At 39.0% G+C, this 144,179-nt stretch overlaps 3 protein-coding genes and 3 pseudogenes across 4 annotated transcripts in view; 2 read left to right on the plus strand and 4 right to left on the minus strand.

Annotated features, from left to right (window-relative positions):
* Nucleotides 1-11,646: 11,646 nt before the first annotated feature.
* LOC140506543 (cystatin-A-like) lies at nt 11,647-17,973 on the minus strand. The gene is made up of 3 exons (XM_072613822.1): nt 17,849-17,973; nt 14,706-14,807; nt 11,647-12,029 (listed from the first exon to the last, which is right to left on the minus strand). Exons 1-3 carry the CDS (start codon nt 17,924-17,926, stop codon nt 11,907-11,909), a joined length of 303 nt encoding a protein of 100 aa, XP_072469923.1. The 5' UTR covers nt 17,927-17,973; the 3' UTR covers nt 11,647-11,906.
* Nucleotides 17,974-32,601: 14,628 nt separating this feature from the next.
* Nucleotides 32,602-37,583, minus strand: LOC140506542 (cystatin-A5-like). Its single transcript, XM_072613821.1, has 3 exons — nt 37,481-37,583; nt 35,869-35,970; nt 32,602-32,986 (listed from the first exon to the last, which is right to left on the minus strand). The coding sequence occupies exons 1-3, from the start codon at nt 37,556-37,558 to the stop codon at nt 32,858-32,860; spliced, it is 309 nt and encodes a 102-aa protein (XP_072469922.1). The 5' UTR covers nt 37,559-37,583; the 3' UTR covers nt 32,602-32,857.
* A 5,229-nt stretch (nt 37,584-42,812) lies between these two features.
* On the minus strand, nt 42,813-44,496 carry LOC140507939 (E3 ubiquitin-protein ligase RNF149 pseudogene; annotated as a pseudogene).
* Nucleotides 44,497-55,601: 11,105 nt separating this feature from the next.
* On the plus strand, nt 55,602-59,751 carry LOC140507940 (large ribosomal subunit protein eL31-like; annotated as a pseudogene).
* Nucleotides 59,752-105,364: 45,613 nt separating this feature from the next.
* The window catches only part of CASR (calcium sensing receptor), a 152,882-nt gene continuing 114,067 nt past the window's right edge, over nt 105,365-144,179 (minus strand). Inside the window, exons 5-7 of one of the 2 annotated variants that reach the window (XM_072613823.1) lie at nt 139,422-139,652; nt 115,540-115,663; nt 105,365-107,927 (exon numbers count right to left, since the gene is read on the minus strand). In XM_072613823.1, coding sequence (XP_072469924.1) covers nt 106,429-107,927; nt 115,540-115,663; nt 139,422-139,652 — 1,854 coding nt within the window. In that variant the 3' untranslated portion in view covers nt 105,365-106,428. The remainder of the gene's footprint in view (nt 107,928-115,539; nt 115,664-139,421; nt 139,653-144,179) is intronic. The other variant, XM_072613824.1, reaches the window with a different exon arrangement.
* On the plus strand, nt 136,367-137,223 carry LOC140506544 (cyclin-G1 pseudogene; annotated as a pseudogene).

Below are 144,179 nucleotides of genomic sequence, written 5' to 3' on the forward strand. Positions count from 1 at the left end.
TTTTCATGATCCCATTCGAGCTGTTTCTTGTTTTTGTTTTTTGGCAAAAATGCTGGAGTAGTGTGTGGTTTCCTTCTCCAGATAATTTTACAGTTAAGGAAACTGAGGTAAACAGGGTTAGGTGACTTGCCCAGGGTTACAGGGTTAGGTGACTTGCCCAGGGTTACAGTTAGTAACTGTCAGAGGTCAGATTTGAAATCAAGAAGAATCTTCCTGACTCCAACCGCTATCCACTGTGCCACCTTGCTGCTCTAAATTTGTGAAACATTTTATTAACATTAACTCACTTGTCCTTAACCTACAATTCAGTACATCAAGAAGAGTCTTGTTTGGAAAAGAAGGAAATTTAAAAGGTAGTTGGGCAGCTAGGTGGCACAGTGGATACAGCCTTGGGCTTGGAATCAAATCCTGCCTCAGACATTTACTTATTTTGTTAGGAAAATTTGTCTTTAAAAGGTTAAGAGGAGCCTGAGCTCAGGGCCAGGCCTATATAATATGCATTGCTTTTTTAGCTACATTTTTCCTGAGCCTACCTTATTTTTTTAGGGTGAAACTCTAATGAAGATTTTTCTTTCAATGCTATGCATGTTGGTTAGAAGGGTTTGGTTTTGTTTTTCCAATAGAGGTGATTAGGGGAAGGAGAAAATTTTTTTTATTTTAAAAAAACCTAAGTGAAAAAGATTTCTTAGCTAGCAACCGTCAGGGAAGCAACAAGAACATTTCCCCCCAGCTTCCCCCATATCATACAATGTATTATCTATCAGTCTTAACATCTTTGACTCTGAGTCCCTTGCTTTCCAGAATTGCCTCACTCACCCTAACTCTTCAGGCAGTGGTCAAATTGTCAACTTTTAACTTCCCACCTAATCTGTGGTCTCTTATACAAGCACGTACTCTTGGATTTTCCAGTAGTTTTTACTGTCAGTAACTTCCTGCAGAAAGACAGGTGCTTATAAGAACCAAGAGAAAAGTATAAGGCTATGCTTCCAGCACCCAGATTATAAATACTCCTTAAATGTTCTTCACAAGCCTTCATGAGTTTTCATGAAGACCATCTGGTCTTTATTGACTCTGGCCAACATACATATATCACCTGGTTCAACATTTTTTCTGATAATGGACCTCTTACATCAATAATTTAGGCTGATCTTTGATCAATAAGCATATAATTTGTCACCAGATCTTTCTGGCTAGGAACGACGTGCTTATGCTTCATTGGCATAGTTTTGGAGAGCACAGGATGACCTCAACCCTATGATAAAGCATTGAAATAGGACTTCCATGGTTTATACCAACTGTTATGAGAAGTCTTGAAAGTGTATTGAAGAAACAGGTAAGAAAAAGTCTTCTTGGAAGTAGGAATGGAAAGAACTTCCACAAGTGCAAATGCCTTGTCCTTACATGCAAATGAGTATTCTCTGCCTCATTTCTTCTTTAGCTTTAATCACTGATTGTGTCTTGCCTCAGTCAGTCTGAGACATGTCCTTTCCTCAGGAATAGACAGAAACTTCGTCCATGACTATTCCTCTAAAATACTGATATCCTGTGAATTTATGGAGGAAACTCTTTTGATCTACAAACTTTTTGATGCATTTTATTGCCTAGTATTTAAAATTGCTTACCAAGCAGAGCTGGTCTTTCCAAATATGTGAAATATGTGGAAATCCCTCTAAGGCAGGGACTGTGGCTCAGACATTTGGATCTGTGTTCTAGCATCCGACGTTGTGCCTAGCACAGAGCAGTAGTTTGAGAGACTTTGAATCTATTATCCAATAATTCGAATCAATCAACATACATTTATTAAGTGCGTACTATGTGCTAAAATTTTTTTCTAGAGACTGAGGAGGCATAGAAAAAGATGAATTAATTCATTCTTTCAAAAATGTACATTCTCATAGGGGAGATAAGTGCATATGTTAGCACATTTAAAATAAACAGAGAGGTTAAATTCAAACTAATTTCAAAATAGCCAAACACTAGATAAATTGGTTAGAGGACATCAGAAGTAGGGGGGATCTAGAAAGACTTCATACAGAAGGTGGTCTTGAAGTAATTGAAGAATTCTCTGAAGAGTATTTGAAGGAATAGGGAACAAGAAGAAGGCACAACTAATGTATAGGCAGGCACAAAGATGAGGAATGGGATGGCATATAAAGAGAACAGTGATAGGCCAGATTAATTGGAATGTCAAGTTGTTGAAAGATTATATGCAATAAACCTGGAAAGGTAGGTTGGGGACAGATGGTAAAGAGCTCTACAAATTAAAGAAGTTTATATCTGATCATAAAAGCAAGAGAGAGACCTTGGGAAAATACCTTTTTTGCAGTTTCATGGTGTGTTGTAGAGGCACCATCTTAACGAATTCAGTGTCAGACCACCTCTAATCCAAAGGCAGCATTTCATGAGGACTGGCACCCCTCAGAAGTGGACTAGGTTCCAAGAGGAAGCAGCAGCTTAAGAGAAAGCAAGATGGATTTTTATAGGGTAAAGAAGCAATTATATATGTAACAGGAATTTTGAATATTAGAAAAGTAAGAGGGACTTGTCAAGGAATTAAGTAATAGAGGAGGGGTCAAACATCCTTATTGTGCTGCCCTCTGACAGGCTAGTTATTGTGGTCTTGTCTGGTCAAGATGGATAGTTAGGTATTGTGATACTGTCTTGGGTTAAATAGATGCTGTGATTGTGGTTGAGTACAAGAACAAACCTGTTCAAATATGTGAATTGGATCTGGGGGCAGTGGCTAGCAGGGACAGTGACTGTATTGAGTCTGGGGGCTTGTGGTGTGGTTAAAACCAGCTTGTGTGGCTAAATCAAGACATGCCTGCTGTGCAATGGGTGCATAAGGAAGTCAGAATATTGGAGCTGGGGGTGGCTTCGTTAGGATTCCATCACTTTTGTCTGGCAAATAATTCTTCCATTTTTAAAAGCTTGAATTTCTTAAATGAATAGGCCTGCCCATTTATTTTTAAATAATTTATTAGTTTTATTTTTCAAAGAACAAGAAATTTTTAAAAAATTAGTCTGACCCTTCTGCTACTCTGTTCCCCATTCAGCAAATTTTAAAAAGAAAAGTAAATCTCTCAAAAAATAACTACATTGTATTCCAAAGCAAATTCCCATATTGGTTTTGTGTATACATGTAAGTCTCTTTCTGCATCATAAATTCATCTTTTCTCTATCAGAAGATGAGTGGTATGTTTCCTCTTGATTCTTTTGGACTCGTAGTTCATCATTATATTGTGCTGGTGACAATTCTGAAGTCTTTCCCAGTTCTTTTCCTCTGTACTCTTGTTATCATTGTATATACGTTCTCTTGGTTATTCTCACTTCTCTGCATAGTTCATAAGTCTTCCCAGTTTCCTCTAAAATCATTAGTTCCATCATTTCTCGCAGTAGAGTAATATTCCACTTCATTCATTATGCCACAATGCATTTATCCATTCTCCAGTAGGCTACCCCTTAACTTCCAGTTTTTGGTTGCCATGAGGAAGCACTGCCATCCATATTTTTGCACATATACCCCCTTTTCCTCTTTCATTGGAGTATAGGCTCCCATAGTGGCAGGTACTTGCAGGTTTAAATGGATCTTCTGATAGTTTAGTCTTGGTAAGTCTGTAGAAGATAACGCAATCACTGAAGAAATTGTGGGGCAGTGGGAAAATGTTGAGGGTGGAAGCTCAATTCCATGTGGACAGTCTCGGTCGGGTAAAGGTGGGAACTTGTAAATCTTAGAGTTCTCATGAGGCCCCCCAGAAAACAGCAGGGAATCGAGGAGTGAGACCGAGCAATCTCGTGTATTTCCACCTCTTCCTGTGAGAAACGTGATGGGAGGAGCATCCCCCTCGAGACTGTCCCGGATCTGGGCACACCTATTGTTATCTAACAGGCACGGTATTCAGGTGCAAACTATGTGGCCGGAGAGCTTAATTAGGATCAGGAAAGCCTGAAGGCTCTCTTAGCTCGGGAGGGGCCCTGACAGACAGAAGGCCTCTCCTCCCTTTCCCTCTCTTCGCTCTCCCCTCCCCCTCTCTCCCCACTTACACTTCTGCTTCCAATCTCTTATTGTAAGATCTTTGCCTCCTTGGGAGATTCCTCGCTCCCTCCTAAGGAAGAATTCCCCCTGCACTTGTAACCAGGACCCTGAATAAAAGCTTAACCCTTGTTCGACTCCGGAAAGTCTCTTCTCTCATACGTTTATCTGGTTTGGCCAACCGAAGACCTGCGATAGAGGTAAGGTAAGACTCGGGTAGCCCTCAGGCCTCTAGGCCTGGCAGGAAAAGCTCTGGACTTGGAGGAAAGGGTCCTGAAATCACTTTGTGCCTCTAGTACCATGTGACTTTGGGCACCTCATCTACTCTGTGTGAAGCTTGGTGTTGTCATCTGTCAAATGGGCATGATAAAACTGTGCTATCTATCTATTGTCTCATAGGGGCAGCATGGTTTAATACATACAATCCTGGCTTCAGAGTCAAAGTCACCTGGATTCAAGTCCAACTTCTGACTCTTTTTGATTTTGTGACTTTGGAAAAAGCACAGTGTCTCCGTGTCCCAGGTCATCTGCATATGCACTGTTCTCCTTACCCTGTGCCAGGTACTGGGGATTCAGGGACAAAGATAAAATATTCCTCATTCTTAGGGTCTTCCATTCTCTCAGGGTAGACAGCATGGATACGTATTAGTAGATATAAGGCAGTTTGGGGAGGGAAGGCACTAACAGTTAGTGAGTGGTTAGTGAGTGGTTCTCAAACTTTTTGTTTTCAAAACCCCTTTACAATCTAAAAAGTTACTGAAGGCCTCCCACCACCTCCCCGTCAAAACTTTTATTTGTGTGGATTATATTTATCTAATTTATAGTATTAGATACTAAATCTTCTCTTTTCCACAATCCTTTATTTTTAAATTAATTTTTAATTTTTAGTTTACAACAAGTTTACAGCAGCTATTTGCACAAGCTGTTGAGTTCCCGAATTTTCTCTTCTTTCTTTCCCTCCCTACTACCCTTTTTCCAAGAAGGTAGGCAATCTGTTATAGGCTTTCTATCTCTCTCTCTCTCTCTCTCTCTCTCTCTCTCTCTCTCTCTCTATATATATATATATATATATATATATATATATATATATATATATATATATATATATATATGTATATATATATATACATATTACATATACATATATGTATGTATATATTATATATACATTCACATTAGCCTTATTTTCACGTTAGTCATATTGCAAAGAAGCATTAAAAGTAATTCAATGGATCACAGGACAGATGAAACAAAACAAAAAAGAGAGAGCAATAGTATGCTTCAATCAGCATTCAGATTCCGTAATTCTTTCTCTGGACCTGGATATCATGGATAGATTCATGATGGAAATCGAGTCTTTTGCAGTTGCTTTAGAGTCTTGCTTGAATTACTGAGAGGAGCCAAGTCTATCAAAATTAGTCATCACACAATGTGGCTGTAATGGTGTACAACATTCTCCTGGTTCTGCTCCCCTCACTCAGCATCATTTCACAGAAGTCTTTCCAGGTTTTACTGAAGTCTGCCTGCTCATCATTTCTTATGACAAATAATATTCCATTACATTCATATACCACAGCTTGTTCAGCCGTTCCTCAATTGATGGGCATCCCCTCAATTTCCAGTTCTTGGCCACCACAAAAAGAGCTGCTATAAATATTTTTGTACATGTGAGTCCTTGACCCAATTGTATGATCTCTTTGGATACAACCCTAGAAGTGGTATTGCTGGGTTAACAGGATATGCACAAAAAAATTAAAGCATCTTAGAATTATTATGAAAATAATTTTTACCTTGTGGACCACCTGAAAGGGTGTCAGGGACCATACTCTGAAAACTGCTCAGCTGGGGGCAGCAGGAAAATCTTTATGTGGGAAATGTTCTTTGAACTATGCTGCAGAAAAGTTACCCATCTGCTCTGGGAGAGGGAACTACCTATCTGGGGAATTTCTTTTTTATTCATTCATTCATTCATTTATTTTTTTTCAAATTTACTAATTTGTTTGTTTTTAATTTTCAACATTCACTTCCCTAAGTTTTAAATTTCCTCCACCTCCTTTACCCCTTTCTCCCCAAGATTGCATGCAGTCTCATATGTGCTCAACATATACATTCCCATTAGACACATTTTCACATTGGTCATGTTGCATAAAAGAATTAAAACAAATGGGAAAAACGAAACAAAACATAAAAGAGAAAATAGTCTGTTTCATTCTACATTCAGACTCCACAGTTCTTGTATTGGATGTGGACAGCATTTTGCATCATGTGTCCTTTGGAAATGTTTTTGTTTCCTGCATTACTAAGAAGGGATAAGTCCATCAAAATCAGTCCTCATACCCTGTGGCTGTTACTGTGTATAATGTTCTCCTGGTTCTATTCATTTCACTCAGAATCAGTTCATATAAATTTTTCCAGGTTTTTCTGAAGTCTGTCTGTTTGTCATTTCTTATAGCACAATAGTATTCCATTACATTCATATACCATAACTTCTTCAGCCATTCCCATATTGAGGGGCATCCCCTTGATTTCCAGCTTTAGGCCACCACAAAGAGTGCTACTATAAAGATTTTTGTACATTTTCTCATTTTTATGATCTCTTGGGGATACAGTCCTAAAAGTGGTATTGTTGGGTCAAAGGGTATGCACATTTTTATAGCCCTTTGGGAATAGTTCCAAATTGCTCTCCAGAATGGTTGGATCAGCTCACAGTTTCACCAACAATGAATTAGTGTTCCAACTCTCCCACATCTTCCCCAACATTTATCATCCTCCTGTTTTGTTACATTAGCCAATCTGATAGGTGTAATGTGGTATCTCAGAGCTGTTTTGATTTGCATCTCTCTAATCAATAGTCATTTAGAGCATTTTTTCAATTTAGTGTAATCAAAATTGTCCATTTTGTACTTCATAATGCTGGTACTTCTTCTCTCTCTGGTAACTATGTATGTATGATCAGACATTGATGTGTCTGTTGATCTGTGATGCATGTATTACTTATGTCAGACAGTTGGAAGCCCTATCTGTTTACCTTTATTTCTCTGTTTGTATTTTCTCTGAAGTTCAGGATACTGATTTTTTTCCCTGAACTAAGTGAATGATGTATGTACTTGATTAAAGTGACTGTTGACCCCTCAAATGTTGCTTTCCTTTTAGAAAAGCAGATCAAAGAACTTGATAGCAGGCTGTCCTGTGTAAGTTGAGGTGCTTGCTTTTACAAGTGGTTTTGGTGATTGCTACTTTATAATACAATTTAAGATCTAATATCACTAGGTCACCTTCTCTAGCATTTCTTTTCATTAATTCCCTTGATATTCTGAAACTATTATTCTTCTAGATGAATTTTGTTATTATTTTTTCCAGTTTTATAAAATAATTTTTTGGTAGTTTGGTATAGCACTGAATAAGTAAATTAATGTATGTGGAATTGTCATTTTTATTATATATGCCCACAAGCAACTGATGTTTTTCCAGTTATTTAGATCACACTTTATTTGTGTGAAAAGTGTTTTGTAATTGTGTTCATAAAGTCCCTGGGTTTGTTTTGGGAAGTAGACTGCCAAATATTTTATAGTGTCTATGGTAACTTTAAATGAGATTTCTCTTTCTATCTTTTGCTTTTAGACTTGGTTAGTAATATATTGAAATGTAGATGATTTATGTGGGTTTATTCTATATCCTGCAACTTTGCTGAAGTTATTTATTATTTCAAGTAGTTTTTTCCTTGATTCTCTGGGATTCTCTAAGTATATCATCATATTATCTGCAAAGAGTGATAACTTAGTTTTTTCTTTGTCTATTCTAATTCCTTCAATTATATTTTCTTCTCTTATTGCTAAAGCTAACATTTCTAGTACCATATTGAATAACAGTGGTCTTAATGGACATCCTTGTTTCAAACCTGATGATTGGAAATGTATCTAGCTTGTCCCCATTACATATAATGCTTGCTGATGGTTTTAGGTATTTGTGACTTATCATTTTAAGGAAGGCTCCATTTATTCCTGTGCTCTCCTGTGTTTCCAATCATTATCTTGTTTATAAGAAGCTTGCTACAGATCTTCCTTCATTTTTGAAGAAGACCAACAGCAATAGGGTGATGTCTTAACTAATGTGTGAATTGCATTTAATTGAGGCAGAGTTGCTCAACTCTCTCTTTCAGAATCATCTAACTCCAATGGCAAGACAAAATCAAGGCTACTGGTGATGTCCCAAGATTCAGTAGATGACATTTGTGTCCTCAATGTCTGACCAAACTCTAAGCATTCCACAGCACCTGTTTCAGTCATTTTTATGGCTGTTGGAAAAAATTGTTCTCACTCACTTTTTCTGCCAGGGAAAGTCTTCATATGCTTGGTGTAGACATCCCCCTAATCCACTGAGGGTTTAAGGCCTAAAGTCATTTAACCCATCTGCCCAGATAGTTTTGTTGGGGTGTGGCCATTGCCCATGCCACAGTTTCTTGGAGCATTAAGTGAGCGATGGCTTAAAGGTGGACACCCAATGTGGATAAGTAGCCCTGAAAGGGCATAGGGAAGCCCTCACACCAGAGTTGCTAGTCCTTCCTTACTAAGAAATTTACAGTGTAATGGACTCATAAACTCAATAAACCTGTGCAGGTCAATCAATCAGTATTTAATGAGCAACAACCTCTTGTGTCCTAGGTTGTAAGGGAAAAATTAAGACTTATATTTGTATAGGTCACTTAATAGATTACAAAGCACCTTATACTTACCTAAATTACCCTCACAACAAAACTATTAATTAGGCAGGTAAATTAGTACAATTTTTCTTGGATTGTAAGGTTTTTTCTAACATGGAAATGAACTGATCCAGTTCTTCTATCCTTTCTACTTCCAATATTTGGTGATTAAATCCCTCATTTGCAGATGAACAATTCTGAAGTAAATCAGTATTAACTTGATCTAGGGAGGGAACATTTACTAAAATCCTCCCCCAAATCACATATTGAAATGAGTTTATTGCAGAATATTCTCTGTACCAACGCAAGCCTCAGGTGAAAAAAAAGGGGTAGGAGTGCTGTTAATCTTCAAGATGATATCCTGCTCTGTTCCTTGAAGACAGGCTAGAGAGGGAGGCTTCTTACCAAGTTGACTTCCTCTCTTTCCCCTTTTGTTCAGGAAAATTTCTTTCTCTCATTCATGCTTTTTGGTCTGTTTTTCCACCTTTCTCAGTGTGTGATCAGTTATTTTCATTTTCAAACACCCAGGGATCTTTGAGCATTTAATCACAATAATAGTGAGCACTGACATAGCACCTACAATGTGCTCTATAGAAATACAATCTCATTTGTTCCTTACAACAATTCTTTGACATAGTTACTTTTATCATCCTTGTTTTTACAGTGGAGAAAATTGAGGTAAACATAGGTTAAGTGCCCTTCTCAAGATCACACAGCTAGTAAGTGTTTGAGGCTGGATTTGAACCTTGGTTTTACTGACTTCAGAGCTAGCACTCTGTCCACAGTGCTGTTTACATTGTACCATTTACACTGTACTGTCTACACTGTACTGTCTGCATTGTAATTGGTTGACAGGGCAAAAGTAGGAGAAAGGAAAGGTGGGAGACAATCTGACTCATCCCCATGGCTGACTTTGGGACTATTTTCAGAGAGTGGAAGCTGTTCATTCTGACCTTGGACTTTGGCAATACTCTCAGAGTTCAGGAATCCACTCCTGTTAGGTAGAGTTTACAAAGAGTAAGGATGCCACATGGAGTGTCATGGTTTCACATACAAGCCAATGTTTGCTGTTTTTCGTTCTGTATGAAATGTTCACATTTGCTAATGTTTGTGATGTTTATAATGAATTGAAAAACAATAAAGACAGTTATTTGCTAATGGCCTGAGCTTCTGAATTGACTATCGGCTCTCCTGAGCTGGCCTCTCACTTCTAAAGCATATTCTATTCTAGAGAGCAAGTTTGAACTATTCCTAAAGGTGGTTGCTGTTATTTGTCCTTCATTCTCAAAGAGGACCATGATATAAGGGACGTGATGCCATGGTACACAAATGAATTGGATTTAAGTGAGGCACGGCTGTGCAAAGGGCCTACCCTCACTTTCTCCTTAGAAGTCATCTGGGTCAAGTGGCAACATATAGAGAAGAATCACTGGAGATGGCTCTGGGTTCAGTGGGAGAACTTGGTTTTTTAAGCTAAGGTCTTTAACCTGTCTCAGTTTGGCTGAGGCAACACCCATTCAGTAATTAAGGCTAGTCAGGAATGAGGCAGAGAATAACTTGGTTAATTTGGTTAAAAAAAATTCAATCTGAGAGGGAAGACCCTCAGAGATTGTGGGGAAAACAGAAACAATTTGAATTTACATTTACTCTAAGCCAATCAAAGCCCAAACAATGACCAAGTGAGGCTTGGGCTGCAACCTATTGTTGGCCAGTCAATGAGAGCTGGAGTGATTTAGGTTTAAGCATATTCCTTAAGGAAAAAATTTCATGGATAAACACCAAGATATATTGAGAGGTTTCAAATATGTTACCCTATGTGGCCAGAGAGGAGAGAGAGAGAGAGAGAGAGAGAGAGAGAGAGAGAGAGAGAGAGAGAGAGAGAGAGAGAGAGAGAGAGAAGGAAGGAAGGAAGGAAGGAAGGAAGGAAGGAAGGAAGGAAGGAAGGAAGGAAGGAAGGAAGGAAGAAAGAAAGAAAGAAAGAAAGAAAGAAAGAAAGAAAGAAAGAAAGAAAGAAAGAAAGAAAGAAAGAAAGAAAGAAAGAAAGAAAGAAAGAAAGAAAGAAAGGAAGGAAGGAAGGAAGGAAGGAAGGAAGAAAGAAAGGAAGAAAGGAAGGAAGGAAGAAAGAAAGAAAGAAAGAAAGAAAGAAAGAAAGAAAGAAAGAAAGAAAGAGAGAAAGAAAGAAAGAAAGAAAGAAAGAAAGAAAGAAAGAAAGAAAGAAAGAAAGGAAGGAAGGAAGAGCTGTGTTGCCTATCTGGCCATTTCCAATTGGGTCTCCTAACCCAACCATTAACCTGAAGGTTAGCCAAACTGCACATACCTTTTGATGCAGCAATACCACTACTAGTTCTGTGTCCCAAAGATAAATAAAAAATGGAAAAGGACCTTCATTTATAAATATATTCATAACAGCTCTTTTAAAAAAATCTTATTTAATAGTTTATTTTTTCCAAATTAAATATGTTTATTTAGGTCCATTTATCCTGCACATGTACCTCACTACCACTGTACTCTAAGTTTGACTCCACTTTCCCCATGGATACTGTGTATTTGTAGGAGAGTATTCCCCAGGTTTATGGGGGAGAAGTTTGATAAGAACTAGTCTTTTTATGCCATCTGAGTAAATGTGTTTGTTAATTGTGTCTGCTGGCTGATGGTTAATGGGGGCTCCTGAGATATAATATTAGGGATGCAGACCCACAAGATTATACCTACAACTTGGGATAGCAATCCTTATTTGGGAACCCAATCCATAACTGTATACACAAGTTGGGGAGGAGTACAGAGAGGGTGATACCCAAGTTTGCTTCTCAGTTTTATAGAGTAACCTAATCCTTCTTAATTACTAGACAGGTACTATCTGCTGTGGAATGAGCTGAAATATAAAATGATTTAAAGTAAATAATTTCAGAATTGATTAAAATTTTTAACTGAGATCTTTTATTATTATATCACTTTATTTCTGAATGTATCCTTTCCCCTTCCTCTATCCAGTTATACATCCCTTATAACAAAGAATGAAAAAGAGGGGGAAAAATGGAACATTGACTAAAACTAACCAATACATCATTAAAGTCAAAATCTACTTTACAAAGATCCATGCTTCATTTCAATAGTGCTTATTGATACAGGATGCTCATGAAAGTAACCACATGCATTCTGACTGTGCTTCTAAAACTAGTTCACTTCATCATCCTTGCTTTTGCCAATCTGGTAGTCTGACAGCTCCACTGGCTCATTCGTGTGAGGGAGAGGTTCGTATATTTTCAAATGTGCATATCTATCATTCCCAAGATGTACCTGTAAATAAAGTGGAAAATCAGTGACATATATTCCACCCTAGTAAACTCCCCTCTCAGGATCATGATATTAGGTACATTCCTATTATAGGTAAGGGTTTGGACTAGATGACCTCTGATGTGAATTTTACATTTTTATTCTAACATATGAATGAGCCCATTCACGCTTTGAAAACAAAATTTTAGCAGGGAGTGACCTGAGAGTCTTATTTTTAAAACTAAGGGCATGGAGTCCTACCAAGGTCCGATGAACAAGAATATTCAGACAGGCAGCAATATCATGGTACTATTCGTTCTTAAGGTCACAGATTTAAAGCTGAAAGGGACTTTAGTCTGCTGATTTGAAGTTGAGGAAACTAAGGCAAAGTAAGGTTAGTCACTTGTCCAGTACCTGTAAGTTACTTTTTAGGCAGCTTGGGGATGCAGTGGATAGAATGATGGGCCTGGAATTAGGAAGACTTTTAGTTATTCCTGTCTAACTGTTTCCTGAACTGATTTCCTTGGTTGCCCCAAATGGGGATGACAGTGGTACCTAAGTCATAAAGTTATTGTAAGGATCAAATAAGAGAACATTTATAAAGAGCTTAGTACATTGCCTGGTAGATAGTAGCTGCTTAATGTACTTCTTCTTAATTTACCCCTCCCCCCACCATTCCCTTCCCTTCTCTTGTCCAAAGTCACATGGTAATTAATTAGCAGATCTGATCCCAAATCCAGGCTGTTTGCATTATATCACAGCTTACTCCAGTTGTTAAGCACCTGGATTTTTTAATGTCTCAACAACACATTTTTAAGAAAGGGTCAATTACCATTTTGAATTTGAATTATGCCTCTGTCTCAGAGTTCCATTTATTTTTTAGGGTTTTATTTTCTAAAATGTGTAGGAAAAAAAAGAACATGTCTTACAAAAATACGGGGTCCTGCTTTCTGACTTTTATCCAAGCCTCTTTGAAAACACTGTGGCCTTTGTATCTGTTGGGCCTTCTTTTCTATAACTGTGTTCCTTGAGGGACAGCCTCATCTCCTCATTGTTCCCATCTGTGGGGTTTTATCACCCATTCCCCTCTCAAATAGGAGCACATACCTACTTTACACTTTATACTACTTTGCACTATCTTTATTAAAGTCATATCTGTAGCAAAACAGAGCAAATGAAACCAACAAGACAGCTAGGTAGTCCTTTGGATAGGTAAATCAGTGGGTAAGTCACACAACCACTGTAGGCCCCAAGTAACTCCCCAGGACTGATCAGCAAAATCAATAGTTGGGTTCAGATCTGTGTTAGTTGAAAGGCTTCTCAGATCCAGTATTTTCCAACTGGGCCTGGAGTCAAGAAGACCTGAGTATGAATCTTACAGACACTTACTACCTGTGGGATTCTAGGTAAGTCATTTCATGTCGTTTTCCTTACCTGGAAAATGTCTCTATCTCATTTGTAAGTTCCCAACAAGATAAAATTTATGAAGGGCTTAGCACACAGTTGGCACTTAATAAATGCTTGTTTCCTTCCTTTCTAGGCTGCAGCAGGTGTTCTATCTGGCTGATATCTCATAGTACCTCAATATAGCCTCCTTACCTCAGCTAAGGTAGTTTCACTCTGCTGTACCTCAAGACAGAAGAACTTGGATCCATCTAATTCTATCTTTCCCAGGTGTCTCTACCTATAATCCCCAAAGCAGTTCCCAGACATGTGTCCACTCCTGGTGACACTGAAAGTCTCTAGGTTCATAGACTCCCTTTACAATTATGCTGTAGTGCATAGAGTACTGGGCTTGTATCTGGAGATGGTTCAAATCCTCTGACACTTATTTGTTGCATGACCCTAGGTAAGTCACCTAACCACCGTAGGCCCTAAGCAACTACCTGGACTAAGATTTGTAGAAGGAAAAGTGTACTTCATTGATTTCTGATGAAGTTTTGTTTGAAATCCTGGGCACCAGTGGTGACCTGCTGCTCACATTTTGTAGATTTCTCATATAAGGCAGGATCTTTAAGTTGGATTCAGGCCATAAACATATGAGCCTATGATGACATGAAAGGCCCACTACTTTGCGAATCTCTTACAGTCCCCATCTGGGAAAGCCTGGGACAGTGTATCCTGAGCCTCTCCAGTTGTAAGCATTCAATTTACAATCATGTGGGCTAACATGTTAGAGGAATCGTGAAAGAAAATGGAACTCCCCAAATGAATAGTCATAGAAATGTAAAGTCTGTATGTAAATTCTGAGTCACAGTCTTCAACATGAGAGCTTCCTCTTACAGAAACATTTCTATAAACCCTGTCTTGGCTTTACTTCTCTCCAGTTGCCTGGCTATTTAATGTGAGGGATTTGGGAGAGCCTTTATCATTCTCTCTTTCTCTCGCTATCTCTTCTTCTCTCTCCCCCTCTCACTTAATTATCCATTCTTTGGTTATCATTTTTCAGGTTCACTATGAGAGCAAAACCCACCAGGTTAGTCTTCCTCTGCTCCCCAACATTCCTAAAGTTCCTTCTTCTTTTCTGTCTACTTCATTTTCTCTCCATTACCACACCATCACTTTATACTTCCCCTAGAGCAGAAACTTTATTTTCTCCAATAATTCAAAATGGAAGGGGACAAACTATCCCCACACTTTCTATGTACATCCAAATAGAAAGAAAACTGAGTAGAATTCAATGACTTGTTGAACACTGACCTTTACATAATACATGGCCCCAGCAACTGTTTGGCTCCTAAATGTTACAGCATGAAAGCAGTCATATTTTTCCTTGGTCTTTTCTTCAAACTGTGGCTTTACCTTAAGAAAAGAGAGGAGGGTAAAGAATTTAGTGGTTAAATTTAAATAATATCAGGTTTGGTCTACTCAGTGGCCAATGCAACACTGACAACAACCAATCCTTTAGTTAAACGCCTCTTTCCTCCCAGTTCTTAAACAATTACTAAATGATTTTTACCAAAATCTGTGATTTTGTCTACTCCACCTAAGGCACTGTGCCAGGAGCTGAGGGTTACAAAACAACAACACAACCAGCTTACATTCTCCTGGGAGGATGCAATATTTACCCAAATTAGTCAATACCAGATATATGAAAACAATTTCAAAAGGAAGTAAACAAAAGGCAATTATTTCCTCCAAACTAGGAATGAATGATTGATTGATAAAATGATTAACCGCTTAAGCAATAATGTGTGGCTAATGTTCTGTTAAAGACTGCAATGCACATCTTCTGGTAAGGATTCTCTAAATCTCTGAGCAGCTAAGGATCCTGACACAGGGTGGCTAATCCATGCACAATTCCTGTTAACAATAGAAAAACCACCCCCAGTATATGACATATCTAATGAGTTGCAGGGCAGTATGGTACAGGAGACAGAGTGGGAGACTTGTTTCCAAAGGACCTGGCTTGAAATCCTGACTGTGTCATTACCTGTGTGACCTTGAACAAGTTACTTCATTTCTGTGGGCCTCAGTTTTCTTACCCCAAAACAAGGAGGCTTGACTAGACCACTAAGTTCTCTTACAGCTTTAAAATCTATGATCTCAGTGTCATCTAGTGTTTGTTTGAAGTCTCCCAGTGAAGAGAGACAGTAAAGAATACTTTGGAGTCAGAGGACCTGGATTCCAGTTCTGCCTCTGAGCCTTACTACATGTGACCTTGGGCAAGTCTCTGTGGCCTCAGTTTCCTCATCCGTAAAAAAGGAGTTTGGACTAAGTGGGCACTGAGGTCCCTTCCAACTCTAGATTTATGATCCCATGACTTTCTCATTTCACTTTTAGATAACTCTAGTTATTAGAAAGGTTTTCTTTATTTCAAGCTTAAATGTGCTTCTTTTCAACTTCCAACCATTACTGATTCTGTCTTTTGGGGTCAAACAGATCAAACCTCATCCCTCTCTATCCCTTCAAGTGACTGAAGACATCTGTCCTGGTTCCAGTGAGTCTTCTCTTCTCCAGGCTATTCAACCAATCAATAAGCATTTATTAAACACCTACTGTGTTGAGGCACTGTGCTAGGTCTTGGGATACAAAGACAAATCATCCCTGTGTCTAACCTGGAGAAGCAAAAGACAGGTAATGTGACAAATAGCGGAGTGCTCAGTGGCAACCCTAAATTCTTTGTGAACCACCTGAAATCCTTTGGCTGGTTGCAAGTGGTCTTGGCCTGTATCTTGTGCAAGCCCATCCTACACTTTAGCTACAGATTGATTCTATCCGAAACAATTTGCAAAGTATCTTCAGAATCTTAGTTGGTAGTCATAGACTGTTAGCCCTGGAAGGCCCTTAGGGATCCTTTTTAACCTCTCCATTTTTTAGATTAAGCAGAAGAACTGGGCCTAGACTCTGTCTCTAAAATGTTAAATAGTACATGATTAAAAAGAAGATCTGAATAGAAGCAATGACTTGTTCCATTCTGTGGTATTTGTGTCTTCCTCCTTCACAAAAACATTTTTTCCTTTTTTGTTCTTTTATTGTATATTTTTAGTCTGATAAATTAATGATTTCTTAGTGGCATCATAAGTACACCCAGATCTTATGATTCATTTAAATTAATTGACAACACAAAAGGATTGATGAGTTAGAAAAGCACAAGTTTTCCTTTTGACGGTCACCTTCTTGTCCATGAACTAAAGCAAATTATCTGTTTCTGTTGATTCCATAAGGTACAGGAAACTATGTAAATTCATTCACTAATGATAAGTGAACTTTCCTATATTTTCTATGATTTCTGCTTGCCAAATACAGCCATTCCACATGTTACCTTCAGTACTGAGAGATGCGTATATTTTTATTTTTAAAATTGATGCCTTTTGTTTTTCATCACCTTTCTCTCCACATCTGTCCTGCTTTTCTCTCCTCCCTACTGAAACATGCTGTGTAATAAAAATTTTAAAAGGAAAGAGGAAAAAGAGCAGTTCAACAAAATCAACCAACAATGTGTGACAGACTAGGAAATACTCTAAACACATAGTCCCTAACTTCTACAAAGAAGACCTCCTATATCTTTTCTCTGGAGCCAGGCTTGGTCATTATAATTCATTATATTACATTATAAAATAATTTATATCTTAAATATTTATATATAATTTATTATATTTAGGGTTTTTTTTTTGTTCTTTCTCTTTTCCTTCATACAATCATAAAAAATTAAAGACATCAGGGACTACCTGCTCCCACACCTTCATTTTACATTTGCGGAAACTGGGGCCCAAGGGGATTAAGTTAACAAAGGTTATACTGATAGTAAGAGTCAGAGGGTAGGATTTGAACCCACTTGCTCTGACTTTTGATTCACTGTTCTTGTCACAATTCACAGATTCACAATGTTGTAGCCATTGTGCTTATTCTTCTTGCAGTTTCTGCTTATTTTGCTTCATCTCATATAAGCTTTCTCATGCTTTCTAAATTCTTCGTACTCATAATTTCTTATGGTATATAAATGTTCTATTTCATTCATGTACCACTTTTTTTATCCGTTCCCCAAATCAATAACCCATCTAACTTTGTTTCCAGTTCTTTGCTACCACAGAAAATGCTGCAGTGGATAAACTTGAAAATGAGAACATCATAGAGATGATAGACAAACCTAAAAACTAATTCCTTGAATAGACTAACACATTTGATAAACTGTGAGAGAAAAAGAGAAACAGAGGGGGGGAAGGTAGAGAGAGAGAAGGAGAGAGAGAGAGAGAGAGAGAGAGAGAGAGAGAGAGAGAGAGAGAGAGAGAGAGAGAGAGAGAGAGAGAGAGAGAATGGGTATCAAGTTACCAAACCAATTCTTTTTAATTAGATCCTTCTTTTCAATTAGATCCTTCAATTCACAGAATGCAACACCTTACCTCATCAACTATCTTCTGAATTTCTGGAGTTGCAGGTTTAGTTTCACTTAAGCCTCCAGTAATCACTTTGGTGGCCATTGATTTGCAGAAGGAGAAGCTAGAACTGAAATGATGAAATGATAAGGTCAGTCATCCTGACTCCAGTTTTAAAGGGAAGCAGACTCTCCTCACATCCAATGAGTGCAAAGGTATGTCATAATAAAGCACTTCCTTCTTGGCTGTAAGAATGACTCATTGCTCACCTGTTATCATGTTAATTCATGAACATAAATGTAGACTGATGTCACAGGATAAGGTAATTAGATGAAATCCCCCTTTTAAAGAGGGCAAGGTGAAGCCACCATCCATTCTCCAAGTAAATGGTTCAGTCCAGGGAGGACTTCTCAAAAGCACTAATTAAACAAAAGGAGAATGTCTACTTTATGTGAAAGGTAATAGCCCCAGATTTCCAAATACTTATCGTTAGTTATACTTGTTCATTTTTAATAATGACTAATTCTTACTCCCTCAGGAATAGGAGGAGACTTTGGCCATGAGCGTTCCTCTAAAATGATGATAATCTCTGACTTTATGGAGGAAACTCTCTTATTACATAACTTTTTTGAGGGGTATTATTGCCTAGTGTTTAAATTTGCTCCCCAAGCAGAATTGGTCTTCCAACATATGTGAACTATGTGGAAATCTCTCCAGGGCAGGGATTGTAGCTCAGACTTTGGATCTGTCCTGTAGCAAGCATCGTAGTGCCTAGCATACAACAGTAGTTTGATGGACTTTGAATCTATCTTTCAATAATTTGAATCAATCAACATACATTTATTAATCATCTGCTGTGTGCCAGACTTATTTCTAGGGGATACAAAGAAAAAGATGAATTCTTTTCTTCTTTCATAAATTTACATTCTAATAGAGTGTAAGTGCATATATTAGCATGTTATAGATAAACCAAAAGAGAATAAATTCAAATTAAGTCAAAGTAGTTAAACGCAAGGTAGGTTGGTTGGAGGGCATCAGAAATTGGGGGGAAGTGGGTTCTGTAAAGACCCCTTCTTCATGTAGAAGGTGGCCTTCAAGAAATTGAAGAATTCTCTGAAGGGGATGTGAAGGAGCAGGGAATAGGAAGAGGGGACAGTCAATGTATAGGCAGGCACAAAAATGAGGAACGAGATGGCATATAAAGAGAACAATGATAGGTCAGAGTGATTGGAATGTGAAATGTGATACCATGACAGGCAAATGAATTAGAGTTAAGTGAGGCAGGGCTATGCAAAGGCCTCAGTCTCACTTTCTCCTTTAAAGCTATCTGTGTCAAGTGGCTAGATAGAGATCAGAATTACTGGAGATAGCCCTAGCTGCAATGGGAAACCTTGGCTTTTTCAAGCTAAGGTCTTCCACTTGTCTCAATTTGACTGAGGCAACACTCATTCAGGGAGTGATTAAAGCTAGTTAGGAATGTGGCAGAGAATAGCGTGGTTAACCTGGTAGAAAAAGAATCAGTCTGAGAGAAGACCCTCAGAGTTTGTGGGCAAAACAGAAGAAATTTGTATTTACATTCACTCTGAAGGAATTAAGGGTCAAACAATGACCAAGAGGGACTTGGACTGGGACCTATTGTTGGCTGATCACTGAGAGTCAGAGTTACTTAAGTTTAAGCATGGTCCTTAAGGAAAAAATCTAGCCCTTAAAATCTAAGATATCTTGGCAGGTTTCAGGTATGATACCCCATGAGGACAGAGGGAGAGAAGGAAGGAAGAGAGAAGGGGGAAGGAGAGAGAGAGAGAGAGAGAGAGAGAGAGAGAGAGAGAGAGAGAGAGAGAGAGAGAGAGAGAGAGAGAGAGATGTGTGTGGGGGAGAGAGAGATGTGTGTGTGAGAGAGAGGTGTGAGAGAGATGTGTGAGAGAAAGGTGTGTGCGAGATGTGAGAGAGAAAGAGAAGGAGAGAGGGAGGAAAAGAGAGAAGAAGGAAGGAAGGAAGGAAGGAAGGAAGGAAGGAAGGAAGGAAGGAAGGAAGGAAGGAAGGAAGGAAGGAAGGAAGGAAGGAAAGAGGAGCTGTGTTGCCCATCTACCCATTTCCAGTTAGGTCCCCTAAACTAACCTAACCCCTAACCTGAAGGTAAACCAAACTGTGAATGCCCTTTGGTGCAGCAATATCACTATTAGTTCTGTATTTCAAAGATAAATAAATAAAAAAGGAAAAAAGGACCTACATGTATAAAAATATTTATAGCAGCTCTTTTAAAAATCCTTATTTATTTTTTTCCAGATTGAATGCAAACCCAATTTTAACATTCATTTTTTTCTACATTTTAAGTTGCAAACTCACTCCATCCCTTTACTCCCTTCCCCTTCCCTTGACAAGGCAGGTAATTTGCCATAGGTTAAACGTGTAGTCATGCAAAAGACAATTCCATGTAAGTCATTCTGTGAAAGAAAACACAAAAGGGAAGCAACAAGAGAACTTTTTCCCAGCTTCTCCCATATCATACAATGTGTATCAGACTTAACATCTTTGGCTCTGAGCCCTGTGCTTCCCTGAATTGTCTCACTCACCCTAACCCTTCAGGCAGCTGTCAAGTTGTCAACTTCTAATTTCTCTCCTAATCTGTGGTCTCTTATACAAGCACACACTCTTGGGTTTTCCAGTAGTTGTTACTGACAGTAACATACTGCAGAAAAACAGGGGACTTATAAGAACCAAGAGAACTGTATAAGGTTATGCTTCCAGCACACATAATTTTGTCAATATGGGTTTATCTCCTGCCTACCCAGATTCTAAATACTCCATAGATGGTCTTCATGAGTGGTTTTGGCCAATATACATACATCAAGTGGTTCTGCATTTTTCTGATGATGGACCTCTTTCATCAGTAATCTAGGCTGGTCCTTGGTCAACAGGCATACAATTTGTCCCCAGGCCTTTCTGTCTAGGTAGGGCATGCTAGAGCTTATTGCCATAGTTTGAGAAAGGGCAGAATCATCTCCACAATATGATAAAGCATTGGAATAGGAGTTCCACGGTTTACACTTACTGGTATGAGAAGTCTTAAAAGTGTATTGAAGTAAAGGCATCCCTGGTCTTCCTGGAAATAGGAGTGGAATTAACTTTCCCAAGAGTAATTCTTTGTCCTCATCTGTAAATGAGTGTTCTATGCCTCTTTTCTTGTTTAGCCTTTATCACTAAATGACAGTTGCCTCAATCACAATGAGGCTTCTTAAAGATCTCAGCTTACACAGGCCAAGGTCCCCCACAACATCCTGGGCCATCTCCAGTCATCCTGTTATATATCTTGCTAGTGGGCCCAGATGGCTATGGAGGAGAATGTGAGGCTAGTAACTTTGCACAGCCCTGCCTCACTTAAATCCAATTCCCTTTCATGTCATAGCATCACCTCCCTGATGTCTTGGTCCTCTTTGAGAACAAAGGACAAGAAACAACAAATGAGTATGACAATACCTGCACACACAGGTAGAGGAGTATGGTGGAATGAGTTCTGCCTCTACTGTTGGGGAGTCTGTTTCAAATTCTATCTTAGACATTCACTTTCTGTAAATCACCAGTTGAGTCTTCTCTCGACCTCAGTTGCATCCTCATCTATTAAATAAGGGGATTGAAGTAGATGACTTCTGATGGACCTTCTAGTTCTTGGAGTTCTAAGCCCAGGGAACCCAGATAGACCATCAAGGAATCCATGAATAGATTTCAGGGGTCAAAGAACTTAGATATGAAAAAAAATTATATCTGTATTTTCACTGAACTTTTGAAAGTAGAATCACTTTTTTGTTATGCATTTAAAAGCATTGTTCAGAGAAGGGATGCATCAGATTCACCAACCTGCCAATGAGACAGAAAAAGGCAGGGAATCCCTGGCCTAGCTCTATGATTCTGTAATCCTATGATGGTCTGACAAAGTTGTAGAGAATCAAAGAAGCAGCAATTTTAGGAATGAATGGGACCTCAGCAGCCATAATACTCAGTGTAACATGCCTGACATGTAATTCTCCCACCTCTACTTGGAGAGCATGGTCAACTCCATCACTCCACATGTCAGTCCATTCTGCTTCTGAACACCTCCAATGGTCAAATGACTCTATTTGCAACTTAAATACATTGTTCCTGCCTTTGCCCTTTGGGTCTAAGCAGAAGAAGCTTAATAGTCCTTACAGATGATAGATTTTCAAATAATGTTGTGGAGTTGTTATGGTCTCTTTTGCAACATATCTTTTTGGCTTAACAAACCAGGTTGTTGCGGTGGTTTCTAAATTATATTCATCCAATTGTTAATGATCCTAGGCCAGAACTGCACAACATGACAGTAGGCAGGGGTCAAAATTAAAACAGACTAAACTTCTTTGTGCTCCACATTGGTTAGACTACAGACAGACTGGCAATGGTTGGTTGCTGTGGGTAATGTGAGAAACAGCAGACTGCTCAGTGGCAACCCTAACTTTTTTGTGGACCACCCAAAATCCTTTCCCTGGTTACAGTGGGTCTTGGCCTATATCCTGTCAATATTCACTGACAGAGATAAGTTTCTCTTTGAGTTTGACACTACTATAGAGTACTCCCAAATGAGATCACTCCCTGTAGTACCTAGGCATTTGGCACCTTCATCTTCTGATCTTAAATCTAAGAACACTGAGATATTGTGTGATTTGCTGAGAGTCCCCCAGCCAGTGTGGGTCCAAGGAGCTTATGTCTTTCTGATTTGGTGGACAGCTCTCCACGTACTATGTCAAACTGTCTCTTATTAATGAAGATAGAAGTCTAATACCCTTTTGTGTCCCAGCATCACCCTCACCCAATTCATCTACTTCTCAGAGGTTTTTTTTAAAACTGTTATTCATTTTGACCTTAAAATACAAAAAAAGAGAACATTTTCATGTACACAGCATAATATTAAAAAAGGACTCTGTGTTAAATCATGAACTTCGATTACACACTGCTTGTTTTGTTTTTTAAACTGTGTAATAAATGCTATGCATTATTTTCAAAGCTACCCTGCTTTTTGGTACTTCCCTCTAAGTTTTCTTTTCTTCTCAGCTGTGTACTTTTTACTTTTTATCTCCCTCCTTCCCGTCCTAGAGAAGGTTACCATTAATCACAAGTATGTGTGCATTATACATACTTCTATTTATCATTTCTTGCTCTGGATGTTTTTAGCCTCTTCCTGATAGGCCCTTTGTAGTTAATTTGAGTGCTTATAATACCCAAAATGACTTAGTCATTCAAAGTTCTTCTCAAAGCAATATGCTGTTACTATGCAGAGGGTTCATTTGGGTTCTGCTCATTTCATTTTTCCCACTCAGGGTTTCTTGTGAGGAATATTTCAATATTCTGAGGTGAACATTCTGTCCAAGGATATAGCTCTCAACCCACCCATTTTTCTTATCCTATGTTCATGACCATTTCCTCCCAGACATCCTTACCTGACATCTATCCAAGATGCTGAGCCTTCTAATTGTCTTGGTATTGTGTGGATATGTATAGCGTAGGAGTGTTGTCTTAACCTTAATCTATCTGGGGAAGGCACTTTGTAAACTTTAAAATGCTAGCTTTAAAAAATGGAGTTACTTTTTCACAAATAAACTGTTTCTAATAATTGAACAGAAGGCCCTAATGATTCTGTGACTCTTCTCCAACGTCCAAGCTCAAGGAAACTAGAGAAAATAAGACTAGACAATGAGGCACATAAAAAGATGAGAGTTGGGTAAGGCCTACTTTAGGAAACCTATCCCAGGGCCATTTATTCTGCTTGTGCATCTTCTCTTTTCTCTCTGACTTCAGAGCCAGCAGTAGCTCATATTCACATCTCACTTCATCATATGCAAAGTGCTATTCTCACAGAGCCAGGGGGAGGAAGAGAGAACAATGGCACTGAATACTTGCCCCCCCAAGCAGCTCAGGCAGGCTCATCAAAAGTCACCAAGTACAATGATCCTACTCAGTGTCAGGGAAGGTTTTTGATCACTTCTGTTATGGCTAAATAAAATGACAAGAGAAAGTAAAGTCAAAGGTCAATTAGACTGGGTATGGAGTTAGCTGTCCCTGGGTTCTCATCCTGCCTCCATCACTTCCTGCCTGTGTTACCTCAGACAAGGCACAACCTCTCTGGGCTTCATCTGTATAGGAGTAGGTTGGACTCAAAGAATTCCAAGACCTCTTCCTACACTTTACCTATGATCTTCTGATTCATTATCATAGTGAGTAATGATTTCAAAGGAATTGCAAAGATGACAATAATGGGGAGCACATGAGGGAGAGAAAGATTTGGATAGGCAGCTAGGTGTTGGAGTGGATGGCACACCAAGAATGGAGTTATGAAGACCCAACTTCAAATTCAGCCTCAGACACTTCCTAGTGTGTGATTCTGGGCAGGTCACTTACCCTCTGTTTATTTCAGTTTCCTCATCTATAAAATGAGAATGATAGTACCCACCCCCCAGGCTTATTATGAGTATCAAAACAGGTAATAATTATAAAGAGATTAGCACAGTGCCTTCTTGATACAGAATATATACTATACCACATATACATATGTATATATATATATATATATATATGTATATATATATATATATATATAAAAACATATAAATATTAGCTGTTGTTTTTCAGTCCTTTTTTTAGTTATGCCTGACTGTTTATGAACCCATTTGGCATTTTCTTGGGAAAGATACTAGATTGGTTTGCCCATTCCTTCTCCAGCAAATTTTACACAGAAGGAAAACAACAGTGTTACAAATACATACCTATGCATATTATATATAAATATATACATACATTTTCATATAGGTAGATAGATAGATAGACAGACAGACAGACAGACAGACAGACAGATGGATAGATAGATAGATAGATAGATAGATAGATAGATAGACAGACAGACAGACAGACAGACAGACAGACAGACAGACAGACAGACAGACAGACAGACAGATAGATAGATAGATAGATAGATAGATAGATAGATAGATAGATAGATAGATAGATAGATAGATAGATAGATACACCCTAATTCTTTCAACGAGAATTTTGAAAGCACTTGTCATGTACAGGACTTGAGAAACAGCAAGGGTAGAGAGCTGCTGAGTCAGGAGGACCATGGTCCAAGTCCAGTCTCTGGCACACAGTGACTATGTGACTCTGGGCAAGTCACCCAAGGAGCTGATGCCCCATCAACAAAAATAAGAAGAGGGAAAGAAATAGGTTTTTGAGGAAAGAGGAGTACAATTTTGGAAATGCTGAGATTCAACTTACAGAGGAAATGTCCACAAGGTAATGTCAACTATTGAAAATGCTAGACTAGAGTTTAGGATTGGAGGTTAAGAGACACAGATTTATAAGTCATCAGGTTGTTTTTTTTTTCAATTAAAAATTACTTAAATCACCCCAAATCTCCCTTCTCAGTTTTCTCCCCCTGTCCAATTGAGAACACAGGAAAAAAAATCATTATAAACACAAATAGGCAGTCACAAGAAATTTCCACATTGGCCATGTCCAAGAAAATATGTTTCATTCTGCACTCAGAGTGCCTCACCTCTTTGTCAGGAGGTGGGTAGCATGTTTCATCCAGGGATCACTGTGAGTAATCTATATACAGATAAAATTTGAAACTGTTGTATTTGTAACATTGGCAAGGGAGACAATTTAGTGAGAAAAGAAGAGAGTCCAACATAGAATCTGTGCAAATAACTGCATTTAATGGCTCAGAGAAAAGAGGATCACAGGAGACCCTTTTCCTTCTTATCCTTATAAAAATGACACTCAATAAAATCCATTGGATCTTGTTGAAGTTAAAACTCGATTTTGGTTTCAACCACATAAAGCAAAAGTCTCAAAGACTTTGTGGGAATGTCCTGCTTTCAATGAGCCTACACAAGGGGCATTCAGAAAATGTCAGTTTGATGAGTGTAGAAAAATCTTTTCAGGCTGTTTTGATCATTCCACTAGTACTAATCAACAATTTGCTATGTGCCTAAGCCTGTGTTAAGCTATTTGGGTGAGTGGGGTGGGTGGGGGATTAACATCTAAGGCATAGTCCATAGTCTTAAGAAGCTTGTTGTGGTTCATCCATCATTTTTTAAAAAGACCAGTGGAATAGGGTGATGTCTTATGTGTGAATTACATTGAAGTGAGGCAGAGTTGCTCAAAGTCGTCAGTCTTACTCTCTCTTCCAGAGTCATCCAAGTCCAGTGGCAAGAGAAAAGCCAGGACAACTGTTAATGGATGCAGTAGATGATCTTGGTGTCTGCAGTGTCTGACCAAACTCTGAGCACTCCACAGGACCTCCTTCAGTCCTTTTTATGGCTGCTGGAACAAATTGTCCTCATCTACCCATTCTGCCAGGGACAGACATGCCCCTAACCCATTGGGTGGTTTGAGGTCTACCCTCATTTAACTCAGCTGCCCAGAAGGTTTTGTGGGGTGTGGCCACTGCCCATGTCACAACATCTTGGAGCCATAGGAGAGAATTGGCTTAAAGCTGGACACCAAACATGGATGAGCAGCCCTGAAAAGAGCTGTATCCTTCTTTAATAAGAAATTTGCAGTCTAGTGGACATCCTCATCTCAATAAACCTGTGCAGGTCAACCGATGAGCATTTAAAGAAGTATAACCTCTTGTGTCCTTGGTTGTAAGGGGAAAATAAAGACATATTTGTATAGGTCACTTAATAGATTACAAAGCACCTTATACCCCTCTGCATTACCCTCATAACAAAACTATTAATTAGGCAGGTAAATTAGTGTAATTTTTTCTTGGATTGTAAGATTTTTCCCTACACTGAAAAGAATTGATCCAGTTCACCTATCCTTTCTACTTTCAGCATTTGGTGACTAAATGCCTTCTTTGCAGATGAGTAATTCTAAAGTAAATCAGTATTAATTGACCTAGGGAGGGAAAATTTATCAAAAATTTCCCCACCCAAAATTTACATATTCAAATGAGATCTATTGCAGGATATTTTTTGTACCAACCCAAGCCTCAGGAGAAAAAAAGAGGTTAGGAGTGCTGTTAATCTTCAAGACCCAAAAGATATGTATCCTGACCCAAAGGATATGAACAGGTAATTTTTGGGAAGAAGAAATAAAAGATATCTATAATGATATGAAAAAATGCTCTAAATCACTTTTAATTAGAGAGATGCAAATCAAAACAAGTCTGAGGTACCATATCACACCTATAAGATAGGCAAAAAAGACAGAACAGGAAAATGATAAATGTTGGAGAGGATGTAGGAGAGTCGGAACACTAATTCATTGTTGGTGGAGCTGGGAGCTCATCCAGCTGTTCTGGAAAGTGGTTTGGAACTATGCTCAAAGGGCTACAAAAATGTGCATACTCTTTGACCCAGCAATATCGCCACTAGGACTACATCCCCAAGAGATCATAAAAATGGGAAAGGGTCGCACATGTACAAAAATATTTATAGCAGCACTCTTTGTAGTTGCCAAAAACTGGAAATCAAGGGGATACCCATCAGTGGGGGAATGGCTGAATAAATTCTGGTATGTGAATGTAATGGAGTACTATTGTGCCATAAGAAATGATGAACAAGAAGACTTCAGGGAGGCCTGGAAGGACTTATATGATATGATGCTGAGGGAAAGGAACAGAATCAGGAGAACTTTGTACATAGCAACAACCACAGTGTGCAAGAGTTTTTTCTGGTAGACTTGGAACTTCGTAGTAAAGCAAGAACTTAAAAAAAAAAAAATTCCCAGTGGTTTTCTAAGGCAAAATGCCTTCCACACTCGGAGAAGAACTATGGAATTCATTCACAGAATGTAGCAAATCATGTCTGTGTGTGTGTGTATGTGTGTGTGTGTGTGTGTGTGTATGTATTATGTTTTGATTTGTTATATGATTTCTTCCATTTATTTTAGTTCATCTACATAGCATGACTATGGTGAAAACGTATTCAATAGGAAAGTATATGTAGATCCTATGTAGAATTGTATGCAGTCTTGAGAAGGGAGGGGGGTGGTGAGGGGTGGTGTGGGGGGTAAAAATCTAAGTTTTATGGTAGTGATTGTAGAAGATTAACAAATAAATAAATAAAATTGAAAAAAAAAGACTGTATCCTGACCAGTTCTTTGAATACCTATTGGGGAGGGGGGCTTCTTCCTAAGATGACTTCCACACATTCTGCTTTTGTCCAGGAAACTTCCCATCTCTGATGCATGCTGGTCAGTCTGTTTTTTGTCCTTTCTCAGGGTTTCTTGTATGGTGATTGCATGAGGAAGCAAAGTGTGATCAGTTACTTTCATTCTCAACCACCCAGGGTTCTTTGAGCACTGTTATCATAAAAATAGTTAACAACCATATAACACCTGCTTTGTGCGCTTTATAAATGTAATCTCATGTGATTATTGAAAAAACTCTGTGACATAGGTGCTTTTGTCATCCTTGCTTTTAGAGTTCAGGAAACTGAGGCAAACATAGGTTTAAGTGATTTACTCAAGGTCACCTAGCCAGTAAGTGTTTGAGGCTGGATTTGAACTCAGGCTTCCTGACTTCAGACATAGTACTACTCTGGCCAAAGTTTGTCTCCTCTGTATTGTCTGCACTGTACCATCTGCATTGTAATTGGTTGACAGAGCAAAGGTGGGAGAAAGCAAAGGTGGAACAGAATCTGACATTCCCATGGTTGATTCTGGGCAAGTTCTCATGGAGTGGAAAAAGAGGAAGAGGGAGAGGGAAGAAGGGAGGAAGGAAGGAAGCCAGGAAGGAAGGAAAAAGGAAGGAAGGGAAGAAGGAGGGAAGGAAGGAAGGAAGGAAGGATGAAAGAGCTGTGTTGCCCATCTGGCCGTTTCCAGATAGGTTCCCTAACCTAATCTAACCTCCAACCTAAAAGTAAACCAACTTTTGGTTCATCAATACTACTGCTAGGTCTGTATTGCAAGGAAATAGTAAATTTAAGAAAGAAAAATGACCTACATATACAAAAACATTTATACCAGCTCTTTTAAAAGTTTTGTTTAATATTTTATTTTTTCCCAATTAAATGCAAAATCAGTTTTAATATTCTTTTTTTTTTCAAATTTTAAGTTGCAAATTCCCTTCTTACTTTCAGTCCCTTCCCCATCTAAACAGCAAACAATTTGACACAGGTTAAATGTGTGTAGTCATGCAAATTATATTTCCATGTAAGTCATTCTGTCAAAGAAAACACAGACAAAAAACCCAACAAAAATAAAGAAAAAAAACTAACTTTGATCTGCATTTAAATTCCATCAGGTCTTTTCCTGGAGACAAAAAGCCTCTTTCATCATAAGCCTTACAGAGTTGTCTGGGATCTTTGTATTGCTGAGAATAGCTAAGTTATTCATAGCAGATCATCATAAAATGTTGCTGTTTCTGTGTACAATGATTTTCTGGTTCTGCTCGTTTCACTTTCCATCGGGTCATGTATATCTTTCCACATCTTTTTCTGAGAAGATCCTACCCATCATTTCTTAAAGCACAATAATATTCCATTACAATTGTACACAATTTGTTCAGCCATCCCCCAACTGATGGGCGTCCCTCAATTTACAATTCTTTGCCAAAACTTAAAGAGCTGCTATAAATATTTTTGTGCAGACAGGTCCTTTAACTTTCTGTTTTTTACGCCTATGGAATACAGACTTTGTAATAGTATTGCTTTGTCAAAGGGTTTGCCTGCTTTTATAGCTGTTTGGTCACAGTTCCAAATTGTTCTCCAGAAGGGTTTGGTTCAGTCAGTGTACAATACCAATAGTACATTAAAGCTTTAATTTCCCCATGTTCCCTCCAACATCTGTCCTTTTCCTTTTCTGTCATATCACCCAATCTGACAGGTGTGGGGAAGTAGCTCAGAGTTACTTTAATTTACATTGCTCTCATCAATAGTGATTTAGAGCACTTTTTCATATGACTATAGAGAACTTTGATTCCTTTGAAAACTGCCTGTTCATATCCTTTGACCACTTACCATTTGAGGAATTCTCCTATTTCTGCAAATTTGACCCAGTTTTCTATGTCTGAGAAAAGCAGTCTTTATCAGAAAAACTCAATGTAAGAATTTTTTGCCCAGTTGTAATTACCAGCTATGTATTTCCCTCCATCCTGTTTTCCCCTGCTCATCCTACTCTGGCTCTCCTTTTATCATGTCCTTCTCAAAATTGTTTTATTTCTGACTTTATCTCCCCCAAAATGCCCTCCCTTCTATCAGCTTCCCCTGCCCCAACCTTATCCCCTTCCCTTCCTACTTTCCTGCGTGATCAAATAGATTTCTATACCCAATTAAGTGTGCATGTTATTCTCTCTTTGAGCAAATTCTGAGGAGAGTAAGTTATGAAAGCAGAGTAACACACTTCATTCCAGGTCCTCTGGAGACATGATAATGGCATTGATCAAGAGTTCTTAAATTTTTGAAATTTTTTGGGGTTTTTTCTTATTCACAGTGATCCTGTCTTTGTATAAATTGTCCTCCTGATCCTACTCAGTTTACTCTGTGGTAGAGAATACTATCCAATATTCCCTGAAATATTTTGTACAAAATTTGTTTAACTATTCTCCAGTTCTATAAGAGGAAATCAAAGACACTCCCTTAGATTCTAGTTCTCCTTCTTCCTCCCCCCTTTTCAGGATCAGGAATTTGGATTTGCTTGAAGCAATATAATTTCCAGTATTATCCTTTCTCTTAACACTACTCTCCATTTGGGAGCAGGATCTGAGAGGAAATAAAATGTGCACAGCAGAAATATTGTGTCAATTATGAAGACCTCCAAAGAAGAGAAAAAACGTCAGGCCCCAAGGCAATGAGTATGAGTCTCCTTGACTTTGTATGGTCTCTGATTGTGTGCTTACTCTTTCCAATGATGTGTGCTCGACCTTCATTGCTGAAGAAGACCACGCCATCAGAGAAATGATGACATGACTTGCACTTGACTTTGTTTTGAGTGAGGGAGGGCTGTGCAGGTCACCAGCCTCACTTCTCCTCCAGAGCCATCTGAATCCAGTGACCAGATATTCATCAGGATGACTGGAGATGACCCAGGATGAGGTAATTGGGGTTAAGTGACTTGTCCAAGGTCACAAAGCTAGTGAGGGTCAAGTGTGTGAGGTGAGATTTGAACTCAGGTCCTCCTGACTCCTGCACTGATGCTCTATCCTGCAGCACCTAGCTGCTCCCTTTCCAATGATATGACGTTTTATAGGATAGTATGCTTTTGGTTTAGAGGGGAATATTTTATAGCTATGTTACTTACAGTACTATTTTCATTAAATGCCTTTGTTTGAGTTAATTGCATCAAGTTACCTATTGTTAAAGGCACAAGTGGTGGCTGGGACACATGAACTGTTGTTTTAAGAATGTGGACCAACACTGTATCTGAAGTCAGTCCCTCTACCATGCATGACTCCAGGCATTCCTAAAAAAGTTGATTTCCTTAATGTCCCAAACTTTGCTTGGTTCTTACTAATGCATCCATGTAGGAGGCAAATTCATATAGAGTATAGGAGGGAACTATTTCAATAGTAGGAGAAAGCTTCATAATCTTAGTAGGTAGACCTGCCCTAGCAAGGAGAATAAAAAAAAATCAAAGCCCAACCCTGGAGAAAGTTCCTAGGGAAGAGCAGAGAGGAGAGGAACCATGAAAGGAACCTCGAGAACTCAGAGGAAATCCACGAGACTGAAATGTCATTAGGAGATGTGTGGATCCAAGGAGGACAAAGTGTGGAGGGGGTGGTGTTGTAAAGGATATTAAATAATATGTGAAACTTCTCTTAGGGAAAGGTAGACAGGAGAAAACTAAAACATGGCCATCTTTTCCATTTCTCTTCAGTCCCTAGACCTGGATGTAGAAGGCATAAAGAAGCTTTGAGCTCTCAGATCAGGTGAGCACCAGCCTCAGGGAGGAAGTTGACTCCATCAAGAATCTTTACTTAAACATCAATCACTGGCAGACAGAACTGTGGCCAGTGCTGGGGGAAAGACATTACTGTTAGATGTTAGCTCTGGAGCAGCTTCAGAAGAAGGGCAGGGAATCCAGCCTGATGATGAGGAAATGCCTTGAAATCTTCCAAGTGGTGCTGTCACTAACAGGTAAATACTGCTCATTAGTACAGGCAGCAGAGAAGAGCTGTCATTTCAACCCCAGCAATTTTGGTCTGCCTTCAGATAGACATGGAGATAAGGAGACAGCCACTGTGGGATGGAAGCAGTTTCAAGGAACATGAAGAAACAGAGGAGAGTCAGACTACAGAGAGGAGACCCTGGACATGCAGCTGAACAACCCATCCAGAGAGAAACAATTTGTAGCTCATATAGCACCAGGAGTTATGGGTTAGCCTTATCACACAAGTATCTTGCACATGTACCTCACCACCACTGTACTCTAAGTCCACTTTCTGCACAGATACTGTATATTTGTGAGAGAGTATACCCCACATTTATGGTGGTGGGGGGAATTTTTGGTAAGTACCAGTCTTTGTATGATGTCAGAGTACACATGTGTTTGCTACATGTGTCTGTTGGCCGATGGTTAATGGGGGCTCTTGAGACAGAGTATTGGGCATTTGGATCCAGAAGATTGCACCTACTACCCAAGATAGCAATGTTTATTTGAGAATTCAACCTACCACTGCTTCTATAAGTTGGAGGAGGAGTTGACAGAGGGTGCTACACAAATTTGCTTGGCAGTTCTATAGAGTAACGTAATCTTTCTTAATTATTGGAAAGCAGTATCTACTATGGGATGAGATGAGATGTAAAATGATTTAAAGCAAATAATTTCAGAATTGATCAAAATTTTAATACATCAATAATTTTATTCTTGTATCACTATTTCTGTATATATTCTTTCTCTTTCCTCTATCCAGTGAGCCATCCCTTGTAACAAAGAATACAAAAAAGACGGAAAAATGGATGTTGACCAATACATCATCCAAGTCAAAAGCTACTTTACAAAGATCCATGCTTCATTTCTATTGTGTTTATTGATACAGGATGCTCATGAAAGTAATCAAATGGATTCTGGACTGTGCCTTCAAAAGACGATCAGTTCATCATCCTTGGTTTTGCCAATTTGGTAGTCTGTCACTTTCAATGGCTCCTTTGTGACAGGAAGCGGTACAAATATCATCAAATGTGCATAGCAATCATTCCCCAGATGTACCTGCAAATAAAAAGAAGTGAAAATCAGTGGCATGTAATTCCAACCTAGTACTTCTCACCTCTCAGGACCACTGTGTGAACATTCCTGTTATGGATAGGGGTTTTGACTAGATGACCTCTGATGTGAATTTTATATATTTATTCTAACTTATGAATAAGCATATTCATGGTATGAAAACAAAACTATAGCAGGAAGTGACCTGAGAGATCATTGAGTTTTATTTTTAAAACTAAGGGAATTGAGTCCCTCAACGGTCCAATGAACAAGAATATTCAGATAGACAACAATATCATGGTACCATTGGTTCTTAAGGTCCCAGATTTAAAGCTGGAAGGGACTTTAGTCCAATCTGCTCATTTTGTAGTTGAGGAAACTAAGTGCCAGTGAGGTGAGTCACTTGTCCAGTACTTGTAAGTTACTTGTAAGGCAGCTAGGGAATGCAGTGGATAGAATGATGGGCCTGGAGTCAGGAAGTCCTTCAGTCATTTGGTGTATGCTTCAGTTTCCTCAACTGATTTCCTCTATCTGCAAAATGGGGATGAAAATAGCACCTGCTTCATAGGGTTGTTGTGAGAATCAAATAAGATAACATTCATAAAGGACTGAGCACAGTGTCGGACACATAGTAGCTGTTTAACAAATACTTATTCTTAAGCCAACCCTCACCCTACCATTCCCTTCCCTTCCCTTGTCCAAAGTCACAAGGGAAATAGCAGGTGAACCAGAATCTGATCCCAAATGCAGGCTGTTTTCATTATACCACAGCTGACTCTAGTTGTTAAGCAACTGGATTTTTGAATATCCAAGCAACTCATTTGAAATAAACGGTCAACTAATATTCTGAATTTGAGTTATGCGTTTGTTCCTGAGTTTCATTTATTTTTCAGGGTTTTATTTTCTAAAATGTGTAGAAAAAAGATCAGGTATCATACAAAAATATGGGTTCCCCCTTTTTGATTTTACTCAAGTCTCTGAAAACATTGTGGCCTTTGTACCTCTTGTATGCTACACTCTTCTCATCTTATCCCCCATTTCCCTCCCAAATAGTATCATTCAGCATACTCTCTTTTATCAAAGTCATATCTCTAGAAAAAGAGAGAAAATAAAACCAACAAGAGAGCTAGATATTGCTTTGAATAGCTAAGTCACTGGTAAGACACACAACCACTGTCTATGCCCCAAGGAACTCCCTAGAACTCATCAGCAAAGTCAAAAGTTGGGATCAGATCTGTGTTAGTAAAGAGGGTTCTCAGATCCACCATTCGCACAATGAGACTGTTGGGTCTGGCGTCAAGAAGACCTGGCATCAAGGAGACCTGGCCTCAAGAAGACCTGAAGTCAAGAAGACCAAGACTCATACTAGTGGAGTGATTGTAGGTAAATTACTCCATCTCATTTTCCTCACCTGGAAAATGGCTCTATCTCATTTGTAAGGATCTAAGGACATAATACTGATGAAAAGTTTAGCCTACAGTTGGTGCTTAAAAAATTCTTGTTTCCTGCCTTTCAGGCTGCAGCACATGTTCCTGCCTGGCTGACATCTCATAGCACCTCAATATAGCCTCCTTATCTCAAGTGAGGTACTTCTGCTCTACTGTTCCTTAAAGACAGAAACACTTGGCTCCATCTTATCTGCATTTCCTAGGTATGTCTACCCATAATTCCCCAAGGGGTAGCCAAGGAATTCCCAAATATGTGTCCATTACTGGTGACATTGAGGGTTGCTGGGATCACACATTTCTTTTAAAATTATGTGGTCGTGCATAGAGTGCAGGATATGCCCCTGGAGAAGGTTCAAATCCTCTGACATTTATTAGTTCTATGACTCCAGTAAAGTCACTTAGCCACCCTAACCCCAAGCAACTAGCTCAGGCTAATCAATAAAGTCAGTTTATGGGTTTAGATCTGTGTTACTAGTTAAGGTTTACAGACCATAATTTACTACAATGATAAAAATCCATTGTGAATTTGAATAAAATTCCCATATGTCTAGGATTTGGAAAAGGAAAATGTACTTCAGTAATTCCTGATAAAGTTGTGTTTGAAATCCTGGGCACCAGTGATGACCTGCTACTTGCGTTTTGTGAAGCTCTACTATAAGACAGGATGCTGATTCTCAAGGAACACATAATGTAGTTGTTGGATTTAGGTCATAATCATATAAGTCTTGTTTCAGTGGCCATGATGACATAAAAGACCCAGTACTTTGGGAATTTTCTCCTTCTTTTATCTTACTGTTCCCATCCAGGAAAGCCTGGGACAATGTATCCTGAGACTTATTCTCCACTTGCAAGCATGCAATTCACAATCATGTGGCCTAATATGTTATTAGAGGAATCATGATAGTAAATAGAATAATCATAGGAATGTAAAGTCTATATGAAAATTCTCAGAGTCACAGTCTTCAACATGAGAGTTTTCATTGATAGAAACATTTCTCTGAAACCTGTGTTGGCCTTACTTTTCTCCAATTGCCTGGCAACTGAAAGTGAGGCATAGTGAGAGCCTTTCTCATTCTCCCTATCTCTCTCTGTCTCTATCTCTCTGTCTCTCTGTCTCTCTCCCCTTCCCCCATCCCTCTCATTTCATCATCTGTTCTTTGCTTGCCATCTCTAGGGTTCCATAACAGAGTAAAACCTACCAGGTTAGCCCTCCTCTGTTCCACTGGTTGACATGAATCCCTTTCCCAGAGTCCCTTCCTCCTTTCTGTCTTCCTCACTGTCTCTCAGTTACCACACCATTCCTTTATATTTCTCCCAGGGCAGAAACTTAATTTTCTCCAGGTATTCAAAAGAGAAGAGGACAAACTATGCTGACACTTTCTATGTACATCCAAACAGAAAGAACACTGGGTAGAATTCAAAGACTTGTTGAATACTGACCTTTACCAAATAATTCATCCCTTGAACCACTTGTCCTCTGTAGTTTTCAGCCCGGAAGCAGTCATACTTTTCATTGGTCATTTGTTCAAACTGTGACTTTACCTTCAGAAAAAGAGAGGAGGGTAAAGAATTTAGTGGTTACCAGGAAATAATAGTCTTAGCTGATAATCCTAGAGTCAAAGAATGTTAGCATTGGAAGGCCCTTAAGAATCCTTTTTCTAATGACTCCATTTTTCAGATTCTGCAAGAAAGCTGGGACTAGATGCTGGCTCTAAAATGTCAAACATTACATGATTAAAAAGATCTCAGTTGAAGCGATAATTTGTTCCATTCTCCTGTATTCATATCTTCCCTCTTCACAAAAGCACTATTGACTTTTTAAATTTCTTTGATAATACATATTTTATTCTGATAAATCAATGATTTTTAGTGGCATCATAAATATAGCTAGATCTTGTAACTGATTTGAATTAATTGGAAGCAAAAATGATTGATAATGAGTTAGAAAAAAGCAACTTTTCATGTTGTAAGTCAGTTTCTTGTGCATGAACTAAGGCACATTATCTCCTCTCTAGATTTCCTACGGTATAGGAAACTATGTGAATTCTTTCACTAATGATAGCTGGAATTTCTCATATTTTCTATAATTTCTGCGTCCCAAATACAGCCATTCTGCATGTTACCTTTAGGACCCAGGGAAGCACATATTTTTGTTTTTATAATTTATACCTTTTCTTTTTACATCACCTTTACTACCAGATCTGTCCTTCCTTTCTCTCCTTCCTAATGAGCCATCTGTGTAATAAAGATATTTTTTTTAAAAAGAGTCAGAAAAACAGCAGTTCAACAAAAACCAACCAACCATGTGTGACAGTCTAGGAAACATTCCAAACACATAGTCCCTCAGCTCTGCAAAGAAGACCTCCCATAGTGCTCCTCTGGAGCCAGGCTTGGTCACTAGAATTTATTATGTTATAAAACAATTGATATGTGAAATATTTATATACAATTTATAATATTTAGGAGTTTTTGTCCTTTCTTTTGCTTCATAGAGTCATAAATGTAGCCCTGGAAATAACATCAGTGACAAACAGGTCATACTGATAGTAAGAATCAGAGGGTAGGATCTGAACCCGCTTGCTGTGACATTTAATTCCGTGCTATTGTCAGTGCACCAGATTCACATTGTTGTGGTCATTGTGTATATTTTTCTTTCAGTTTCTGCTTTCTTTCCTTTGTTTCATATATGTCTTCCCATTCTCTAAATTCTTTATATTCACAATTTTTTATGGCAAATGAATGTTCTGATTTCATTCATGCACCATATTTTTTTTTCTCCATTCCCCAAATCAATGACAATCTTACTTTGTTTCTAAATCTTCGCTTTTTCAGAAAATGCTGCAACGGACCAACTAGTGAATGAGAACATTATAGAGATGATAAACCTAAAAATCAGTACTTCAAATTGACTAACACAATTGAAAAGGTGAGAGAGAGAGAGAGAGAGAGAGAGAGAGAGAGAGAGAGAAAGACATAGAGAGAGAGGTTATCAAGTTACCAGAACCCATTATTTTCAATTTGATCCTTCCTTTCATAGAATGCACTACCTCACCTCATCAACTATCTTCTGGATTTCTGGAGTTGCAAGCTTAGTTTCGCCGAAGCCTCCAAGAGTCATTGTGGTAGCCATTGATTTGCAGAAAGAGAAGCTGGAAGTGAAATGATGAAATGATAAAGTCAGTCATCCTGACTCCACTTTTAAAGGCAAACAGGTTTCCCCCAAATCCAATGAGTGAGAGTAAAAGTGAGATGGCCCGCCTTCTTGGCTGTAGCAGCATTACTCACCTGTTACTAAGTGTTAATTCATGCACATAAATGTAAAATGTTATCATATGATAAGGTCATTAGATACCTCCAAGTCCCTTTTTGAAGTGGGAAAGATAAAGCCACCCTCTATTCTCAGAGTCAATGACTCAGTTCAGGAAAGACTTCTCAAGAGCACTAATTAAACAAAAATGGGAATATCTACTCTATGGTGAAAGGTAATAGCCCCAATTTTCCAAATACTTTTTTTAGTTATACTTGTCCATTTTTAGGAATGAGTACTTCTCACTCTTCTCCTTAGAAATAGGTGGAAATTTTGGCCATGAGTGTTCCCCTTAAATGCTGATAGTCTACGTTTTATTCTACAGCCTTTTGGATGGTTGATTGCCTAGCATTTTAATTTGCTTACCAACCAGAGTTGGTCTTTTAACATATGTGAAGCATGTGGAAATCTCTCCAGGGCAGTGACTGTGGTTCAGACTTTGTATCTGTCCTCCAGCACCCAGAATAGTGCCTAGCATAGAGCAGTAGCTTGAGAGACTTTGAACTTGTCATTCAATAATTTGAATCAGCCAATATACATTTATTAAGTACCTACTACGTGCCAGACATTGTGCTAGGATCTGGGCATACACAGAAAAAGATGGATTAGTTCCTTCTTTCAAAAGTTTACATTCTAATAGAGGAGAAAAGTACATATATTAGCATGTTTAGAATGAATACAAAGAGAGAGATTCAAATGAAACCAACGCTGTTAAACATAAGGGAGATTGGTTAGAGGGCATCAGCAGCTGGGGATGATGTGTAACGATTTCATGCAGAAAGTGGTCTTGAAGAAATAGAGGGATTTTCTGAGGGGCATTTGGAGGAGCAGGGAATAGGAAGAGGGGATAGCCAATGTATGGGCACAAAGGTGAGGAATGGGATGGCATATAAAGAGAACAGTGATAGGTCATATTGATTGGAATGTCAAGTATATGAAAGATGATATGCAATAAACCTGGAAAGGTAGGCTGGGGACAGATGGTAAAGAGCTTTACAAATTAGAGAAGTTTGCAACTGATCCTAAAAGCAAGAGGGAACCTTTGGGGGAATACCTTTGCTGCAATTTTATGGTGTGCTGTGGAGGCACCATCTTAAAGAATTCAGTCAGCCCACCTCCAATCCAAGGGCAGCCATTTTTTTGAGGATTGGCACCCCTCAGAAGTGGGCTAAGTTCCAAGAGGAAACAGCAGATTCAGAGAAAGCAAGATGGACTTTATAGGGTAAAGATGAAATTACATAATAGGAATTATGAATATTAAAAAGACAGTAAGGATTTGTCAAGGGTTTAGGTAATAGCAGAGGGGTCCCTTCTATGGCTGAATGGTCAAACATCAGTCCTCTGATAGGCTAGCTATTGTGGTCCTCTCTGTTGAAGATGAATAGTGAGATATTATGGTCCTGTCTTTGGCTAAATGGATGATGTGATTCTGGCTGAGTAGAAGAACACAAACTGTTGAAGTATGTAAATTGGATCTGGAGCCAGTGGCTGTACTGAGTCTAGGGGCTCGTGGTGTGGTTAAAACCAGCTTGTGTGGCTAAATCAGGCCAGACTTGCTTTTCAGTGAGGTCCGTGAGGAAGTCAGAATATTGGGACTGAGAGTGACTTTATTAGAATTCCATCCCCTTTCTCTGGCAGATAATTCTTTCATTTTTAAAAGCTTAGATTTCTTAAGGGAATATGCCAGCCCATTTATTTTTAAAATAATTTGTTAGTTTTATTTTTTAAGTAAGAAGAATTTTTAAAAAAGCAAATCAATCCCTCCTGCTACTCCCTTCCCCATTCAGGATATTTAAAAAACAAAAAGGAAATCTCTCAAAACACAACTACATTGTATTGCAAATGAAATCCCCACCTTGGTTCTGTTCATAAATGTATGTCTCTTTCTGCATCTTGAGTTCCTCTTCTCTCTGTCAGAAGGTGAGTGATATGGTTCCTCTTGATACTTTAGCACTTATCATTCATTTTATATCACTTTGATGAAATTTCTGAAGCCTTTCCCAGTTCTTGTTCTCTGTAATCTTGTTATCATTGTATAAATGTTCTCTTTGTTATGATCATTTCTCTGCATCAGTTCATAAAAGTCTTCCCAGTTTCTTCTGACATAATCAGTTCCATCATTTCTTTCAGCAGATTAATATTCCATTTCATTCATATGCCATAACACCTTAAGTCATTTTATAATTGGTTGCCCCTTAGTTTCCAACTTTTGGTGACCATGAAAAACCACTACCATGAGTATTTTTGCACATATAGATCCTTCTCTTTCTTTGGGGTATAGAATCCTAAAGCAGTGGAAGGTACTTGGAAGTTTAGACGGATCTTTTGGTACCTAGTCATGGTAAGTCTGTAGAAGATCATGCAATCAGAGAAGAAAATGTGCGGTAGTGGGAAAAGCCCTGGACTTGGAGGCAGGAGTCTCAAAATCACTTTGTGCCTTTGGCACCATATGACTTTTGACACCTCATCTAATTCCTGTGAGTTTCAATATGTTCATCTGTAAAATGGGCATGATAAAACTCCCACTAGCTATTTCTCAAAGGGGCAGCATGATTGTCATACATAGAATTCTGGCTTCAGAGTCAAAGCCACCTTGGTTCAAGTCCATCTTCTTGGCTTTGTGACTTTGGACAAAGCACAGCCTCTCTGTGCCCCAGGTCATATGCATTTATTAAAATTCTGCTTACTCTGTGCCAGGTACTAGGGATGCAGACACAAAAATAAAATATCCCTTATTCTCAGGGGCTTTCATTCTCTTAGGCAGACAGAACGGATACATATAATTAGATAAAAGGCAATTTGGGGAGGGGAGAAATTAACAGAGTAGTAGTTCTCAAACTTTGTGGTTTCAGGACATTGCAAGGGAGAATAGTTAGTGAGAAGAGAGAAGGGTCACAAATAGAATCTTAGGGAGTAGCTGCAATTAATAGGTAAGTGGGTAAGACGATCACAGGAAGTCCTTTTTGCTCTTATATCTCTGAAAGTGATACTCAATAAAATCCATTGGACCTTGTTGAACTTTGTTGACCTGAAAACTTGGTTAAAGAAAAGGCAACAGGCTAAATGCATACATTTTATGATTTAATTAATTAATTGATCAATTCCCTATTAAAGACAATGGTAACATAATGCATTATGGAGCCAGAAATATTCTGGCTACCCAGTGCAGAAATCTTCTGGCTTATATACATTTTGCTGTGAGAAAGGAACTCTCCTAGTTGAACAAATCATAAATTTAGTAAGACAAGACAATTAACAAAGTAATGTTGGTCAGGCCTTGGGATTCCAGGCTGGGTAAACATATGTCTCGGTGATAAGGAAATTCCACCACTAGTAAGTGTCAGGCTTCCTGCCCTAAACAGATAACTGACATAGGAAAGGGTAAATAATGTTCAATAGAAATTACAACCTAAGATGTCTATATTTTCTTTACCATTAATATGCCATAACATAGTATATGTCTATAGATAATAAGATATAAAGGAAAGTCCCATTATTCAAGACAGTGTCTTAGGTTAAAGGTCTCCTAAGGAATGTAGAGTCAGCCTTGGCTGGCTTTTGCTGACATAGGAAGAGGCATTCTCTGAGTTTGCTTCAGAGAGAACAAAGAGATTATTCCAAAATTTTATATTAAACATTATCAACTTACAAATTGATTTTAGTCGGAACCAAATGAAGCAGAAGACTCAAACACTTTTGGGGGAATGTCGTCTTCTCAATGAGCTTACGCAAGGCCTATTCAGAGAATGCCATTTTGAGGGGTCTAGAAAAAATGTTTTCATGCTGTTTTGATCAATCAACAGATACTAATTAAAAATTTACTATGTACCTATGTCTCCATTAAATGATTTGGGTGGGCAGAAAAATAAAAATATGAGACATAGTCCATGCTCTGAAGAAGCTTCTTGTTGCTTGTTCTTCATTTTTTTGATGTAGAAGAGAATCCAAAGTGTTTATTTTTATTTATAGAAAATTTTGTCAATAACCTTCTTTTTCCCACTGCAAAGTGTCATGAGGAACAGGAAAAAATATCTATCATAGTTAGCATTTTTTATAACCTAAAATAGTAAAATTAAAAAACCTATTTCTAGTTAAGTTATGAAGTATTTACACAGAGAAGAGAAACATAGATGATAGTGTTATGAACTTCTTGTGTTTGCACAAGATTCCCTAAATCTCTAAAATGTTTCCTCCAGAGTGCAATTCGAGGTCGACACTCATGGGGAGGGATAGGATCAAAAGAGAATAGAAGTAATGGGGGACAGGATAGGATGGAGGGAAATATAGTTAGTCCTATACAACACAACTATTATGGAAGTCATTTGCAAAACTACACAGATATGGCCTATATTGAATTGCCTGCCTTCCAAAGGGAAGGGGTGGGGAGGGAGGGAGGAAGAGAAGTTGGAACTCAAAGTGTTAGGATCAACTGTCGAGTAATGTTCTTGCCACTAGGAAATAAGAAAAACAGGTAAAGGGGTATAGAAAGCTATCTGGCCCTACAGGACAAAAGAGAAGATGGAGACAAGGGCAGAGAGGGATGATAGAAGAGAGAGCAGATTGGTCATAGGGGCAATTAGAATGCTTGGTGTTTGGGGGGGGAGGGGATAAAAGGGGAGAAAATTTGCAACCCAAAATTTTGTGAAAATGAATGTTAAAAGTTAAATAAATAAATTTAATAATAAAAAAAAATAAAAAAAAATAAAAAAAAATAAATAAAATAAAAAATAAAATGTTTCCTCCAGGGAAAACATTTAATTATACAAGGTCACCATCAAGATATATATCAAAATAAATTGTGCTTATTCTTAAATGAACTTTCAGAAAAACAACACTTCTTATACTGTAACAATTGTGGTATTTTTTAGAACTGATGACACTGATATTTTACATTACAGTTGCTCTCTTAATTTACAGTTTCTGTAACAGTCTGATATGACAAAATTCTTCCAAACAGAAAGTGCTTTATCTGCAGTTCAACATGAAGACTAATTAAAAACCATTGCTTTTTGAGCAAAATAACTTAGCCTGTTAGTACTAGGAAAGTCTGAAAGATTAAAGAACATACATAATCTTCTCAATGTCCAAAGTGTATGCTAATAAAATAAAAAATAAAATGCTCTCTAATGCAGTCCATAAAGTTGCTGTGAACATACTGAATGGAAACCCCCATTAGGAGCCAGGTTCTTTCTGCAGAGAGAGCATTATTGTGCTCTCTCTTTAGTAATGCCATATTTTCCCATGTATCATCTTTAAAGTTGTTACACTGTGGCCTAGATCTATCTGTAGAACATGATAGCAAATGGATTATTTCATTTATATCTTCATCTTGTAAAGTGACACTCAAATTCACAATCGTAACACTACCAGATATGGATTCTGGAGCTGTCCTATCTTGTACATCCTCAACATTTCCCCAGTATCCCAGGGCTTTGATGACATCAGGTCTACACACTGGACAAGTTCAGTAGTCCAAAAGCCAGGAGTCAATTCATGTTCCATGAAAAATATGCTTGCATAGCAGAATTCTAACAACATCCTTTGGTTTATAATTTTCAATGCACAATTTTTGTCATCAGCATCAGTTCCCTGGTCTTCATGCTTTACAGTAGTAATATCAAGCTCCAAGTTGCCCAATAGCTTTCTTTGTTTCTTTTCCATGGTTCTGATTTTTAGCTGTGAACCAGCATAGAGGAAACGCTGTATGGAGTAAAATATGAGCCAGGCTAATGACATGACCAACATGGTGATGAAAGCCATGACTACAAACACAGCAGACTGCCCACTGCTGAACCCTTGCCCGCTGATCATTTTCACTGGCGTTGTTCTTTGCGCTGGCCCCAGCATTTCCATTCCTTTCGGATAAGCTAACCTTCAATACCACTGTATTTCCGTCCCCAGGTGGGACGTGGAGTTGGTGCAGTTTCCGTAGTGCTCCTCGTTGTAGAAGACCCCTATGGAGGCATTTTTGCATGGGCACTGAGCCCCTTGTCCCTGAAGGTGCAGTCCCCATGGGCCACCGGAGCAATGCAGGGCTCGCGCCTCCTGGCCACCAGCCTTCCCAGCTGGGGCACGTAGCACTTACTGAGTGTCGCCGCGCAGCCCTTCGTGTGGAGGCCTGGGGTGCGGGGTATGCCCACCAAGGCCCGCAGGCTCTCCTTGGCGAGTTGTCGCCACAGTGACCGCTCTGGATGGCGCCCTGCCCCGTCACGTTGGTCGGCGGGTCCACGGACACCTTGCTCATCAAAGCCAGGTAGCACTCCAGCGCCCGGCCTGGCCCTGGCTCAAGGACAGGGCCGAGAGGACCACGGCACCTTGCGCCGCCGTCGCTCCGTCGCTGCTGCCGCAAGATGGCCAAGGTGTGCCAAGGTGTGGAAGTGCAAGGTGTACCAAGCTGTGGAGGAGGAAGCTGAGGAGGCAGAGGCGGCAGGGCAGCGGGCACGACTGGGAGGGACTGTCTCCCCCGACCCCAAGACCGTCCTTCATTTTTAAAGAAACTCACTGACAACAGGGGTGATGTCTTCACTCTTGTTTGAATTGGGTTTCAGTGAGGCCGGGTTGCTCAAAATCATCAGGCTCACTGTCTCTTCCAAAGTCGTCCGTTCCCAGGGGCAAGAGAAAAGTCAGGATCGCTGGTGATGGCCAGGGTTCCCTAGACGAACTTGGAGTCTTCAGCGTCTGACCAAACTCTAAGCACTCCACATAGCACCTGCTTCAGCCATTTTTATGGCTGTTGGAACATATTGTCCTCGTCCACTCATTCTGCCAGGGAAAGTCTTCACATGCTTGGGGCAGACACCCCCCTAACCCACTGAGCCACTGCCCATGCCACAGTTTCTTGGAGCCATAGGTGAGAAATGGCTTAAAGGTGGACACCCAAGGTGGATGAGCAGCGCTGAAAAGGGTTGGGCAAGCCCTCACTCCAGAGCTGCTATCAAGCCCTTAAATAGGAAGCTTGCAGTCTAATGGACAATCACCATCTCACTAAACCTGTGCAGGTCAATCAGTCAATATTTAATGAACAGCCTCTTGGGTCCTGGGTGGGAAGGGGAAAATTTATATTTGTATAGGTCACTTAACAGATTACAAAGCACCTTATATCTACTTGTATCATCCTCACAACAAAAATATTAATTAGGCAGGTAAATTAGTGCATTTTTTCTTGGTTTGTAGCATTTCTCCTTACACTGAAAACAACTGACCCACTTCACCTATCCTTTCTACTTTCAACATTTGGTGACTAAGTGCCTCATTTGCAGATGAGCAGTTCCAAAGAACATCATATCAACTTGATCTAGATAGGGAAAATTTACCCAAAATTTTCCCACCCCAAATTTTCATATTCAAATGAGATTTATCATAGGATATTTTCTGTACCAACCCAAACCTCAGGGGAAGAAAGGGTGTAGGAGTGCTATTAATCTTCAAGATTGTATCCTGCCCAATTCATTGAAGACAAATTGGGGAGGAGGGTTTCTTACTCAGATGACTTCCTCTCATTCCCCTTTTATCCAGGAAGATTTCCCTCTCTGATGCATATTGATCAGTTTATTTTTCTTCCTTTCTCAGGGTTTCTTGGAGGAAGAAAAATAGGATCACTTACGTTTATTCTCAAAGACCCAGGGATCTTTGAGTATTGTATTCATCATAATAATATTAAATGACATAATAATAGCTAGCATTGACATAACACTTACTATGTGCACTTTATAAATACAATCTAACTGGTTCCTTAAAAAACTCAGTGACATGGGTCTTTATCATCTTAGCTTTTCAGTTGAGGAAACTGAGGCAAATATAGGTTAAGGGATTTACCCAAGGTCATACAGCTAGTAAGTGTTTGAGGCTGGATTTGAAATCAGGTCTTCCTGACTTCAGACACAGTACTCTGTCCACAGGATGTCTACATTGTGCCATCTACACTGTACTGTCTACACTGTACCATCTGCATTGTAATTAGTTGACAGAGAAAAGTGGAAGAAAGGAAAGGTGGGAGACAATCAGATATTCCCATGGTTGACTTTGGGATTGTTTTCACAGAGAGCTTGGAAGCTGTTCCTTCTGACTGTGGTCTTTGACAATATTCCCAGTGTTGAGGAGACCTCTCCTATTAAATAGAGCTCACAAGGAATAAAGAGTCCAAATTGAGTGTCATGGTTTTACAAATAATCCAGTGTTTGCTGTTTATTTTCCTATATGAAATGTTCATGTTTGCTAATGTTTGCGATGTTTCTAATGATCACAATTAATGAAAAAGAAAGGAGACAGATGTTTGTTTATGACTTGAGCTTCTGATTTGACATCAACTCTCCTGAGCTGGTCTCCAGGCTTTAATACATATTCTGTTCTGGAGAGCAGTGGGCAACTATGCCTAAAGGTGGTTGTTGTTGTTGTCACTATTGTTGTTGGTCCTGCATTCTGGAAGAGGACCGTGACATCAGGGACGTGATGTCATGACATGCAAGTGAATTGGATTTAAGGACTATACGAAGTTACCAGCCTTATTTTCTCCTCACGAGTCATCTGGGTCCAGTAAGAAGATATAGATCAGAATCATAGGAGATGGCCCTGGATGAAGTGGGAGACCTTGGCCTTTTTAGGCTAAGGCCTTTAACAGGTCTCATTTTGACTGAGGCAACACCCTTTCACATTAGGGCAAGGTAGGACAGGAGACAGATAATGACTTCTTTAACTTACTTAGATAAAAATCAGTCTGAGAAGGCAAGATTCTCATGGTTTGTGGAATAAATAGAAACAATTTGTATTTACATTCACTCTGAGCCAATCAAGGCCAAAACAATGACAAAGTAGCAGTTGGCTTGGTCAATTTTGTTGGTCAATCAGTGAGAGCCAGAGGGATTTGGGCATGGTCTTTAAGAAAAATACTAGGGGGTAAACCACAGGAACACCTTTCAGGTTTCAGGTATTATACCCATTGTGGAATGAGGGAATGGAGAGAGAGAGAGAGGGAGGGAGAGAGAAGAAGAGGGAGAGAGAGAGGGAGGAAGGGAGGGAAGAAGGAAGGAAGGAAGGAAGGAAGGAAGGAAGGAAGGAAGGAAGGAAGGAAGGAAGGAAGGAAGGAAGGAAGGAAGGAAGAATGAAAGAGCTGTGTTGCCCATCTGCCCATTTCCAGTTAGATCCCCTAACCTAACCTAACCTCTAACCTAATGGTCAATAACCTAAAGGTCATACCCTTTGATCCAGCAATGATACTATTAAGTCTGTATTGCAAAGAAATCATAAATTAAAAAAGGAAAAAGGACTTTCGTGTACAAAAATATTTACACCGCTATTCTTAAAAATTTTGTTTAGTATTTTATTTTTCCCAATTAAATGCAGTACCAGTTTTAACATTCTTTTTTTTTCTTCAGATTTTTAAGTTCCAAATTCCCTCCCTCCTTTCACTCCCTTCCTTAACAAGGCAAGCAATTTGACAGAGGTTAAACATGTGTTGTCATGCAAAACACATTTCCACGTAAGTCATTCTGTGAAAGAAAACAGACAAAAACCCAACAAAAATAAATGAATAAAAACCAACTTTGATCTGCATTTAGACTCTCTCAGTTCTCTCTCTGGAAACAAATAGCACCTTTCATCATAAGTCCTACTGAATTGTCTGGGATCTTTATATCGCTAAGAATAGCTAAGTTATTCATAGTAGATCATCATAAAATATTGCTGTTACTATGTACATCCAATGATTTCCTGGTTCTGCTCATTTCACTTTGCATCAGTTCATGAATATCTTTCCATATCTTTTCTGAGAGGATCCTGCTAATCATTTCTTAAAGCACAATAGTATTCCATAACAATTGTTTACAACTTGTTCAGCCATTCCCCATTTGATGGGCATCCCTCAATTTCCAATTCTTTGCCAGAACTAAAAGAGCTTCTATAAATATTTTTGTACATATAGTCCTTTAACTTTTTGTTTTTTATGTCTTTGGAATACAGACTTTGTAGTGGTATTTCTTTGTCAAAGAGTTTGCCTGTTTTTATAGCCCTTTGGCCATAGTTCCTAACTGCTCTCCAGAAGGGTTCAGTTCAGTCAGTATACAATACCAGTAGTACATTAGAGTTTTAATTTTCCCATATTCCCTCCAACATCTGTCTTTTTCCATTTCTGTCATATCAACCAATCTGACAGGTGTGACGTAGTAGCTCAGAGTTACTTTAATTTACATTGCTCTCATCAATAGTGATTTAGAGCATTTTTTCATATGACTATAGAGAACTTTGATTCCTTTGAAAGCTGCCTATTCCTATCCTTTGACCATTTACCATTTGAGGAATCCTCTTATTTCTACAAATTTGACTCAGTTTTCAATGTTTGAGAAAAGCAGTCTTTATCAGAAAGAGACACTATAAAAATTTTTTTCAGTTATAATTGCCAACTATGTATTTCCCTCCATCCTGTTTTCTCCCTGTTCATCCTACTCTGTCTCTCCTTTTATCATGTCCATTCTCAAAAGTGTTTTACTTCTGGAATTTTGCCTCGCCCAAAGTGCCCTCCCTTCCATCAGCCTATCCTCTCCCCCACCTTATCCCCTTCTTTTCCTATTTTCCTGTGTGGTAAGATAGATTTCTACATCCAACTCAGTGTGCATATTATTCTCTCCTTGAGCAAATTCTGAGGAGAGTAAGGTATGAGACCTGAGTAATATGCTGCATCTTTGGTCCTGTGGAGACATGGTAATTGCATTGATCAAGAGTTCTTAAGTTTTTGACACTTTTTTGGGTTTTGGTTATTTACAATGTTGCTGTCTTTGTATAAATTGTTCTCCTGATCCTACTCACTTTACTCTGTGGCAGATAATATTATCCAATATTCTCTGAAATATTTTCTACAAAATTGGTTTAGCTATTACCCAGTTGTATAAGAGGAAATCAACGACACCCCCTTAGATTCTAGTTCTCCTTTTTCCTCCCCCCTTTTCAGGATTAGGAATTTGGTTTTGCTTGAAGCAACATAATTTCCAGCATTATTCTTTCTCTTAAAACTACTTCTCCACCCCTGCCACAGCCTTGGAACTGGACCTGGAGAAACTTCCTTTCTCACATAGATACTATTAGACTATAAAAACTGATGAATTGAAGAACTGATTTCAGAAAAACCTGGGAAGACTTGTATGAACTGATACAAAGTGAAGCAAACAGAATGAATAGAACAATTTATACAAAAACAACAATATTGTAAAGACAAAGAACTTGGAAAGACTCAAGAACTCTGATCAATGCAATGACCAACTACAGTTCCAAAGGACTCATGATGGAACGTGTTTATCTCTAAACAGAGAGATGAGGGACTCTGAAGCATACTTCCTTCTCTTTATTGCTTTTTAAAACTAAATTCAGAGAATGGCTAATACAGTTATTTCTACTTTGCTGCATGGTCCTCAAGATTATGTCCTCTAACTATTGCCTCAGGTTGAAGTTATTCCCTCTCTAGCCAAACTTCTAACTGAACAACAGATTTTGAATGACATTAGGCTCCTCCTGTTTGGCTAAGTGCTAAGGGCTGCTTCCATTACAGCAGAGATTTATAAAGCAGGGATTTTATTGCTCATACAAAAACTGACTGAAATTTTCCAGGTTACATGGCAAGAGGAGGCTATTCCTCAGGAGTTCAAGGATGCCTCCATTGTTTTTCTCTATAAAGGAAAAGGAAATGGCTAGAGCTCTCCTTAATAGAGTGATTCTTCACCTGGAAGATGGCCATTTACTAGAGATCCAGTATGGCTTCAAAAAAGGCCAAGGAACAGTCAATATGGTGTTTGCTGCTCAATAGCTCCAAGAGAAATGCCAGGAGCAGAAGAGATCTGTACACAACGTTTGACCTTTGATACTGTCAGCCGTGAAGGCTTGTGGAAGATTATGGCAAAATTTGATTGCCGGAGAAGCTTATCAATATTGTATGTCAGTTTCATGATGACATGTTTGTGTGGGTTCTGGATAATGAACAATGCTCAGTGGATTTTCCCAGTCACCAACAAAGTGAAGCAAGGCTATGCACTTGTTTCCAAGCTTTTTAGATGTTTTCATCAATATTGTCAGACAGCTTCAACAATGATGAAAATGGTGTCAAGGTCGACTACTGCACTGATGGCAAATTATTTGAAGCCTGTTGAAAAAGCTATAACCCAAGACTAATGTGGAAGGAGAGTTGGTATGAGACGTTTTGTTTACAGATGATTGTGCCCTCAGTGTAGCCTCTGAAGCCGAGATGCAACAAAGTACTGATCAATTCTCTGCTTCTTTTCTCTGCTAATTTTGGCCTGACAATTAACACCAAGAAAACAAAGATTCTCCAACAGCCAGCATTGTACTATCCATTTGTAAAAACATTGGTTACAGCAAATGGAGAAATTTTGAATGTTGTGGATAAATTCATTTACCTTGGCAGTATACTTTTCAGGGATATACACATAGATGATGAGGTTTACATGCATTGCCAGAACTAGTTCAGTATTAGTGAAATTCCAAAAGAAAGTGTGGGAGAGAAGAGGAATTAGGTTGCTTAGATGGTCTACAGAGCCATTGTGATGACCTCATTGTTGTATGCTTATGAAACCTAGCCATTTTGCCACACAAGAGGAGCTTAATGTCATTCAATATCTATTATTCAATTGGAAGTTTGGTTAGAGAGGTAATAACTCCAACCTGAGGCAATAGTTAGAGGGCATAGTGAACTACCAGGCATTCAGACTATTACAGAGAATGCCAACTCCAATGGGTTGACCACATTGTTTGAATGCCAAATGTACATTTGCCTTAAAGACTATTTTATGGAGAACTCACACAAGGCAAGCACTTGCATGGAGGTCAGAAGAAGTGATACAAGGACACTCTCAAAGTTTCTCTGAACAATTTTGATATCAATTGTAAGACATGAGAGACACTGATCTAGAACTGTCCAGCATGGCATGCCCACATCTAAAAAGGCACTATGCTCTATGAGCAAAGCAGAATTGCAGTAATTCAAAAGAAATGTGAGTTGTGCAAATGTAGGGACTTCTCCATCCCAAATATTCACACTATTTGTGCCCAGCCTGTGGTAGAGCTGTCTGAACTTGTATTTGTCTGATCAACCACAGTTGGGCACATATGTTGACCTTGATATAGTGATGTCATTTTGGTTTTGTTCAAGTACAAAGGACAAAAACCACCACCTTCAGGGTTCAGATCCAGGCCTTTCATTCTTCTTTCTCTCTTCTATTTCACTTGGTGATCTCACCAGCTCCCCTGGATTTAATTACCATCTCTTTGTTGATCATTTGAAAATCTACTTATCCTGTTCCAAACTCTCTGTTGACCTCTTCTCACATCTCCAACTATCTTTCAAACATCTTAAACTGGATGTCCAGTAGACATTTTAAGCTCTGTATGTGCAAAACGGGACTCAATATCTTTTCCCCTAAAGCCTCCCCCTTCCTACTTTCCCTATTACTATAGAGGATAGTACCTTCTTCCTAGTCCCTCAACTTTGCAATCTAGAAGTCATCCTGGATTTCTCACTCTCTCTCACCTCCCATACCAATAGGCCAAGACCTATTGATTTTATCTTTGAAATATTTCTTGAATATGCCCCTTTCTCTCCTCTAACATTACCACTAGTCTAGTGCAGGCCCAAACTAGTGTTGTATTATTCCCAGATCTTAGGAACAGCTCAGGCTGGGAACGAATAAGCTTTCAGAGGTCTGAAACAGGGTACAATCTAAGGCAAAGTCTGATCACCATTCCCCCAATTCTGTCCCCTACACTGCAAATTACTCAGTTGGGTTTTGGACTAAGCAACATGTCTATGGGCTTGCCCCCTTTGGATTTTCAGTGAACTACAGCTGAATTTGTCACTATTAGCTATCTGGAAAGTTCTGAATCAGTGATAGAACTGCCGATTTCACTGTGATCTAGATTTCTGCCTTTGATAGTCCTCTATAGGCTTCAGACTGGGCTAGAACCTGAAACTGATATTCTATTCTACTCCTGGGGTCTGTTCTACACAGCTGTTGCTTCCTTTTGAACTTTCTCCTTGCTGGGTACAATACCAAGTAATCAATACTGCTCCTCTTCCTGGAGGGAGCCCCCCACCTCCAGAACAGAACCTCTCATCAGTCTGCTCTGGGACTGTGATACAGAACTGGGTAGTAATTAACAGAGCTGCTAGTTGACAGTTGTTTCTGCACTTTACCCAAGCTTACACTCCACCATGCTAGATCTGAGACCCTTTCTTGAATTTATACAGATCTCTTCCTTTGCTAGAATACTCTGTGTTGTTCTTTCCTGGCCAGACCCTGTCCCTAGTGTCTGTAGACTTCTCTGTCTCACTAGGCCAATCTAGGCTGGAAAAAATGACCATGATTTTTTCTTGGACATCACAAATCGGGATTCAATCTGGCACATTTTCTAGATCTATTTGGAGGCATTGTAGGGGGAGCTTGCTCTACTTCTTCCAGCTATTCCACCCTTGGATCCTTTTTCTTTAGCTGCTACATTGCTTATTTTCAACATCTTATGGCTAATTCCCTTCTTTCTAATTTCTTCCTTGCTCAAGTCTATCTTGCAAGCAGACCTCCTCCTTCTATGCAGTTTTCATCATTTTATCTTTTTATTCCACAATCTACAGTGACTCCCTGTTGTCTTTAGGTCCAATCTAAACTCTTTAGCACAATAACTGACTCCTTGCCCATCCCTCTACATTTCCCCTACTCTGTACTCCTCACTAGAGCCCCATTATTTCCATCAGCCCATTCTCCTGGCGGACTCTGTTTAGCCAACTCTGTATGCTCCAGACATGGATTTTCAGGAATGTTTCTTTCTGTACTTTAAAAGATCCATGATTTCATCATTTTAGGCACTCTCTCCACCTACATAATAGTATTATCATGTAAGTGCTTTGGGTAGTTAGAAAGCAATGTGATACTTAAGGGGTTAAGAGAATGGTCATTATTGCCTAGAGGAGATGCCATTTTAGTTGGGTTGTAATATGGATAGCAACTTAACTGATAAAGAGAAGGAAATTGGGGCATACTATGAGATTCCACTGAGAACACAGTATAAATTCAGGGGGAGAAAACTACCATATTTGACTGTAATGCAGAGTGCATAGAGGGTAACAATACCAGATTACCAGATTTGAGAAGACTTTGAGTGCCAGGTAAAATAGTTTGAATTTTACCTAGGCAAGAGGAAATTATTGAAAATTTCTGAGCTTACAAGACCAAGGCTAAGCAAGAGAAAGATTATTGTGGTAGTGGTGAAGAGGATGGATTAGATATGGGAAAGAGAGGAGACAGGAAGAAAAATCTACCAGGAAGCAAATTTTAAAATTTTATTTAATTTTAATTTTTTAAATTCTGAACTTAAGAAATAAAACAAGTGGTATAGAAAAAAATGGATTGAACCTGAAACTGCAGATCCATTATGTATAACCTGCTATTCCTTTCAAATATATAACAAAGTTTTCATTCTCCCCCTCCCTGCCTGTACCTCCTGTCCCCATGGCTACCATTAGACATAAATATGTATGTATGCATCTTTCCCTGGATGCTATTTGCAAATAGCATCTTTCTTCATATGACCTTTAGAGTTAATTTGGGCATTGTCAACCATTTACCAAAAGTTTGGTCCAAAGAAACCAATAGAATCATTTTCCCCTTTAACCAAAGGTTTGTTCAAAAGCAAAATGGGGTTCCCCCTCACCAAAGATTTATTCAAGAACAAACAGAATGGGGTTCACCTTACCAAAGGTTTGATCAGGGAATAAACAGATTCAGGCTGTGTATGTGTTAGAATGAGTTTACTTATTCTCATTAATCCAGAAAATCATGTATTGTAAGGGAGTCAGAAAATAACTCTGAACTCAAGCATAAACAAACTAAAGGAGACCCCTTTATACTCTTAGAGTAATCCCAGCTCAGGATGCCTATGTCCACCAAAATTATAGTCTCCATATGTGTTAACCATAGTATGAAAAAGGAATTCTTTAATAGGATAGATTGCAAATTCAATAAGATAAGAGAAGTGTCAAAGTGTCAATTGAAATTATAGATCCAGGATGCAGTGTAGAACAGACCCCAGGAGTAGAACAGAATATCAGTTTCAAGTTCTAGCCCAGTCTGAAGCCTATAGAGGAATATCAAAGGCAGAAATCTAGATCACAGTGAAATCAGCAGTTCTGTCACTGATTCAGAACTTTCCAGATAGGTAATAGTGACAAATTCAGCCATAGTTCACTGAAAATCCAAAGGGGGCAAGCCCATAGACATGTTGCTGAGCCCAAAACCCAACTGAATAATTTGCAGTGTGGGGGAGAGAACTCGGGGAATGATGATCAGACTTTGCCATAGATATGTCCATAAAATCCCAAGATAAGGAAAATCCTATTATTCAAGATAGTGTCTGATTCAAGGCATCTTTGCCTGAACAGTCATAAACAGAAGAACATTCCTGATCAGTTTCAACTGGCCTTGTAGTGGCTGATCCAGAAAGGGGTATTTTGACTTCACTCAGAGAGCAAAGTGGTGCATGTCTGTTTTGCCAGAGCACACAAGGTATTATGGTAGGTTAAGCTCAGAGTAAGCCAAAAGATGTCTTTCTCCTGATTGGCCAATCCACATTTTAGGCCTTTCTCAGGTGATATGACACTTTACAATTTGTAAAGTACTGTACAAATATTATCTCATTTTATCCTCACAACAACCCTGGAAAGTAAGTACAATTACTATCTCCATTTTACAAGTGACAAACTGGCAAACTGGTTAAGTGACTTATTCAAGGCCACACAGCTAGTAAGACAGCAATCCTTCATGCTATCTTTTTCACCATCTAGCTGCCTCAAGTAATGCAAGAGAAAATGTGCAAGTGTAACTAATGGTACTTGGCAACTGACTGAATATGAGAACTGAGGGAAAGAAGAGTTAAAAAGTGTGAGCATGGGAGACAGGGAAACCAGGATTCCACACAAATAAACAACGAAGAAAGAAAAAGGAATAGATTTAGGGGAAAAGATGATGAGCTTAATTTGGGGTGTGTTGAGTTTAGAATAATGGTGTGATATCCAGCTATCCTGTAGGCATTTGGAAGTATAGGTGTGGAGCTCAAAAAAGAGGTCAGGTCTGGGTTTGCACAATTGGAAGACATTCATTGTTCATGTTTCTCTTTCCTCAAGCCAAAAGTACTATGCATTTATTGTATGCTCATTTTGTTATCACTCATCTTAGGTACATGTTGCTTCCCATCAGTGGAATGAGAACCCCTTGAGGGAAGGGACTTTTGGTTTTGTCCTTGTATTCCTATGCCAGGCACTATGTGAAGTTCTGGGGTAGAAGATGGGGTAGGGAACAAGGATTTATTAAGCACCTATTATATGCCAGATATTGAGCTAAGTGCTTTACAAATATTATCTCATTTGAGCATTGTGGCAGTCAGCCTGCATCCCCACATGGCTCGGTGATAGTGGTGAAGAAGAAAGACACATGAGCAGGCAAAAGAAGGTAGGGCAACTCCATTTATTGATCCGAGGGTCAGGGTATTTACATACAGAAACTGCAAGTCTACATGACATTCTGCTCATCTCCTGTCCTAGTGATTTGGCAGTCTTATTGTCTTAAAGACTGTTAGCCTAGAGGGCATATATTTTACATATTCCTTGTATTCTGGAGTTCTGTTGTTTGTCTCATGGAGGCAGCAACATCTGGGGGGGCATGGAGAGACATTCTGGATGATAATGAGCACAGTCTCAAAGAACAGTTTCCCCGAAGGTCTATCCTGAACTTGTCAACTGCACTCCATCTTGGCCCTCAACAGAGCATCACAATGACTCTGTGAGATAGGTCCTATTATTACCTCCACTTTGTGGGGGATACAAATGCCGGCAGGTAAGACAATCTCTGCTCTCAAGAAGCTTATATTCTAGCAGGAGAAGATAACACACAAGGGGAAGTTGGGAAAAGTGGCTGGGGAGGTGTATTAACAAGTACCCTAGCACCTTCAAGATGGCTTGCTAGCATAGGTTCTTTGACCTGCTTTATAAAGAAAAGATAGATTCAAAGGGGTTAACAATCCCTCTTTAATTAAACATGTCATTCCCTAGTTCAGGGAAAAGGTTAACTCCCTGAACATGGAGAAAATACAAGCAGAGAAATTAGCACAAAGATTCAACACACAGGGCTCCAACTGTCTGAGTAAAGCAATATTGCTATACACTTCACATACATCACTGGATTGAGAAAGCACAGACATCTGAGCAGCTGGGGGTTCTGAGCCTATAGCTACTCAGAGACTCAACAAAGAAATCAAAAGATCCTTCTCATGAGTGAATCCCCAAAGCAAAACACCAACTTCCCAATATTTATAGTTTTCAACTAGTAAGCTCAGAGACAGAAGGCATCACAACCCACACTCACCACAGCTTTGAACTACCAGGGTTCAAAGGATATTGAGCCTTCAGATGTTCGCAATTTAGCCCAAGCCTGGGAAACTGAACTCCAAAAAGAAAAAACAACAAAAATATCCCACTTTGCTTGTGCTTACAGAAGGCAGCATTAGTTTGGAGATAGCTGGGAAGTGAGGTAGAGGTCTAATTCCAGGTAAGATAGAGTGAAAGCTCACATAGCAGACACTTAATAAATGCTTTGTGAATTGAATTAGCATAGTAGATACAATAGAAAAGAATAAGTTTGTCAAGGACACAGTGTAAATGATAGATTCTCTTGGAATCTTCATGTTTAGGGATTGAAAAGAGGATAAAGAAGAACAGGGCCAAGATGGTGAAGTACATGGATGAATGGCATGTACTTTCTAGAGCACAGCCCCCAAACCCAGCCAAATACTTGTAAAATATTACTCCAAACAAATTCTGGAGCTGCAGAACCCACAGAATGACAAAGTGAAGAAAATCTCCAGCCCAAGACAGTCTGGAAGGTCTACAGGAAGTGTCTCTCACACCATACTGTGAGCAGAGCACAGTCCAGTGTGGGCCATGCTGGCACAGAGAGGATCTGAGCAGGTCTTGAGGGTCCTGAATCTTGGGCCACTATGGTGGTTTCCAGACATCACAACCCCAAAACACTGAGGACAAATTGGAAGGTCAGTGGGAAAAGTTTGTAGGACCAGTGCAGGAGTGATCCAGACCCAGCCCCAGGGTGGCAGGGGGAGAGGGGTAGAGACAGAGGAGCCTGCAGCAGCCACAGCAGCGCAGGGGCAGAGACAGCAACTGTTTCTGGAGCTCTAAGTCCACAGATGGTGGGGGGAGGGGGGATCAATTGGCTGACAGTGCACCCCCCACCCCCACTGGAATCAGAGAACTACCTTGACAAAGAGCTCAAAAGTCAAGTAAATGGCTGAGGAAATGAGCAAGAAAGGGAAAAAGAATCAGACTACAGAATCTTACTCTGGTAACAAGGAAGACCAAAGCATACAAACAGAAGAAAAAAAAGTCAAAGCTCCTTCATCAAAAGCCTCCAAGAAAAATATGAGTTGGTCTCAGGCCATGGAAGAACTCAAAAAGGATTTTGTAAATCAACTAAGAGAAGTAGAGCAAAAATTTGGCAGACAAATGAGAGTGATGCAATAAACTCATGAAAAACAAGTCAACTGCTTGCTAGAGGTGACCCCAAAAAATGCTGAAGAAATTAATACTTTAAAAAATAGACTAACCCAAATGGCAAAAGAGATCCAAAAAGCCAATGAAGAGAATGCCCTAAAAAGCAGAATTGGCCAGATGGAAAAGGAGGTCCAAAAGTTCACTGAAAAAAATAATTCCTTAAAGATTAGAATGAAGCAGAGGGAAGCTAATGACTTCATGAAAAATCAAGAAATTATAAAACAAAACCAAAGGAATGAAAAAATAGCAGACAATGTGAAATATCTCATTGAAACAAACAACTGGCCTGGAAAATAGATCCAGGAGAGACAATTTTAAAATTATGGGGCTACCTGAAAGTCATGATCAAAAAAAGAGCCTAGACATGATTTTTTCATGAAATTATCAAGGAAAACTGTCCTGATATTCTAGAACCAGAGGGTAAAATAAATATTGAAAGAATCCACTGATCCCCTTCTAAAAGAGATCCCAAAAGGAAAACTCCTGGGAATATTGTAGCCAAATTCCTGAGTTCCCAGGTCAAGGAGAAAAGATTTCAAGCATCCAGAAAGAAACAATTCAAGTATTATGGAAATACAATCAGAATAATACAGGATCTAGCAGCTTTTACATTAAGGGATCACTGGGCTTGGAATACGATATTTCAGAAATCAAAGGATTAAAACCAAGTATCACCTACCCAGCAAAACTGAGTATAATACTTCAGGGGAAAAAATGGTCACTCAATGAAATAGAGGACTTTCAAGCATTCTTGATGAAAAGACCAGAGCTGAATAGAAAATTTGACTTTCAAACACAAAAATCAAGAGAAGCATGAAAAAATAAACAGGAAAGAAATCATAAAGGACTTACTAAAGTTGAACTGTCTACATTCCTATGTGGAAAGATAATATTTGTAACTCTTGAGACTTTTCTCAGTATGTGAGTAGCTGGAGGGATTATATACATTAGTGAGGATGGGTGGGGAGGGAGGAAGGGAGAGAAATTGAAACTCAAAATTTTAAAAATGAATGTTAAAAATTGTTTTTACATGCAACTGGGAAATAAGAAATACAGGTAATGGGGTATAGAATCTATCTTGCCCTACAAGAAAATAGAGAAGATAGGTAATCAGACTGCATGGTGTCTTGAGGCGGGGAGGGGAGAGATGGAGAGAAAATTTGGAACTCAAAATCTTGTGCAAATGAATGTTGAAAACTAAAAATAAATTAGTTAATTAAAAAAAGAAAAGAGGGTAAAGAGCTAGCGAAGGAGACAAAGAAAGAAAAACCATTACAGAGGAAAGAAGAGAAGTGAGATTATCAGGTGCCTGAAGCTAAGGGAAAAATGTACCCTCTCCTCCTACAGTAGTAGAAGGAGGGGGTGCTACTGTAAGGGGTGAGTAAAAGTGTCAAAAGAATCAGAAGTGTAAGAGGTCAAGGAGTATGAGGAATGAAAAAAAATCATTGGAATTGATCATTATAAGGTTGTTGGTAATATTTAAGAGAGTAGTTTCTACAGACTGGGTGAGGGGAGAGGAACAGAAATCTAACTTAAAGGGGTTGAGAGAGTAGATAGTAGGAAATGGTGGCTTTAGGTATAGGCACTTTTTTAATTTTTTGGTCATGTGTGTCCTTGGGGAAGCCACAATGCTTCTCTGGGCTCTAGCTCCCATTCACTAAAATAAGGGTTTAGTCATGGAAAGGACTTCAAAGGTCACCTAACTCACATCCTTCATTCTATGGATGAATAATCTGAGAAATCAAGGTCACATGGGTGCCAAGTAGAAGAGCTGTGTTAGGTGATCTCCAGTCTCTTCCAGTTCCAGGATCCTGTCAAGATTTAAAACTGTTCATGTTTCCAAAATGTTCCACAGGCAAGGATATAAAGGTAGTATATTTACTCAGGCAAACAGGAACCACTAAAAATTTCTGAGCAGTGACAAGACAAGGGATAGGGAAAAGAAAGATTGCATACCCTTGATAGGAGGGAGGGGAAGGAATATTAAGAGGATGATTATGTAGATTGAAAAAAATAAATCTAGACTCCTTTCTGATCTGGTCCCAGGAAGGGTGACTCCTGCAAAGAAAGGTGGAAAGAAAAAGAAGGGACATTCTTCCAACAATGAGGTGGTGATCAAAGAGTATACTATCAACATTAACAAGAGGGTTCATGGAGTAGGCTTCAAAAAGCAAGCTCCTCAGTCTCTAAAGGAAATCTGCAAATTTGCTATGAAACAAATGGGAATTCCAGATGTACGCATTGACACCAGACTCAACAAAGCTGTTTGGGTCAAAGGAATAAGGAATGTCCCACATTTTATCCAAGCGTATTTAAACAGGAAATGCAATGAGGATAAAGATTCACCAAACAAGCTGCATACATTGATTACATATCACTTTCAAAACTTATAGTCAATGTGGATGAAAACTAAATTGAACTTCATTTAAATAAAGTTATAAAATGTCAAAAAAAAACCCCACATCTAGAAATACCACTGACCTTGTGTAGTAACACTCTGTGCTCACTCTCCCAGAGTGAGGCTAGCTACATCTCACCTGCAGAGCTAGAGTATCCTTATGAGGCAGTGGAGTTGTCTTTCTCCAATGCTATTGACTTAAGCCCCCATTTCAGTGTTTTGTCTCATAGGCAACTGCCTGGTGCAGTGGATAGAGCACTGAGCCTGGAGTCAGGAAAACCTGAATTTGAATCCAGCCTCAACAATACCTGTGTGACCCTGGTCAAGTCACTTAACCTATCTCACTCTCAGTTTCCTTATCTATAAAATGGGGATAATAATAGTGTTACTTTTGAGGGTTGTTGTGAGGATGAAATGAGATAATATTTGTAAAGTACTTAGCACAGGGCCTAGCGCATAGTAGGAGCTAAAGGCTAGTTGTTGTTGTTAATATTAACCTCCAATGATTAGTGTCTAAGTTTCACTTAGTCAGTTAACTTAGTTTTTACAAAGGTATATTTGCAAAACAAAAGAAAATGTAGCAAGCTCAATATTATAAACATTTTCCCCTCAAACCTAGGAACGCACACTCATTTGTTAAGAACATTTGTTCCACTAAGTTCACTATTAAATTTGCCATAACCATTGGGCGAGTCATTATCTTAAACTGTGTTGGTACTTAAGCTGGTAGTGAACTCTAGTCTAGGTCTTGCCTTTGGAATCATGGTGGATCATTCTCCTGACCTTCTGAAATCCACAGGGTCATAGAATTGTCCTATAATACTTCCTGGACGAGCAGGAAAGGACAAAGGCAAAGAAGCAAAGTGCAGAGGCCCACATTGACAGGCCACAACTGAGTCCAAGGTGTGGAGGACCCAAAGAAAGACTCTCCCCATTCAGAGACTTCTTTTTATTTTCTATTTAAAAATTGTTTTGAAATAATATTTTATTTTTTCCCAATTACATGTCAAAACATTTCTTAACATTTTATGAAAAGTTTTGAGTTCCAAATTCTATTCCTCCCTCACTCTGCCCTCTCCCCACCCTTGAGATAGTAGACAATTTAATATAGGTTATACATGTACAATAGTGTAAAACACTTCCATATTAGTCATGTTGTACAAGATTTGAAAGAAAGAATGAAAGGAAGAAAGGAAGGAAGTGAAAAATGATATGCTTCACTTTGTATTCAGATAATATCAGTTCTTTCTCTGGAGGCAGACAGCATTTTTCATCATGAGTCCTTTGGGATTGTCTTGAATCATTGTATTTCCGAGAATAGCTAAGTCATTCACAGTTCTCTGTTGCACAATATTGCTGTTAATGTGCACAGTGTTTTGGTCTGCTCACCTCACTTTGCATCAGTTCATGTAAGTCTTTCCCTGTTTTTCATTCAGAGGCTTCTAAAATCTTAACTTGATAGAAGGCAGAAAGAAAACAAGATAATAATTGTTCCCTAATGAAGTCTTTTGTCCCTCAGTTCTTAATTGATGGCCAGTCAGAAGTTTGTTTCTTTACCTTGTGGTCAGAGGAACAGAAGACAGTCATAGAGTACCTGTACTTGTTCTGAAGTCCATTTGGGGATTGCATTAGCTGAAGATGCTATACATGCATCCAACAACTGGACTTGGTCAATCTCCCTTACATTATAAGAAATTTAGCTGTGATAACAAATAAGGCAATAGCTGAAAGAACCAGAAGAATTAAGGGAAAGTGTGTGGGATAGATAGAAGACTCCCCACTTTTAAGAGTGAGGAGAAGACTCCTTCTACCTTGGTCTTACATCTGGTTCTTCCTTTCCATTCCCACCTCAATTCAGGTGCTCAAAACTATGATAGGATTTTTCTTCAGTCTCTTCCCTAAGTCCATCCTCCAAACCACTATCTGAATAATAAATTTTCTGGTGCATCTCTAAGACCCTGTCCCCTCTCTACTAAAAAAAAAAAACTTCCAAATTTACAATAAATTATTAAATTTAAGATATGAAATTAAAATATATTTTTAAATGATGGAAATAAAAGCCATTAAAAATTTTTAAAAAGTAGATTTTGAGGGTGTGCTGAGTAATTTTTTAAAAAGGTGGCAGTAGTCCAAATAAGTTTGGGAATCTCTGGTTTAGGCAAACTGTACTACTTTCTGTCCCCTAGTTTTCATTTTGATCATCTTGTCTCTGTGTGTTGTTTATGGGGTCCCCCAAATAGGGAAATCAGAATGGATTCCCCCTCTCTGCCTGTTCAAAATCTTCCCTTAGAGGCCCCATTCAAATACCCTCTCCTTCATGAAGCCTTCTCTGACCCTCATTAGGTAGCAAGTGACTGCTCTCCCAAAATTTTGGTAGCTCTTGCCCAAGTGTCATTTCTAATAGCCTCTGAGCTGAACTCATTTTTATGTGTTTCATAGTCATTTGTGTATTTGACCTTCCCTTCATTAGACTGAGAAGATGCAAGGGTGCTCTATACGAAGTTAGGAAGATCTGGATTAAAAACCTCATGATACTTAACTATCTGACTTTAGTCACTTTAGGTCTCTTAGCCCCTCAATTTCCTCATATGCAAAATGGGGAAAATTATGCCTATAATTTCTATTTCATAGGGTTGTTATGAGGCACAGATGAGATAATGCATGTTAAGGGCCTTATAAAACTTAAAGACATGTAATTGTCAACTTTTATTTAGCTATTTGAGACCAGGGCCTATGTGCTATCTAGCTTTGCAAATTCAGCACCTGGCACAAGGCCTGGCATGTAGTAGGTACTTAACGTTTGTTAAATTTAATTAAATTTGGAGTCACCAATTAGACTTTGTGTTTCACTAGCATTGCTTTTAATGATCCAGGTTCTCTTTCATGACATGGACCTTGGAAGACAAACCATTGTTAATTATGGTGCCAGTGACTGATTTGTAGATAAGAAAGTGAATTTATTAATTATACACATAGTATGAGCTATAACTGATTCAATGCTCAAATTTGCCCTGTTGGTTTAAACTTTTGAGAGGTTCTTAACCTGGGGTCTGTCAATTTGTATATGTGTGTGTGTGTATATATGTGTATGTGTGTATATGTATATACACAAACATACATGTATGTAAACAAGTTGATGTGGATATTTTGTGTATATATGTATGTGTGTATGTATACATGCATGCACACACATATATACATACATATGAACATACAAGTTGACAGATCCTTGGTTAAGGGGATATATATGTATGTGTATATATATGTGTGTGTATGTGTATGTATATATATATAATCATATATAAAACTGTATTTCAATAGAATTAGTTTCCTTTGTAATCCTATGTATTTTATTTTATGCATTTAAAAATATTCTGAGATTACCAAAGGGTGCATGATATAATGAAGGGTAAGCTCCCCTGATTTAAAGTTTTCTGAGTTCAATCAGAAAGGAATTAGCATCTGGGGAGTTCACAGCACACCACAAAAGCATTACCTGCTCCAGCACACTGTTTCTGGACTTATTTAAGGGATACAGTTTGGGAATGACTCTGGTCAGAGCTGCACTTTCCTCATTTAGAACACAGGGAGAGGCAGCTTGTGACTTGGGGATGGATGGTGGAGTCAGGGTCATAGGAGTAGAGATGTTGAGCTGCAAAAGATTATAGGAGCAACATCCTAATCCAAGATGATTTGTTCTGCAAATTTTGGATTCCATCCAAAGGATTTAGAAGGTCACATGTGAATTTAAGCATGCAGGTTTCCCTCCCCTGTCCTAATCCCTTTCTCCATGCAAGTTAGACTAGTTTTTCCTTAAGCGGTATTGAGACATTCCTGGAGATTTATTGACTCAGGGGACTAAAGGTTCAAACTATTGCTCACGTCCTCATTTCCTGAGTACAAAGCAGTCATGAGAATGTTAGGGGTGCTCTGATGTTTGACTGGTGGATCAGGATTGGTAACTCAGGGGAGTGAATTTTGCTCAGGTGAATTAATTTGCAGCATTCTCAAGGCTAACCTTCTTCTGCTGTAGCTAAGTAAATCTTTTTTTAGTTAATTGGTGAATCACCTATAGATATCTCATTTTGTTCCAATGTCCAAAATCAACTACCAAGGGACCAGTCTCAGTCAAGCCCTGACCAGAACAGGACCTAAGACGCCATGTAGTCCAATGCTTTTATTTTAGAGATGAGACAAGTAAGATTCAAGGGATACTGGTTGACTTGTCTAAGGCCATATAAGTAGTGAGCATCAGAGATGGTATTTAAGCCCGGTCCTCTGCCTCCAGCACCAGCACTCTTTCCACTCAAAGGAAATAAAGCAGAAGCTGAGAGTCTGAAGAATCAAGGGAAAGTCTCTTAAGAACGAGAAGACTCTCTCTTCCTTGATCATGTCTTTTGAATCTAATCCTTTGTCTCCACTTTCACATCAGTTCAGGCTCTCATCTCCTTTCACCCTGATGATTGTAATAACCTTGCCTGTAACTGTGACAGGCTCTTTTTATTTTCCTTTCTAGTCTATCTTCCAAGTCATTATAATCTTTCATCCACATCCTTACGACCTGTATCAGTGATCTTTTGTCACTATGTCCTAACTCGGCATTGATTGTTTAAACCACATCAGTAACTTAGGTTAGCACTTGGTAGACCTCCAGGAGAGGATGCTTGCCTGTGTGGACAGAGGGAGGTGGTATTACCATCTTGCTGTACTTAAGTAGAGGAGGCAAGGATAAGGACAAATAAGTCCTTAAAATGTCCATGCTCATTAAACAGGTCTATGGAGCCCTGTTTTACTTATGTCAACTTGTCATGAACACAGGTCAACTCTGTCAGGGTACAGAAACTAAGACTGTGGATTTAACCCATAGATTATGTTTCCTACACCGAGAAAAAGCTTTGTTCTCTACTCATAGGCCATATCCTCAATTGCAGTTAGTCATCTTACAGGAAGGCTCTACCAGTCATAAGTATGACTGGGAAAGAAACTGTGAATAATTTAGTCCCTCTTACTAGGAGAAAAAAAAAACCTCATTCAAAAATCCCACTGTCGGTAGCTTTTATTTTCTCCTTAGAGGCACGTTCTGTAATACAAGTTGTCAGACTAGATTCTTACGTAACACCAGCTAAGTGATTTTGCCTGGGCTCGCCCCTAGAACTGAAGACCTGACTTATCTGGACTGAATCCCAGAAAGCCTCATAGATGTTGATTACATCATCCCCTGGGCTGACAGTCAAATGCAAAGAGAAAATAGGGATCACGTACCAAGGGTCTCTTTGGATCATGGGATCACATAGATTTTTAGCTGCAAAGGACCTTATTCTGATCCAAATTCCTCCAGGCAACTTGGGACAAGAGAATTCTAAACTTTTCCTCATACATTAGTCATTCAAGATTCTTGCCAAAACCTTTAAATAAGATTCATTACCCTGCACTCAAGCTAAAGTTCTTGGCTTTCCAGAGGATCATCACTGACAACTTCAAAGTGAAAAGGACTATATGTGTATGGAATAAAGTTTATGTGTAGAAAGACAACAGTCCATTGAGATACTCTGATCAGTGCAAACTTAGATGCTTTTCGTCCTAGATGAATGCCAGTACTAGCCAACTATGAATTCCTCATCTACTGTTGGCCAGGGGAGAAAAATTGACATATAGGTGTCCCGTCCAGAAGATAATGTGACAATGAAAGCTGTTTGAAACACCCAAGGAGGTGATTTTAAAAAGTACAGGACAGTGCAACTGAAAGTTTGAGACTTCTACCTGACAGCATGCCAATAGAATGTGCGAACCTCTTTCTACTGATCTTTGTCTCTATTGTCAATGGATGACTGACAAAGAAAGCAGATGGCTAATGGAAGACTGTGAAGGAATATAAGTTGAGAGGTGGTCATGCCAAAGGACCTAAGGGTCATTCTCTTGAATGCACCTGACTTTTAAGACAATAGCAGTATAACCCAATAACACAATGCTTGATAAAATGGGAAACATAAGTCACGTGGAGAAAAACTCCCTATTTGATAGAAACTGCTGGGAAAACTGCAAAGCAGTTTGGCAGAAAATAGGTTGAGGCCAACACTTTACATCATACTCTAAGATGCATTCTCAATGCACATGTGACCTTAATATTATGTCATAGTACAAAAAATTAAAAGGGAAACAGATAATATATCTCTTACAGTTATGAGTAGGAGACATATTCTTAACCACACAAAAGACAGAGGCAATTACCAAAGATAAAATATATAGCTTTGATTACTTGAGGCACTACTGCACCTAGGATAAGAAGGGGGGATGGTAGGGTGGGAAAAAGTCTTTGCATGAAATTTCTCTGTTAACAGTTGGGCATCCAAGAAATATAAAAATATATGTGCATATGTGCACAAATATATGTGTATCTATACATATATACATATACACATATATGTGTATATGTTTGTATGTGCATAAAGTTATTCCCTAATAGGTGAATGGTCAAAAAACATGAACAAACAGTTCTCAAAAGAACTGGAAAGTTTTCACAAACACATGAGAAATTATCCAAATCACAAATAATAAGAAAGTTAAATACAAACCAAAACATCTCTAAGGTTTCTCCTCACACCCTGAAAACCAGCAAAAATGACAAAAAAAAAAGTCATTGTCAATGTGGAAAGATTTTTGGGAGCATCAGCACACTAATTCAATCTGTTGGTGGAGCTATGAAATGGCACAACCACTTTGGAAAGCAATCTAGGATTATGCAAATAAAATGACTAAAATACCCATGTCCTTTGAACCAGAGACATTATTCTTGGGCTTGTACCCCAAGGAAGCCATTGATAACAAAAATGTTATAGTTACTCCAGTACTTTCAGTTGAATACAAAATAAATTGTTATTTAATCCATCAATTGGGGAATAACTAAACATCCCTTTAAGCTCTTAAAAATTATTAAGGACCCAAAAGAACTTTAGGTTACGTGGATTATCAATAATTGTTAGAAATTAAAATGTAAAAATATTGATTGTTTCTTTAAATAATGTTATTACATGACAACGTAAATAATATGATTATGAAAAATAACTATATTTTCCAAAACAAAAATTTTAGTGAGAAGAGCACATTGTTTTATCTATTTTGGCAAATCTCTTTAATATCTGGATTAACAGAAGTCAGCTGAATTCTTATATCTGCTTCTACATTCAATCTGTTGCCATATGGCGCTTTGATTGAAGGTTATGAAGACAAGCTGGCCTCACGCAGATATGTATTTGCAAAAAGGAGGAGTATTTTAATAGGCAAGTCATGTCTTAGTATTGTTGTGAAAATAGTTTTGACCTCATAGATGTCCTGAAAGGGTCTTGGGGACCCCTAGGGGTCCATGGACCATACTTTGAGAGCCACTGCCCTATATCAATGAAATTATAGGTCTTCACCCCTCTCCCCCATAAGAGGAAGATATGTAGTTTTGTTTTCCTATTATGTACTTTACTTATAATTGTGCTTGTTACCAACAAGAGTGAATAAATGACTTGATTGCATGATTTGAACAATCTATAAAGCCTTTTGTTTTACCGGGATTCAGAAGAGGCTCCCAATTACAGACTACATTATAACCTTCTATTCCAAGTTGTTGTTGTTTTATTCATTTCAAATGTGTCTGACTCTTTCTGACCCTATTTGTCATTTTCTTAGCAAAGATCCTGGAGTAGTTTGCCATTTTCTTCTCCAGCTCATTTTATTAAGGTAAATAGGGCTAAGTGACTTGCCCAGGATCACGCAGTAAATATCTGAGGCTGGATTTGAACTCATGAAGATGAGTCTTCTTGGTTCCAAACCCAGAGCTCTATCCACTCACTGTACCACCTAGCTGTCCTACTACTATTTGTTAAAATGAAAAAAATGGGGAGCTACAGCTCTGATTTAGCTGTAAAAATATAGTGCCTTCTGGGACTAATATTCTTGACCTTATTACCCACTCTAATGGATCAGCTGGTAGAGGTAGTTAGTGATAGTTACCAAATTGGACTTTTGGAGGCCATACAATCTGGCCTGGATATAAAGGGGAAATAAATAGAAGATGGCCTTCCATGGACTTTGTAAATATTAGGTTATGTTGTTTGAGGCTGTGCAACACCTTCACAAATTTTCAGAGGTTCACGAGTCTTATGTATCAAAGTCTGCTGGGCCAGGGAGTGGTTGATGACATGCTTATCTACTCCTAGGATCTTGCCCAGGACACTCAGTTGATCTGGCCATCTGCCAGTGCCTTACCAGCATTAGCTATTCACTAAAGTGGAAAAATGCTGATTTGAGAAGATGAGACACACACAGGTCAGTGGGGAGTTTATATGAAACCAAACCAGGTGGAGGCCATACTTCAATGGAGGACTCCTGCCATCTTGAAAAGCCTAAGTGAAGCACTTGGAAAGAGCACTGGAGCCAGAATCAGGAAGACTTGAATTACAATGCAGCCTCAGACACTTACTAACTCGTGTGACTCTGGGCAAGTCACTAAATTGTTGTCTGTCTCAGTTTCCTCAACTATAAAATGGGGATAATAATAGCACTTACCTCTCAGGGATGCTGTGAGAATCAAAGGAGAGAATATTTGTAAAGTACTTACACAGTGCCTGGCACCCAGTGTTGATGTTCTAAAGTCATTTTTCAATTGTGTCTGACTCTTCATAACAACATTTGGAATTTTCTTGGCAAAGATACTGGAGTGATTTGTTATTTTCTCCTCCTGCCCAATTTTATAGGTGAGGAAACTGAGGCAAACAGGGTGAAGTGACTTACCCAGGGTCACACAGCTGTTATGTGTCTGAGGCCAGATTTGAAGTCAGGAAAATGAGTCTTTCTGACTCTGGGCCCAGTAGAGGACATTGTGCCACCTAGCTTCCACATAATAGACAGCTTAATGCCTTAAATGATCTGTCCCTTTCCTTCTCTTCCCTTCCCTTGTACCATTGTTTTACGCTAAGATCTCACCTTTAACTGCACCTCCCAAGAATTTGTAAAAGCACCATAAGACTTTATAGTGAACATCAGAGGTCTTGAATGAATTTAATGAATTCTTTCTCTTTAGCTATTATCTTGATTTTATCTTTCCTCAAAGAAAGAGTACAATATGGAAACTGACTCTTGCACTGTTACCATGTGCTCTTCTCTATGACATGGCTTGATATATACTTCTTCATTTTGAATGATGTATAAAGGAACTTTGGAATCTGGGAAAAGGTGCAATGGTTGCTCATAACAAAATCTACATGTGAGACATGAAGGCACCAACTTGAGTGATACAGTTGCCTTCATTTTCCAGACCTGGAACACCTACAGACCAACTCTATCAATGCCAGATCTCTTGAACATTATTCCCAGTTTGTTCAACTTCCTATTATCAAGATGTGCTAATTCAGATTCTGAATTTGTACATCTAGGACATTGTATAGACCATAAACTTTGCAGTTACTGAACTTCACCAGGTATTTTAAAATTAATTTTCTAGCAGAATTATTGTTAGACCCTGGCATTTCTAGTAAGGGTTTTTATATGTTCAGCCTTGGAAGTATTATTGGAAGTATTTAGAAGTGATCTTGAAGGTGGTGACTGAGTAGGTGAGCTAGCACAGACTACTCTCTGGATATGCCATTAGCAAGTGTGTTCAGGTTTTGGGGAGGGCAGAATGATTCAGGTGAGTTTGGCTGGAATGGAGAATAGCAGCATGAATAAAAAAGAGATTTAGAGCAACGACTCACAGTCAGGGCCAGGACTGTCAGGAAATCTTGGGAGCTTGGCGCTCTAGCCTTGGAAAAGGTTGGGTGAGGAGGAAGTGCATAATGAGAGCTTGGGAGATGTGACAAAAATTTAGAGTAGAGGGAGGGGTTCTTAATTTGAACATTCCTAGAAAGAGCAGGTACAAGGGCACACGTGAAGTTTGGTACGTCTGGTCTATGTATGGATCTGAGTCAGTGTATTAGCACACAGCATTAGCAACTTGAGAGCAATAAGGAGCATGCCTGCATCATAGATAGCATCACAGAATCACATATCTAGAGCTGGAAGTGACTTTAGTGGTTACGTAATCCAACTCTTTTATATTCTAGACAAGGAAACTGAGCCTCAATGAGGCCAAATTGCCTGACTAATGTCCCACTGGTAAGAAGGAAGTGGCAGAACTGGTATGTTATCTATCTAAATGGCAAATTGCTGAGCTCCCTATACTGTTCCTGTGGGAAAAAAGTCCACATCCTCAGATAAGGTCTAAGGAACAGAATGATTCAGGGGAGTTTGCTTAGAAGACAGAAGAGTAGCATGAACAAGAAAGAGCCATGGAAATGACTCACCAGCAGAGCCAAGAACGTCAGAAAATCTTGGAGCTCTGGCCATGAGAAAGATTGGGTGAGAAGGAATTATATCCATGGAGTTTGGGAGACATGACAGCATGTGTTTCATCTAGAGTAGAGAGAGTGGTCCTGAGGGAGAATCAATATGGGATGGACTCTTGCACCTCTGCTCTTGCCTATACATCTCTCCTGGCTAAGCTGAAATGGTAATGCTCTGCCTTTGTCAGTTAGGTGGTACAGTGGTTAGAGTGCTGGGTCTGGAGTCAGGAAAACCTGAGTTCAAATCTGTCATCAGACACTTATTAGCTGTGCAACTGTGGGCAAGACCCTTAAACCTCTGCTTGTCTCAGTTTCCTCAACTATAAAATGGGGATAATGATAGCACTTACATCATAGTGTTATTGTGAGGCTCAAATGAGATAATATTTATAAAGCACCTATATGGTGCAGGGGATAAAGTACTGGGCTTAGAGTCAAGAAGACCTAAGTTCAAATCCAGCTTCAGAAACTTCTGAGCTGTTTGACTTTGGGCAAGTCATTAAACCTCTGTTAGCTACTGGAGGAAGAAACAGCAAACTGTTCCAGTATCTTTGCCAAGAAAACCCTGCGGACAGAGATCCACAGGATCACAAAGAGTCAGACATAACTGAAATATTGAACAGTAACAAAAAGGTAGTATTACATGAATGATATTATTATTAGCCATGACAATATAGTAGCAGGTAAGAGAAAGCCATGCAATACCTTGCATAGGATTTCTTATGACTTTTGGTGGCCAAAGTTGGGACACTACTTGTATAATAATGATAATGATGGCAACAACAGTAATAATAAAAACTAACATTTATCTGTGATATATGTCCTCAGAGCAAGTTGGCCAGTTGGAGCTTACTATAACTCCTGCTGGCTTCCCTCCATTCCTGGGAATTGTTGGTAAAGTAGATTTTATCACAGATCCACCCCTATCCCAGAGTGATACTGGATATGGTGACCCAGATAGTTTACTCTTTTTCCTCTCAAACGCTGTCTTTCCAGCTCCTTCCTCATTATACATCTTTCACTGTGGTTGAGATTGTTCAGTACCAGAAGGAAATTTCTGATTGGGATTACCAGTTTATCTTTTACCTTTTTACAAGAGTTCCATTTTCTAGGCATGTGCTATTTTCTTTCTTTTTTTTTGTAATGAATCAATTTACTTTTAGTTTTCAACACTCAGTTCCACAAACTTTTGAGTTTTAAATTTTTTCTGCCTTCCTCTCCTCCTTCTTCCCCAAGATATCATGCAGTCTGATATAGGTGATACATATACATTCATATTAAACATATTTTCACATTATTCATGTTGTAAAAAAGAATTAGAACCAATAGGATGAACTAAGAGAAAGAAGAAACAAAACAAAAGAGAAAAAGCAAATAGAATTCTCCAATCTTCATTCTCACTCTGTACTTCTTTCTCTAAATGTGGATAATATTTTCCATCATGAGCCTTTTAGAATTGTCTTAGAACCTTGCATTGCTAAGAAGAGAAAAATCTGTCAAAGTTAGTTATCACACAATGGTTCTGTTGTACCTCACTCAGCATCAGTTCATATGTCTTTCCAGATTTTTCTGTAGTCCAACTGCTCATCATTTCTAATAGCACAACATTATTCCATTACATTCATATACCACAATTTGTTTAGCCATTCCTCAGTTGGTAGACATCCTCTCAATTTCCAACACTTTGCTACCACAAAAAGAGCTGCTATAAATATTTTTGTACATGTGGGTCCTTTCCTCATTTTTGTCATCTCTTTGGGATACAAATAGTATCTAGAAATGATATTGCTTGGTCAAAGGGTACACACATTTTTATAGCCCTTTGGTATAGTTCCAAATTGTTCTCCAAAATGGTTGGATCAATTCACAACTCCACCAACAATGCATTAGTGTTCTAATTTTCCCATATCTTCCCCAGCACTTATAATTTTCCTTTTTTGTCATGTGAATCAATCTGATAGGTGTGATGTAGTACCTCAGAGTTGTTTTGATTTGCATCCCTCTAATGCATAGTGATTTAGAACATGTTTTCATATGACTATAGATAGCTTTAATTTCTTCCTCTGAAAATTGCCTTTGACCATTTATCAGTTGGGGAATGGTTTATATTCTTATAACTTTGACTTGGTTTTCTATATATTTTAGAAATGAGGCTTCTACAGGGGGCAGAGCCATGATGGTTGAGGAGAAAGACACATACACTAGCTCTTCCCCCACAGTTTGAAAAATACCTGTAAAGAAAGACTCTCAACAAATTCTAGAGCAGCAGAAGCTACAGAACAACTGAGTGGAGGAGATTTCCAGCTCAAGATGACCTGAAAGACTAACAGGAAACATCTGTCTCACCAGACATGGAGCGGAGCCCAGCCCAGCCTTGGCTAAGCAGCACAGGGTGAGGAGGAGGACGAGAGCAGTCCTCAGGGGTGGAATCCCCAGCTGAAGTAGCAGTGGTTCCCAGATCCTTCAACCCACAGATGCAAAAGGTCAGTAAGAGGGTTTTTTCAGCTGGCCAAGGAGGGAGAAGTGCCTTCCCATAACTCCGGCCTCAGGCAGTGGCAGAGGCTGCATGGGGCAGGTGGCAGCAGCTTCCATAGCAGCTCCTACAGCAGCCTGCATCTATTGTTGGATCTTAAAAACCCTGGGGGCCCTGAGCAGCTGATTCTTACCTCAGCCCTATGTAGCAGCCCTGCCCCCACCTAATGTTTCTGGGGGATTTGAGCAGTTAATCTTTATCTCACACTGAATAGTGGCCCTTCCCCTGAAGTTTTCTGAATCTCAGTCCCCAGTGCTGGCTTGGTGGAACTAGAGGCCAGATGGCTGTGAAGAGGAAACTCTACTACTCAGATTCTGGGCACAAAAATTTCTGGTTGCTCCCAGACCATTGTACACTCTTGATTGTGCCACCATGGAGGAACTGAGATCTTATAGATCCCCAGAGTATACCCTACTCTTGACAAAGGACTCAAAAGACAAGTAACTGGTTGAGAAAATGCCCAAAAAAGGGGGAAAAAATAAGACAATAGAAGGTTACTTTCTTGGTGAACAGATATCTTCTCCCATCCTTTTGGATGAGGAAGAACAATGCTTACCATCAGAGAAAGACATAAAAGTTAAGGCTTCTGTATCCCAGAAATTGAAAATAAATATTCAATGGTCTCAGACCATGGAAGAGCTCAAAAAGGATTTTGAAAATCAAGTAAGAGAGGTGGAGGAAAAACTGGGAAGAGAAATGAGAGAGATGCAAGAAAATCATGAAAAGCAAGTCAACAACTTGCTAAAGGAGACCCAAAAAAAATGCTGAAGAAAATAACACCCTTAGAAATAGGGTAACTCAATTGGCAAAAAAGGTTCAAAGAGCCAATGAGGAGAAGAAGGCTTTAAAAAGCAGAATTAGCCAAAAGGAAAAGGAGGTCCAAAAGCTCACTGAAGAAAATAGTTCTTAAAAATTAGAATGGAACAGATGGAGGCTAATGACTTTATGAGAAACCAAGAAATCACAAAACAAAACCAAAAGAATGAAAAGATGGAAGATAATGTGAAATATCTCATTGGAAAAACAACTAATCTGGAAAATAGATCCAGGAGAGACAAGTTAAAAATTATGGGACTACCTGAAAGCCATGATGAAGAAATGAGCCTAGATATCATCTTTTATGAAATTATCAAGGAAAACTGCCCTGATATTCTAGAATCAGAGGGCAAAATAAATATTCAAAGAATCCACCCATCACCTCCTGAAAGAGATCCCAAAAGAGAAATTCCTAGGAACACTGTAGCCAAATTCCAGAGTTACCAATATTTTCAAGGAGAAAATATTGCAAGCAGTTAGAAAGAAACAATTTGAATATTATGGAAATACAATCAGAATAACACAAAATCTAGCAGCCTCTACATTAAGGGATTGAAGGGTGTAGAATATGATATTCCAGAAGTCAAAGGAGCTAGGACTAAAACCAGAAATCACCTACCCAGCAAAACTGAGTATAACACTCCGGGGGAAAATGGTCTTTCAATGAAATAGAGGATTTTCAAGCATTGTTGATGAAAAGACCAGAGCTGAAAAGAAAATTGAACTTTCAAACACAAGAATCAAGAGAAGCATGGAAAAGTAAACAGGAAAGAGAAATTGTAAGGGACTTACTAAAGGTGAACTCTTTGCATTCCTGCATGGAAAGACAGTATTTGTAACTCTTGAAATTTTTTTCAGTATCTGGGTAGTTGGTGGAATTACACACACACACACACACACACACACACACACACACACACACAGCACAGGGTGAGTTGAATAGGATGGGATCATATCTAAAAAATGAAATTAAAGAGTGAGAGAGGAATATATTGGGAGGAGAAATGGAAAAATGGAATAGGGCAAATTATCTCACCATGAAAGAGGTGAGAAATAGACTTTTCAATGGAGGGGAAAAGGGAGGAGGTGAGAGAGAAAACATGAAGGTTACTCTAATCACATTTGAGTCAAGGAAGGAATAAAATTCACACTCAATTTGGTATGAAAACCTTTCTTACACTACAGGAAAGTGGGGGAGAAAGGGATAAGCAAGGTGGGGGGGATGATGGAAGGGAGAGCAATGGGAGGAGGAGCAATTAGAAGTCAACACTCTTGGGGGGAGTTTTTTTAGGAGCAACTGTTGAGTATTGTTCTTGCATACAACTAGAAAATAAGAAATACAGGTAATGGGGTATAGAAATTTATCTTGCCCAGTAGGACAAAAGAGAAGATGGGAATAAGGGAAGGGAGGAATATTAGAAGGGGGGGCAGATTGGTGGTAGGGGTAATTAGAATGCTCAGTGTTTTGGAGTGGGGAAAGGGGAGAGATGGGGTGAAAATTTGAAACTAAAATTTTGTGGAAATGAATGTTGAAAACTTAAATAAATTATAGAAAAAAGAAGCACAAGAGTAAATAAACAATTGAAAAGTAAAGTCCAATCTTATTTTTAAAAATTTTAAATTTCAAAAAAAACAAAATAAAAAAAATTTTTTAAAGCAAAAAAAAATGAGGCCTCTAAAAGATGATGGAGTAGAAGCAGGGACTTGCTAGAGCTCTCCCTCTCAAATCCCTCAAAAAACCTGAAAAAAATTACTCTAAACAAATTCTAGAGCAATAGAAGCCACAAAATGACAGACTGAAGCAAATGTCCAGCCCAAGACAATCTGCAAAATTGCCAGGAAGGTTCTATCATACTGGGAGCAGAGCACAGTTCGGCATGGACAGAGCTGGATCAGGCCTTAGAGTTCTGAATCCCTGGTAGCTACTGTGGTTTCAGTCCACAAATGCCAAAGACAGTTTTGAAGATCAGTGAAATGAGTCTCTCACCTGGCTGAAAGGGGAACGTTGTCTAGACACAACCCTAGCCCTGCCCTTGCCCCGGGGCAACAGTCACTGCTGAAGCAGAGACTGCTTCTAAGGCTCTCCACTTAACAAAGAGATCAAAAGTCAAGTAATTGGCTGGGAGAATGAGCAAAGAGGGGAAAAGAAACAGACTATAGATTCTTACTTTTTGGTGAAAGGGTATTTTCTTACATCATTGGTGACAAGAAAGATCAAAATATACAACCAGAAGAAGACAAAAAAGTCAAAACTTCTGCTTCCAAAGACACTAAGAAAAATATGAGTTGGTCACATGCCGTAGAAAAGCTCAAAAAGGATTTTGAACATCAAGTAAGAGAAGTAGAAGAAGAATTTGGAAGAGAAATGAGAGTGATGCAAGAAAATCATGAAAAACTAGTCAATAGCTTGCTGAAAGAAACCCAAAAAAATGCTGAAGAAAATAAGACCTTTAAAATTAGACTAACCCAAATGGCAAAAGAAGTTCAAAAAGCCAATGAGGAGAAGAATGCCTTAAAAAGTAGAAAGAGCCAAATGGAAAAATAGGCCCAAAAGCTCCCTGAAGAAAATAATTCTTTAGAAATTAGAATGGAGCAAATGGAAGCTAATGATTTTATGAGAAATCAAGAAATTATAAAACAAAATCAAAAGAATGAAAAAATAGAAGACAATGTGAAATACCTTATTGGAAAAACTACTAACCTGGAAAACAAATCCAGGAGAGATAATTTTAAAATTATTGGACTGCTTGAAAGCCATGTTCAAAAAAATGAGCCTAGACATTATCTTCCAAGAAATTATCAAGGGAAACTTCCCTGATATTCTAGAACCAGAAAGTAAAATAGGAGTGGAAAAAATCTACCAATCACCTCCCGAAAAAAATCCCAGAAGGTAAACTCCCAGGAATATTATAGCCAAATTGCAGAGTTCCCAGTACAAGGACAAAATATTGCAAGTATCCAGAAAGAAACAATTCAAGTACTGTGGAAACACAATCAGGATAAAACAAGATTTAGCAGCATTTACACTAAGGAACTGAGGGGCTTGGAATATGATATCTCAGAAGTGAAAGGGGATAGGATTAAAACCAAGAATAACTTACCCAGCAAAACTGAGTATAATATTTCAGGGGAGGAAAAATGGAACTTCAATGAAATAGAGGACTTGTTCAAAAGATCAGAGCTGAATAGAAAATTTGACTTTCAAATAAAAGAATCAAAAGAAGCATGAAAAGGTAAACAGGAAAGAGAAAGCATAAGGGACTTAATAACGTTGAAATTTATACATTCTCACATGGAAAGATGATATTTGTAACTCATGAGACCTTTTTCAGTATTAGGATAGTTGGAAGGAATATATATATATGTGTGTGTATGTGTATGTGTGCTTATATGTATATATACATATATGTGTGTGTGTATATATGTATGTATGTATGTATGTACGTATGTATGTATGTATGTATGTATGTATACAGAGAGAGAGGGAGAGAGAGAGCACAGGGTGACCTGAATATAAATGGATTTTGTCTAAAAAATCCAATCAAGTGTTGAGAGGAATGTATAAGAGAAAGAGAAAGGGAGAGTTAGAATGTAGTAAAAGAGGCAAGAAAGAGCTTCTACAGTGAAAGGGAAGAGAGGGAAGGTGAGAGGGAATAAATGAGCCTTACTTTGATCTGATTTGACTTCAGGAGGGAATAACACACACACTCAATGGGGTATGGAAGTTTATCTTACTCTATAGGAAAACAGGAGGAAAGGGATGAGAGAGGGCAGATAATAGAAGGGATGGCAAGTTGGGGAGAGAGATAATTGGAAGCAAACACTTTGGCAGAGGGAAAAGTCAAAGGAGAGAATGAAACAAATGGAGGGCAGGACAGGATAGAAATATAGTTAGTCTTTCACAACATGACTGTTGTGGAAGTGTTCTGCATGACCATACATGTATAGCCTATATCAAATTGCTTGTCTTCTCAATGAGGGTGGGTAGAGAAGGGGAAAGGGAGAGAATGTGGAACTGAAAGTTTTAAAAACTAATGTTAAAAATTGTTTTTACATGCAGCTAGGAAACAAGATATAGAGGCAATGGGGTATAGAAATCTATCTTGCCCTACAGGAAAATAGAAGAAGAGGATGGGAGGAGGATGATAGAAGGCAGATGGGAAGAAAGAGTGATCATAATACACATGATCCTGGAGGGGGGAAGGGGGAAAATAGGGAGAAAATTTGAAATTCAAAATTTTGTGGAAGTGAAAGTTGAAAACTGAAAATGAATAATTTTTTTTCAGAAATCAAGCAGAAGTTTAATATCTTTTTTAAAAAAATTTTATTTCTTAATAATTATTTGATTTGTTTTCAGTATTCTATAATCACTTCAATATATCTTAGATTTTTAACCCTTCCTTCCCTTCCTTCCCTTCCTTCCCCCTTCCCTCCCCCAGACAGCTTGCAATCTTATATAGGTTCTACATACATTCCTATTAAATACAATTTCTCCATAGTCGTGTTGAATAGAAGAATTAAAATGAATGGGAGAAACTGTAAAAAAACAAAACAAAGCATAGCACAAAAGAAAATGGTCTGCTTCATTCTGTGATCCAATTCCACAGTTCTTTCTCTGGATGTGGAAGGCATTTTGCCTCAAAAGTCCATAGGGAATTTTTTAGGTCCTTGTATTTTCATGAAGGACTAAGTCTATCAGAAAAATTCCTCACACACTGTAGTTGTGACTTGTACAAAGTTCTTCTGGTTCTGCTCCTTTCACTCACCATCAGTTCATATAAGTCTTTCCAGGCCTCTCTGTAGTCTTCCTGTTCATAATTTCTCATAGCACAATAATATTCCATTACATTTATGTACCACAACATGCTCAGCCATTCCCCAATTGATGAGCACCCCCTTGATTTCCATTTTTTGGCCACCTCAAAGAGAGTTGCTATAAATAATTTTGTATATGTAGGACCCTTTCCCATTTTTATGATCTCTTTGGGATACAGTCCTAGAAGAGATATTGCTGGGTATGCACATTTTTGTAGCCCTTTGAGCATGCTTCCAAACTGATCTCCAGAATGGTTAGATCAGCTCATAGCTCCACCAACAATGAATTAATAATGTTCCACATCTCCCACATCTTCTCCAACATTTGTCATCTTCCTGTTTTGTCATGTTAGCCAATCTGATATTTGTGATGCGGTACTTCAGATTTGTTTTGATGTGTATCTCTCTCATCAATAGTGATTTAGAACATTTTTTTCATATGACTATAGATAGCTTTGATTTTTTCTTCTCAAAACTACCTGTTCATATCATTTGACCATTTATCAATTGGGGAATGACTTGCATTCTCGTACATTTGACTCAGTTCTCTACATATCTTAGAAATGAGGCCTTTATCACAGACACTAGTTGCAAAAATTCTTTCCCAGTTTTCTACTCCCCTCCTAATCTTGGCTGAATTGGGTTTGTTTGTGCAAAACTTTTTCAATGTAATGTAATCAAAATTATCTATGTTGCACTTCATAATGTTTTCTCTGTCTTGTTTAGTCAAAAATTTCTCCATTTTCCATAAATCTGACAAATATACTACTCCTTGCTTCACTAATTTGTTTATAATACAAATCTTTATGCCTAGATCATGTACCCATTTGAACTTTATTCTAGTGTACAGGCATTGGTCTCTTCCCATTTGCTGCCACACTGTTATCAAGTTTTCCCAATGATTTTTGTCAAACAATGAGTTCTTATCCCAGAAGCTGGGGTCCTTGGGTTTATCAGACAATAGATTGCTATATTCATTGACTACTGTGTCTTGAGTACCTAACATATTCCACTGGTCTACACCTCTGTTTCTTAGCTAGTACCAAGCAGTTTTGATAATTGCCACTTTATAATACAATTTGAGGTCTGGTAGCACTAGGCCACCTTCCCTAGCATTTCTTTTCATTGGTCTCTTTGATATTCTGGACCTTTTGTTCTTCCAGATGAATGTTGATATTATTTTTTATAGCTCTAGAAAATAATTATCTGGTAGTTTGATTGGTATGGCACTGAATGAGTAAATTAATTTAGGTGGAATTGTCATTTTCATTATATTAGGTCAGCCAACCACTGAGCAACTAATGTTTTTCCACTAACTTAGATCTGACTTTATTTGTGCGAAAGGTGTTTTGTAATTGTGTTCATATAGGCCTTGGGTTTGTTTTGGCAGGTCAACTCTCAGATATTTTATAGTGTCCACTGTAGCTTTAAATGGGATTTCTCTTTCTATCTCTTGCTGTTGGGCTTTGTTAGTAATATATAGAACTGCAGATGATTTATGTGGGCCTATTTGATAGCTTGCAACTTTGTCAAAGTTGTTTAATATTTCAAGTAGTGTTTTACCTGGTTCTCCAAGATTCTCTAAGTATATCATCATATCATCTGCAAAGAGTGATAGCTTAATTTTCTTTGCCTATTCTAATTCCTTCGATTTCTTTTTCTTCTCTTATTGCCTCAGCTAACATTTCTAGTACCATATTGAATAATAGTGGTAATAATAGACATCTTTGTTTCACCCCTGATGTTATTGAAAATACATCTAGCTTATCCCCATTGCATATCACACTTGCTCAAGGTTTTAGGTAGATACTGCTTATTATTTTATGGGAAAGTTCCACTTATTCCTATGCTCTCCAGTGTTTCCAATAGGAATGGGTGCTGTATTTTGTCAAAAGCTTTTTCTTCATCTATTGAGATAATCATGTGGCTTCTGTTAGTTTTGTGGTTGATATGATCAATAATGCTAATGGTTCTCCTAATACTGAACCAGTCCTATATTCTTGGTATAAATCCTACCTGATCATAATGTATTATCCTCTTGATAAGTTGGTGTATTCTTTTTGCTAATATCTTATTTAAAATTTTGGCATCTACATTAAATAAATTGGTCTATAATTTTCTTACTCTGTTTTGGCTGTTATTGGTTTAAGTATCAGAACCATATTTGTATCATAAAAAGAATTTGGTATGACTCCTTCTTCCCCAGTTTTCTCAAATAGTTTCTACAGTATTGAGATTAACTATTCTTTAAATGTTTAAGAGAATTAATTTGCAAATCCATCTGCCCTGGAGATTTTTTCCTAGAGAATTCGTTGACGTGTTGTTCAATTTCTTTTTCTGAGATGGGGTTATTTAAGTATTCAATTTCCTCTTCTGTTAATCTGGGCAATTTATATTTTTTAAAATAATCATCCATCTCATTTAGATTATTGAATTTATGGGCGTACAGTTGGGCAAAATAATTTCTAATTGTTGTTTCAGTTTTCTCCTCATTGGAAGTTAGTTCACCCTTTTCATTTTTGATAGTGGTAATTTGACTTTCTTCTTTCTTTTTTTTAAATCAAATTGACCAAAGGTTTATCAGTTTTATTTTTTTTTTCATAAGACCAACTCTTAGTTTATTTATTAGTTCAATAATTTTCTTAATTACAATTTTATTAATCTCTCCTTTGGTTTTCAGTATTTCTAGTTTGATATTTATTTGGGGATTTTCAATTTGTTCTTTTTCGAGTTTTTTCAACTGCATGCCCAATTCGTTGATCTCCTCTTTCTCTATTTTATCCATGTAGGCATTCAAAGATGTAAAACTTCTCCTAAGAACTGCTTCTGCAGTATCCCATAACATTTGGTAGGTTGTCTCATTATTGTCATTCTCTTGAATGAAGCAGTTGATTGTTTCTATAATTTGTTGTTTAACACCCTCATTCTTTTGGATTAGATTATTTAGTTTCCAATTAATTTTTGGTCTATCTTTTCATGGTCTTTTGTTACATACAATTTTTATTGCATAATGATCTGAGAAAGATGCATTGACTATCTCTGCCTTTCTGCAATGGGTTGTGAGGTTTTTATGGCCTTACTAGGTGAATTTTTGTATATATGACATGTACTTCTGAGAAAAAGGTATATTCCTTTCTATCTCCATTCAGTTTTCTCCAGAGATCTATCACATCTACCTTATCCAGAATTTTATTCACCTCCTTAACATTTTTTTTGTTTATTTTGAGGTTAGATTTATCAAGTTCAGAGAGGGAGAGGTTGAGGTCCCCTTCTAGTATTGTTTTGCTGTCTATTTCTTCCTGTAATTCCCTTAACTTCTACTCTAAGAAGTTGCTATACCACTTGGAACATCTATCTTTAGTAATGATAGGGCTTCATTGTCTATGTTGCCTTTTAGCAGGATATAGTTTCCTTCCTTATCTCTTTTGATTAGATCTATTTCTGCTTTTGCTTTGTCTGAGATTAGGATTCCTACCTCTGCTTTTTTTACATCAGAAGCACAACATATTCTGCTCCAACGTTTTACCTTTACCTTGTGTGTATCCCCCCATTTCAAATGTGTTTCTTGTAAATAACATATTGTTGGATTGTGGTTATTAATCCATTCTGCTACCCATCTCTGTTTTGTGGGAGAGTTCATCCCAATCACATTCACAGTTATGGTTACTATCTGTTTCTTTCACTCCATCCTCTTTCCCCCTATTTGTGCTTTTAGTTCTTCCTTCTCCCTTCCCCTCCAAAATAGTTTTAATTTTCAACTACTGCCTCCCTCAGTCTTCCCTTCTTTCTTTCAGCCCCTCTTCCTTTTACCTCCCCTTTCCCTTACTACTTCTTCCCTCCCTTTTAGCCTCCCCTCCCTTTTCTTTCCCCCTTCCCCTCCTACTGCCTATAGAGCTAGCTGTATTTCTATACTTAACTGATTTTGTTATTCCTTCCTTGAATCCAATCAGATAAGAGTACCTCTCAAACAATGCTCATCTCCCTCCCCTCTTTCGGGCTACTGTAACATATTTTTGTGCCTCTTCTTGTGATGTAATTTACCATTTTGTCCCTCCTCCTTTTTACATCTCCTGTTACAATCTCTTTGCACCCTTAAATCACATTTTTATCATCACATCATTTACTTTATACCCACTCCCTCTATGTATATACTTTTTATATATCAGCTTTTCCTTTATCGGGATGTAAACAGTTTGCCCATATTGAATAACAAATTTTTTCCCCCTGTTTACCTTTTCATGCCTCTCTTGAGACTTGCGTTTAAGGATCAAATTTTCTATTGAGTTCTGGCCTCTTCATCAGGAAGGTCTGGAAATCCCTTACTTCACTGAATATCCATCTCCTTGCCTGAAATACTATGCTCAACTTTGCTAGGTAATTGATCTTTGGTTATAGTCCCAGCTCCTTTGCCTTATGGAATATCATATTCCAATTCCTTTGGTCTTTTAATGTAGAAGCTGCAGGGTCCTGTGTGATCCTGACAGTAGCTTCTCAATATTTGAATAGTTTCTTTCTTCCTGCCTGCAGTATTTTTTCCTTCATTTGATAGTTCTAGAATTTGGAAACGATATTTCTTAGTGTTTTTAGTTTGGGAACCCTATCAGGAGATGAATGGTGGATTCTTTTTTTTTTTTTTTTTTTTTTTTTTATTCTTCTTGATGTTTATTTTTTATATATAGTATGTGACTATTTCTCCTTGCAGATCAAATTATTTTTTTTTTAATGTTTAACAATCACTGCCATACAATTGCGATTTTATCCCTCCCCACCCACCCCCCACTACCTCCCTCCCTCCCCACGACTGCATACAATTCTGTATAGATTCTACATATACTTTCCTATTGAGTATATTTTCACTATAGTCATGCTATGTAGTCAGACTAAGATAAATGAAAGAATCCGTATAACAAATCAGAACATGATACACAAACAGATACACATACACAAACATGATCTGCTACATTATGTGAGTGACTTCCATATTTCTCTCTCTGAGTGTGGAAGGCATTTTGCCTTGAGGTTGAATGGTGGATTCTTTTGATGACTATTTTGCCTTTTGGATCTAGAACTTTTGGGCAGTTTTCCTTGATGATTTTTTTGGAAGATATTATCCAGGCTCTTGTTTTCATCATGACTTTCTGGTAGACCAATAATTCTTAGATTTTCTTTCCTAGATCTATTTTCCAGGTCAGTTGTTTTTCCAATTAGATATTTTTCATTTTCTTTTATCTTTTCATTCTTTAGATTCTGTTTGACTGATTCTTAATGTCTCATAGAGTCATTAGCTTCTACTTCCCCAATTCTAATTTTTAAGAAATTGTTTTCTTCAATTTGTTTTTGCATCTCCTTTTCTATCTGTCCAATTGTTCCTTTTAAGGAGTTATTTTCTCCAGTTAGGTCTTGTACTTCCTTTTCCATTTGTCCAATTTTCCTTTTAAATTCTTCTGTGATTTCTTTTCTCATATTTTTAAAATTATTGGCCAGTTTTTCTCCTATGTCTCTAATTTGGCTTTTAAAATTCTTCTTGAACTCTTCCAAGAATGTTCTTTGGGCTTCAGACTAGTTCATATTCCCTTCTGAAGTTTCAGATGGGAGTACAGTCTCAATGCTGACCTCTTTGGTATTCGTGTTTTGGTCCTTGTCCCCTTAGAAAGATTCTATGGTCTTTTCTGGTTTGCTTCTTACTCATGATGATCACCCTTTTCCTGGCTTTTAAAGTAGATCTCTGCTTCTGGGGTACAAGGGGCTGTGTCCCACAGTTCTTGTGCCTTGAACTTGATGCTTTGTGTGCTGTGGCCTCTGACTCTTTCGCCTAGAAGCTAAAATGCTGCAACTTACCTGGTGCTGAGCTGGCTAGTGTGAGAAAGCAGAGGCCAGGTGAAGTCTTTCTGGGTTTCCCCAATGTTACCCTGGAGCTAGCTGCGTTAAGTGTGAGGGAGGGGTGGCCTGGCCACAGTCCTCTGCTGAGCTAGAGCATAGGAAAGCTCAGTGGTTGCTGAACCCATCTACATTAGTGTCTTCTCAATTCCCCTGGGGTGCTGAGGCACACCTGGGTTCTTGGTGTTGGCGGTTGCAGGCTCCACTCCCCTGGGGCTCTGGATTTCCTCCTATTTTCTGAGGTGGGTTTGTCTGGGACAGCTCCAGTCCTGCACTGGTCCCCTTCAGTCTCAGCAAGACGGATCTCCCTTTGAGATTTTCCTAGCCTCATAGGCTAGGAGACTGCTTGCCCCTTCAGCTGATCCCACTGTTCCAGGATTTTTCCTGGGGATATATTTTATGGGTCTTTCAAGGTCAATAAGGGGAGGGAGAGAGCATTTAGCGATCACTCTGCCATCTTGGCTCCCAGAAGTTTAAGTAGGTGATTTACAGACATTCAATCTGTGGGGTGATATTTTTAGGAGCAGCTGCCGCAAATACCTTGGGTTCTGGGCTCTCACTTGCTCTGTTCTGCTGGACTCCAATCCTGGGTTGTTATGCCTAAGATTCTGCAGTGCAGCCACTGCCTCAGACTGACCAGGGCTTCCTACTCAGCCCTGCCACAGCGGGAACCACGCTGGTACAGCCTGTGCACTGTGCATTGTGTGCTCCTCCAGCCCTGTGAAACGGATCCTTCCTGGAGACCTTCCAATCTGTCCTCAATTAATAAATTTTTCAAAAAAGAAATGAGGACTCTATTAGAGACACTGGTTGTAAAAACTCTCTCCCAGCTTTCTGCTTCCCTTCTAATCTTGGTTCCATTGGCTTTGTGCAAAACCTTTTCAATTTAATGCAATCAAAATTATCCATTTTTCATTTCATAATGCCCTCTATCTCTTGTTTGGTCTTAAATTCCTCCATTCTCATTAAATCTGAGAAGTAAACTATTCCTTGCTCTCCCTGTTTGCTTACAGTATCAGCCTTTATATCTAAATCATGTACCCATTTTGATTTTATTTTCATATATGGTGTGAGATATTGGTCTATGCCCAGTTTCTACTATACTACTTTCCTGTTTTCCCAGCAGTTTTTGTCAAATAGTGAGTTCTTATGTCTGAAGCAGGGGTCTTTGGGTTTATCAAATAGTAGATTACTATAGTCATCAACTACCGTGTCTAGTGTACCTACCCTATTCCACTGACCCACCATTCTATTTCTTAGCCAGTACAAAGTAGTTTTGATAATTGATGATTTATGATACAATTTAAGATCTGGTATGGCTAGACCACCTTCCCTAACATTTCTTTACATTAACTCCCTTGATATTCTGAACCTTTTGCTTTTCCAGATGAATTTTGTTATTATTTTTTCTAGCTTTAAAAATAATTTTTTTCTGGTAATTTGATTGGTATGGCACTAAAAAAGTAAGTTAATTTAGGTAGAATTGTCATTTTTATTGTATTAGCTCAGCCTACCTATGTGCAACTGATGTTTTTCCAATTACTTAGATTTGACTATTTGTACAAAAAGTGTTTTGTAATTGTGTTCATATGGTTCCTGGGTTTGTTTTGGCAGGTTGACTCCTAAATATTTTGTAATGTCTACAGTAACTTTAAATGGGATTTCTCTTTCTATATCGTGTTGTTGGGCTTTTTTAATAATACATAGAAATGCAAATGATTTATGTGGGCTTATTTTATATCCCACAACGTTGCTAAAGTTGTTTATTACTCAGTTTTTTACTTGATTCTCTAGGATTCTCTAAGTATATCACCATATCACCTGCAAAGAGTGAGAGCTTTGGCATATGCCATTTTCAAACTGTGCCACTCATACTCCCATCATCCTCCTCATCTCTGTCTCAACTTTAGGCTCTAGTCCTGGGATTTTAGGCTCTGCTAGATGAACATATCCCTTATTTTGCTGGAAAGCAGGCCTCCTTGTCATTTCCCATCCATGTTCTACCTATCATTTCCAACTCTCCTTTATTTGTGATATTCACTTCTCAGAATGTAACCTCTTTGAATGTAATACAATAAAAATGACAATTCCACCTAAATTAATTTACTTTTTTAATGCCATACCAATCAAATTACCAGAAAGAAATTATTTTTAAAGCTAGAAAAAATAATAACAAAATTCATCTGGAAAAGCAAAAGGTTCAGAATATCAAGGGAGTTAATGTAAAGAAATGTTAGGGAAGGTGGTCTAGCCATACCAGATCTTAAATTGTATCATAAATCATCAATTATCAAAACTACTTTGTACTGGCTAAGGGATTATCTTGCTTGCTTGTATTTGTACTCCCAGTGTCAACCAGTGCTTTATTAAAAGTTATGATGGCTCAGTGACCATTGTTTCTAGACCTGCTTGTAAATCAGTGTTGGGGGAGGCATCACCTAGTCTCTTGAAATTTGTCATGTAGTCAAGTCACCCCTTATTTGTATGTACCTGGTAATTGTCACATACTTGCTACCTTGGGAAGGAACTGAGATGCAAGGGCACAACCTCTTTTGTCAATTTGGAACTATCTGAATTGTCTTTTTGTCATCTTGAAAGTTACCAATAAAAACTAGCCCCACCTTGAAGCCATGTTGATCTCCAGTGATTAACTTTTCAACATGTTGCTATCTTTATGTATTTATAAAAACTCCTTTTAATTGTCTTTATCCTTAGTTTTGCTTAGTTAATCAGGGTAAAAGGTCAAAGAGAATTTTTCTTTCAACACCAGGAGTAAGTACATATTAAAGGCTTACTCATTCATTGTCTTGTTTCTAACAGACAGAAAGAACATAAGTTCTAAAACCTTGGTGAAATTAGGATGATTGATGCATATTATACGCTCTAAAATTTTGTTATAATAATTTGGCTTACTCATAAGCTTTGATGAAAACTTTGGATTTTAGGTGTGTGGTTTTTCCCCCCCTAGAACTCACTACTCATACCATTGACAGTATGGAAAATAATTGTTGAAGAATCAGAGGCTGCTCAGGTTGACCCTATGCATGCAGCCAGAGGGATGACCACCATTGCCTCTCCAAAGATCAGCTGAGCAGGGGTCTGCTTGTTTTGCAACTTCTATATCATCATACCTCTCTAGAAATTGGTGGATATCTCCTTCCTACCTCCCTGTAGTCAAGCCTGTGTCCAACAGCCAGGGCTACTTGTTTGTGACAAGTACACCACATGTTCTGATAGTTGTTGCTGCAACTGGCTCTCGTCAAATTTGAGCTATTTCCTTCTGAATCCTCACTTACCTCCTCAAATCATAAGTAAATAGGAAGAATTTGCTCTTCCTCAAACTCAGATAGAAATAGATTGTTGCAGGCTGCATATTGACTTGGAAAACCACAAACTAACAGTATATATTTTATATTGCCTTTTAAAAAATTCTATTAAACATTTTCCAATTATATTTTAATCTGTTTTGTACCATACAGGGGATTTTGTGGGTTGCTTGTGGCCTGCAGACTCAGAGTTTGACAATTCTGCTCTTCAACACAATGGAGGTGGTAAGATCACCTCCTGGATAGCCTACTGTCTAACAGAGTGACAGGGCTATGGATGCAAGGAGAGGACAAGGAACCAATACCCTATGTGTATGCTCTGAAATGAGTACAGGTCATTTACCCATGTTATTCCCCAGAACATGTCCATGAAGTCTGGAGAGGTGCCATTGGAGAAGGGATAGTGATACCCAGGTCTGTTGATTTTAGTTGACTTTCCCAAAGTCACACAGCTACCAAATGATGGAGCCTGTGTCCAAATTCAGCTATTCAATGGACACCATGTTATTTCCACTAAGCTACTGTGCCTTTCTCACAGTGCTCTTTCCTTCCTCTGAGCTCCCATAGAATGTCTAGAAGGATTTATATTTTAGTTCAGTGTGTCTTATTTTTCTAGAAATATGAGGCCCTAGAGAATAAGGATTGTATCTTATTCAGCTTAACTTATCACTGTGAAATCCCATCAAGGCAGGCACTGTACTATAGCCCAGCATGGTGCCTGAAACATCATAGATAATAAAAACTTGTTGAATGCTCAGTGTTCTTTAAAACTTTTCCCCTTTAAATGTAGAGCTCAGTGAATCTTCACTGAATATGTGATGCAATTGTGTATACAACTGACAAGTAGGGAAAGAAGAAGAAACCATGGTTGTCAGTAGAATAGTTTCACTGGACTTACAAGGGTTATTAGAAAATAGAAAATACTATTCAGGGGAAGTTATGTTTGAGGAGTAAATCTGAAATTGAATCAGTAACACACTTTGAGAATATATGACAAGTGTGAGGCACGGGTTATCTGGAGGCTCATCTACTTAGAAAAAGGGTAGAATGCAAGTATGAACTTTGTGCACACTTGTGCCAATTTGTAGCTTTAGTTGTTGCTGAGTTGTTTCAGCCATGTCTGACTCTTTACGACTCATTTGAGATTTTCTCCATAAAGATATTACAATGGTTTGTCATTTTCTTCTCCAGTCCATTTTACAAATGAGGGAGCTGAGGCAAACAGGGTCAAGTGACTTGCCCAGGGTCACACAGCTAGTAAGTGTTCAAGGCTAGATTTTAACTCAGGAAGATAAGTTTTCCTGATTCCCAGCGTGGTACTCTATCCATTGTGCCACCTTTTACCTGATTTGCCCAGCTGCTATTCTCAAAAATGTCAAGTCACTGATGATAAATATTCTGAATATTTTCCTTCACTAACCTGATGTTCACAGTACTCCAATATCGTAATTTTTATTTTTTTTTAAAATACCTTGTTGTTAAAGTATGTATACATTTTATTGAAAAAAACACCTGTATTTCTACTTTTGTGCCCATATAGGATCATATATACAGAGCTGCAAGGAACAAGCAGGGGTCATTGAGTCTGGACCTCTCATTTAACAAATTTTACAAATTTAAAAATTTTACAGAGTGATTAGTCCGAAGTCACACTGGTAGTAAAAGTCATGGTGAGATCTGAACCCAGGTTCTTTGGGTCCAAAGCCAATATTCTTTCTGGTATAATTGGAAGGATCATATGACACCCACTGAGCACTTGCTACGTTATGAGCATTGTACTGGATACTACTATAGACGTCTAGGGGGCAGGTGAAGGATTAGGTCACTTTGTGGTTTTTGCGTGTAGTCTTGTGCCAATGCTTCACTTCCCCCACCTCCTCTTCCGTACCTGCTATGGATAGGCAAGTCTCAGGTTCCAGTATTCTCTGAACTCTCTTCACCCTGGGCTTTATAAGACTCTAATTCTAAACCACAGATTCCCAGGTAAGTCACCTTTATCCTTGTTGCTAGGCCTCTTGCCTTGATGAACCCCCAAACTATTGCAATGGACTGGCTTTGCAGATCAGTCTCCTTGTACTTAATAAATGCTTTTGAATTGAAATGAATCTGTGGCTTATCTTGATGTATTTAGACCACTATTAGTGCTACGGACAACCTTCTAGTTCTGTGAAACGTAGAACCATTGTAGATTTGCACTGATAGGAAGAGTTTCTTCACTGGGAATCCTCTATTGCAATAGAATCGGAGGCCTGGATATGTAAAAAGAAATTGTATTGTCTCTAGAGACATTGGTTTTATCGTTATTTATTTTGTTGTTAGTTTATTACCTATTATTAACTGCTCATCTCCCAAAAAAGTAGAAACTTCCGGTGAACAGGAGTGGTTTTTCATCCATCTTGTCTTTGAGTCCTTAACACTTTGTGCAACAAGTGTGGGCTGCCCTGTGGAGGCTAGTTCTTGGAGCTTGCCCAGATATTCTCTGCCTGGTTGCTACCTAAGTAACCACATAGAAGCTTAGCTGAGTCTTCTTTGGGCTTTGATGACTCAGGGATTTGTAATATATAGTGATGAGATGATAGCTAATTGGCTGCTGAAGCCATAATAGGTAATAACTCAGGGGCTGCTAAGTCAGATGCTAGTGAGCATATAAAAGGGTGACTCCCCCCTTTGTCACTCTCTTGCACAAGTGCCCTCCTGGGGTTAGGTTAGATTAAGTTAATCTACAATTTAAATTAACCTATCATTGTGGTTTTTTGATTGAATCCAATCTTCACAGAACAAATCCCCTTAATAAAAGGATTTGTTCTGTAAAACTTGAACTGGGTTAAAAGGTCCCTCCCAAGGACCTCAAATACCACATGTGACCTTGCGGCCACAGGTTCCCCACCCTTGAGTTAACCCTTATTTTTATTCAATGCCCCCCAATTACACTCGAGGCTATTTCTCCCCCTCCCATGTTCAGGTCCCCCAGGGGGTGGTATCATCCACTTTGGGAACTTATGTTTTGGCAATGAACTGGCAGGACTACTCTGGATTGCCTTTGAGAGCCTTGTGGAGAGAAGGGTGGCTGCTCTTTCTCCCACCCAGACATGTTGTTTAATCATTTCAGTTGTGTCTGACTCTTTGTGATACCATTTGGGGTTTTCTTGACAAAGATACTGGAGTGGTTTGTCATTTCCTTCTCTAGCTTTTTTTCCAGATGAGGAAACTGAGGCAAACAGGGTTAAACGACCTGCCCAGGGTCACACAAAGCTAGTGACAGATCTGAGTTCAGATTTGGCAGCTGTGAATACATGACTAACTCTGTCTCCTTCTATTTATTTCTTTCTTGACCTTAGATGAATAAGCGTCCTTAGATGAAAGTGTCTAGACAAACCTTTTGGCTTGGGAGATCCAGAGGTTGTATCCAGAGGTTTTAGTCCCACTGGTGGTCAGAGCTGAATAGCAGCAAACAAGTGGCCACTGGAGTATCAATGATTGGGAACTGAGGGAGTGTCTGCATTGGAGGGGAGAGGCACATAGAGGACAAGTTAGCAGGCAGCAGTAGGCACTTAAGGAAAGGCAACTTCAGGAAGTATGATCTTTGTGGCCGAGGAACAGTAGAAAAGCCCAGCAGAGCCACACTTAAGGGGAAGTTCATAAGGCCTCTATGTAGGGAAAAAGGACTTATATACACACTTCATTGCTTTTGTACATTGTAAATTTGATTCCACTCTCCCCATGGACATTTTATCTATTTGTAGGAGAGTACACCTCTGATTAGGAGAAATATGCTTTGTACCTACTGTTCGTGGCCCACAGAGGGCGCTACATTAATCTTACACTTTTGTTGTTGAGTAGTTTCAGTCATGTCTGCTCTATCCATTCAGTTGCCCTAATTTTATACATAGTAAGTACTTAATAAAAGTTTGTTGAATTGGATATCCAGTTTTCTCCCATGGCTCTTGGAAATATTTTCTGATCAATCCCAAAGCCCCGTTTTAATAACATGATGATCTGCATGGGTCAAGAAATTCATTAGTCTTTTTTGGTCTGGGTCCAGGAATTCTTTCCATAATGTCTTTCCAGTTGCATGCAGTGAGATCATTTTAGTACCAAATAGGACCCCCTGGGAAGTGCAAAGCTGCCTTGGGTAAAAGGTAATCAAAGATTTGGATTAATAATCATGAATTATAGCCAAAAGACCAATGTTTATACTACTCTACTCTTTCTATTTCTATCTCTTACCCTTCTCAGAGAAATATTTCTCTTTTCCTTTTTCTGTTTTTTTCTTCCTTCATACTTTTATGTTTTAGTTTCTTTCCATTCTTTTCCTTTTTCCAGTTTTCTTGACATATCTTTTTTTCTCTCTCTCCCCATAGTCTTGATGTCTTTCAACCTTTTTTCTCTGATTATATCTACATAAGTTACTGACAGAATAATTCAGTTAGCCTTGATTTCCCCCAGGGATTTGAAAGAAAATGTCAGAACATGCTTATATGCATCAGATAATGGTCAATTTTTTACTTAATGGCTTATAGATCTAGTATCTGGCTCTTCTTTCTCTCCTTGAGGTAGATATACCCTAGCCAGGAGAAGCTGCCCTTTGTGTGGTCTACAAAGCAAGCCAAGGATATGACTCATCCCTTTTACTGATTTTTCTAGGGGAGTTTTCTCCCTGGAATTTCCAGACCAGAGTACATGGAGGAAAGTGGTGAGGAGAGGGAATTTATCTCTTTTTTCCACCCACCTCCTCTTCTCTGAAGGTACAGAAAGTGGTGACGTGTAGGAAAAGTACAGGACTGCCTGAGAGGGCAGTCCCTCAAGTTCCTGGATGTTTTATTCCTCTATTCTGTTTCATTTTGGTTTGTTGAGCACCAGTCAGAGACTAGTGACCCTGAGAAAGGACATTTTCAGTCTTGAGGTTACCCTGTGGGAAACCCTGAGAGCCACAATTCTTGAGTTAAAGAATTAGGTCTGGGGGAGAATTAACAGTGCCCTTGTCTGAGGAGGAAGGAAAAGACAACCAAGGATATTGCCTTGCAGTCAGATGCACCTTTGGGCAACAGATGGTTGAGATGAATTTTCTTTTAAGTCTCTCCCTTCCCCACTCTCTGGAGATAACAGTAATGATAACAGGTCTAGCTAGCATTTATATGGTGCTTTAAGGTCTGTAAGCCATAAATAGGCAAAATGCGCCGGTATTGAGTGCCTTCCACTGGTCTGCTAACTTCTATTTCACCAAACATCATGATTTCTTGGCAAGACTTTCATCTTGCTGAATTTTCTTGATGACAGACTCAAGCATCATAAACATCACTACTCCTGCACAAGCTTGTCTTAACTGAAATCTTGCCTAATATGTATTTGTCTTTCAATTTATATCTCAGCTTCAGAATATATTGGTTATTATTATTTGTATCCTTTCTGTCTTCCGAGACTTCAAAATCTAAGTCAATATCAAGGTTTGGTTCTTGTTCAAACATCAGCAAATATGGTAGAAAACTTGTGGCATAGCTCTTGGCAAAATCACATCAATGTACTAGAAATGCCACTTGGCACCTCCACTGAGGGTTCAATTCAGGTTTCAGTGTTCCTACAATGTTTGTCTAGTTGGCCATTGAAATGCTCAGACTGTGGATCTTTTCAGAGATGATAAAATATAATTCTGGACGTCACATCTGCCAAAACAAACATTTCCTTGAGGATTTGTTCTTTCTCTATGTCTTTTCTGTCTCTCTTTTTCTTTCTTATGCTCTCCCTCACCTAATAAGATTTCAAAAGTGGTGACAGATACATAGGAAGGGGATGCTGGAAGAACCTAATCAGAAACATGTGATGCACACATTTAGAGACATCTCCCCTCCAAATGTTCCTATGGAATATTTATGCCCAACCTGTGGTAGAGCCTTTTGAGCTTGTATTAATCTGATCAGTCACAGTCAGATACACTGTACCTTGACCCTGATGTAGTGATGTTATTTTGGTCCTCTTGAAGAATGAAGGATGACCACCAAACCCTATAGCTCCTTCCAGGAAGTATACGTGGGAGGGGGAATGAGTAAGGATGGCTGGGTAGCTTATTCTCAAAATCTTTGTCAAAATAGATTTCAGCATAGAATCCATGTAGAGAGAAATGCTTCTTTTCAACACATCAATGGCCATTGAAGGCTTCTGGTTCCTAGTTTGATATGCCTAAGCATATCTGTTCTGCTAGGAGCAATATTGCCAAGTAGGACAGGCTAGTTTTTTTCCCTCTAAAAAGCAATGAAGCTATTCTTGAAACTTGATTATTCCAGAGGAGACAATGGCTTCAGCTATTGATGGGGCTTCTTGGCTGCCTAAGGACATTAAAGAAGCCAGTCCAGGGGACTTCTGTGCCCCTCAGACTTGGTGATTGCCCCATAGCCATGCAAGTCACCATACCCTTCTATTCAGATATAGTACCATATGGAGTTACATGAGTGTCTTTTCCATTCTCTGGCTAAGTAAATCTTTTTTTGTTAAATGGTAGATTGTCTAAGAATAACTTTTCATTCCGATCCCAGACCTAAACTACCAGACTGATCTGAGTTAGGGTTATTCCATAATACTTGGTGAATCTATCAATCATGACTAAGGTATGGCTTAAATTCTTGCTATGGTTTTCTAGAGATTAAAAAAAAAATCAATGCACACAAGTTCCAAAATGTTCTCTTATTTATATACTCTAAAGAGGCAGCTTGAGTTGATAATACTTTTTTTCAGCACATAGAGCTAGTTTCATGCTCTTATGACATTGGCTATTATCTCGGGTCAGTAGGATCTGTTTCATTCTAGCTCAAGAGCTATCTGTTATTGTGTGGAAGAGGAGGAGGGGAATAAGCATTTATGAAGTGTCTACACTAGGCACTGTGAGAACTATTTTTTATAAGTATCTCATTTAATCCTAACAATAACCCTGCTAGGTAGGGGATATTTTTGTCTCCATCTTACAGTTGAAGAAACTGAGGCAAACAGAAGTTAAGGGATTTACCCAGGGTCACATAGCCAGTAAGTGTCTGAGGTTACATTTGAACTCAGGTCTTCCTGACTTCAGGCCCAGGGCTCTACCTGTTGTGCCATCAGTTGCCACCAATTCTTTCATGGCCATAAGGATATGTGCCTTTGTTGCTTTCTGGTGTCATGTGTGCTATCAGTTACAATACTGAATAGCATTCCATTGCACAAATTCAACTTCTACCATTTTGTCTATAATGAAGTACCTTTTAGGAAATGGGAGTTGAGTCTTTTACCTTGCTTCCTGGATTCTTCATTTGTATAACTTCTCATAGTTCCGCATCAACTATTTGCTTTTACTGCTAGTCATTCAAGGGTCAAGGCGTCCCACTGCATCCTGAGACATTTCTAGTCATCCTGATCAATATCAGGCCACTGGACCAAGATGGCTGTGGAGGAGAAAGTGAGCTGGTGACCTTGCACAGCTCTCCCTCACTCAAGTCAAAGTCAACTGCAAGTCATGCCTTCATCTCCCTGATGTCATGGTCCTCTTTGAGAATGAGGGACAAACACAACAACAACCAAATTATCCAAGGACAACTGAGGCATAAAAGGTTAGTTCAATGAAACAAAGTTCATCTATGTTACTGGAAGTCTCAGCTCTCATGTACATATCCATGACTGTGAAGCCATTCTCTAGGTATTACAGATAAGCTTCACTCCGCTTTTCACAGTGCCTGGCCCACAGTTAAGTGTGGTGTTTAATGGGTGTTACATGACTTGTTTTTGACTTACTTCTTCCCATAGTTTAGGTGTTATGTAGCCTTTGGGACAGAGCATTTACATCCACACTAACTTTCCCTGGCCAGTAGTTTATCCAGAAGTCAAAGCTAGCAGGTGCTGCTACCTTTCTCTGGTAATCAGCTTGTAATTTAGTGCTGATCAAAAGAGATGTCAGTGGATTGCTCTTATTCCCTGCTTGAAGTCTGCATTTGCTTGAGAGTTTAAGTCATAGCTGAACATCTATTAAACTTCATCTGAACTCTCAGGCCAATTAGTCAGCCAACTCAGAGGAAATCATAAATCAGAGGAAAAATAAATGAACAGGTTTTTCCAAGGTTTCTACTTGTTTCTGATCATATGAATTGAACTCTGGAAACTATTAACATCTTAGAAGACTTTAATTATCCTGAAGGGTTTATATGGAAGGAAGCTGACTTTAAGAATAGGTTGAAGTTAATTGTTCAAATCTGACCTCAGACACCTTCTGACTGTGTGACCCTGGGAAAGTCACTTAATCCCATTTGCCTCAGTTTCCTCATCTGTAAAATGAAGAAGGAAATGGCAAACTACTCCAGTATCTTTGCTAAGCCAACCCCAAAAGAGATCATGAAAGAGTCAGACATGACTGAAAAACAGCTAAACAGCAAAGTCAGAGCAGAGGGTGTTGCATGGTCTTAAATGGATATTGTCACCAAGCCATGGTCTCATGCACACTTTAGGGCAGCTAGGTGGCACAGTGGATAGAAAGCCAGGAAGACTTATTTGAAGCAAGATCTGAATTTAGGAAAATGAGTAAATCACTTAATTTCATTTAATTGTTTTTCCTTGTCCTTCATTCTGGAAGAGGACCGGTAGGTCTCAAAGATTATAAATGGCAAAGATGGTGCTGACTTGCCTTAGTAGAGGGATTTCCCTCATCTGGGAGTTCCCTAGTCCAGTGAAATCATAGGTCCAGTCCCAAACCTCTACACTTAATATGAAAGACAGCACCTGAAATGTTGCTTGTTCTTCATTCTTGAAGAGGACCAATGACATCTTGAGTGTCATGTTTTGACTTGGGAGTGACTGGATTTAAGTGAGGCAGAGCTGTGCAAAGTCATCAGCCTTATTTTCTCTTCCAGAGTCATCAAAGTCCAATGGCAAAATGATTGTTGATGGCCAGGGATGGGTTTGCATAAGGAAACACATTATGTCAGAATCCAAAGGCATGTTGACTGATGAGGCATGTTACTTAAGTTAAGAACAGTCTGTTTGTTTCAGATAAATATCCTTATGATGTGTGGTTCAAGTCATCAATTCTAACTGTATCACTGACTCCATGACTACTTTAACACTTAATTTTGTCCTCCAATAAAATGTTGTTAATTTAAAAAAAAAACCACTGTACATGAATTAGGCGGATTTTTTGTTACTAACACTAAATCAAGGTACCTAGAATACCCTTTATGAAGACAACAGCTATATTGCATAATTGTTTCTTGCACTTTGAGCAAACCAGCAAATGCACTCTTTTATGTAAGTATGCAATATGGCTCTCCCAACCTTCTTTCCTTTATCCCAGATATACTTGATCACTGTCTTTCCATAGCTGAAGGGCAGTCATGTGGAGTAGGAAGATCAGACTTCTGCTTAGCTCCAGAGGGCTGAATTAGGAACAATAAAAGGGTACTCTAGAAAGACAGGTTTCAACTCAATAAAAAGATAAATTTTCTTACACCAAGAGCTGATTGAGTGTTATACTTCCAGGAGAGCTTCTGGAACCTTGTCCTGGATTACCAAGATATGCATTTACTCTTTGCAAGTTCTGATTGGAACTCACTGGGCACTATGATGCCCAGCTCTGGTAGGTCCCCAATTAGGCAAGCAGAATGGCTAAGTATTTAAGAAAGTGAGTCCAGGACCCTGAGATTCATAAAAAAAATTCCTTGTAAACGATAGACAAGCTTTTGGAACATACAGGGTGTCCCAAAAGTCTTAGTGCCACTTTAAGACATTAATGCTCTTTAAGCTATTAAATGTTAAAACTACACCAAGACTTTTCACATATAACATTAGTGTGAAGGATTGTATTTAATTACTGCATATAGAATTCTTTTCCATAGATCATTCCAATAACAGAATAGATTGACTCATGAAATGGTGAACTCCCTGTGGCTACAAGCTCTTAAGAGGAACCTGGAGGGATGTCATAGAAAGTATTAGTGCATTGATTAGGAATTTGGATTAGATCAGGGGTTTTTACTTTGGGGTTCATGAACTTACTTTTAAAACTTTTTGTTTTATTAGTTTATTTATTTACATTTGAGCACCTATATTTCAATATAATTGTCTTACTTGGTAATCCTGTGTGTTTTGTTTTGTCCATTTGAAAACATTACTCTGAAAGGGGGTCCATAAGCTTCATTGGACTGCCAAAGGGGTCCATGACACAGGAAAGTTTAAGAATACCCAAGATTAGATTAATTCTAAGGTACTTTTCAACCATGGAGGTCTATGATTTTTTTGTGATATTCTCACATTTTTGGTATTCAAGTGGATGTTATTATGGTAAAGACCATTTCCCCAAAGACCAAATCCATCTTCGTTTTGGACTCTCTGTTGTTTTAAAGAGTATGGAATATAGGACAGCTAAGACAGAAGAAGACAGTAAGAGACATTGGTTCCCCAAATCCAGGATCTTCAGGACCAGGGAAGGACAGAAAAAAAGGCACTGACTTCCCTCTGGGAATTGGGGTGAAAGGGAGGGGTCTGATTAACCCTAAGCAGCCTACTGCCTGGGTAATGCATTCTGTTAATGACCTCTCTCCCATTATCCCACTCTCTCAATAGTAGAATCCTGAGTTGTAGAAAACCCTGTTGAGCTCAATCTGGACCTATTATTCCATAGGGTGACAAGTGCAAGCTTTTGTGCCAGGCCTTCAGATGGTCCACTAAGATCAGGATTACAAGCAATAGCTAGTATTTTGGGATGCTTGTGTCTTTAAAGTGCCCTAGCAATGTCCCCAGGAATTACACTAACCATTAATAATCTTGCCAGAGGACATAGAATAATGGGTAACTAACTTTGTCACTGATTCCCACTGTTCCATGGGCATGAGGTGATTTGGGGTGATTGGCCTACTCCTAAAGGTGACCCATTCTACCTTTGGAAAAATTAAGAAGAAGCACTGGATTTGGAGTCAAAGGATCTGCATGAGAATCCTGACTTTGATGCAAAGTAAATGTAATCTTGGACAAATCAATTCTCAGGACTTGAATTTCTTCTTTTATGTGATGAGGGGACTAGGTTGGATAATTTCAAAGTTTCTATGGCTCACAGAATCATAGACTCAGGGTTGAAGGAGACCTTAAATTCCATCTAGTCCAACCAGCTCATTTTACAGATGAAGAGACTGAGGTCCAGAGAGTTTAAGTGACTTTATAGCTAAGTAATATAGAGGAGCCTTAGAGTCAGAATTGGGAAGTCCTGAATTCTAACCCAGACTCAGATTCTTACTAACTGGGCAAGTCATTAACCCTGTTTGCCTCAGTCTCCTCATCTATAAAATGAACTGGAAAAGTAAATGGCAAACCACTCTAATATCTTTGCCAAGAAAATCCCAAATGGGGTCACAAAAAAAAGGCTAAACAATAAGAAATACAGAATTGTTGTGAGGATAAAGTAAGATAATATTTCTAAAGCACTTTACAAACTTTAAATGCCATATAAATGTTAGCTATTCTTCTTATTATTTCCCAAGGCCATACAGCCAGTCAGTAGCAGAACTGGAATTTGAACCCGGGTCTTTAGACTCTAAATCCAAAATCCTTTCTACTTTGTCATACTGCCTCTAGTCACCAGCTCCTACAGATGTACATATTCCTAAGCATCACCAAATTTCATAGCTCTTGCTCTGTACCTGTCTTTTGGCTGTACTGGTTCCCTTCTGTCATCTTTGGGAGTATTGGGAAAGGTTAACATCACCCATCTAACAGAAACTCCTACTAAAGTCTTCCTTCAAAGTCACCTCATATGGTGGTAACTCTGGACTCCTGAAGGCTATGGCAGGGGAGGGCAGGCCCTAGAAGGCTCTACCAAACTGGACGGGCCTGAAACACACATGCATGGTAGCAAAAGTCTCTTGTAAAAGAAACAGCCTTGTTAAGTTTTTTTAACAGGCTCATAACCAGAAGGAGGGTAGTGGATAAGGGATCAACATTTCTATTAATCATTTTATTAATATAAAAATCAACCAATAAATTTTAAATTATTATAATTTGTATCATGTAATTCTTCCTTGTTATAATGCTATTAATTTTAATAATTAATTTTTATTGATTCACTGTAGTTCATAAAGGCTATCTACTAAAGTGTGGTGTTATGTTCTGTATCCATGGAGGGAGTACAAACACTTTAAAAGTCACAGATTCTTGAAGTGGCTGCATGTTTCTGGGCGAGTCACTTGATTTCTCAGGGCCTCAGTTTACTCATTTGCTAAATGAAGGGCTTTGGACTTGATCTCTAAGATCCTTTTTAGCTCTACATTTATTATCCTAAGTGTTCCATTATCTAATGGAAAATAAAATTTTCTTTATGAAAAAAAAAACTGAGTCTTAGTCTCCCTTTTCTGTAAAATGAGAATGAGATGATCTCTAATGTCCTTTCCATTTTAAGACTTTTTCAATTTATGGCTCTCAATTTTTGAGAATTTTCTTCTAATTGTCCTACCATTTACAGACAAATAAATGGACAGAATGGGTGAATCAAATGCTTGAACAATGCAGAGTGTTCCAAAAGTCTTAGTGCCATTTTAAAGTTAACACTTTAAGTTTAAAATGTCAATAAGACTTTTGGGACACCACAAACTTAAACTTTTAAACTTAAAGCTTGAAGATTAAAATGGCACTAAGACATTTGGGACACCCTGAATTGCATTAACATAAATTAAGTTCAAATTAAGTTTAATAGTTTCAGATTGCACTAAGGATTGTAGGACACACTATAGGCACTTGGTTCCTGGAGGTACCTACAAGATGAGTGCTTTCCTCCTTAGTCCTGGCAGAAGTCATTCATCATTGTGTTTTATACACCTCTCCCCATCCTCCCTTTTGGCAAACTACTCCTCCTTCTGATCTATTCTCCAGTCTGTGCTACTGCCTGATGGGGTGACCCACCTTGCCATAGTTATACATATTGATTTGGAAGCTGAAAAATAAAAGTAAGCTAGACCAATTATTAGTACTGAATTGGGGTTCTGTTTTGTGTGTGGAAGATGTGGTTTTGACCTCTCCAGAGTGGACCTCAGTGAAACTTGACCCCTGGTTTGGCATCCCTTACTATTTTTCAGTAGATTTCTCTGGTGACATTCAAGCTCATCTCCCCAAATTCCTTTAAAATTGATGACTTCGCACAGTGCTGCTGCACTTAAATCCAATTTCTAAATAAGTTAAGACATCACCCTTGTGATGTCCTTGGTCCTCTTTGAGAATGAAGGACAAATAGCAACAACAAAAATTGACCGCATTTTCTATATCACACTGTGAGAGCAAGCAAAGTAGGATCTTTTGCTATTCTTGTTTTAGTATAATCAAGAAGTATAATGCCTCTATTTGAATAATGTGATTGAGGAAGATTGTGTTCATCCTTTGTTGCCAAAGAAGACCACGCCATCAGAGAAATGATGACATGACTTGCACTTGACTTTGTTTTGAGTGAGGGAGGGCTATGCAGGCCACCAGCCTCACTTCTCCTCCAGAGCCATCTGGATCCAGTGACCAGATATTCCTCAGGATGACTGGAGATGACCTAGGATGCACTGGGAGACCTTGGGCCCTTTAGGCCGAGGTCTTTGCAGGTTAGGGTTAGGGTAAACCTAACCCTAATCCTAAATCTGATTTAGGGTGAGGCAACGCCTGTCCATTGAATAGGCTTGTTTAAGAAGTAGCCAGGGCATGGCCTCTTTGATGAGGCCAAGAAAAAGAAAGACATCAGGCTGGGAGGGAAATAGCAACAATTACTATTGATAATCACTGTAAAGCTAGGAGGGTCCAGAGTAGCCTTTAGGCAGGGGCTCATTGGCGTCCCAGATTCAGAGTGCAGTAGGTTTAAGGTTTTGGGAGAGGACAGGACAGGACAGGACAGGACAAAAGGAAGGGAAGGGAGGGGAGGGGAGGGAAGGGGAGTAAAGCTTTTGCTGAACAGAGGATTTGATATTTGATCCTGGAGGTGAAAGGAAATCCCTTAAGTTCACTAAATGAGGTGGGGAGGGATGATGTCATTAGACCTATCCTTTAGGAATATCATTTTAACAGCTAAATAAAGGATGGAGTGGAGTGGGCAAGGAGATGAACTAAGAAGCTATTTCAATAATCCAAATGTGAAGGGACAAGGGCCTAGATCATTCCCCTCAATAATGGGTATGGGAAGATTTGTAGGAAGGCCCACATCTTTTGTTAATGAAGCACTAGTTCTCAAGGGTTGTGATGCCCTGTCTCTAAAAAATGTATAAAGACTTTGAGGTACAGTTTTATGTTGGGGCTTAGTTTTTGGAAGAAGGTTTGTGTGCCAGGTGAGACTCTGGGAAGCCGCTAAACAGGCCCCCGGCTTTGAAAACACATGTTGGTGCTTCCTTCTCAAGTAACTATAGTCAGACGGTTGGATCTGTTTGTTGAATTGTGATGTATTGCTTACTGTTAGACAGTTTGGAAGCTCTGTCTGCTGATTTAGATTTGTCTGTCCTTTCTCTGAAGTTCAGGGTGCTGACTTTTCTGAACTAACTGAATGGTACATGTGCTTGATTAAAGTGATTGTTAACCCATCAAAAGTTGCCTTTCCATTTAGAGAAGCAGGCCAAAGAACCTGTGATGGCATCCCCGCCCCGTGTATGTTGGGGTGCTTAGTGATACACATACTTGCCAAACTTAATTAGGTCAATCCTTTCCGAGACAGGGCTACTCCCTTCACTCTTACCCCAACTCCCTCAACACTTCCCCCTCCCTGCCCCATCTGTTTTCTCTTTTCTTTGCACAATCAGATAATATTCTCATATTAAGATATGAAGATCTTCCATCTTTTGACTGTTCCCAGGACAACCTCTCTGTACCTCTGTACCCACATTACTGTATTTGCAAAACAGGCATAATAAAACCTGCTCTATACACTCAAATGAAATGTGAAGATAAAACAAGACAAAAGATTGAAAAGTGTTTTTGAAGAAAAAAACAAGGTGCTACCCCTGCTAACCTGTACTCACCTTGATTCTCCTTCAGATAGGAGTGTGTCTGTGTGTGTGTGTCTGTGTGTGTGTCTGTGTGTGTCTGTGTCTGTGTCTGTGTGTGTCTGTGTCTGTGTGTCTGTGTGTCTGTGTCTGTGTGTGTCTGTGTGTGTGTGTGTTGGGGAGGAGTAGGTATAACAGTAAATCATCAGGACATCTAGAAGCCTTAAAAGGGTTAGGTTTTTGTTTGTTGTTTTTAAATTCCCACAACAGTGTTCAGCTGGTACACATAAGGTCACTTTAGGATCAACACACATTTATTAAGCACTCACCACATGAGTCACTGTGCTAAGCATTAGAGATACAAAGAAAGGTAAAAACAGCCTCTGCTCTCAAGGGACTCACATTCTATAAGGGAGACAACATGCAAACATCTACATAAATACAAGATACAAACAGGTTAAATGGGAGGTAATGTCAGAAAGAGGGGGCAAGGGTGTGATAGCCCAGGAACAGCAGCTAGTCTTGAAGGAAGTGAGGTAATCCAGGGATGAAGAGTGAGAGAAGTGAGCAACATCAAGTGAAAAGGGAAGGAGATGGGAGATAATGAGAGGAATAGTAAGAAAGCCAGTGTTGATGGTTCATGAAGTACCTGGAGGGGAGTAAAGTATAAGAATTCTGGAGAAGGTAGGCAAAGCCAGGTTATAAGGGGCATTAAGAGTCAAATATGATTTTCTATTTGATCCTGGAGGTAAAAGGGAGCCATTGGAAATTACTGAATAGGGAAATGACAGGATTAGAAATGAACTTTGGAATCACAGGATTTAGAGCTGGAAGAGACCCTACGAGTCAGCTAGTTCAACCCTTCAAATTACATAGGAAAAAATGGAATTTTAGAGAGGAGAAATGACTTGTTCAAAATCACACTGTAGATCTGGGAATTCATTATTTCCTGGTCCAAGTATAAACTTGGCTTTGGAAAAGAGGTGAAAGGGGTTTCTTGATAATAATAGATCACATTTATAAAGTACTCTAGAGTTGTTTAGCACTGACTCCTTCCAATAGCTCCTTGACGTAGAAAATGAAATCATTATCTGCCTTTTACAGATGGGGAAACTGAGGAATTAGTCAGTTAGTCAACTAGCATTTATTTATTAGGCACCTACTGTTTGCTAGGCTCTGTGCTAAGTACTGCAGGTACAGAGAAAGGAAAAAAGAATCCCTGCTCTCACAGAGCTTATCATCTTACTGGAAGACTATGTTCAAACAAGATTTAGACAGCATAAAAGAGAGATAATCAGCAGAGGGAGGGCATTAGTCTTCAGGGGGATTGAGAAAAGTTTCTTGAAGAAGGCGGGACTTCAGCTGAGACTTGAAGGAAGCCAGGATGGGGACAGAGGGAGAGTATTCTAGGCATGAAAATACTCTGAGTCAGGAGATGGGGGGCTTTGTTCTAGAGGTCTGTGTTGAGGGATTGAAGAGTCTGTGGGGGACATTAAGGTATAAGAAGGAAATGAGGTATAAGTTAGGAATGGGACAATCAGTCAAGAAGCTGTGGTAAATGTTGGATGATGTAGTTGTTGTGTTTGTCCTTCATTCTCAAAGAGGACTGTGATATCAAGATGATGACATGACTTGCAGTTGACTTTGATTTGAGTGAGGGAGGACTGTGCAAGGTCACCAGCCTCATTTCTCCTCCAGAGCCATCTGGGTCCAGTGGCCTGATATTCATCTGGACAACTGGAGACAGCCCAAGATGCAATGGGAAATCTTGACCATTTTAGGCTAAGGTCTTATCATATTCTCATTTTGAGAGAGATACACCCATTCAATGAATAGGCCTCTTCAAGAAGTTACTCAAGGAATGGCCCCTTTTAAAACAAAAATCAAATTGGGAGGGGAAGACCCTCAGGATTCCTGGGTAAAAGAGACACAGTTATTATTTAGGATTTACATTCACTCTATGCTAGGTGGGTGGGGACATGTTGTCCAATCTATGAGCTCCAAAGTGAATTAGGTTTAAGGCTTGGTCTTTGAGCAAAAAATCTAGCCAATAAACCCAAGGGAAAAAAGGCAGCTTTTGGCCATGGAAGTGTATCTTCCCCTGGGTAGAGCACCCCAGGCAAGGAAGGAGAGCAGAGGAGAGGACATTGGGGAGGAGAGGACATAGGGAAGGAGAGGAGAGGAGATAAGGGAGGAGATGAGAGATGAGGAGAGATGAGGAGATGAGAGTAGAGGAGAGGAGAGAGGAGGAAAGGAGAGGAGATGAGGAGAAGAGGGGAGAGATGAGATGGGGAGGAGATAGGAGAAGAGATAGGGGAAGAGAGGAGAAGAGATAGGAGAGGAGAGGAGAGGACATAGGGGAAGAGAAGAGACGAGAGGAGCTGCTACTCACTCATAGATTGTATTTGTCCTTCATTGTGGAAGAAAAGCCAAAACAAAAACAAAAAAACTCCAAACAGTTTCTTCTCTCAAGGAGCTTACTTTCTAATATGTGAGACAACATGTACATAGCTAGGTATGCAAAGAGAGAGAGAGAGAGAGAGAGAGAGAGAGAAGATGAAAGGAATCACAAAGACATTAGAAGTTGGAGGACTAGGAAAGACCTCCTACAGAAGATGGAATTTGATCAGATTTAATAATTTGCCCAATGTCAAACAGCTCTTAGAGGAAGTGAATTTGAAGTCACTGGGACCAAGACTAAAACCTTGCCTTAGTCATTTACTACCTGTGTGACCTTGGGCAAGCTAAAGCCTCCCTGAGCCTCAGTTTCCCCATCTGTTAAACAAGAGGGTCAAACTAGAGGGCCTCTAGTGCCCTTTCTAATTCTAGATCTTTGATCGTATGGTACATACTTCTATGAATCTAGTGTGTTTCCCACTACACTCTTCTGCCTTCCAGGCCTATCCCTTCCATTCCCAAGAGCATGCACTAGCATTTACTGCTGAAAATGAGAGAGAGACAGGAGCTTAACAATATTATATTATGTAAGCAAGATTGTGAAAATGTTCATTTTATCTTCTCCCACCCCCCACTCCCAGAATATTAAAACAAACAACTCTTGAAAGCAAAAGCTACATGGAGAAAGCTCAAGCACAGATACATACTCATTGAATTTACAGCTGGATCTACCAATCATGGTGTCTGTAACACATCCTGGACATAAGCATAGACAATAGTACAAAGGGCTGCTGGCCAGCATTTAAGACTTTCCAAATTAGCAGCGGTAAGGAAGAGATCCAATGTCTTATGGTTTATAAATAAGAAGAAGCATTTATACGTGCTTTATTTTGAACACTGAAAATACTTTACATGGCCAGGCTACATCCACTGGCATTCTGCCTTTTCCTTGAGTCATGCCACACCTGAAATCCTCTGAATCTGTAGTCAGGTTCTCACTGAAGCATCTTAGGCTGTCAGTTTTCTTCCAGAACAGATATTTAACATATGTCATTTAATACACACACCCACAGGCATACACACCACAGAGGAGGAAATGCCTTGTTGGTTATCCCTTGTTGACACTGTGGTGGCTTAGAATAGAAGAACAGAAACTGGTTTTCAGGAGAAATAGGACTATATCCCAGAATCCCAGAGCTAGAAGAGACTTCAGAGGCCAGCTGGGTCAACCGCTATCTGAGCAGGAATCTCCTGCAAGTTGTCAGTCATCCAGCCTCCACTTGAAGACGTCAAATGATCAGGATCCCACTACCGCCCAAAGCAGCCCCTTCCATTTCTGGCCATCTCTGAATGTTGCGGAACTTCCCCCTATACACCAAGTAGCATTAAAAGGCAGTTTCATTGCTCTAAACCCCCAAAAGAGCATGACTTTGGGATTTTTTTTAGTTCTCAGTCTCGCAACTTAAATGATCCAATCTAAGTTCAAGATTCTACTTGGTTCTCCTTACATCTCCAGAGGGAAAGAGATATCTCTACAGCAGTACACTATACTTTCCTCCAACAATTGGACGATGTGCTTTAATGAGGCTTTTTCTCTGAATCCTCTGTGGATCAGCAGCTGTTTCACTTTAGGAATGGAGTTTCTTTTCTGTGACGGCACTGCCGCCTCCGCTGATGATAAAACCCCGTGAGTTAGACACAACAAGGGCTGGGGACATTTCTTCGGGGATCTGGGTCCCTGGCTGGCTATCAGCTACCACGGACTCACTGGAGCCCAAGACCCCGCTGCCCAGTCCTGATCCAGCTTCGTCGCTCTGAAGGGGCAGTAAAGCTTGGCGCCGTCCCAGGCTGTCACCACTATTCTGGGCCTCAAGGGAGTTCTGCTGCTTGGTGACCTTGTGGGCCATAGCATTTTTCTGGGGTTCATCGAAACTCAGAGAAAAGGTAACCGTCCCACTGCCAAAGATCACTTTCTGCTTACAGCGGTGCTGCTGCTGCTGTGGCCGCTGCTGCTGGGGGGTCAAGGGTTGTTGTTGCTGCTGCTGCAGCTGCTGCTGCTGCTGCCCTTTCTCCCTCTCAGGCTGTGGGAAGGGGTCCTCAGAGTTGCTCTTGCTGCTCATGGAAGAGGACGGGGTAGAGCCGGTGGAGCCCCCGAGGCTGTTGGATCGTTTCCTGGAGACGTTGCTGCGGCGCAGCGTGGCCCGGGCGGCCACCTTGAATGCATGGGCTGCGGTGCTGCAGCGCACCTCCTCGATGGTATTGCGGGAGGGTTTGAAGAGGATGATATAGACCTTGTTGAAAAAGATGCAGGCCAGCAACCCGAAGCTGGCCGCTAGGATAGCAATGACCTCCACGGCAGAGACGAACTTGCCATAGGTGCTGGCGTAGGCAGGGATGAAGGAGATCCAGACGATGAAGAAGATGAGCATGCTGAAGGTGATGAACTTGGCTTCGTTGAAGTTCTCCGGCAGCTTCCTGGACTTGAACGCGAAGAAGAAGCAGATGGCAGCTAGAAGGCAGGTGTAGCCAATTAGGAAGCCGAGGGCCATAAGGGACCCTTCATGGCAGGTGACAAAGATGATTTCATCTTCTAGCTCATAGTTCCGGTAGCTAGAAGGGGGAGCATTGTAGAGCCAAATGACACATATGACAATCTGCATGAATGTGCAAAGGAAAACGAGGAGAAACTGCAGGTTGAGACCCCACCACTTGCGGTGGAGGCTGGTGGGAATCTTAGCCTCAAACACCAAAAGGATCCGATTGGTCTTCACCAAGATGCAAGAGATGCACAATACAAAGCTGATCCCGAACGCCGGCTGGCGCAGGCAACACGTCCAGTCCTGGGGCTCGCCGATGAAGAACAAGGAGCTGGAGAAACAGCAAATCAAGGAAAAGAGAAGCAGGTAGGAGAGTTCCCTGTTGGTTGCCTTGACGATGGGTGTATTTCGGAACTTGATGAAGACTCCAAGTACAAAAGATGTTAGGAAGATACCCAGAACTGCAAAAAGGGTAAGGGCAATTCCGAATGGCTCTGTCCAAGAAAGAAATTCGATCTGCTTAGCAATGCAAGAAGTATGATTCTCATTGGACCAGGAGTCATCAGGACACTTGTCACAAGCACTTGCATCTGCAAAACACCATTGGATAGAATTCATTTGCAACATAGAAGACACAAACTTGATGGGCAGAAGCTGCCCTTGGAACATGAATATTTGGAAGTAGCACCTGTGTTTTATGAGGAACACTTAGCTTTCAATCACTTTGGATAAAATGTTGGGGTCTGTAGAAACTCTGGTTAGTAACCTCTTGGCAAGAGGGTGTGATTGACCTGTGATACATGGGGCATTGGCTTATACAGAATTGGATAAGAGCAGCAGAGCTAGAAAGAGCTTCCAACCTCCTTATTTTACAGATGAGGAAACTGAAATACAGAGGGGTTAATCAATCAATCATAGGATCACAACTTTAGAATTGGAAAGGACCTTAAAAGCCTTGAAGACCAACTCCCTCATTTCATAGATGAGGAAGGAAAGCTAACAGAAGTTAAATGATTTGACTAGGGTCACACAACTAGTTAAGAGTCTGAAGCAGGATACAGACTCAGGTCTCCCTGACTCCAAGGACAGCTCCCTAACCATTGAGTCACGTGGCATAGATTTAGAGATCAAAGGAATCTCAGAAGCCTTCTAGTCCCACCTTCTCATTTTACAGATGAGAAGACTGATTCTAACAAAGGTTAAGTGACTTTCTGATGATCACATGTCTGATATCAGGAGTAATATCTGAATTAAGGTCCTCTGACTCCAGGATTAATGTTCTTTCAACTGTACCAAGGTATCTCCTGAAGGAGTTATTCACTTTCCTCCTACTTCTCTCCTGGACTGCATTTCCTACAAATTTTTGAGGGCAGAGCACCCTAGAGGTTTTTGTTTTCTGATGGAGAATGGAAAAGGCATATATTTGTGTGTGTATGTATGTGTGTGTGTGTGTGTGTGTGTGTGTGTGTGTGTATGGACTTAGAACTTTGGGGGGGAGGATGGGCAGGGACAGGGATATGCATCTGCCTCTGACCAGAGCAGAATCATATATGTGAATTGCAGGTGAGCCTGGAAAATGTGGGAATTTTCATTTCCACTCATTGCCACCGACCATACTATAGAAATGCATGTTAGTATGGGAGAAAAGACAAAACCAAAATGATGAAGAAAGAGATGAGGGAACCATATTTCCCTACCGTTGTACCCCATTGTCCCATCCTCACTCTTTCGGGAAGCACTGCTATTCAAATTAGAGCATATTTTTGTAATGGTTCTTTCAACTCCTCTACCTCATTTTCTTTGTAATGTATTGAAAACATTTATTTGTTTTTTTAATTACATTTTCTTTTTGCAATCAGCAAAAAAAGTGCCTTCTCTCTCTCACATGCCAACACCTCTCCCTCCACCCAAATCAAAAACACAAGAAAAACAAAATCCCTGTTGTGAGCATGTACAGTAAAGCAAAACACATTTTCCATATTGGCTATGTATGTCCAAAAAAATGAGTCACCCTGTACTTTGAATCCTTCACCTCTACATCAGAAAGAGTACTTCATCATGAGTCATCTGAAATTGTGGTTGATCATTATGCTGATCAGAGCTCCAAATTCTTTCAGTTGTTGGTCTTTACTGTATTGTTCTCATTGTATAAATTGTTCTCTTGGTTCACTTCAATCTTCAGCTGTTCATACAGGTCTTCCAAGGTTTTTCTGAAACCATCCCCTTCATCATTTCTTACAACACATTTATATATGATAACTTGTTCAGACATTTCCTAATTTATGGATACTCTTTCGGAGTCCCATTTTTTGCCACCTCAAAAAGAGCTATAAATTCTTTGTACATTTTTAGGCAGAGATTATTTTGATTAGGACTAATCCTTCCCTTAACCTCCCTTCCCTTTCCTTCCTATTTTCCTGTTGACTGAAATATACTTCTTTACCCACTCACATGTATGTCTGTGTATATTTTTCCCTCCTTTGACCAGTTCAAGTGAGGGTGAGATTGAAGTGTCAACTTCTACCCCCTGATTATATGAGATATTTCCCTTTAATTTTCCTTCCTCCCTACCCTCTCCCTCCACTCCCACACATACACTGTGTATTCTCTTTTTTTTCCATTCTTAAAATCATCAGACTATAACAGAAGCACTCCCAGGTCTTCTGTCTAATTAGACACTATGACCCCTGATGAGGATAAGGCTCAGAGAAAACATATAAATTATCTCCCAAAATTGAAATGTAAATAGTTTCTTTGGTCCCTTTTGATTGTTTGCTTATATTTACCTGTTAACGTTTCTCTTACCTCCTATGTTTGAACTTTTTATTCATCTCTAGACTTTTCATCAAGAACACTTGGAAATTCTCTATTTCAAGAAAGATTAATTTTTCCCCTGTAGCTTTATACTCAGTTTTGTAGGATAAATTATTCTTGGCCATAAACCTATATTTTTTGCCTTTTGTAATATTACATTCCAAGTTCTCTGTTCCTTGATGGTGGTGGCTGCTAAAACTTATGTATGACTCTTACTATGACTCCTCAGTACTTGAATTCTTTCAGATTGCTTACAGTAGTTTTTTCTTTGACCTAGAATCTCTGGACTTTGTCTATGATGTCTCTAGAAGTTTTCATTTTATTAGGAGGTGATCAATTATTCTTTCTATTTTCCAATTTGTCCTTTGTTTCTAAGAGATCTGGGCAGTGTTTCTCTAAGATTTCTCGAAATAGGATGTTTAGGCTCTATTTTTGGTCATGGCATTCCAAATAGTTGAATCATCCTTAAATTTTTTCCTCCTCAATATGTTTTCCAGACAGTTGTTTTCTTTTGTTGTGAAATATCTTATATTTTCTTCCATTTTTTTCAGTAATTTGACTTTGTTTTAATATTTCTCATGGAATCATTGGCTTCTATTTGAAATTTCAAGGATTTTGTTGCTTGGGCAAGGTTTTGTATCTCTTCTGCCAAGCTGTTAATTCCTTTTTCAATTCTTTATTTCATAGCTCTCATTTCTTTTCCTTTTTTCTCTAGCTCTCACTTCATTACTTAAATTTTTTTTTAACTCTTTTAAAGAAAATTCTTTCTTTATCTTTTCCAGGAGTTCAAGCTGAATTTGTGCCTGAGTTCTTATTCTTTTTTCTCTGAGGCTTTGCTTGTAGATGTTTAGGAGTCACTCTCTTCTTCTGTGTTGTGTCTTGAATTCTGCCACCATGGGTGGCTTTACGGTGGCTTCTTTTTTGTTGTTTGCTCATTTTTCCAGCCTACTTCATGACTTTAAATATGATGTTACTGCTGGGTGCTGCCACATTTCTGAAGGAAAGTCTGGGCTGGTCCCGTTGCTGCTTTCTTGGGGTACTGAGCATTGTGTTATTCCAGGATCTCAGGTACAAGCTGGGGACCAGTGAGCTTTTAATACTTCTAAAGTGGTTTGATCCAGGGCAAAGTCTGATTGCTGCTCCCTTGTCTGAGTTCTGAAAGTTTCTGATTTGGATTTGGGTCTGAGCAATATTGCTGCCCTATGAACTACCTGTTCACCTGCTGCTTCAGAGTAACATGACTATAGACACTTTTTGATCTGGGATTTCTGCTTTGGGTATACCTTTTGTAGGTATCAAAATGGGCTAGATGCTGGAACTGAGACCCTGCTCTGCTCCTGTGATTGGAGCCATATCAATGCTGCTTGAACTTTCACCTTTCTTTGTATATCCCTCAGAGCCTTCCTACCTGGGAATCTCACCCTGAGGGGAAGGTCTCCTTCTTAGTTCATCCTGAATCTATAAATCACAACTTGGTAGTGGGAGCCAAAGCTGCCACGGGGCATCTGTTCTCCCACCCCTGCAGCACCCTGGATCTGAGAACTCTTCTAGTCCCTGTTCACAGTTTCTTTCTGGGCACTAGAACATTCCTGGGCAGTTTGTGACTGACTAGACCCACCCCCAGAGTCTGTATTTTCTGTCTCCAAATGACAACCTGGTCTGGAAAAAATTATCCCAGTGACTTATTCAGGACTTTTTTTTTTTTATCAGGATTTGGTCTGGTTCATTTTCTAAATCTACGTGGAGTTTCTTTTTGTTTGTTTTAGCTTGCTCACTATTTCCTACCCTTATGCCATCTTGGCTTTGCCTCCCTTATTTCTTTTTTAGAAGATTGATTTCTGTTTTATAAACAGCCAAAATGAATCAGGAGCAGTTTCCACTATAATCGGATCTATTCCTTAGTTTTCTGCCTCAGAACTTTAATACAGCCTTCCTAGGCTCACAGATTTAGAGCTATAAGGGACCTTGAAAGTCATCAAGCCATACCCCATTTAACAGATGAAGAAACAGAGCCCCAGAGAGTTTAAATGACTTGCTCAAGGTTACACAGTTGGTAAATGTTCTGAGGCAAGATTTGAAACCAGGTCTTCAGTTGCAAATAGATTTAGCAAAATTTTTATCAGGCCTATGAAATCTTTGTTAACCCACGTCCAGTGATTCTTACTTCAAAACTTCTAAAGACTGAAAGGACCACCAATGCACAATGTAACCTTATGGACCTTAGTACATGGTTTCCTCGGCCCCACCCCAACAGAAGACCTACCTTGTGGCTAACCTTCTGGTAAAGATTTTCTCTACTCTTAGACTGGTTGGTCTTTAGGTGACAGTCGGTCACCTAACCCATATTCAAAGCCTTCCCATCTTGGTAGAACCTGTCAAAGTTCATAGTAAGTACTTAAAAAAATGTTGAATTGAAATGAAAATTGAACTGAATCCCTCAGGTTGGTGTGAGGTGAAGCCACTCTACTCAGTTACTAGAGGAAGAGATAATATGTTGCTAATGCTCTCTATCTACCTATCTATGGTATTTTCATCCTTGTAATTATTATAACCATATGCCTTTAGGATTGACCCCCTCAGGGTAAGGGCTCAAGAGAGTCTTGTGATTCACCACTTTGAGGTATGAAAGCTAAGGATATGAAAATGGTCTCTAGTCTCTATTTACCCTTGGGTTGGGTTTAGCCTAGCCAAAGGTGGGGAAATAGGGGTGGGCCCACATGGGAGCACTGGTTTAGAAGTAGAAAACTTGATAGTCTTCATGGAAGCAACCACATAGCAAAAAGGGAAGGACTGGAAGAAAAGTGTGCTCAGGTCATGTAGTCACAAGCCATGGGTGGAAGATGTAGTTATCAGCAGAAGATCCAGTTTACAAAATTGTCTCTGGGGCAGTAGGCAGAATGGAGATAACGTGTGAAAGAGCAAGCAATTTCTAAGAGTGCCAGAGCATAGCCTCTAGGAGAAAGGTGAGGTGACCTAAGTCCAAAAGAGTTTTGGGGTCCAGATAGGGAAGAGCATTTGTAAGAGAATGAAGAAAGGTTTTCCAAAGCAGTCAATGAAAAGTGAGGTAACTCAAGACAACCAATTTACTAGGGAGTTCTAGACCTGGAATCAGGAATATCTGATTTCAAATGCTGTATCACATTTACTAGCTGTGTGAATCTGGGTAACCTCTCTTGCTCTGAGTCTTGGATTCAGTGACCTCTAAGGTCCCTTACACCTTTACAGCTATGAACCCATAATACCATGAGGAGAACATTCCTGGTCCCATGCCAGACTCTGCCAACCTGAGCACTGGAGAAGTAGATTCCAAAGGGCTGTACATGGTAATTCTGGCCAGTCAAATCCACATCAATGTAACCAGAATCTGCAAGAAATTAGACTGAGAAGAAAATTAGGCTTAATAAAAAAAAGCAGCCTATGCTTTTCAAGTGCAGGGATTGTCTTACAAGTCTTTATGTCCTTAAATGTCATACCTCTAAGCACATTTCTCCCCACTTTCCTTCCTGCAACTCTTGGAATAGTGAACAAATCCAAGCTACTATTCCTAGAAAGCACATGTCAATCATTTGCCTTATGACCCTAATCACCATCCCTGAGGCTGTCCCCCTGCCCATAACACTCTCCCTGGCCACCATTTCCCTATTTATTTTGTCTTCTATTAGAATGGAAGCTCTTTGAGGACAGGGACACTCTTGCTTTTTGTATTTCTAACCTCAGGGCTTAATGCTATGCCTGGCACATATTGGTTGGTTGTTCTCCTTTGTGCTCAAAGAGGACCAAAATGACATCACTATGTTGGGGTCAAGGTCCAGTGTGTACAACTGTGGCTGATCAGACCAGTAAGAGCTTGGAAGGAAGGTTCTATCACAAGTCAGGCACATGGAGTCCATATGAACATTTAGAGTAGAGATGTCTCTAGATTTGTGCATCTTTTGTTTGTTTTGAACTACTTCAATTCTATTTTGCTCATATAGCATAGCACCGTCTTTGATGTGGACACACCATGTTGGGTAGTCCTGTACTAATGTCTCCCATGTCTCACAATCGATTCCAAAATGCTTCAGAGAGACTTTGAGAGTGTGTTTGTATCACTTCTTCTGACCTTCGCGTGAGCACTTGCCTTGTGTGAGTTCTCCATAAAACAGTCTTTAGGCAGACAGACGTTTGGAATTTGAACACAGCCAGCCCATTGGAGTTGCCCTCTCTGTAGTTGAATGTTTGGCAGTTCAGCTCAAGAAAGGACCTTAGTGTCCTGTACCTTATCTTACCAGGTGATCTTCAGAATCTTCCTAAGATAATTCAAATAGAAGTCATTCAGTTTCCTGGCATGGTGCTGCATACTATCCAGGTTTCACAGTCAATGAGATCAGCTCAAGGGCTCTGGAGATCTTCAGTTTGGCATTCACTCTAATACCTCTTCTCTCCCACACTTTCCTGCAAAGCCTCCCAAACACTGAGCTAGCTCTGGCAATGCATGTATCAATCCCATTATCACTGCATTCAAAATTTCTCCATTTGCTATAAGTGATGGCTCCATATATGGATGGTGTGGTGCTGGCTGATGGAGCACCTGTGTTTTGGGGGGTTTTTTGTGTTAAATGTTAGGCCAAAATTAACACAAGTGGCAGAGAATTGATCCTTCGTTGCATCTCAACCTCAGAGGTTGCATTGAGTGCACAATCATCTGCAAACAAAAAGTTATGTACTAACTGCCTCCACTTTAGTCTTGGCTTGTGGCCTTTCCAAGTTGAAGAATTTACCATCAGTATAGGAGCTGACCTGATGCCATTTTCATCCTCATTAAAGGCTTCTGAAAACATCATACTTATGGGAGCAAGTCACTCCACCAGTGTCTGGGAAAGTGTGAAAACATTATCCATTATCCAGAACCCATGTAAGTATGCCATCATGAAACTTGACACACATATTAAGTATTTAATAAATTCTTTTTTTATTTATTCATATACGTAGTAGTCACTTAATATATATTTGGTGAATTAATGAATCAGAGTACTATTATCTTCCCCCAAAGAGGCAGCAGGGCATAGTAGATGCAGAGCAGGCTGACGGTGGAATCAGGAAGACCTGGGTGCAAATTCTGCTTCTGATAACATGCTAGTTGTGTGACTATGAACAAGTCGCAACTTTTGAGTGACCCCAGACAATTCTCTAAGGTTGTAAATTGTTGATGTGGGTAGATGGAGGATGCTTACACATCCTTAGATGGAGGGTGTTTACACATCTCAAGAGTTATTAGTTGATAAAATAAAAACCAAAACAATTCCACCCTAGTAAGGGGCTTCATTTACTCATGCTAGTCCCCAAGGTAAGCCTCAGAGAGCTTTCATTCAAACCTTTAATCATGTAGGACAAGATTCTTTCTCTTACCTGTTTCATCACTGTATTCGCCATCGGGACATTCCACGCATTCAAAGCAACAAGTGGGCTCCCCCTCAATGATTCCTTTCCTGGTTCCTGCCAAGCAGTCTCTGCTGCAGTTGGAAAATGGCACCTTAAGCATGAAAAGGAAAAAAATGAATTGTATTAGCCTAGGAAGGGGTTTGGTGCTGGTTTAATTCAAAATAAATTTTCTTCTGATGTATATCCTAGGCTTTATCTTAAAATCTTTAATTTTTCAATGATCAATAATCTGTTTCATTCCCTCCCATATCCTTCCATCTCCCCCATTAACTCTTTGGTGCTGATTTTAAGAGCACACAAGATGAAAGAAAATTGATTTGGGAGTGGGGCTTGCATAGTGGCAGCACAAGCCAAAATATGAGCAAAAAACCCACCTCATTTTGTGTCATTCCATATATAGTTTTTCCAGTATTGTGTTGCTCTTGTAATAATTTTTGCTCGGTCTTTTCGGTTGTGTCTGATTCTTTATGACTCCTTTTGGGAAAGTTTTCCTGGCAAAGATACTGGAGTAGCTTTCCATTTCCTTTTCCAGCTCATTTTACAGATGAGGAAACTGACGCAAAGGGGTGAAATGATGTAGTGTCTGAAGCTGGATTTGAACTCAGACCTTCTTAACTCCAGAACTGCTGCTCTATTCATTGCACTACTCAGCTGCCCTTATAATAATCACAGCTACATTTATGCAGCACTTTCAGGTTTGTAAAGAACTTCACATATATATTATCTTATTTGATCCTCATAACACTCTTGTGTGGTTGATGCTACCATCACCCCCACTTTACAGATGAGGAAACAGACTGAGAGAGGTTAAGTGATTTATCCAGAGTAACACAGCTATTAAACATTTGAGATAGAATTTGAACTTGGGTCTTTTTGACCAAAAATCTAACCTTCTTGACACTGTCAATTAGCTGTCTTATTTATACAAGAGGGTGAAAATGTGTGAATGTGTACACAGATATTGACATGGGTATTGTGGCTACATGACAACTGTTTGGTCAGTGCTTGGAAAATGCTTGAGTGATATTTTTTTCTTCATTGAATTGACTGGTTTTTTAATGTATCATATATTTATTTGGGGTATGGGTGTATGCATATGTGTATATGTATGCATGCATGCATATGTGTAGAGAACTGTGGGGAATAGATAAAATTTGAATAAGAGATGACCTCTCCCCTCAGGAAGTTAATAATTTAGTAAATAAAATAAGAATAGCTCATATTTATGTAGTGCGTTCAAAACAACCTTGTGAGGATAGATTTAGTGTTATCTCATTTTTGTCAATGAGGAGTTCCAGGTCTTAGGTTTTGAGATTCTGTGAAGCTTAGAAAGATTAAATAACTTGCCCAAAGTCATGACACCAATGAGTTGTTGGAGCTGATTTGTGAACCCAAGTCTTCTGATTCCAATTCTACTGTTCTAGCATATAGTCACCTTCTCCCCAGTCCCCCAAAGAATTTGATTAATGAGGAAGTTAAGGCAGCAGGGCATAAGGAAAGGAGCATTGGATCAGGGCTCAGAGAATCTGGTTTCTAATCCTACTTCTGCCATGTAGTTTCTATGTGGCCTATGTGTCAGTTTCCTCTATTTTCTTTTTTTTTTCAGCCAAAGTAAAACAAATTCTATTAAAGATTTGCCATATTGGGTTGACTCTTAAGAAGCCTAACTATTTGTGATGCTTATATTGACAAGTGTGCCAGATAGAATCTCAGCTAGACAGAGTCAGAGCTGAATTGAATCTGAGCTATAAGGTCTTTTCTATTTCTGAGATCCTGTGATTCTTGACTTCACAAGTTTCAAGGGGTTCTCACATAGATATGTTATTTACAAACTTGGATATTATAGAAAATCTCTCTATTGTATATACAGGTTCAGAGTAAGAGAGTTGTAGGTTCACCAATGGTCCATAATCCTTGTCCTGGTTACTCAGTTGTAGACTCATACCAGATCTGAAGGCTAAATTCAAGAGCTTGTTCTAGGACCAGGGTGACAGAGTGATAGGTTCACTACCGGTATATAGTCCCTGCCCTTGTCATTCAGCTGAAAGCCCCAGGCTTAGACCACGATGACCTCCAGATGACAGGTCAAGATGGTGAAGCTGACAGCTTGCTCCTTATCATTTCCCCTGCCTCATACACAGCCACAGACCCATGCCCAGTCCCCTTGTTGGGAGATTTTGCACAGACCTCTCAGACTTAATCTCCTTGCTGTAGGCTTTTGGTTGTCTCTTGTTCTAAATGGGGCTTGAAAAATGACACTGTAGTTTCTTCTTGAATTTTCTGTTCAGTACTCAATCTGGGGCAGCTAGGTGGTACAGTGGATAGTGTCAAGTCTGGAGTCAGGAAGACCTGAGCTCAAATCCATCTCAGACACTGACAAGCTACATGATCCTTAGTAAGTCACTCAACGCTGTTTGCCTCAGTTTCCTCAACTTTAAAAAATATCCAGAGAAGGAAATGACAAACCACTTCAGTAGCTTTGCCAAAACACTGTAAACATGGTCATAAACAGCCATACACGACTGAAAATGACTAAACTACAACAACTGAATCTAGTATTCTTCCTCAGTCTTTGTTGGAGCAGTTATGGGAGATCATTGAACTTCCCTGCTTCCTCTTATTCAGTTATCTTTATCAGTCTCCTAAAGTCAGTTTTTCACCCTATTTCCGAGATGCCTTTGGGCATTACCATGGCTTAGTGTATGAACACTAGACTAGGAGTCAGAAGGCAGAGCTGGGGTCCCAGATTTGACTGAGTAGCTGTGTGATCTTAAGCAAGTGATTTAGACCCAGAAGAGATCTTAGAGGTCATTTAATCTACCATTTATTTTACAAATGAACAAGCTGACACAAGTAGAGCCAGGATCCAGAACATCTTTTGTTTACAAATCTAGTGCTATTCATATCTCTAGGCATTAGGTTCCTCACTTATAAAATGAAATGGAGGGACATTGAGAGATACTCTAAATTTGGGGTAGGTGTGCAGCCAATTCTGCTCAAAGATTTCAAAGGTACTTATAGCTAAAAAAAAATGAGTTTACCAGTACAGTGGATCAAAGAAATGCTACATACATGATACGTTTGAATTCAAGAAAGGCTTTTTAAAAAATAACACATGATTGCTTCATGGACAAGATGGAGAAATATGGGTTTCCCCAAATACTGATGATTAATAGATTGGCCTGGAGAGAAACCTGTAAAGGTACACTTCAGAGCTATGCCCTCAGTCCTGTTTTTATCCATTGAACAAGGGCACAGAGGGCGTTCTTATCAAATCTACTGATAATTCAGAATTGGAAGGAATAGCTAAAAGATAGAAGATAAAATCAAGATAAGAAGTTCTGAAAAGTTGGAATGATGGACTCAGTCTGAAAAGATGAGATTGAATGATGACAAATGCAAAGTTCTGTATTGGGTTAATAAAAATCAATTTCAGAAGCATAGGATGGAGAACATGTGGCTTAACAGCAACTCACATCAAAAGGCCTGGACAGTTTCGGCTGCTACAAATGCAGTGAGTCAATGGTTTGATTGAAATAACTGCCAAGAAAACACATAATTTTATGCTACATTAATGAGAAAATGATTTCCAGAATGAGGGAAATTCTATTTCAACTTGGTCTGGCCATTAATAATAATAAAAACTGAGTCTCAGACAAGTTAAATGACTTGCTAATGGTCCCATAGTTAGTAAATATCAAAGACATTAAGAGTACTTCATTCATTGCTGTTCAGTCATTCAATTGTGTCTAACTCTTCATGACTCCTTGGATTTTGTCCATGGGGTTTTCTTGGCAAAGATCCTGGAGTAGTTTCCCATTTCCTTCTCCAGTATGTCCTCATTTTGTTGTTTGTCTTTCATTCTTGAAGAGGACCATGACATCAGGAAAGTGAATCCATGACTAGCAAATGAGTTAAGGTTAAGTGAGGGAGGGCTGTACAAAGTCACCAGCCTTACTTACTCCTCTAGAGCCATATGGATTCAGTAACCAGATGTAGATCAGGACAACTAGAGATGCCGCGCCACCCTCTCTCCCTACCCCCCATTTTACAGATAAAGAATCAAAGCAAATAGGAGGTAAGTGACCAGGGTCACATAACTAGGAAGAATCTGAGTCACATTTGAACTCAGATCTTCTTAACTCCAGGGCAGTAATCTATCTATCCAGTGTATCATCTAACTGTCCCTCATTCAAGTTTAGGCATTACTAATTATCAGAGATAATGACAAGCTGGAGGAGGTAACAAAGAGCACAACTAGACTTGTAAGGGATCCTCAAACCATGCTATTTGAGAAACAGTTGAAAGAACTGCGAATATTTAGCACAGAAAAGAGAAGGCTAGGTAATAATAAATTTCTGGTTTCATATAGTTGAAGGCCTATAATCTGGAGAGAGATTAGACTTATTCTCATGTTTGTCCTTCATTGCCAAAGGAAACCATGCCATCAGAAAAATGATGACATGACTTGCACTTGACTTTGTTTTGAGTGAAGGAGGGCTGTGCTTCTATGTGGTTTGAGAAGGCAGAAGAGTAAAAGTGACAGAGTTAAATTTAAGGTTAGGGAGAACATTCTAACAATTAGAACTTTCTGAAAATGAAATGAGTTTCCTTTTAAGGTAGCTCTCTTTCACTAGCAATGTTCAAGCAGAAAGGGGACCAACCAATCATCAAACATTTATTAGGCATCTACTATATACCAAGCATGGTACCTAGACTGTATCAGTTCACAGAGATCTCCTCAGTTTCCTTGGAAATTAACTATTTCCTCATTTCTCACAACACAATCGTATTCTGTTACATTAATATACCATAATTTGTTCATTCATTCCCTAACTGACAAGCACCCCACCCCCCTAGTTTCCAGGTCTTTGCCACTACAAAAAAGCTGCCCCAAATATTTTTGTACACATAGAATCTTTTCTTCTTTCTCCAATTTCTTTGGGAGCATAGGTCTACTCATGGTGTCTCTAGGTGAGAAAAGACAGGTGCATTTAAGTGACTTTTGGCATAAAGCCCCAAATTGCTTTCCATCACGTATGCAGGTTCTGAAAAGCTAGGTCAGTGTTAGTATAAACCCTGACAGGACATATGAAGCTGTAAAGACTTCCATTACATGCTGGGTGATGAGCTGTGCTTGTCAAGCAAGGCCCAGCCTAAACAATTGAGTTTGGGCTTGTCATCAGGAACCTGGTCACTAGTTGATAGCTTTTGTTATCCATAGCAACTCATAAAAGCTGTGGCTGTATTGATGGAAAGAGATCTCACATTGATGAAATCAAAGATCACTGAAGTATTAGGGAGGCAGTGTGATTCAATGCAAAATATACTGAGTTTGGAGTCAGAGGACCTTGGCTCAAGCACTGCCTCTAATTATCTTGTGACCTTTGACAAGTCACATAACACCTCTGGGCCTCAGTTTCGTCCTCTAGATTGCACTAGATTACTTATAAAAATCTCTTCCAGTGTGGATTCTATGATCCTCTGAAGATCACTTTTAGACATACTGCCTGTGTATATTTTGGACTCACATTTTGTTGTTCAGTCATTTTTTTCAGTCACGTCCACATTTGTGACCCCATCTGGGGTTTTCTTGGCAAATAGAGTGGAGTGGTTTGTCATTTCATTCCCTAGCTCATTTTACAGGTAAGGAACTGAGGCAAATTGGGTGAAGTGACTTGCCTAGGGTCACACAACTAGTATGAGTCTGAGACTGGATTTGAACTAGGAAATCTCCTTGACTCCAGACTCTGCCCTCTATCCATTGTGTCTCCTAGCTACAGTTTAAGCATACTTCTTTTCTGACTATGTTTAGAAGACTGATTCCTATTTGCCAAATATACCTGACATAGGTCAGCTTTTTTCTGAATAAGAATCTTATTTCTTTGGAAATATCACTAGAAACTAAGCCCCAGAAATCACTAATGTGTATGCCTATTGACCTGCTAATACCACAATGAGACCTACACCATATAGAAATTTTGAATAAAAATACTGATACTAGCTCTTTTTCTAATGTCAAAAACCAGGAAATTTTTAAATGAGTGCCCATCAATTGGAGAATGGCTAAAGCAATAATAGTGTATCCATGTAATGGAATACTATAATGCTGTAAGAAATGATAAAGAGACCAATTTCAGAAAACCTAGGAAGACTTGCCTGAACTGATTCAGAGTGAAGTAAGCAGAGCCAGGAAAACAATTTATATTATAACAACCACACTGTAGGAGCAAACAACACTGAACTCTGATCAGCACCATGACTAGCCACGATGCTGGAGGACCAGTGATGGAACCTCCTTCCCACTTTCTGCTAGAGAGGTGATGGACTTAAGATGCAGAATGAAGACATACATTTTTGGACCTGGTCACTGTGGGAATTTATTTTGTTGGACTGTGTATATTTGTTTTGTTTGACTATGCATATTTGTTACAATGATCATTTCTTTTTCAATTTTTTTTTCAGTTGAGTGCTGGGAGGGAGAGGAAATAAATGCATATTAATGAAAAAAGTGATAAAAAATATGGCATCATACAGGCTTATGCAAAGCACAACTTTTCTTCCCACTTAGGCAATCTGCAAATTGTTTCCTAGTCAGTCTCTTGTTCTTTAATATCTTCTAGAAAGTATTTCCACATTCTCATCACTGCTGATGGTCCCAGAGCACCACAAATCTCTTTAAATAAGATCTGTACTCCAGACACGAAGATTTTGTTAAAACAAAGAAAAAATACTGAACATACATACTATTGGAGGGAAAATTTTGTTTATGTTTGTGTGTTACTTTTAAAAAATGTTTTGTATTTTATTTTTCCCCAATTAAATGGAAAAACAATTTTTAACATTCATTTTTAAAACTTTGAGCTCCAAATTCTCTCCCTTTCTTCCTCCTGATCCCCTCATTGAGAAGGCAAGCAAGTTGATATACGTTACACATGAGTAGTCATGCATCTGTATATTACTGTTAAAGACAATTGCTTAGAAAAAAGGACAAATGGGAATCCTTCTCTCTATAGCTAGAGAGTATTATATCTAATACTCATGAGACTCAATAGGTGATAATCCATACTACATCAACATTATAGCATCAGAGAATTTTAGCACTAGGAAGGACCTTAGGGATGATTCTCCATTCTAGCATTACAGGATTTGCAACCTGAAATAGTAAAATGCTTACAGACAAGAATTTCAGGAAATTGAGAGTTATAAATTTTATCCTAGGTTGTTATCATAGAATGAACTCATTCAGCCCTCAAGCACAACATTCTCGCTTTGTGCCCCAAGTGGGTAATAATCCCTGTACATGAGGCACTTTAATGGTAGAACAGCTCTCATGAATTTAAGTATCTAACATCCTGTGGTGGCTCCAGGATAATATAACTGCCTGGGTATTTTGACCACACATCTGTCACACCAGTCAACTTTCAATTACCTTAGACATTAACTCCATACCTATCTCCCCCAACTCCACCTAAATAGCTTGTAACGTACTGTGCATCTCATCATGTGCCTGATGTTCTTTACAAAGGCTTCATGAACAGTGGGGTATGAAGACAATGATACAATCAGATATCAACCATGGCCAGCTCCTTCTGTGTACATTTCCGTAAAACCCACAGAAGTGATATATGGTCTTAGCACTGTCAGTATTTGTAAAACAAAACAAATAAAAAAACTGGCTTTGATGGATCTGAGATCTCCTCAGGTTAGGAATTCCAGGAGCAGATTGAAACCCTTTTACATCTTTCCATTCTGTGCATTTTTGTCCACATCTTTCCATAAATCCTTCAAAGGGAATCTTTCATGGAGACATAACCAATGGAAAACTAAGATAGGGAAAGCAAACAAAATTGGACAAACTTTCAAAAGAAATTCTTTCTTTCTTGCTTATTTCTAGAAATAATCCCACTGGGGTGCCCCCCCCCCCCATTTGTGGCAAAAAATAAACAGAACAAAAAAAACCCTTCTTTTACCTCATGCAGATTTTTTTAATCTTTTTGGTCTGCTATCACCATGGCTACAGATTACATTAGATTAGATTCATGGTGGTGTATGGACCCAGGAGGACTCTGCCATCTTGGAGATGGTTCAGCTTCCTTGGTCTTGGTCTTGAGACCATTGTTAAACTTGGTGTTGACTAGTCATGTAGTTCAGGATGCATTATTAAACCTCTATCACTGAACTTACCCTTGAATACATGATTTAACTGCTAATTCTCTTGTATCTTTATTCAATAATCAATAGACTTCTTTTGTTACTGAAGGAACTAAACTGCATCCAAATGGACATTATGCTAACCACTGGAGATACAAAGAAGGGCACACAACAGTCCCTTCTCCCAAAGAACCCCCATTCTAATGGGGGAGCAGGGGACAACATAAAGCAACTATGTACAAGTACAATAAGTACAGTCTAAATGGTTAGTAACTGTGTCTCAAAAGGCAACCAAAAACATCATTTCATGGGAATTTTTATTCAGCTTCTAGTGTGTATAATGAACATAAATAAAAAGATGTGCACATACATTTGTTTAAGTGGTTCATAAAGTAGAGCATTTCTAGGAAGAACTTAAGATCCTCAGAATGATGTCAGCAAATGTCATGATATGTGGGTACTTCATGGTAAAAGGAACCATAGAGTGTTAGCCAAAAAAGATGGAAAATATGAATCAGGATTAAGCAATGAGAGGCCAAAGACTTCTGTATACCACTTGTCCATTCTTCAAGAAGGAATTTGGAAGAAACTATGCAGCAAACATCAAGCAATGTGACAAAAAGTTAAATTGACTCTATGTTGATAGATGTTAAGGGATTGATTCCTGCTGTAGCAGTCATTTCAGATTCGAGTCCCTGTATGTAGTTAGATCATTGGCTGGTAAGACTAAAGCTTAAAATCAATATCAAATTTGAGGAAAGGGTAAAGATGAAAAGAAGACATTTTGTACTATTTGGTACCCAGCCTATTCTCAAAGAAGCTGTTGATTTGGGAAAATGGAAAATGGACAGAAACAGAGACATTGATACTGATGATGAGCTTTTTTTTAAATAGCTTAACTAAAGTAATAGTCACTACTAAGAGTTGGCCAAAAAAGTCCATAAATCACCTTGGCCAGCAAACATTTGGTCTCTTTGCCAAGTTGACAGACCCGGAAGCCAAGAGGAATGCTCTTTTAATTTATGAACCGACTTGCAAAACATGATTGAGGAAGATGACAGTATTATGAGAAGTTTTCACCTCACAAAACAGCAAAATGCAGTTAGGAAGAAAACAAACGTGCACAAAGTTTGGGAGAAACTTAGCTTTGTCAGAGTACTTTCAGAGGAAACCGGAAGGATGAAACAAATGAATAAGAAATGGGACAGATACATGGTGCTTCTGTGGTGGTCTGCTCTGCTGCCTTAGAGGCCCACACACTATGTGAGAAAGTTGTAACGGCTCTTCAAGCAGATGACATGGGGAAGGAAGGACAACTGGACCTAATCAAATATTTACTGAAAAATACATGAGAAAGTGAGAAAAACACTGTCTTTGGAAGCAGATAACCTGGATTCAAATCCTGGCCCTCCTACTTAATACTGTGTGTCCCTAAGGCAAGTCTCTTATTCTCCTTAGGCCTATTACTTCATCTATAAAGTGATGGGGTTGGACTAGATGGCCTCTATGTGTGAGAAGGGACAAAAAAATTAATTAATATAATTATAGCTAGCATGTATAATAGCACTTTAAGGTTTGCAAAGAGATTTATAAATATTTTTATGAGAGCAGGGACTGTTTTTTAAACATGGCTTTCTTTGTATCTCCAGTGCTAAGTGCCTGGCACATAGTAGGTATTTAATACAGGCTTATGTATTGACTTTTTGTTATTAGAAGATCTGGGAGTTCAAATGAACTAAGTTTGATTTTTTTGTTCCTAGAATCTACACCTCTCCTTATGCAACCCATTAACCCATACTGACTCTTTTTGGCTGCCATAGCCCACATCTCTGTTGGTTCGTACTAAACTTTAGATCCACTGAAACCCCTGGATCTTCTTCAGAGAAACTTCCCTCTGACCATAGTTAGAAACAATTGATGATAGTTTAATGATAGTGAACCATGTCTCAAGGCTAGAAGCATCCCTGGATAAATCAACAAGCATCTATTAAATGCCTACTATGTGTCAAGGATTGTGCTAGGATGATGCTGGGAATAAACATAGGAAACAAAACAATTTCTGCTCTCAAAGAGGCTACATTCTTTTGTTTTTATCAATCCAGTAATCATTTTTTTTAAGTGCCTACTCCATGCAAGGTACAGAGCTGGGTTATAAGACTTTGAAGAGAAAACAAACACCCCTGTCTTTCCTCAAGGGTCTCATATTCTTTTGAAGGGGTGCACCATGTAAATAGATAATCATGATTTGAGAAGCAGAAAGTATTGATAACTAGAGGGAGAAGAAAAAACTTCCTGTGAAAGATGACACAAGTGGAGCCTTGAAGGAAGCTAGCATTTTAGTGGCACTTATATCACCACACTTTTTAATTACGACTATGCATTCTCTGTCATTAAATATTATTTTTTAAGCTCTTGCAAGTTTTATAGGTTCTACAATGAATGGTGGATAGATTTTTACATGGACAATTTTAGAGTAAAGACTATTTAAATATATGAAAATCCATATTTACTAAAGAATAGGGATGATTATTTACTTTATGTAATAGAGAATTTTCATTTCAATGGGGGAATTTTAATCACGAGGATATAACTGGTCAGAGGAAGAAGCCTAACATTCCCTGGAGCTCAAAAATTCACTCAAGAAAGCTTTCAGTGTTCATACCAAACAATTAAATTCTTAGCAAGAATGAATTCTAAGATAGGTCTGGACTGGTATTCTTTATGCCAGGCTCCTTCTGTGACTCACAATAATGCTTATCTAGTTGAACCCATTCATTTTACAAAAGAGGAAAATGAGACTTGGAGAGGTTATGTGACTTGCCTAAGCTTTCATAAATAGTAAGAGACAGTGCTGGAATTTGAACACAGGTCCTCCTGAATTTAGATTCACTACATTAAGCTGCCCCTTCACTGGATACGTGCAGACAGAGAAGCTCAGAGAAGAGATACAACTTACCCAGGGTCACATAATAGATCATTGGTAGAGCCAGTATCAAAACTCAGGTCCCTAGACTCTCAGTTGGGGCTCTTTTAAGGAAATATATAAACATGATAAAGGTGTTACCAGTACTGTTAGAAATGGCTAGACCAGGGGTAAGGAACCAGCAACCTGGAGGTCACATGCAGCCCTCTAGATCCTCAAGTGGAGCCTTTTGACTGAATCTAAACTTGGGTAATTACCCCAAATTTCACCTAGAATTTACATAGCACCTACTATGTGCCAGGGGTCATATTAAGTGTTTTACAAATAGTACTTCATTTGATCTTCATAACAACTCTTCAAGATAGGTGCTATTATCAGCCCATTTTACAAATAAAGCAGACAGTGGTTAAGTGACTTTCCTAGGGTCACATATCTAGTAAGTGTCTGACGATACATTTGAATTCAAGCCTTCCTGACTCTAGGCCCAGAGATCTATTCACTGTGTCACCTAGAACATTCATGAGCATAGTTCCTGACTCCAAAGGATTCCTGATAGCTTCTGTGTTTAGATATCTATGATATAATGTATGCCATAGTTCCTATTTGTCCTTCATATTCCAAGAGGATCAATGATATCATGGGATGATGTCCTGACTCATAGGTGAATCAGATTTAAATGAGAGAGTTGCACAGTCATCATCCTCACTCTCTCTCCCAGAATAATCAAAATCCAGTGACAAGATGAGAGTCAAGATGACTAGTGATGGCCTTAGATGTAGTAGATTACCTAGGTGTCTTTGATGCGTGACCAAGGTCTAAGTGCTCCACACCTTCAACCACCTTCAAGGCCAATGGAACAAAGTGATCTCATCTGCCTATTCTGCTGGGGGAAGTCTTTACATACTTGGGGTAGGCATCTCCCTAACTCACCAATAGATCTGAGGCATATTGGTTACTGGAAACCTGTCTGCCAAGATGATTACCAGAGAGTGGCTGCTTCATCTGCTACAGCCTTTTGGAGTCACAGATAAGAGTTGAGTGCCAGATGGACACCAAAGGTGGATGAGCAGCCCTGAAATGGGTTCACACCAGAAGTGCTAGTCCTTCTTGAATACCTTACACACCATACATAATACACATACTTAACAGACAACATAATGGAATGGATAGACTTCTGGGCTTGGAACAAAAAAGACCTTGGTTCAAAACTGATTGACAGTAATCATCAATTTATCCTCTCCTAAACATCAGCTTCCTTGTTTGTAAAATTGGATTAATGATACCTGAAGTTGTTGTAAGGCTCAAATGAGATAATGTGATCAAAGCATTTTGCAAACCTAAAACACTATATTAGCGGAGATTATTTTTATCATTCAAGGGTATATGGGGTTTGTTTACTCTAGATTGGAGCATTCACCCTTCTTTATCTATCTCAGTATATAACCATATAATCTCTAACCTCTGTGACTGTCTGAACCAGGGGTGGAGAACCTGCAGCCGCGAGGCCATATGTAGCCCTTTGGGTCCTCAAGTGTGGCCCTTTGACTGAATCCAAATTTCACAGAACAAATCCGGTAAATAGAAGGATTTGTTCTGTAAAACTTGGACTCAGTGAAAAGGCTGCATCCAAGGACATAGAAGGCCTCAAGGACAAAGGTTCCCCACTCCTACGAGTCTAGACACTGAGCTATTGTATAGAGGATGAAACTGCCTTCTGGGAGCAGTTACATGTGGAGTTTAATTTCCCTTGACCAGACAAAAGAGACTCAATGGATGCCAGTGAAGAATATGTGCCCTTGTCTCCTTGTGTTCTTTACATCTGAAGGAATATTTCTACCTGTGGAATAGATCTTATAATTAGCTTAAGATGAAGATGGCTTTGTTCTTTCTTCCTTGAAATACTAAACCCAAAGGACATCAGGTCTGGAGGTTGAAGCAGTCAAAGATCCTTGCTTATTACCTGTTCCCAAAAGAATTCCAAAACGTGAACAGCCAGTCTATTTTGTTGAAACAAAGAATCCCATTTGTTTGTCAACATAGCATTGAGAAATATATCACCCATGTTGGAGATGATTTTCAGTATTCAACATTTTCTGTGTCACATAAAAGGTCAACTCAATTAAATTCAACAGATATTTATTAAACATCTATTATGTACATCATGAGAACACGCTGACTAGGAATTCAGCCTCATGAGATCACAATATTAATATTATTCTTATGTAAGCGTCATCAGAGTAATAAATAAAGATAGCAAGAAATTGGAAAATTCAGAGGGTGCAAAAATTTAACTCATGAGTTACTTTAGCAGAGGGAAGGGAAGTAAGTATCAGCTGAAAATCAGGAAAGGTAAAGCAGCTGTAAGAGAGTGGGACCTGGCCTGTTCTCTCCCATAAATTCCCAGACAATCCTTCCTATCATTTCCTCAGGGTTTCTCCTTCCATGAAGACCAACCTTTCTCTCTATTGCCCACTCATTGCAAGCAGAGACATTTCCCCCAAGCAAGTGCAAGTGACGTTTTCTTCCTGTTCAGTGTTTGGCAGGGAAATTTGGTGAGACCTTTCTAGTAGAGGAAAAAAAAGTCATGGGACAGCAAATCCTGTGAGATGAACCAGATTACTTCCAAAGTTCCTTCTAACTCAGAGATTCTATTTCTTGAGTTCCTATCATGACTAACATTTCCTCCTATTCAAATGAATTTATCTTAATTACTTAATTTATTTTTACATCATGAAATATAAAAGTTAATTTCAGGACACCTTTATGTTGCCCAGCACCAAATGTCAAAACTGCTGGTTATGGCTCTGAGTAGAGTTTTTCTTCACATCAGGTGAGAAGGGCTTGTTCCCTTTACAGAGCAAAGCTGTGAATACTGGTTGCTGACAATCAGTGTAATGAAACTGGCCTTCAACTGAGAAAAGGCTTATGTCTAAAATTCAGATGCATTTGAAAAATATATTTGAAAATAACGTAAAGTTCTGTGCTAATTATGGCTATTTGTCCTTTAAAGAAGCTGTATTGTTTTCTTACGCCTGGGTTTTTTCATCTAGAAAATGATGGACTGGATTTGATGTAAACTAAGAAACCAGGCATAATCTGCTATACTCAGGTAGCAAGTTAATGGAGAAGTTAGTATCTAATCTAAGTTTTGCACCTCATCAATCACCCAGTAGAGTTGTTCACTTCAGTTCAGTCATGTTTTCAGTCATGTCAGACTCTTCCTGATCTCATTTGGGGTTTTCTTGACAAACATACTGGAGTGGTTTGCCATCTCCTCCTCCAATTCATTTAACAAATGAGGAAACTGAGGCAAACAGGGTTAAGGGATTTGCCCAGGGTCACACTGCTTGGTAAGTGTTAGATTTGAATTCATGAAGATAAGCTTTCTTGGCTCTAGGCAGCACTCTGTGCACTATGGAGCCACCTAGTTGCCCTGTGCATACACAGTATGGATTTAATAAATGAACAGAAAAAGGGAAATAGACTGACGCTGGGATCTATAGAGTTTTAAAAAGATTTTGAAATCAACTGTGTGTATAACTATACCCCCTCATGAACGAAGAGCTGTTCTAGAGATTTTGTTGTTCTAGAGATGAGATCAAATCTCTAGACTCAAGCTGCAATTGATATGAAAATAAAGTAGGCATTGATTTTTGAAGGTCTTCTATAACCACACTGACATTTAAATAGCATCTTGAAGCTTTATGTACATCATCTCATTTGATCCTCTTTACAACTCCAGGAGGTCAGTACTTATACGAATTAATTTATATCCCAATTTTGCAGGTGAGGAAACTGAAGTTCAGGGAGAATTACCAAGGGTCTCATGGCTAGGTAGGTGTCAGGGGTAGGATTTGAGTCCACATCTTCAAACCCAGCACCCTATAACTATACCATGTTGCCTTTAGAATTTTTGGTTGCTCATTCAATTTCAGTGTACCCAACTCTTTGTGACCCCATTTGGAGTTTTCTCAGCAGAAATACTGGAGTGCTTTGCCATTTCCTTCTCCAGCTCATTTTAAAGAGAAAGAAACTGAGGCATACAGGGTGAAGTAACTTGCCCAGGGTCACACAGCTAATAAATGTCTAAGTAAGAGAGAGGATTTGAACTCAGGAAGATGAGTCTTCCTGACTCCAGGCCTGGCACTCTATGAGCCACCTAGCTTCTCGAAAGGCTTTCTAGCTTGGTAGGATCTGTCTGAACCAGTCCTCCACTGTCATACCCATTGTACCACCTAGCTTCCTTAGCTTCTACAACACTTGAAGTGAGAGTGTGTGAGGAATTTTCTGAATGAACACTAGCACAGAAGACACTTCTACTGCTTTTTTCAATTTCTAGGACTCTAATAGATTGTTATGTGCGGTCTGCCATGAATGTTGGAAAATTTTGTAATCTTTTTGTGAGTGTGGCACTCACATATATATATATGTATATATGTATACATATATATTACATAGAAGAAAAAAATTTATGTAGAGATATATGGTCTTTGCTAGTCCTGATGCTAACAGGAGAAAAATAGGCTAACTGATGGTGTTATAGAAAAAGTACTGTATTCAGGATGAGAGGACCTCAGTTTGATTCTTGGCTATGTCATTTAGTAACTGTATGAACTTGGGCAAATCACCTTATTTCTTTGTGCCTCGGTTTCATCATCTATAAAATGTTAATATTGATACTTATACTAAAGTCAGCTAGGTGATGCCATGGATAGAGCACTGGACTTGGAATCAGAAAGACTCGAGTTCAAATCCAACCTCAGACATTTACTGTGTGACTCTGGGCAAGTTACTTAACTCCAATTTACCTCAGTTCCTCAGCTATAGAATAGGAACACATTGGAAAGGAAATGGCAAACCACTCTAGTACCTTTGCCATGAAAACCCCACAGACAAGTCCATGGGTCACAAAGAGTTGCATATGATGTAAAACCTGAACATCAATTCATGTACTGCCCACCTCACAGGGCTATTGTGAGGAAAATACTTTGTAAGCTATAATGTGCTACGGAAAAGTGAGCCATTATTCTCAAGTCATGCTATGCTTTTTATCAAGATACAAGTTCGCCCTAATCTACTTTTACGTAGAAAGTTAATGGTTGCTATCAAAGGTTATGATCTGAGAATGAATTATAAACTTGTTCTTTGTTTTTGTTTTGAGACTGGGTCTCCCTGAGTCACACAGGTTGGGATTACACCAGCCACTCACAGGCCTGCTCCTATTACTGAAGCTTTAACCTTCTCTGCCTATGACCTGAGCTGGTTCACCTCTCCCTCGGCAATCTGGTGGCCCCCTGCTCCCCGAGACTCATCACCTTGGGGCTGGACTTACTACAGATGCTTGATTGATTTTAGCTTGTATCTTGAAATCTTATAGATTGTATATTGGAACTCCTGACTCAAGCAATCCAGCCTGCAAACACCCGCTCCCCACACTTTCCTCCCCAGCAAGGATTATAGGAGTGTCTTACTTGGCCAGCAAATAAATTCTAAATTAGCAATTTTGCTCTCTACTTATATATCAGGAAGGGCAGCTAGGTGGCATGGTGAATAGAGTGCTGGGTCTGAAGTCAGAGAGACTCATCTTCTTGAGTTCAACTCTGGCCTCAGACAGTTACTAACTGGTTGACTTTGGGCAAGTCACTTAATCTTGTTAAATGAGCTAGAGAAGAAAATGGCAAACCACTGCAGTATCTTTACCAAGAAAACTCCAAATGGGGTCAATAAGAGTCAGACATGACTGAAATGACTGAACGATGACAATATACCAGGAAAAGGAAATGCCTTTCTATATAATACAAATAGAGAAACTTGACCAAATGTGCAGTACAAAAAAGATGTCAAATTCTTAGTCTGGGAAAAGGTGACAATGTAAAAATAAAAATCCCTCTCAGTTTCAGTATGGGTTATTGACAGAACAGGATGGTGACAAATAACAGAGAATACTGTTGAATATTCAAACCTAGAGCTTCTATTGAGGTAAAGAGGTATCGATTGTAGAAAGACCACTGGCCTTAGAATCAGAAGACCTGAGTTCAAATCCTTGCTCTGATACTTATTAAATTCTGTCATCCTTCAGAAACCAATTTGGCTCTGTGAGCCTCAGTTTTCTGAGTTGCAAAAAGTGGATAATACTATGGATTACCTTTACCTCATTTGTTGCAGTGAGGCAAAAAGTGCTTTGTGAACTTTAAATAGGGAATAACCCTATGATTTTCTTTGGTATGGGATAAGGAAACTCCCTCTCTCAGTTCAGGGTGGTAACTTCTCTGCAACTCAAGAAGTCAGCTACTTGATATAGGGATCAAAGTGATGAGCTTGGAGTAAAAAAAGACCCGAGTTCAAATCCAACCTCAGACTAGATATGGAACCCCAAGTAAGTCACTAAACTGCTGTATGCCTCAGTTTCCTCAACTGTAAAATGAGGATAACAGCAGTACTTAACTCTCAGTGTTGTTAGGATCAATTGAAATAGTATTTGTAAATGCTTAGCACAGTGCAAGCACTTAATAAATGTTTCCTTCCTTCCTTCCTTTCTTCCAAGATTCACACAACCATATATGCCTGAGACAAGATTTGAACTCAAGTCTTTCTGATTTTGAGGCCAGCTCTCTGTCCACTACACCATGTTATCCCTCAAGCTTTAAATTTTTATTATTGTGTGGATGGAAACCAACATCAACAAATTCCTGAAGATGAGAATGAAAAAAAATTAAGGGAAACACAAGTTGAATTTACCTCAACACACAAGTTTAACAACATAAAATAAAATCACAGAAATGCAACTAGACTGGATCCTGCATCTTTCTTTGTATCTGAAACTTCCCATTCCATTTTAATCTTTTTTGTCTTTCTGTTTCCTGTATATTCCTCAGCAGTTTTCTTCAGCCAATGATGAAATGCCTCCTAGCAGCTCCGTTTCCACATCTGTGATCCACAAGGGTAAGAAACACTGAGCTAAACTGCTAACTCTTCAAAGTATGTCTCTTGGCCTGTTCTGGTCCATTTTTTTCTGCTGAGAAAGCTGGATACAGACCATGTCCTGTTTGTAATCTACAGCTGACTAGAAAACTTTATCAGTAGATCTGGATATGCTGGTTAATCAGGACATTATCTTCATAGTTCGCAAATAGGAAGTGACTGAAACTTCGCTAGCTGACCTGACATAAGCACTGGGTCTGAGGATGCCATTATCCTACCATATCCTCATGGGGGATGGCAAGGGGCTAGCCAGTTTGCTATTATATCTTCTAATGCTAAGAATTCATGGTACCTCTGAAAAAATACTAAAATTATACTCAGAAGACTGAATTCCTGAGGAGCTCTTCCTTGTGCCCACCTCCTTGCTCAACTCCTTCTCTCCATTGCATTCTGAGAATGGATAATACCAAGCTGCAGCCTCAGAAGACCTATATCTCTCTAACCTTCCTTTCTGCCTGGATCCTTACTCACTATAGGAAATAAAATTATGCTTTTTGATGACAGAGACTAAATGAGGAGAGGAAATTCAACTTCTCTCCCTTTCAATTACTTTTGGATAAAGGAATGAATTTGGAAGAAGAGTAGGCAGAGGCCATAACTCTGGGAGAAGTGATTTTGAGCATTTTTATACTAAACTGGCCCATCAATTCAGGGAAATGGCCAGATTAGTTACGTGTAGCCACAGCTGGAAAGAGGTAATACTGACAACAAAAGCAAAAACAGCTCTGGATAAACTGCAGTGTCAATAATGCATCAGGCAAATTTTATAGAAAGTTGACTATGTGAACAAGAATGGATTGAGTGGGTGCCCTGGAGACCTAAAAGAGTGAATGCCCCTTTCTAAACAGTGCACTTACTATCGGAAGGCCTTAGGACCCTGGGAAGAATAGAGAACATTATCTGTGGTTCAGTGGCCTTTGCCTTCTAAAGGTAATAAATTCCACCAAATGTAGGAAAGAGGCCCTGGACCCTGGGCTTCTGGGATCTCTCTTCATGTTTTAAACCACAACCTTTCCAGTGAGCTCTGCAAGTGGAGGGAGATCAGTGATGGAGGGAAAGTGAACTTAGCATAGTCATATAATAAGCTGGAGAGGGGGACTTACATAGCAAGTGCAAATATTTACTGATGTCCTCATATACTAAGGCCTGAAGGAAGATACAAGGGCAAATAGGATCCTCTCCTTGCACACAAGGAATCTGTGCTAAGTTATTGGGATTAGATAAAGAGAACACACCAAGTAGTGTTGGCATAATGTTTGCCAAATCAGTGAGGAGGGTTGTGTGTGTGTTCATCCTTCGTTGCCAAAGAAGACCATGCCATCAGAGAAATGATGACATGACTTGTACTTAACTTTGTTTTGAGTGAGGGAGGGTTGTGCAGGTCACCCGCCTCTCTTGTCCTCCAGAGCCATCTGAATCCAGTAACCACATATTCACCAGGATGACTGGAGATGACCCAGGATGAGGCAATTGGGCTTAAGTGACTTGCCCAAGGTCACACAGCTAGTGAGTGTTAAGTGTCTGAAGTGAGATTTGAATTTGGGTCCTCCTGACTCCTGCACTGGTGCTCTATCCACTGTACCACCAGTGAGGAGGAGGTGGTGTAAGGTTGAAAGAGGGGTACTCTGGGTATTATGACTACACTGGAGAAGCTAGCTAGCCAACTTCTCTAAGATGACATTATCTACCTTGAAAGAATAACATCTCAAGTGTCATTGGTCATAAAAGTGCTAAAGGAAGAAATGTAGGCTCATCCATTCCTCCCCTACCCAATTTTATCCTGGGCCATTTCCAGTCATCCTGATGAATATTTGGCCATTGGTCCCAGTTGCTCTGGAGGAGAAAGTGAGACTGATGACCTTGCACAGTCCTCCCTCACTCAAATCAAAGTCAATTGCCAGTCATGTCATCATCTCCCTAATGTCATGGTCCTCTTCAAGAATGAAGGACAAACACAACAACAACCCCCATTCCAATTCACAGAAAAAAAAGACAGAGGCAAAAGCAGTAGGGAATAGGGTAAGATACCCATGAGAGACCTATCTCTATATCTTAGGCATCTTACCTGTAAATTTCTGTTGTTGTTATTTAGTCATTTCAGAATATTTGTAACCCCATTTAGGGTTTGTTACTAAAGATACTGGAATGGTTTGCCATTTTCTTCTCAACCTCATTTTACAGATGAAGAAACTGAGGCAAACTGGGTTAAGTGACTAGCCTAGGGTTACACCGCTAGTTAGTGTCTGAGGACAGATTTGAATGCATGAAGATGAGTCTTCCTGACTTCAAGCCCAGAGTTCTATCCACTGTACCACCTAGTTACCCCTAAAGCCACCTTGTAAAACAACGGAAGCTATCTACTTCACATAACTATAATATGGAGTGCACTTGTAAATATTATTAGTATTATTATTATTATTAGAAAACTTCATCAGAAATCCACTGAAAAAAAAAATTTAATGCCTCCCCTTCCCCCCTTCCATACCCTTCTTCACTTTCAGGGGATGACTAGAAAAGAACTAGAGACAGGCCTCAGCGCTACCGCGGCCTGGGACTGGTATCCTTCTCAGCTCGTTGGAGTCACTGCCCTGTAAGTCCCCTCTATCATCTCCCCCCTCAGGCCCCTCTCCTCTCCCTTCTATAGTTCCTGCATCGTCCAGGACATTTTGACTAATTTTTCAAGATGAGGAGAGGACAGGCCTCTGGCGGGCAGGCCTGCTACCGAGGAAGGGCTGCCACGAGGAACTCAAGATGATAGAGGCACTGGTAGCAACTGAAGCTCAGAAGCTGCAGTACCAGCTGAATGTTCTATTGGAACAGGAGTCCAGATGTCAGTCAAAGGTCTGTGGCTTGAGACTAGTTGAATCTGCTCACAGACCTTCGGATGACAGCAAGACTGAGGGGCTTCTGAAGTGAAAGACCTTCTTAGCCTAACTAGTTCTTTGGCTTTGACACAGAGACTTTCTGTAGCTGTGAATTTACCGGACGGATTTCTATCCAAAATGAAGGTACAGCCCAAACATCTTGGATGTGTGGGATTAAGTTGCTTCTATCTGGCTGTGAAATCGACAGAGGAGGGGAGAAATGTCCCATTAGCCACTGATTTGATACGAATAAGCCAATACAAATTCATCATTTCTGACCTGATGAGAACGGAAAAGATTGTGTTAGAGAAGGTGTGTTGGAAAGTCAAAGCTACTACTGCCTTTCAGTTTCTACAGCTCTATGATTCACTCATTCATGAAAACTTTTCATTTGAAAGGAGAAAGAACCTGAGTTTTGAAAGACTGAAAGCTCAGCTTAAGGCATGCCAGTGTAGGATTATGTTTTCTAAAGAAAATCCTTCTGTATTGGCATTGTCTATAACTGCACTGCAGATTCAAGCACAGAAATTTATAGAATTGATGGAAGGAGTAGAATGTCTTCAGAAACATTCCAAGATAAATTGCAGAGATCTGACCTTCTGGCAGGAACTTGTAGTAAAGCGCCTAACTGAATACTCATCAAACAAGTGTTCTAAACCAAATGTTCAGAAGTTGAAGTGGATTGTGTCTGGGCGTAGTTGAAGCATAGTTATTACAAAATCGCTCATCTTAATAATCCTATTATGATCCCTGAAACTGGACCTTAATAGGATTGTTATGGTGAAGAAATTTCACAGCTTTGAGGACTTACTTCACATCAGAATTGTGAACTCCAGTATCAGAATGGATTTATGCTGTGAAGCCTGACACGTAGCAATCAGGTTAGCATTGATCTTTTCAGACTTGAGGGGAAAACAGGCTATAGTTGGAAACTGATTATGTGTGCTGCAGTTGGAAATGTGTTCAGGACTAAATTATGATCTTCTTTTGAAGCATGTTTATAAAAACTAAAATTCAAATGTGAAACCCTAATGTAGAATTAGGATGGGAGACTTATACTGTGAATGAACAGTTAATATTGGTCCAATCTAGTAGTATCTGGATCAGTATACTGATAACAAGTAGTATTGATGGCAAGGTGTGATTGATTTTAACTTATGTTATTTGAATTGTGATGCAAGTTCATATCAAAACAGATCAACTTAGGAAAAATGCACTTTAGTATAGTCAAGGTTACTAGTCTTTGAGGCAGTATAAACAATCTTGTTAAAGCCTTACACAACTAGATAATCCAATAATTCTAAAGATTTATTTTCTTTTGGCATATATTTTCATTTAAATTTGATTATAAAATTCTATTGAAGTTGTAGATAGACATGTTAAATTTAAGTGATCTTCAACATTATCCTAGGGAACAAGTGATACGGTATGCAAAGTTTTATACAGAATGATTTTTACCTCAATATCTAGCCCCTTAAAAAAAATTAATTTCTCTTATTCAAGCAAATGTTATAGTGTGTCAATCTGAAACCTTAGCTGTGCTCTTCTAACATAATATATGCTAATGATAACAATCTAGAGCTTTTAAATAAGGATTATGGTTGGATCCTTAGTATCGAGCTTCGTATTTAAAGCAGTTCGTATGTGGTATGTTATGGTCACAATGCTCCTGTAAAAATTCAACTTAGACTACAGTGAGTTGTCTATCCAGATTCAAGTATGCAGCAATTTAATTGAATTAATTATGTGGCAGGAGGAGCACTTAAGGCTAGTTGTAGGTTAATGAATCTAAATTGATATACTAGTGTTGGGAAAGCATATAGTTAACAGTGAAGTATATAGCTTAACCTCCACAATAGCTCTAACTAGTTCAAATTTCCCTTTGACAACATCATGTTGTGGGGAGAAAACTTCCCTTTTAAAGATAAGCCAAAGAACCACAGTATGTCTCTTATGTCTTATGCTTTATTTTGTAAAGCATTTTGCAGATGCACTCTTCAGTTACTCCTAAACACCTGATCCATTGAAGAATTTCTTTTCTAATTCATCAGTGCAAGCTTAAGGTGGCTGAAGTAACCTAACAAAGTACCATTATGTTCTGGTTCTAAGAAAGTGACCTTTCAATAAAATTATTGAAATGTAAAAAAAAAAAAAAAACCAAAACTGGAGACATCCAAGAAAGGAGATAAAATACTGAGATTTGAAGAGTCTTTTCTTTCTTTCCTTCCTTCCCTCCCCTCCTTGCACCCCTCCACCTCACGCCCCCGCCCCAATCATCATTACACAATTTGTTCAGTGGTTTGGAATTGCTCAGGAATGGGGATGGGGGGGGGATAAAAGAGAAGGGATGATAAATGAGAACAGAGGCCAGTACAGCTGGTTTTTTGTTGCTATTTAATTTTTTTTTTTTTTTTTTTTTGGCAAGCTGGGAAATTTGGGCTGAGGGATTTTTTTATCTTCCATAATTTTTTATTAATATCTTTTGTTTTTACATTGAGGGTTTTCTTAATAATAATCTAGAATATCTATCTCAGAGGATTGCTATTAGGACCCAATGAAATAACACATGTAAAACACTTTGCAAATTTTAAAGTATTTTAAAAATGTCAGCTATTACCATTATTTATACTGCTGGGAGTTTCCATAACTCTGAGGAAAGTGCTTCATACTTCAAAAATGATATAGTGGGACTCCTGGAAAAGTAGAATTTGATTTCATCTCCCTTCTCCATGTAAGCTTTATTCTTGTGAATGATTGTCATGATTCCACTGCAGCTAAATTTTTTCTGGCAAAGAAGCTATCTAGTTAGACAGTGCTAGGCATTTGTTTCTGAGCTAACATTTCCCCAAAGTAATCATCCATCTTGCCCATGCACTATTTGCTGTTGTCAGTAGACCACTCGTGGCTTTCTTATATTCGGTACATACCTCCCTGGAGAATCCACTCCACAGAATTTTCTCCTCATTGATGAAAAGTCGTTCGCCCTTCTTGGCATAAACATTGTAATGCCCAACCTCCTTAAAGACGATGGAGCCATCCTCTGGGGAGAGGTGCCAGTTGATGATTGAATAGTTGCCCACCAGGTCCCCAAACTCATCAAAATCCACCTGCTCACCCATATTGTTGGTGAAGTTTAAGTGCCGCAGGTGTTTCAAAACCTAAAGCAGGGCAGAAAAGGACAACTTGAGTATAAATGTCATCGTCCAGTCATTCCAAAGAAGGACTTCTTTTGGTAAACCCTTGAGATTTGGAGTTAGGGAGTCATCCTTTCAAGGTCATAAAAGGACCTCTATCTCAGCTCCTGTGAGCCACTAGGCTTGGCCAAACTAAGAATTCTTCCATCGTGGGCATGATCAAGAAGGGAGCATCATTATTTTCTGCTCTCAGTCCCATCAAGAGATGCATATTAGAGGAGGAGATCAGAACTTGTGGCTAGTGCCACTGTTGACATCTTTTTGAGAAGCAGTATGATACAATGGAAAGAGTATTAGATTTGGAGTGAGAAGTCTTCAAATCTAATCCTGGTTTTACCATTTTCAGCCTGTGTTACCTTGGAAAAATCCATCTCTATAGTCCCTTCCCAGATCTAACTATATGATCTTATAATCTTTGATTTCAATAAATGCATAGATTTAGAGCTGGAATGCATCTTAAAACTCATTTAGTTTAACCCTTTAATTTTTATAGGCCCAGAGAGGTTAAGTGAATTGTCTAAAGTCACACAGTTAGTGAGTGACAGAGCTGAAATTTGAACCTAAGTCCTCTGATTCCAGGTTAAGTGTGGTGTGGATCTGCACTATTATCAGTATCTTGCCCTTAACTTCTAGGCACTCACCAAGGTGTTGATGGCAGTGATGGCCAATGCTATTCTAACTACTGTGTAAAGAGGATATGGGATTTGGAGTCCAAAGTTCTGAGTTTGAATCCTCTCTCTGTCACTCACCAGCTGTGGGACTTGTAAGCCAATCACTTTCTCTTTCTTCGCTTCAGTTTCCCTCTCTAAAATGAGGATATTGGCAAAAAGTTATAAAACTTTGCATAAACGTTGATCCAGCAATATAACTATCAGGTCTATATACCAAAGAGATCAAAGAAAGAGGAAAAGAACGCGTATATACAAAAAACATTATAAGAGCTTTTGGGGATGACAGAGCTGAAAATCAAGTGTCTATTAATTGAAGAAAGATGGAACAAGTTCTGGTAGATGAATGTGATGGAATACTATGGTGTTATAAAAAATGAGGAAGGGGTTGGTTTCAGAAAAACTTGAGAAGCTTTATATGACCTATCTTGGAAGGCAAACAATTTATAGAATAATACTGATCTTGCAATAAATGAATAGCTTTCAATTACTTAAGAACTCTGATCAACAAAATGAGCAACCATGATTTCAGAGGACTGATGATGAAGCATACAACCTATCTCCCAACAGGGAGAGGATGGCCCAAAATGTGCAGAAGGAGACACGTTTTTGAATGTGACTAACACAATTTAATTTTAATTTTTTTGACCATGCATATTTTAAGAAGGGTTTTTTTGCCAGGGGGTATTAAGGAAGAGGGAAAGAAAATGAATGCTTTTTTTATTACAAAATGAATACATTGCACTAGATGATCTCTTAGGTCCTTTCATCTCTAAATCCTATGATCCTCTGGTAAAGGCAGGGCAGTGGACGCAACATTAATTTATCTCACTTCAGTCAATGACCAGCATTTATTTATTGGTTGTTCATTGCACATCAATATAGTACTAAAGATTATAGGGATATTTAAGAAAGGGTACTGACTGCACAGTACAGAGGAAAAAAACACTAGACTTTGAATCAGAAAATCTGTGTTTGACAGTCCTGCCTCCATCACATACAAAGTACGTGACTGGGCAAAAATCACTTAATATCTCTGAGGCACAACTTCAGGCAATGTCAGGTTGACTGCTTTTCGAGGTCTTGTTTGATCACTGATCTTGGTTGTGCAATCCTCCCTTCTCTCCTCCCATGTGCTTTCCAAACCCTTTCCTTCTGCATCCTCCCAACCCCAAACCAGCTCCTGCTGGAAGGTGGGTTGGGTGAGGAAAATGAACCAGCAGAAAGAGAGCTCCCTCCTCTGGCTTGATGTGGGAAGATGATCCTGAGATTGCTTGACTGGTAAACCAGGGGGATGCTGTTAAGTGACACTTTGCCTAGATTTCAGCAAGCATTGAACAAAATCTCTCTTGCAATCCTTGAGCAAAAGGAGAAATATGGGCTAGACTTTCATGTGAAGCTAGGTGAGTCTATGACTGGTTTGATATCAACTTAAAAGGTCTTTAATAATCAATCAACATTTATTAAGCACCTATCCTGTATCAGGTACTGTGTTAATTACTGGGGATGCTAAAGGAGGCAAAAGATAGTCTCATCCCTTATGAAGTTCATAATGGAAGAGGTAACATGGAAACAAATGCATACACAAAAGCTATATACGTAACAAACAGGAAATAATTAACATAGGGAAGGCATTAGAATCCAGAGGTGTTGGGAAAGTCTTCCTGTAAAAGATGCGGTTTAGAGGAGAATCCCAGGAACTTGACCTTGCCCTGCCCTGTTTAAAATTTTTATCAATGACTTAAATGAAGGTATAGATGACATGTATATCAGCTTTTCATCTGACATAAAACTGGGAGAGATAGTTAATGTATTGGATCCAAAAAGATCATGAGAGACTAGAGCATTGGGTTGAATCTAAACAAGATGAAATGCATCAGAGCTCAATGAGAAGTCTTAACCTTGGCTCAAAAAATTTTCAAGGTGGGGGTAGGATAGCTGGATAATTTGTTCAGAAAAAAATGGGGTTTTAGTGCATTGTAAGCTGAGTATGAGTCAACAGTGCGGTGTGTCAGTCAGAAAAGAAAGCTAATACAATCTTAGGCTACGTTTTGGAGAGACCTACTGAGCAGAGAGAGGGAAATGATATTCTTGCTGCTCTCTGCCTTGGTCAGACCATATGTGGAGTAGTATATTCAGTTGTGGGTAGATACTTTACAAAGATTATTCATATTCTGGAGAGCATCTGATATTCCATAAAAAGATAGGTTGGAGGAATGGGGAAATATTTAGCCTGTAGAAAAGATGACTGAGGAGAAGGGAAGAAGATGGTAGCTGTCTTTTATCTCCAGCACCTAGCATAAATTAGGTTCTTAAGAAATGCTTGTTGGATTCAAGAACTGCCTCATGGAAATGGGGTTAGGTTCCATTCATGTGGAATTAAAGGACAAAATCAAAAATAAATAGCAGTAGCCAAAAAGGCAGATTTTAGGTGGATATAAGAAAAATCTTTCTAACACAGATATCTCAAAGTGAAGTGTGCTGCATCAGGAAGTAATAGTAGTGGTGGTAGTAGTAGTAGTAGTAGTAGTAGTAGTAGTAGTAGTAGTAGTAGTAGAAGTAGTAGCAGTAGTAGTAGAAGTAGTAGTAGTAGTAGTGGTAGTAGTGGTAGTAGTGGTAGTAGTAGTAGTAGTAGTAGTAGTAGTGGTGGTGGTGGTAGTAGTGGTAGCAATAGTGGTGGTAGTAGTAGTAGTAGTAGTAGTAGCAGTAGGGGGATGATAATATTAATGATAACAATAATAATGATAAAACACTACAACCGAAGTTTATGTAGTATTTTAAAGCTCACAAATTGCTTTCCAGACGTATCTCATTAGAACCTCATAATGACCTTATCGGGTACATACTTGTAGCCATTATTATAGCCATTTTATAGCTGAACAAATCGAGCTTCAGAAAACTTCTCATAGTCACATAGCTAAGAAGGATTAGGGGTAGCATCTGAACCCATATCTTCCTGATTCCAAGTCTAGTACTCCATCCACATACATCTAGAGTAGATTCTCCTCAGCAGAGATCTTTGAGCAAAGGCTGGATGACCACTTGTCAGGGATGGTATAGATGGATTCTTGTGTCCAAATACTCTCCTTAGTGCTACAGAAATGACACATAACATATTGAGGACTGATAGCAAGAATGACCTTACATAAAAGTCCCTTTTGATCTGAGGCAGGTGATGCAGTGTGTAGCATGTTAGACTTGGGAGTCAGGAAGACCTGAGTTCAAATCTTGCTTCAGATACTTATTAGCTGTGTGACCCTGGACAAGTCACTTGGCTTTTGTCTGTCTCAGTTTCCTCAATTTTAAAATGGGGATAATAATAGGATCTACCTCACAGGGTTGTTGTGACAACCAATAAAACAGTCAGTCAACAAGCATTTCTTAAGTTTACTATTGTCAGGCACTGTGCTAAGCTCTGGGGATACAAGAAGAGGCAAAAGATAACCCTTGCCCTGGAGAAACTCACAATCTACCAAGTGAGATAATTAATTAATCAATCAATCAAAAAATTTATTAAGTGCCTGCTGTGTGCCAGGCACTATATTAAACTAGAGCTACAAGAGACAAAAGACAGTCCCTGTCGTCAAGGAGCTTACGATCTAGTGACGGAAACAACATACAAACAAATATATACAAAAGGAGCTAAATGCAGGATAAATAGAAAATAATTAATCAAGAGAAAGAACTAAAATTAAGAGAGGTTGGAGAAGACTTTCTTTGCAAACCTTCAAGTTCAATCTAAATGCAAGCTATTTGTATTATCTGGAATGTTAAAGTAATAAAGTAATTAATAATAAAGTAATAACTTACATTTATAGAACAC

The sequence above is a fragment of the Notamacropus eugenii genome, chromosome 5, assembly GCF_028372415.1.
Source record: "Notamacropus eugenii isolate mMacEug1 chromosome 5, mMacEug1.pri_v2, whole genome shotgun sequence".
Lineage (NCBI taxonomy): Eukaryota > Metazoa > Chordata > Mammalia > Diprotodontia > Macropodidae > Notamacropus > Notamacropus eugenii.

Excerpts from the sequence above, each read along its gene's own strand:
- LOC140506543 (XM_072613822.1), bottom strand. The coding sequence starts at position 17,926 with ATGGCCACCAAAGTGATTACTGGAGGCTTAAGTGAAACTAAACCTGCA. Across the intron at positions 14,808-17,848 it reads TTCAGAAGATAGTTGATGAG|GTAAAGCCACAGTTTGAAGA; the intron begins GTAAGGTGTTGC and ends TCTTTTCTTAAG. Across the intron at positions 12,030-14,705 it reads GGGCCATGTATTATGTAAAG|GTACATCTTGGGAATGATAG; the intron begins GTCAGTGTTCAA and ends CTTTATTTACAG.
- LOC140506542 (XM_072613821.1), bottom strand. The coding sequence starts at position 37,558 with ATGGCTACCACAATGACTCTTGGAGGCTTCGGCGAAACTAAGCTTGCA. Across the intron at positions 35,971-37,480 it reads TCCAGAAGATAGTTGATGAG|GTAAAGTCACAGTTTGAACA; the intron begins GTGAGGTAGTGC and ends CTTTTTCTGAAG. Across the intron at positions 32,987-35,868 it reads GGATGAATTATTTGGTAAAG|GTACATCTGGGGAATGATTG; the intron begins GTCAGTATTCAA and ends TTTTATTTGCAG.